The sequence below is a fragment of the Alosa pseudoharengus genome, unplaced genomic scaffold (genome assembly GCF_046254945.1).
Source record: "Alosa pseudoharengus isolate Yale_2024_CS ecotype anadromous, Long Island Sound unplaced genomic scaffold, YU_APseudo_1.1 YU_APseudo_1.1_scf_16, whole genome shotgun sequence".
Classification (NCBI taxonomy): domain Eukaryota; kingdom Metazoa; phylum Chordata; class Actinopteri; order Clupeiformes; family Clupeidae; genus Alosa; species Alosa pseudoharengus.
Genome location: NW_027468630.1, coordinates 17483381 through 17624819, shown reverse-complemented (window position 1 = coordinate 17624819; position 141439 = coordinate 17483381). Strand labels below are relative to the sequence as shown.

Sequence of the window (141439 nt, the reverse complement as noted above, 5' to 3'; positions counted from 1 at the left end):
TATCTATCTATCTATCTATCTATCTATCCATCTATCTATTCAAGCTAAGTGCCTATGTAACAGCTTTAGGGGAGATATCCACTTGAGGAAGAAGCCCTCTTACCACAGGGATGACGTTGGCGGCCATGTCAGGGAAGCGGACGCTGCAGGAGTGCAGGGTGCGCACCAGCAGCTGGCGGTACTTGTCTGTGTCCTCGTGCTCAGTCACGTTGTTAGTCTTTATCACCTCCTTCTTCAGCACAATCACCAACTGCAAGAGCCCAGCACAGCACAGCTCAGCACACAAACATGATTAAAGAGTGGGTTACCAGCAATATTGAGGGCACTTTCAAAAGATTACACTTGAACAGCACAAATTCGACTCATCAGCACACACACACATACACACCTCTTCGACATTCCTTGAGGAAACGAGGTCGAGGGCTAGTTGCAGGGTCTTCTTCCGCACTTCCAGATCGGGAGTGGTCAGCACCCTTAGGATGTCCATCACCAGGTCCTGAGGGACGACAAATCAACATAGTGTTAATTAAACACAGACAACTCACCCACACACAGGTTGGGGCTAAACCTTCATCAAAGCAGGCCAAAGGACAAATCCATCCTCACCTGCAGAACGCGCTCGTGTGTGGGATGCTCCTTGAGCTCGATCAGGCGATCCAGGACAATCAGCTTGACGTTGTTATCGCTTTCCTTGATGATCAGGTCAATATAGCACTGTGCAGCAGCCTGAAAGGACAGAAAAATCTTAGTGCCATACTAAACTTCAGATGAGGAGGGCAGAAAGGCTGTTCTCTCAGGTGGGAGTGTGGCACATGTGGGCACCTTGATGGCAGTGGGGGCACTGGAGAGGGTGACTAGCGTGCCCGCCGCCTCGTACTTCACTGCGGGGCTGGAAGACTGCAGCAGGTTATAAATGCACCGGATGAAGCGAGCTCGCTCTGACGGGTTGGCGTGGCACACCTAGAGGAAGGTGAGAATAGAATCAGTCAAAAACACAAAATCATGTCCAGAATTACCCAATGAGCAATTCATATATCTAAATGCAGTTGCAGAAGGACATGGGGGTGGGCACAGTGATACAGATAATATTTTATCAATATACTGTTGGTAGCAAAAGCAAAAAGGTCCGCAAAATCAAAAAGAAAGACCTTTGGGCCAAAACGTCTGTGAGCCCTGTGAATAACTTAGAGAAAATAGAAAAGATTCTTGGGGTGAGGACCTTCTTTTTGCTTTTTGCTTTCTCCAGACATGGAGAATGCATCCCAAAAAAGAATGAATGGGGAGAGCTAAGTGTGAAAAAATTAAATGTTATCCCATATATTGTGAAATCCATCCCTAACGTACAAATCTCTACATGACGTTCAGGCCTGAATCTTGCATTGCATCTGACTGTCTTTTAAGGTAGGACAAAAGTGTGATTACGATAAATAGTTCGATAAGGAAAGAATATCTCACCTTGTAGATCAGTTCCACAATGACCAACTGCAGAATGTCTCCAAAGGTGTGCACCTGGTCAATACAGGTGCTTAGGTAATCTAACGCTCTGTCCTGTAAAGAATACAAAGAATACAAAATGACACAATGCCTAAATCAAAGTAGCACTTCCTGCTAAAAACGTTTACAAAACACACTGGTCCCATCTGTACCTGGTCCGCATGAATCAACATCATGAAAGCATTTCTTTTGCAGCTGGCATCTTTCTCATTCACCAGGAAGTCATGGATCAGTTCTGGAGCATCTGGGATCAGGTGTTCAAAGTTTCTGGAAGAATAAATCAAAACCTGAACATGTGCGTAGCACTTGTATCTATGTGTTTGTCAAGGCTTAACGCTGATTTCTATGCCTAAGTAATCAACCTTTTGAAGCCATTATAAACATATCCATTTTACATTTTAAACAACCCTGGTCATAAACATCAAGATCTGCTCTGAGGTAAACGTAACATTATTCCCCACACTTCAAAGTGCATTTATTTCATTTTACTTTGGATCAACCGTCTGATCTCCCACAACACACTGACCCACACACTCACCTGTAGATGGTGTAGATAGCCAGGACGGCTCTCCACTCGACATGCATCGTCCATCTCCCCACAACACACTGACCCACACACTCACCTGTAGATGGTGTAGATAGCCAGGACGGCGTTGCGGCGTACGTAGCTGTGCCGGTGCTCCAGGCAGGCGCGGATAGCAGGCATGAGGGGCTCAAGCAGCTCCGCCTCCTTCAGCTTGCACAGGAAACGCAGAGTGGAGCCACGGATGAACTCGTTTGGGTGCTGGAGGTCCTGAAACGCATCGCACCACACCACAAGGGACTCATGGGTCACACTCTCACAAGGCACACTGGTAGGTACACACTTAAGCTGGTGAACCTGAACGAGTTAATGTAAACATTCCATTGTAACAGTAACACTTCGTCCAGCTCACGTCCAGCTCCATTGTATTTTCGTGGAGAACTACCTCCTCAGACTGTTTGCGTGTGTTCGCAAAACGTTCGCCAAAAACTCAAAGCAAACAGAAACCTATGTTTGAGAATTTGAATGCGCCTCAAGAGATACGGTGGTATGGTTCATGAGAGTGAGTAGTCATTTCACTTTCAAATCAAGGGTTCTCTTCTATACTACATACCTTTCTGTAGGCATCACAGACCAAGATCATCTCCTGGAGAAGCTTGCCGTCCGGCGTGGTTTTGGGCACGATCTCCCAGAAGACCAGCAGCAGCTTTTTGATGGTGTGGTCTTGGAGTGGGAGGACGAAGCGAATGATGGTCATAAGGAGGCCCGGCAACTTCTCCCCATTCAGAATCATGATGATGACTTTCTTCAAGGCTTCAGTCTTTGCCTTGATCTCTCCCTTTTCTGTTTATAAAAAAACAAACATAAAATATGCATATAATATATAGAAAAAGTATGCAAATTGGGTGCAAGATATGATATAAAATAGCATTGTCCATTAATGTGTGTGCTTACCTAGATCAGTCTTAAGGCTGACTTCAGAGGGAGGTTCCGAGTCATTGGGAACATTAATAAGGGTGTAACACACATTTTCTGCGGCCGTCATGGTGCCAGGCAGGTCTTCTTCTTTGGGGACTCCAATCAATATCTCTAGATAATATATAATGTGAACTGAAATCACTGCTGACCAGTCAGACCTTTAGTAACATTGTCGTATCTTAAGACAAAAAACACACTGTCAATAATACAGTTATTTCTTCTGAATAAATTATTTAAATGAATCGTAGCAAATCGAAGCAAGCGTTCGTGAAAATATGCCACTGATATTTATCATGCCACAACGATTGTGTAACAGCGTTAACTTTAGCACTCTATAGCGCCTCGAGAGCTGACAAAATTGTAACGTTACACATCAAGTGGACCACTTCCTGACTCGCTGGCAGGATGTCATACGTAAAGGTACGGAAAATTTACCGAAATGAATGATCTCAGAATCAAGACAATGCACATAGCTTATCGTGCAATGTCACGAAAAGCATGCTTAACAAGGAGCTGGTATTTGGAAGTATAAAATTAATCGGCAGCTGATGAGGCCTTAATGTCAACTATGGTAAGCTAGGTAGCTGTATGACAATCAGAAACAGAATAGCTCCTAGCTTAGATTTGAGTATTAATTTGTGTATTTACAGGACATTGTGAGCATCAGCTAGCTAATGATTGCTGTAAGATATTTGCATATTTTCCCTCTTACGCTCCTACTTCATCTACATCTTGAACTTCAAGCTAAACTGGCAGTCAAGTTACGCATTAGCATGCAGGCTAGCTAGCAAGCCCCTACATATCGTCGATTTGCTCGCAAGCCAAGAGATATCAGTCAGCTAGACGCTAAGTTAGCTAAATCATTGTTTCTACCGATGAGGCATTCTTTACTGAGTGTATAGACATATTATGTTATACATATGAAATTAATATAACAAAGTTATGTTTGTTTGTTACCTTCAGGTTGTCTGTGTTATTCCCGTTTCTTTTTTATCTCCGCATCCGTGGCTAGTTTGCTTCTCTGGTCCTTTCGAGTGACGTGGAATCTTCCTGCTTGAGCCACATCAATGCTACGGTAAGCATGAGAGGACAAACAGCTTTTTTACGCTGACGTCTGTGTGTAGGCTACAACTCAATGGCCAAAACAGAATAGTTCAAAGTACAACTTATTACAACTGCCCAAATATATTTTAGGTTACACATGTATGCATTATATATTACCACCAACCATATGCCTCTGTATAGGGGACTGTTTCCTTGGTTGTTCTCAGCCAATGTTTAGTTAAGTAAGTTGTAGGCTAGTTGAGTAAGTTGTAGGCTATTTGGTGGCAGGAAGTTCTATTATACATAACATCTCTTTTGTTAATTAACTGCTCTTTATCATGAGTGTTGTTTAAAGACTACGTTGTTTACATTGCTTTTTGGACTATAATCTATCAGAAGAACTCTAGGCTAGCATTAATGGTGTCCCACACAAGAGAGTTAGGGTACAATTTTTCTGTTTTTGTCTGATCATATTGTTCACAACTTACAGCTTTCAGCTTTCACAAATTCAAAAAGCAATCATTATTATTATTTTTTTTATTATTATTTATTTTACGAGACATAGACCTTGGTAAGGCTTAACCAATTAACAATTCAATGACTTTTATTGTATTTTTCAAGGGTATATTTTTGACAAATAAATTCAAACAACATTCTTTGCAAACAGATTTAGGAAGTAAGATTCAAGACCTATCATCTATTCATGATAGACAGAGAAACATCAGCTGAGACCGTAGTCTTCTGTTGGGCTGACATAATTCAGCACATTCACATTACAAGACATTCACCGAGAAAACTATTTGCAATTCTTTAAAGCATTCTAAAATTGGTCAGGGATCCCTTTTATCAACATGCACTTCCATTGTTGTCTCAGTTAAGTGATTTAGGAACACAGCCATACCATCGTCTGTTTTAGAAACTGAGTGTCATGACAATGAATACTTTTATTGTATCATAGACCTAATCAAATGCAATGTGTCAGGAAAAGTTAATTTGAAACACCATGAATTTAGTTTACGTAACACTGTGACTTTAGCCCAATTTAATTTCTAGGTACTTAAACTTCAGCAGTATTTCAGTATTTAATGTGAATATACTTTCACTATTTACTTGGCTTCCTGATTCCTTCTGAGATATAATAATATTTGAGATATAATAATATTTTACATAATGAATAATATAAAAAGCTTTCCGGTGTATATTGTAATACAACACATTGATTGTTTTCCAACCTGGTCTCTGACAACTTACAAAAAGCAGTGTGTTGTGATCATTAGATAGATAGATAGATAGATAGATAGATAGATAGATAGATAGATAGATAGATATAGATAGATAGATAGATAGATAGATAGATAGATAGATAGATATATAGATAGATAGATAGATAGATACTTTATTGATCCCCAAGGGGAAATTCATTTAGATGTGATTTGTTTACTGAGAAACTATTAAGTAGTTTGTAGCTCCGCCTCCTAATTAGTAGCATGCTACTTGCATAGCCTACTGCTTACACACTGATGCTTCCATATTACTAATCTGATTATAAGACATCACTCAGATGGACCAAACTAGCATTTCTACTTTAATACTTGAATTTAGCTGCTACTTATGTACTTTCAGTAAGATTCAGTGGTATTTAAATAGGATTTTATGTGTAGGACTTTTGCTTGTAATGGAGTTTTACAGTAGGATAAGAGTGGCCACAAGTCTGAATACTTCTCCCATCAATGTAGAAATATGATTAGCTCACAAGAGAATGCAAAATATATGGCTTGAGTCATCATCAGCTTCTTGACCAGCTTTCTTAAGCGACCTAATGAAGTAAAACCTCAGATGCCTTCTTGACGGTGGCCAATGTGCTTTGTGGCCAGCTAATTAATTGGTGAGGTGCAGGCCCAAAACTCTCCACATGTTCCTGGAGCTGCCATTCCTTCTGAGTCGTTATGCAGTTTGAACAATATAAGCGTTCTGTGAGGTGATCTGTGAGGCAGTGCAGAGAAGGTGTCTTTGTTAAAAAAAAAACACATCTTGGTGACTGATTGCGGACCCTCGCCAATATATTTGGTCAGTTAAGAAAATGTAAAAAAAAGAAAATACACACACACACACACACACAAACAAATGGACAGATGGATAGATGGACCCGTTTTTGGACCCCAAGAATTTAAAAAAAAATCTCTGACTTCCCAATTTATATAGAGCTTATCAGTGTAAAAAAATATTAAAATTGCGTCTCACTTAACCTATTAATATATGAAACATGTTTATGTGGATTTTATCATGATTCTTGATAAAAGGTTTTGATCTGGAGGAACATTAATTGTTCACAATCCGAGTCTAAACCTGCTGCTTAGCTTCTCTCCTTTAAGTAGGTCAAAGCCGATCAAACTGCTTGGCAAATGAGCGCCATCTAGTGGATCTATTCAGCAGGATCAGCAGGATCTATTAAAATTCTCAGATCAGCAACAGAGTAGAAGGCAATTCTATAGCATGTCCTGCCATAAATTTGCCACATTTAGTGGGAGCAGCATAACATTTACTTTGTGACCAGTTGGCTATTCAACACAGGTGTGATTCAGGGTGTATTTCAGAATTAAGAAGAAACACTGAGGAATTACATTGGGGACATAAAATAAATTAAAATTAAACGTGATCTCATAGATCTCTGCATTACATGTTGGGCCTATATTGCCTAACGACATTCCTCTCAAAAATGTAAGAGGAGTAATCTATTAAGCCTACCTATTTTACCTTTCTATTATAAATCTATTGCAATTAGGAATGCTATACTGCCTGGCCTGGTTTCATACACTGGCGTACGCAGGCCCAGTCATTTCATCGGCTCCTATATGGTCCTCCGGCGTTATGGTATATATCCCACAATGCGTTTCGGTGTTCCTGTAGCCTTCAATGTGCAAACAAACCAGCTATGTATAAGTGAATGTCGGCGGTGGATCTCTGCAGTGCACTGGCAAAGCGTCAACGGCGCAGACGCGGAGAACAACCGGGGCTGTAAAGCGAAGAACATCCCAACCCGGACACAGGATTGTTATTATCAAACGTTAGGGATATTTGTTTACAATGGGAGTTGATTAGAAACGAGCGTGCTGTAGAACAAGTAAACCAGTAGCCTGCGTTATGTCTTTTCTTTGAAAATTCCACGTATCTTTTATTTTCCTCAAATTAAATGAAACCCATCTAACATCCAATGTAGCGCGCTGCGTTACATCGCTGCTTGGTTTGAGCTCTTTGATCACCGGCTATTCTTTTTCATTTTCACTTCCTAATAGTTGTACTCCTTCACGGGAGTCATTTTACTCATTTTCGCTGGAGTGGTCTGAGGAATCTTCAAATTTGACGGGGTTAGGAGGAGACTCGAGGGTTTTTTTCCAGCCGGGAGTGGGGAATAATATGTCCAGACGGAAACAGACAAACCCCTTCAAAGTTAATTGTAGGTATCTCAGGTATTGTAACACTATTCTAATTTATCTTCTCCTAACTGTAAGGCAGATAACTGAGTAGTTTGGATAATCGTAGTTTCTTTCATTTAGCCTTCATCATTTCGTAGATAAGGTGGTCTCTGAAAACGTTCTCGGTTGCTAAACGTAGATGTATGGTTCATTGTATACATGCACGGGATTGGCTACAATGTTTCAACTGCCGTTTAACGTTGCTCACGAAGATAAATTTCTCAAAAAGTGAGAGTTCCACCGACTCAATTAGCAGTCACGTTTTAATATAGGCTACTGTTTGATTGTCGTTGGGCTTTCCAACCTCGTTTTCTTAATACGTTTCAGAACTATGATTGTAATCTGAGCATGGTATGCTTGGTAATGTTTATACAGGCTTTACAAATACGCACACTGTCTCGCTCGTGTAAACTGATCTTCTGAGGTTGACAAACATGCAAAATGAGTGCGTTATAATCTGGTTATAGTTACATGCTTGACACTTGATCACAACTTTTGCTCATCACAAATGGAAACTGAGGTCTTGTCCACATTCAATTTAACTGAGGTATGATAATCGGCATTTTATACGTGCTGTTTTATTTCGGGGGATTGTTATTTCATAGGAGACACTATTCAATTGTTGCTCTGTAATTACACAGTTGCTCATGTCTGGCCTGGCCCACATATATCTGTGTTTATGGACTGTGAGTGTGTGTGTGTGTGTTTGAATGTGTGTGTTTGTCTTGTAAAGAGATGAGTTTTTGTTTGAGCCCACATGAATGCATGCCCTAGCATGTTGACTTCACCTTTCAACTCTCATTATGTGAAGTTCAAATACAGTATGGTGCTTGTGCTGAAAATGATTAAGTTGTAGAATATTGCTGTGTGGAAAAATCATCCGGACCTTACAGTCACCATATGAATAGAAATTATGGTCCAGACATTTTAAGGCTATTGGTGCCTCTGTTTATGATTTTATCTTCTTTTATGTATCTTGCCTATGTGTCTGAGTCTGATTAGTACCCTTACCTATGTGTCTGCTATAATCTATTTAATAAGTTACCTAATAACCGTATGTGTCTGTTAGATTCTGTGTAATAACCTTATCTCTGTTAGAATCTGTGTTATAGCCTATGTGTTACAGTCCATGTAATACACAATATGCTTTTGTATGTTGTTTGGGGCTGTTTCTTACACTGAAGCCTGAGACGGGATGGCATTCACACATGTAGGTGACTCACAACCATAACATGGGGTGTTGTTGGCTGGTATGAGATGACATGGCCATGATAAGAGATTTGTTTGTGTGTTTGTTAGAAGTCAGATGTGGAGGCTGGCAGAGTTCTCCATAGCCTAAACTAAAGAGTGATAGTTAAACCCCCCTCAGGTCTATTATAAAGGCTCGGTGATCAGTGCCATGAGTAACAGGGATGCTACACCAGGCACGTAACTGAAGTGTCCCGTTCGCGTTGCGTCTGCTGCAACAATTAGCTTCCACTATAATCAGTGGAACTGGCTACACCAGATGTGATAGTGGCGCGTACCAGTCCACTAAATTTTTTTTTATCGCGTTGCAAACAGAGCGCTTCAGTTACGCGCTCAGTGTGGCCTCCCTGTAAGTGTACCTTCCTGGAACTCTCCCTTCATACAGCGCAGCCTCTCTTAGTGGATACCACTGTATTCCACCATGTGTCATCAGTAGTAACCTGGCTGATCTTTTGTAGCCTACTGCCCTATGAGCAGAGGAGCCAGGCACCTCTCTGGGGTGAGACTGCTGATTATTTATGTAGTTACACTGGGCCCTATAGTACTCTAGGTCCTCACTGGTGACCTCTACAGTTGCGTATCTGATTCCCAGCAGTGCCACCGGGGCTTTCGGGACGAGAGAGGGCGAGTGAGGCCACCCAAGGAGATTTCTCCTAATAATCTGCCCCAGTTGTCATACGGTCTTTAGACGCCTTTTCTAAACATAGTTTCGTTTTAAGATGGTATTCCAACGGGGCGAGCTCGTCCTGATATGGCACTGATTGTAACCAGGAAAAGGGGACTTGCTTGCCCTCAGTGATCCTAAGCTTGTGTGTAGCAGTTGGTTTTGTTTCAGCAGACTCCAGACTTACTTGAGGACTGAAGAGGCCTACTGATTGCTATAGCTAGCTATCATTGGCAAATGCTCCCACAGTCCTTCACTTCTCTCATAATAAACAGTTATTTACTGTCTGGGGAGGCCTGTGTAACCGTTAAGCTGCGGTCTCCTCTGGTGCCTATGGAAATGGATCCTTTTGCAGTGTTGATGTTTTTACTCTCAGTGGTCACAACAGTCGTGAGGACTTTTTATTTAGACTTTATATATGAAGACCACACAGAGCTGACCCGGAGGGAAATGTTTATCACATTTACAGACTAATTTCAGTTTCAAGTTTGAGCTAGACATTCATGGCACGCCTGAAGCTGTTGTCCTTCCCAGAGCTCAAAACATCTCTGCTGACAAACAGATTGGCCTACTGATAACCCACCACATGCCTGCTCTGCCTCGGGCCTCTGGAGGAGTTAAGAGGAGGTGAATTTTCAGTGTATGCGCCCTCTGAGGTTGTGTTTTATTTTTTTGTGTGTGTGTGTGTGGTGTCAAGTAGTCTTTAGGGAGGCCAGGTTTGAGTTCCAGACACTTCGAGCTGAGAGGCATCTGTGGGGAAGGGTAGTTTTTAGCTGGGGTGGGAAACGAGGAGGAGCAGGAGGAGCGAGACATTTGTGGGGGTTCCTCCGGCTTGACTGGAATACCACGCTGTCAATTAGGCGGAGTGAGGAACGAGGCAGGCGTCTGGGATTATCTGATGTCTGCGTCTCACTATTCCCAAGCTCTGGGAAACGCCGGCGCTTACACACCAAGACGGAATGGTGGGGCCCCAGTCCTCTGCCCTCACCCCAACGTTTCCTGCAGAGTGTGTGTGTCTGTGTGTCAGTATGAGAGTGTGATGTTTCTGTCTCAAAAGTCTGTGGGTTTTTTTTTTTCTCAGGAGGAGGGGCAGTGGTTTGAATTGAAGAGCACCCCCATTGCTTAGTGTTTGAGTTGAGTTTTGGCATTCTCTCTTTTGTCTGTTTTGTTTTGCTTGCCCCCCCCCCACCCCACCCCAGCTCCCCTCCTCACCCCCTACCCTACTCTGTGTCTGTTGGCTGATGAGTTTGTCTCTTTGTCTGGATCCAGTCAGACACTGCGTCACCTCCTGCCTACAGACACACAGACTCACAGATAACATCAGAGTGGCAGAGAGTGAGTGAGAGAGTGAGAGAGCATGCATGCAAGAGAGAGGGAGAGAGAGAAAGAGGGGAGGAGAAGGTGGAGGAGGAGGAGGGGTAGGGGGGTAGAGTGAGACAGATGTACAGACAGATCCTGGCAATGGGGGATGGGCAGCTCGCTCTCCCTCTCTCTCACACACATCAATCATTGGCTAGGCGCAGTGGAACTAGCCTGTTGTGGTGGTTCATAGTTCAGCACATACAGAGCCAGTCTCCCAGTGTTCAGAGAGCTCAAGCTCAGCCACGCTGGGGAAGACATGATGGCAGTTATGATGGCAGTTATGGGAGGGTTGGAAGTCAATCTAAAAAAAAACAATGAACCCCCCCCCCTCTCTCTCTGTTAGTGTACAATCTTGCTTAGGCCTGATGCCCTATATTACCCGAGGCTTACATCAGCTGAAGGCTGCAATTACCTGTTCCAGCCAGGCCTAGATGACTACAGTCATGAAGTCCCCCCATCTCCCACACACACACCACGAGAGATTACATCAGGTGTTTAGACCTACAAGTGGGACAGAGACAGCCGTTGGTGAGCAGAGAGAGCGAGACATCCCACATAACAGCTGAGTGTCAGCCAGCCAGCTCCATGCGCAGGCAGAACTGGAATAGAGCTGGGTGGGCTTCTGGGAAACTGAGTTTTCATAAGTCATTCATATAGAATGAGGTCAGTGCCCTTTGTGCCTGTGTGTTTACGCCCTGTGATCTGCATGAGCAGGCTGGCATGGCTTCTGTTCTCTGCAGTGGCACAGTCCTCAGGAGGGCCAGGCAGGGCAGGGCCCTGCGAGCAATCGCTCTCTGGCACGCAAGCACGGCACAGCGCCGGGTTCGAGTGCCGCACCGTGCCACGCCATGCCACGTGAGAGGTGCACTGTGGGAGATGGTATGATCTGCCGCTTCAGCAGCAGCAGCGGTGGCTCAGAGCCCCAGCAGTGCCTCTCCGGTCTTCAAAGCGCTGCGATGCGATGCAGGCAGATGACGGAGGGCCTGGAGAGGCATACGTGTAAGAAAGGACTGATGGAGTGGAGAGAGAGAGAGAGAGGAGGAGATGGGGAGAGAGAGGAGGAGAGATGGAGAGAGAGGAGGAGAGATGGAGTAGAGAGAGGAGGAGATGGAGAGAGAGAGGAGTAGAGATGGAGTAGAGACAGAGAGAGGAGGAGATGGAGAGAGAGAGACGTGAGGACGAGATGGAGAGAGAGATGAGAGGAGAGATGGAGTGTAGAGAGAGAGGAGATGTGAGCAGGCCTGTGTGGGTGTGAGGAAGCGTCTGTGGGAGACAGCTCTCTCTGTGCTGGGGAGCTGTCTCCCAGACGGAGGAGCAAACATGAGCACTGCCTGCTTCTTTACCCCTGGGACTGCACCATGTTTATGCATGTGTGTGTGTCTGTGTGTGTGTGTGGTGGGTGGGTGGGGGGCTGAGTTGAGTATTGTATGTGTGTTGCTTGTGTAAAGTGTGGGGGGTTGGTGAGCTTGTGTGGGAGAGAGAGTGAGTGAGGGCATTCAGTATGTGTCACCGTGCATATTTTTAGCATGTGGATACTGCAGCATAAGGATCCTATGCGTATGCTAGTGCGGCAGCTTTGCGTTACTGCTGTTGTCTCCCTTACCGCTGCTTTAAGAGCCATGCCTGAGGTTCTCCACACTATAAAGGACAATCCATGTTAACCAAAACCATTTAAGCCATCCAGCAGAATTGGTATTCATCACAGTTGCCTTAGCACTAACCACACCCTGCGGTGGCCTGGCTCGTTTGGCTAAAGTTCTCGCCCTGCAGAGACCACGGCACTGGTTGATTATTTGCATGAATCAAGTCGGAATAAAATCCAGGCTGGCAATGTGTTTTTTTTCCGTCCCTTCGTCTGTTGTTTTTCGTCTGCCGTCTTCTTGCACAGTGACCCATCCATGTCCTTTGCCCCCCCCCTCCCTCCTCTGTCTCTCCCGCAGGGCTGTTCCACACCCCAGGGCTAGCGGACTCTGAGCACACTTTGGAGATGGACGTGAGAGACGACTTCGCTGAAGACAGCGAGTGCCACAGCAACAACTCCCAGGAAGCCGAAGAGCAAGACAGCATGACAGGTGAGCTGCACACCCTTAGTGCATGACAGGTGAGCTAGTGGGTACCCCCTCGCTCCGAGACTGGCTCATATCGCTACCCTCCGACGGCTGACTGTGGTGACCATGTGGGGTTGGGGCTGAGTGGGCACTGGCTACTGGAGTGGCTGTAGTTCTGGTTTTAGTCTGTCCTCAATTTCTGTAGATGAGAGTTACAGCGATCTGGACAACCACGGTGAGGACTCGTCCTCCAACACCTCTGCCGACGACATCATGACCGGCCACAAGCAGCGCCGCCACTGTTCCCAGGAGGGAGGGGTCAAAGAGGTAAGTGGCGGTCACTACTTGCCTCATGGAGGGTTTTTTTTTTTTTTAGGGGTGGGGGTGGAGGTTATGCCTTTAATCCAATAGGACAGTGAAGAGAGACAGGAAGTAAGTGGGAGAGAGATATGAGGATGGGATCATGGGAAATGACCCGGGTCAGACTTGAACACGGGTCCCCGTGGGCACATGGACTCAAATGTGTCATGGGCGCTGAAGCCAGTTGCACCACAGCGCCCCCGCTTCATGGAGGATTGTGAAAGGTGTTGAATTTGTGGACGTCATGGTTTGGTTTGGCGCTGTCTTGGCACGTGTCTGTTCATTATTCTTAGGATGGTTGCTGTACACTCGGAAGTTTCAAAAGCTTTCAGAGGAAATCATGCAAGAAAGTGATGAGTCAATATACACACTCTGATCCTAGAAAGGGTTGTGCTTTGTTGTTTAGGGTGATGCAAGATGAGAATGACGAACGTGTTTGTGTCATATTTCCATGGTATACTTCCTGGGGTATAGAATATGGAATATTCAGAATTTTAGCCTTATCTCTTGTAGATCTACTTTTGTGTCCAGCTATACAACACAACACATACTTTACTGAAGCATGTCAGACCTGTTTAGCCAGTAAGGTCAATAGCAGGCTAACGTAAAGCCAAAGGCATAGCTCAGCACCAGCGAGAGCCCGAGCTGAGATATTGTATGGGAACACTGAAGAAGAGAATAAAGAAAAAACACGGATGTCTTGGCTTATTTCTGTCTTGTGATTCACACCTCTATGGCAACGCACTCCCGAACGTCACGGCGACAGGAGGAGTGACTCACTGGGGCTTCTGGGAGACATTTTACGCCAAGCCGCAGACTTCACAGACTGCAATCTTTCTTTTTTCGTTCTCTCATCATCTCAAGCTGTGACCACACTTACCTAGAGAAAAGAAGGGACTAGTCAGAAGAGGGGATTTTACAATATAACAATCACTGTAGTCAGTTGTTGAAGAATATTTTGTTTGAGGTTTGAGATGTCTTTGAGGTTTCTGGTCCATTGGTCTATGAAGGAGGTAAAATAATGATGATGCTCATCAACATGTTAGTCTCAACATGAGTGTTCCCAAAGAAAATCCCAGTAAGATAGTTTTATCATCTGACAGTGAATGAGGGTTTCTTTCTCAGCCTGTACTCTTTGTAGTATGAGGGCGTATGTTCTCCTTATCACACCTGTCTGTGCGGTGATTTGTGCGTGAACTCTGCCCTGACACCTGTTTGTGTTGCTGCCGTTCTCCCCCTCAGGAGTGCAAGGAAGGGGGTGACTTTGAGGGAAACTACATGTGTCCCCTCTGCACGCTGGAGTTCCGCCACTCAGAGCAGCTCATCGCTCACGTCTACCAGGTGAGGACATCCACGCCTACCCCAAGCCCTAATCACATTGACCTGGAGGGGCTAGTGCTGGCTAAGCAGCGCTTAAAACTCACCAGGGGCAGCTTGCTCTCTCCCTCTTCTCTATGGAGGGATGGGGAGGGGGTGGGGGGCACATCATAAGCTAACAGGATCCGATAAAGGACTTAACCCTGGGGTTATGTGTCACAACCAATGATATTTGCCATCTTGGCAGTCGCATATGTTTGCCAGCACACAGATGAAAATGACTCAGTGTGCACAAGGAGGACTGCACTCCTGCTCAATTAACTCACATAACAGTCCCCCAGACAGTGACCCCAGAGTTCTACTAGAAAGTCAAGTTCTCTCTTCCTCTTTCCCTGGTTTCCTTCGTTCATTTTTCGCTTTCTTTATCTCTCTCTCCGATGTTTGTTCTCTCTTTGTTCCCTCGCTCTCTCTCTCAGCATACGTCGTCAGTGGGTGGCAGCAAGAGCTTCGTGTGCCCAGTGTGCGGGCGGGCTCTGAGCTCGCCTGGATCCTTGGGCCGCCATCTCCTCATCCACTCTGAGGACCGGCTGTCCAACTGTGCCGTGTGTGGCACACGCTTCACCGACACCACCAATTTCAACAGGTTGGCTTCCTTCAACCGAACACTCTTTAGTCTAACAGTCAGACCTTCCTGAGAGCTCCAACCTCAGCTATGGTCTCTTACGGAAACCAAGTTACTAAAGTTACCAAGGTTACCAAAGAAACCAGGTTACTAAACTAAAAGGTTAGTGAGGTTCCCCTTTACTGTAAAGCACTTTGGGTGCCTTATATAATGTGCTATATAAAATGTAATGTGTTGTGGGTGAAATCTCCAGATGTCAACTGGTCTCGGAATGCTTCCTGAACTAGATTTCATTAATACTAACAGCCTCTGTGACACTGAGGAAATGAAACATGTTTGTCTCTACGACAAATCAAAACAAGTCAATTTAGCTTTCAATTTAACCTCTAACCCTTAATTTAGTGTTGTAAGCAAACTTCAGTACCAATACAAACCTTCACTGACACCTTCATGTTCAGCTGTCTCCCATTCTCATTGTTAATGTGCTGAATAACTAGCTGCCCCCAGTAGCACTACATTCACTTGGTCTGTTGAAAGTGTCAATACTATAAGGTTAAAGGCCAACACTCAAAAGACCAAAACTGTGGACCAAAACAGCTGACAATGTACTCTAATCTTTTCACAACGGCAAGAAGATTGAAGTCAGTGCCCACTGCCCAGTCATTGACCTGTGCTTGTCTCTCCCTGCAGGGAGAAGCTGAAAGACTTCTTTAACTCCAGCAGTATGGACCTGTCAGGTAGCGGCAGTGGTTGTGTGGATGGTAGCTGCTCTATGCCATCCCGGCCCCAACACCACCCCCACGCTCATCCGTCTGGCGGCCCCCCTCCCCAGCCCCCGCCCGGCCCCTCGCTGCCCTCCCTCCCAGACAGTCTGCTGTCGTCCTCCACACCCCCGTCCCTCCCTCCGCTCCCTGACCCTCTCAGCCCGTCAGGGGCCGCCGGCCTGCCCCCTCTGCCGGACCTCCTGAGCCCGATGCCCGTGTACCCGGCCGGCGTGCTGCTGGTGTGCAACAGCTGTGCGGCCTACCAGCAGCTGGCGGAGGCCCACTCCCCGGCCATGCGCCGGTGGGCGTCGCGGCGGCGCAACGAGCCCCTGGCGTCGCGCATGCACCGGCTGGAGCGCGAGCGCACGGCCAAGAAGAGCAAGCGCGCCTGCGAGTCGCCCGAGGAGCGCGAGCTGCGGCGGCTGCGCGACCGCGAGGCCAAGCGGCTGCAGCGGCTGCAGGAGTCGGAGGAGCAGCGGGCGCGGCGGCTGCAGCGCGACCGCGAGGCCATGCGCCTCAAGCGCGCCAACGAGACGCCCGAGAAGCGGCAGGCGCGGCTGGTGCGCGAGCGCGAAGCCAAGCGGCTCAAGCGGCGGCTGGAGAAGATCGAGCCGGGGCTGCGCGTGCAGATCGAGCATGACCCGGCCGCCATGGCCGCGCTCACCGCCGACATGAGCCTCTTCCAGTTCCCGTACCCGCTCCAGGGCGGCGGCGGGAGCGGCGGCGTCACGCCCCCGGCCTCCGCGCCCTCCTCGCTGGACAACGGCCTCTTCATGCGGCTGGCCGAGCCCGTGCCCCAGCTGCCGCTTGCGCTGCGCCCGCTCGGCTCCGACTGCAAGATGGGCATCAGCGAGTCGGCACAGAACCAGTGATCCTCGCCACAACCCCAACCACGAACCCACTGACCCGTGCAGAGGGGAAACTGTTCCCATGTGGACCTCTGGGCATTCTCCAGTTCGAACATAAACAGAACTCAGAATGAGCAAAACACTTCTATCTCGGAAAAACACATAGACTTCTTTTATGAGGGAAGAGACTGGGAACCCACACAAACACAAAAAACAGGGTTACGAATGTTTTTTATTTTCCAACATGTATGCCTATTGAGCATGATATTAACATTACAAGAGATTCTGTCTGTTTTGCCCAGCAGGGCATTCAGATTTACAGCCAGCCCACTTCTGGATGGACCGGCAGCACACTTCCATCATAGAGAAGGAGGAGCTGCGCATTTGCACATGGACCTGCAGTTCCAGTGGTGGGCCTCAGCCCACCGTCACGGTTTACCAGTAGCCAGTACTCCCTCCTGCCACCAGCAGGGGGCTCTCAGCCAGGCTAGCTCATATCCACAGAACCAACACTACCTCGTTTTGGGCCCATCAGCACTCCACCTGACCTTTGGACTCCCAGCAGGGCCTCAGGGGCCCTACTGGGCCACACACACATATTCATAGACTTGATGTTCTTGATGCTAACTAATACACTATCTCTCTTACACACACACACACACACACAAAGTGGTATTTTCTTTCTTTCCTATTTCTTTCTTTCTTTCTCTTCTGAAATTGTACGTCCATCTCTGCCTTGTTCCCCAAGAGGTAATTCACTAGTTTTTTTCTTGTGGGTCCTGCCCACTGTGAAAGGCTTCATAAAAGGGTCTTTTCATATACCACAGGCAGATACCAGAATGACGGCAGACTGGATGTGAACAGCCTTACTAGATATGAAGGTCACCAGTTTGTACCACAGGCAGTTCACTTCTCTCTCTCTTTCTTCATATCTTTCAATATCTGTCTCACTCTAACAGATACACTGCAGTAAAATATATCCTTCCAAAGCCTCCGTACACTACTGAACAACACACGGGTCTAGATAGCACTCAGGAGCTTCGAGGCGGGACAGTCTCTCCATCACCACGTTGAGCAAGAGGCTCCTCTCACACACTTCTCCCACTCGCCACACACTCGTTACACGCTCTCCTGATGTACACTGCCACTTTTCTGTTCTCAACCGCTCCATTTGTACCGGTCACATTGACCTCTCTGGACCTGTGACAGTCTGTGCGTTTGTGTACTTTTATTTTGCACATTGCAACTGCATTGCAACCCTCATTCCTTCCCCTGCCGACTGTCCCAGCTAAGTCCGGTTCCTCAGGGCTTACAAGGCTGCAGCTGGACCTCCCTCTGGTTCTCCCCTGGCCCGTGTAGGTCAGCTCAGCTCTGCGCCGATCTTGGAGAACCCTCAGAACTCAATTTCTCTCTCTCTCTCTCTCTCTGTCTCGCTGCTGTTACCATTACTGTATAACGTGTATGATACCTCTGAAGCCGCTGGGGCCACACTCCACGCGCTGCAAACTCCCGAGGTGCCGTCAGTGCATTCGTTTCACCCAATGTGTCAGCGCTGCCTTCGTCACTGGATTAAGATAATGAGATTTAAGTTATGACTTCATATTTTTATTGTCACTTTTTTTTTTTCCACAACAAATACCTACCTTGATACCTTGTTTTGTGTGTACAGTAATGTTATTATTATTCTAAAGATGCTAGAAATGGTGTTTGCAATTATGCAAGATAACGTTGAGGGTATTTGTTATATATTTATTACCTACGAGCAGGACCACCACATAAAGGTTCCGACTTATGATGCAATGTGGTACAAAAGCCAATCAGGCACACGACATCCCTGGAAGACCTGCGGTCAAACAGCTTAGAAGACTAAAGGGAACATTTAGCTACAGTTCTCTTTGGAGTTCTTTTAGAGGATAGAAGTTCTCTTTGGAGTTCTTTTTGAGTAGAAATCTGTCGGCATGCAGACAGGGATAGTTGCAAACTCTTGTGCCATCCTTGACCACTTCACCTCAGAATCCTCATTCTATCTCTGGAAACACAGGGCCAGTACTCAGAATTCCATTCCACAATTGTCTTTAAGGTCATCGTTTAAGATTAGATATTGACTAGCCAGGATTATTTTTTTAAAGAATACTGTTGAGATCTATTTAAAAACAATACGCTTTTCACTACATGACTTTTTTTCTGACTGAATATGTATGGTTAACAACGTTCATTTCCTGATGGTGGTATTCATTCTTGCTCCCTGTTTGAGCATCACAGACTACAGCAGTGACAAGTTTGAAATGCGAGTGCCGTGACTCACCCAGGCCCAAGGGTGGCTGAAACCGCTATGCAACATTGGGTTTGTATTACCGACACACATTTGACACTTTCTACAATGACTATGCAGACTGCTTCAAAAATGGACTCCACTGAATCGCACAACTCAGGCAATTCAAACTCAAGTCAACTCAATGGTCTCTTCTCTGGCCCCAGGGTCAGAACACTGAACCGCAGACACAGCAGGGGACCTCCTCTGGCCGACCGCTCACCTCAGTCATTGACCTAAACAGTCAGAAGATGTAGGATTGCTATCTTGACTGAAAACTACCGGTCATAAAAATATCTTTTTTTTTTCTTTTCGACTAAGGATTCTGTGATTTCACAGTGGACTGACAAACATCCTCCAGGCCAGAAGCTCCACAAAGGACAACAAACTAGTGTGATTTACAGCAAGCCTCCTATTTCTTCAAGTCTTACATGTTTTTGAGATACCAATCATTTCCAAAAAAAAAAGCAGTATGGTTTGTCACACAATGCTAATGGTTATTTGTAATACCTAGGGAGTTTGCCACGTGAATCAAAGAGTTATGGAAATGTAACAATCTCCCATGTACAGAATGAAGCAAGCACATAACTTTGTATTGTCAGGGAAGGATTGGTTTGGCAGTGCTTGCTAAAGTTTAACTTTGTTTCTCCTTTGGCTCAGCGTAGCCAGGCTCAGAGAGGGCAGAGACCCCTTCTGGGCTCAAAACTGCATGTGATGACCTGCATTCGTCTTGAATTGTTGAGTATGAGCTTGTGTTCCGCAATTTACTTTTTTGCCTGCCCGAGTTCCTCCCATCCTTCCCCCTTCCCTCACTGTCTATGATTCACCGGTAGATAGGGGACCCTTGAGATTGTTTTTGAATGCCTTGAAAGGTTTTTTTTTTTTTTTTTAGTCCGTCAATCAGGATTCTTTCTTGATGTTCATGTTTACAGAATTATCTACGATAAAGGCCAAAATGAATGAGGGCATCCGGAGGTGGGAAAAGAAGATGCAATGATTAAGTTGTGTCATTTTTCTTAATGGTCTCTGTTACTGGCTTAACAGATGTACAGATTCACAATGAACCCTGCAAATAGAATGTGGAGTAAAACATTGACTTTACAGCTCTTCTGATTTGTTCTTTCTCCCTCCGTCTCTCTCTCTCTCTTTCTCAACACCCACACACACTCACTCACTCACTCAAACCTACTCACGGCTCCAGTCAGCTAACAGAAAGTGGCCCACTCTGAAACGACCTTCCTTACTTGTGGTCTACAAAGGGCTCTATTCTTCCCAACACACACACGCGCACAATGTGGACTTGTCCAAATGCAACCCCGGGTTGTGTAAAGGGCACACAGTCTTCTGGACCGTCAATTTCCGTCCCAACAAAAGCACAGCCGGACTCTGCTTGAAGATGCTACTCTGCCTCGTCCTAAAACCTGCTGACACCTGCTAAGCATAACCTGCCAAGCATACTAATCGGTTATTAGGTTATAGATGTAATGCACCGCAGAGATTATACTTGACTGTGGTTGAAAGAGTACTCGGATCAAGTTGGTAGTATTATATATATATATATTATATTGTATTTACTTAACAAACATGATAAATGCAATGTTTCCAAGAAGTTAGCTGTAACAATAAAAATACAATATCTTTGTGTCCTTACATAGAATTAAAACGGCAAACAAAAAAAAAAACAAAGGAAACAGCCCTAAGGAGTTCACAGAGAGGTACAAATATACAGTACAAATCTATTTTATTCAAAAAAAGGTACAAATAAAACCGCAACAAAATATAGTTATTAATGCTTTTGAAAAGTTCAGGTAGGTGAAAGGGTGATTCTAAGGGAGCACTTTGGGTAGACAACTCTAAGGCTTCTGATAAGAATTAATACATATTGGTACGGCCATACGATTTTAAAACTCACTATACAAAGTTTATACAACCTGGATTATACTTGAGGATTGAATATTACATATACATCATTGCATATATTTTGCAGATTTTTATGCATTAAAAGATGCTGCTTTCTTTTTTTTTTAAACTGGTCACACATCACATTAAAAAGCAGTGTCACTTAGTGCCAAAAGTACAATGTCGAATTTGAAACTACATAATTATTCCTTTAAAACTTTAAACCGTTTACAAAAAAGAAGGAGAAAATAAAAGAATAAAGAAACTCAACTCTCTTGATTCCACAAAGCATAGCTAAACTGGAGTAGGAGGGACAGGTTTCTCTTGCCATCCTAAGTTCTTCCTCAGACCAACTGATACGAATACCACAGCATGGGGACTCAAAACAAGCCTCATACAGCCTTTCACTGACACAGAGCAATTTGTTTGTCTTAAACAAAAATGAGAGCACTACCACAAATAAGGTCACTCATTCCATAATAGTCGGAAAAACTCACTGTGCTCAAATAGACTACTACCTGTGCACAGGGGCAAGGACAGGAAACCTACTACAACAGAAGAAGGATGAGGCAAAGCTCTATTTTGAGCGCACTGTTCAGAAACATCATGATATGAGCAGCGCTGGGGAGAGGCCGAGTATGTTTGTGTTAGCTGTGGAGTAATAGGAGTTAACCGCTCGCCTCGTTCTTTTCGTGAGAACACGAGGACCAAAATAAATACCGAAAGGCAGACTTACTTTTTTTTTTTTTTTTTAAAGAAGAAAGCATGTGATGTTGTGCTCTAAGAATGAACATTTAAAAAGCCTGTCAGGGAAGAAGCACTATGGCTGAGGGTCAAACAAAATAAACAAAAAAAACAAACAATCTCACTAGCAGTGTTACCGAGTCCAGCCTGGTGACAGGCTGCACTTCTGATCGTCCTCCCACCATAAGAGCACAAGAGACAGTGGTGGCTTTGGGCAGTGTGCACCACCACTGCTGCATGAGCCAGCACACACCTGCCACAGAGACCATAACCATGACCTCTCCACAACAACAACAACAAATAAAAAAATAAAAACAAAGAAACAAGCACAAAGCAAGAGAAAGGGGGAGCACATCAAAAAAGTTATTCCACTGACGTATTGCGAGATGCACACATTTTAAGGCGTTATAACAACAAGCTTGGTAATATACTAAACTTACTTTTTTTATCTGTACAAACATACATACACGCAAAACACACATACATCAGTTGGATGATTGTTTTCAAAAGGTTTCATGTGTGATTAAATAGTTCAGAAACAAAACAAAACAAAAAAAACACTGGTAGCCAACAGTTAAAAGACTTTCTTTTTCACCATTTTCTTAAAAAAAAAAAACATGCTATAACAAGGGGAAAATAAGTGCAACATGTCTTCAGTACAGTAAGACAAGTGTAAAGAGGGCCCTGTCCTTCAGAAACAGGTTACGTGAGGTTACATATCGAGGAGAGGTTCCCGTCATCTCTCCACCCTATCCCGAGGGGTAGACTTCAGGACATGGGGCTGTACGTACGTACGGTGAGGGGGAAGGTTACCCTATGGACTAATGCTATGCTATGCTACTGCTCGTGTGACTGTGATTGCTCGTGTGAGGTGTCAGGACAAACATCGCAGTGAGTTGGGGGGGGTCGTGAGACGGGAGGCTGGAGCTAAACCGAATCCAGACACTCGGGGTGGACGATAGAACAGGAGCAGTGGCCCACGGGGAGGAGACTTACAGCAGACTTGGCCAAACGACACAAGACCCATCTCACACGCTAGGGGTCAATATGAGACTCATGGACACAGACTACAACAGGAGAAGGGTCTTGAGCAAGCACACAGACACTGAATTCTCACACTCGGAGACCAGACGGGCCTTTCTGTGAGGATTAAAGGGAGCAGGGGGGAGGACTCGGACTAGGGTGGACAATAGGAAGGCACACATACAGCTTCTGCAGCCACTGCCTCTTCTTGTCTCGTCGCGGGTGAGTGTGCTGGGTCAATCTCACACACGTAGAGTCAGTGGAAAACCCAAGTGCAAAACGCCACCATGGGCCGCCCTGACTACGGAGAACGCGACGATAACAGAGAACGGAGTGGGCAGACGTTTGGTAAGGCAGTACACAGGAAGGACCCAGAGAAAAGCGTAACCATTCGCCACTGACATTAGCATGACTGTCATCGTCATCATCACCACCACTATCGACATCATCATCGCTGTGCTGTCTTAAATCATCAGCGCAAGAGAAAAACGCTACCGTGCTACGAGATGCAAACAGCTAGCAAAGTGAAGAGGTAATAGGCCATGCTGATTACTCAAGACAACACCTACAGTACTTGGGACTGCTTCAAAACAGTTAAAAAGAGAAATTTAAGAAGACTACAAACCTACATATTCCTACAGGAGATCAAGCAACCGAGTGAATGGTAGGACTACTCAGTGGGGAGTAAGGGGTTCAAACATTAGAGGCAGCTGAAGAGAGGGTTGTTCTTCAGCAGGTGGCTGGGGACAGGATGCAGAGGGAATATTTCAAAAGGTTTACTGCATAGCACATGCTTAAAAAAAATGACTTGTTTTTCTCAGGTATTTTGTTCGAGGATATTGCTTCTCAGACACCAGAAACCTGACACATCCATACACTGAACCTGAAAAAAAATAAATCAATATGAGTAAAAATAGAGTGAAACTGAGAGTGCCTGTGCGGTGTTGGCCCCGTGGCCCCATATGAGCGCACTGCATCTGCCGCGCAACGGATGAGTAACGTTTTGGTCACGAGGTCGAAGCCGACCTAACCACATGCACAGATAAAAATGGAATACTGCGAGGTGGAGAGAAGTCTGTCTGTCGTGCAGCAGAGTGGTCCGGTCCCTGTTCTTACAGAGGGCCGGGAGTGCGGTGGGGTGGGGTGCTGTTCTTTCAGAGGGCCGGGAGTGGGGTGGGGTGGGGTGTGGGGTGCTGTTCTTTCAGAGGGCTGTCTATCTATTCAGGTGTTGGGGGGGGGGGGGGGGGGGGTAAAGTGCACTGAGGCAGTGTTGTCAAAGAATCACTAAAGATTTACAGGGCGGGTTCTACACCAGTGCCTCAGCTGGGAACGTGCGCTGGAGTAAGAGGCTCTCATGGTTACTATGAAATATAGGACCACTTAAGACCTCAAGCATGGAGGAGACTACATTTGTTCTGATGGACCGACTGTGAGAGCCTGTTATATTAACATGCCGTCACTGAAAGAAAAGTATTAAAACTGAACCTCACTATCAAATCTGGTTAATGATTATTGCAGGGTTTTTAAAAAGCTGACATCACATGAAGATATCCAACTAGCGATATGTGTTGAGAGGCCCGAGCCTCATGACTCGGTCGAGTCAGGAGGAAGGTCCTTATAAACAACATCTCCATCTGGGTGAACGGAGAAGACAATGCTTAACTCATCTTGATTTCATGCCTACTATGAGATTGGAAGAAATAAGATTAGACTATGGGAATGTGGAAAATCCTTCGGCCATTTGTCAGTAAGAAACAAATCGGGGGGGGGGGGACAATGAACCAAAAAAAAAAAACAACAACAAAGAAAGAATACTCAAAACGGTGACTTACACTCTTAATAATGGGAATGTCAGGTGTGATTTTTGGAATGCCGTTTCCAACCGTTTTATTTTTCTTTCTCTCATTACGTTTTAAACACCGGGTCTAATTGCACTTAATTTCCACCATTTATAGATGTGTAACTAAATCATCCTCAGTGTAAGAAAACTCAAACCGCAGCATTTCTCTTGGCTAAGTTTGTAAACAGTGTCCGCCATGCCAGTCAGTATTTTCCAGCCACCAACAAATCCTCAAACACCTTCCCATTCACACTTGAAAAAAAAAAAAAAACTACTCAACTTTGTCTTTCCCTTCATCATTTAAAAAAGCTAAAATAGTCATATAGATTTCATTTCCATTAAAACGTCAGTGTGAATCAACTGGTGAAAATCCGTAATATGTGCAATACAAGACAATCTTAAGAACCACGCAGTATTAATATTGCCAGAGACAGTAAGAAGAGAGGATTCCTATATACTGTACAAGAAAACATGGACTACAAAAAGAGGGGAAGAAAAAGACTTTGAAAAGCTCTCGAGCGAGCGCTGACCAGGAGCAGTCTCTCTCTTGGTGGCGTTTAGAAAGGTAGATCGTTATGGATCCCTGGAACAACGCAGACGGGTGAGCGAAAGCGTCTGACTGCACAGATTTGGAGAGACGTTGAGCGTCGGTTTCATGTTTCTGAACAATGGGTAAAAAGTTAAAAACCAACATGCTTTGATTTGACAGTAGATCTGTAGTAACTGCTGGAACATAAAAAATAAAGAGTGTTTCTCTCTAAAACTTGGGGACCAAGTGGGTTTGACTTGGAAGTGGAGTAGGGCTGGGCATAGATGATCGCAGGTCTGCGGGGAGGAGACTATGGCTGCAGCACAAACATATACTAAATCAGAGCTCATATTAAAATCACAACACCCCATCCCCCACAAACCTGCAACAAAACTGAGTGGTGAACATAACCAGCCTTGTGCTCGGACTGGCCTATTGCTTCTGGTTTTGGTAACCGCACAGGAGTTGGGGGTGGAGGGGTGGGGTGGGGCACTCATGTCGCCGCGGCGATGACCACAGAGATCAGCCAATCATCGGCAACCAGGCACCCAGGCCCGGCTTTCCTCTGTGATTATACAGGTGGAGGAAGACAAGGAGGAGGAGGAGGAGGAGGAGGAGGAAGAGGAGAAGGAGAAGTAAGGGTGGGGACTTTGGTGCACACCAAACATTACCTCTTAGGCAGGAGAAAGCACGCACAAGCATGGCTGAACCAACAGTCAATGGCTAGAAATACACAGCCACACACACACACACACACACACACACACACACACACACAGAGGTATACTGTCCATAGAGGTACTGAAGCCGCCACGCTAGGACACTGGAATGAAGGGTTTTAGAATCTCACCAGAGAAAAAGAAAAGAAAAGAAAAGAAAAAAGAAAAGACAAGACAACCAAAACAAGCTCAAAAAATGAAAAAAATATAACAGATAGTGTAACCGTGGCACGGGTGGCGTGTGATGTCATCGGGCGAGCTTATGATTCGACATGGGAGCGGCTGTTAGCGTCTGAGGCCCTCCTCCAGGTGTCCTTCTGATTGACTGAATCTCCTGAATCACCACCCCTACCACCCCCCACCCCCCCAACCTCCATCCCCAAAACATTGATGCACCCTGAGAGACAAGACACAAGAGGAAGGAAGAAGTGTTCAGGGTGCGGACATGTGAGAGAGGTCAATAGGATAGCATCTGACCGGAGACCAGAGCCCCAGAGAGGAGATTTCGGCATACAGAAATAACGTTCAAGTGTGCCCTTTGTCTTTTTTCCAAGCAGTGGGTTTTAAAAGTGACAGTAAGAAAGGGAAACTAAAATTCACAAGTCACTAGATCATAGGGTGAGGATGCAGTGGAAAAACACAAATGTAGGCGGGGGGGGGGGGGGGGGGGGTTAGGAGCGCCTTGGGTCCAGCACAGCACTCACCCTCCCTGCCACACTCTGATGGGCCGAGAAGATGGACTTGGCATGGCAGGGAGAACAAAAGCACGTGATTGGCGGCTGGACATCTGCAGGAGAAAGAGATGGAGAGAGGGAGAGAGGGCAGAGTGGTCACAGGCTTTGGTAGAGGAGGGGGTTGGCCGGCTAAGAGAGGACCAGGAGCAGAAGGCTCGCTCTGGGGGGGGCGCCGGTCCAAAAACAACCCGTAATCCAACAGCTCTCCTTCCACACGCCCGAGTCCAGGAAAAGAAAAGAAAACCAAAAAAAAAAGAAAAAGTGTAGTTTTCTTATGTGTGTGCAAAATCTCAAAAAACATTCTGAGGCTACATTCTCATTCTCTTTCTCACCACCTCTCCTCTCTCACTTTAATTCTCTCCCTCTTTCACTGTCCTCTCTCTCCCTCTCTGCCTGCTGCTGCTCTCCTCTCTCTCGGCTAGTCCGGACCCTTTCCTGCCGCCGCTCCTCCCTCCCTCCCTCCCGTTCAGACAATCTGGTGCTGTTTGCGCGTGCCGTTGCTGCCGTCGTCACCAATGTGGCCGCTGCTACTTGCCGGCGTTGGAGCGGCCCTCGATGGACAACTTGACCTCCTGAGGGATGAAGGAGGGCCGTGAGGGGCCGGGCAGCGCGGGGCCCACCATGCGGCCCTCCTCGTTCTTGATGGCGTATCTTTGGGAGCCGGGGGCCGACCACCGCCTCTGGGCTGCGCTGGAGGAGGTGAGCGCCAAGCCCCCTCCACCTCCACTACTGACCGGCTCGTGCCGCGAGTGACCCTCCGTGTGCAAATAGTAGCTGCTGTGGCTGCGCGGATGCTCGGCAGAAGTCCTGTTAGGCCGGGGCGGCGCCTCGCCGTGCCCCAGCACTCCTACGTGCGTGGCCTCGTCCTTCTCCCCCCTCTCCCGCTCCCTGTCCCGCTCTCGCTCTCGCTCCCTGTCCCTCTCGCGCTGGATGCGCTCCATCCTGAAGTGGCTTTGGCTGTGGGGCCGCGTGTGCTGGGGGGCCGGGGGCCCCATGGGCTGGGCCAGGGCCCCCGAGGTGGAGTTGGATTTGGAGGAAGTCCTGGCGTGCACCAGCTGCTGCTGCTGCTGCTGCTGTTGATGGTGGTGTTGCTGCTGCTGCTGCTGCTGCTGCTGTTGTTGGTGTTGTTGTTGGTGTTGTTGTTGTTGATGATGCTGTTGATGTTGTTGCTGTTGATGTTGTTGTGGTTGTTGTTGTAGTTGGTGGTGCTGCTGAGGCTGCTGTGACTGGGCTTTCTGCTGGCCAGCCGGGGGCTGCTGCAGGGCGATAGACACGCACACGTCGCCCACCTGCAGGTTGTGGCAGGCCAAGCCGTAGAGCTGTGCCGTGCGCTCCGGGCTGCAGGACGACCAGCCCTGGCCGAACACGAAGAAGGGGTGCTCGGGTGGCACGTCGATGGTCACCTTGCTCTGCTGCTCGCCCACGCTGAAGTGCAGCGCCACCAGGCCCGGCCGCTGCTGGCTGGCCCGCACGTCCACCACCATGCTGGAGTCGATCTTCAGGCCTCCGCTCATCTCCGCGCTGCGCACAAAGTCCTGCGTCTGCAAGTCCTCCACGCGCTTCAGCTCCCCCGTGGCCAGTTGGATGATGGCCCCCTTCATGAAGTGCGAGGGCCCGGTGCCGGCGACCGGAGCCTGGGGGGCCACGGCCTGGGTGGGCACCGACACCGGGGCGAGGGCCACGGCCGCCGGGAGAAGCTGAGCCTGCGGGGGCTGCTGGAGCTCCGGCGCCCCGGCCCGCTCCGGGAGGCACGCTGCGGCTGGATGTTCCGGGGCTTTGGGGTAGGGCGACTGGGAGGCCACGGGGGCCGTGGCGGCAGCATCGTTGGGGTGGCCGAGGTACGGATGGGGCTGCTGCTGCGGCTGGGGCTGGGCGTGGCGGTGGTAGTCGAGGGGGATGAGAACCGGCTGCCCATTGGCCAGGATGACGGCGTGGTGGCCCGGCTGGGCCGGTACCACCTGCTGGGCGTGCGCTGGCACTCGCAGGTCGGCCGGCGTGGCCACTGGGGGTGGCACATACACCGTCCGGCCATCCCCATGAGCTTCTCTGCTCCGCTGGGAACTCTGGGATAGGTTGAGGGGACCGTGGGGGGCTTCTTTACGACTACCCGTCTGGATTGGAGAGGCCAAACGTCCAACTACTTGCTGAACCTAAGAAAAGATAAGAGAAGTCAACCAACACCACCCAACTTCAGTCATTACGTTTGTGACATTAGAAATATATTATGCAAAACATTTACACGAATATAAAGTCAACAGAAGTAGTGCTGCAGTAGTATTGTGTGTTGTTCATTTTAGGGAAATTGGCTCTCAGAATACTGGAAGCACTATATGATGTCATCAAACAGCAAAGACTGCAAAGGCAACTCAAAATATGACAAGCCATCTTTCTAAGAAACCTTACAACACTTCAATCTGTCACTTTTAATGCACCAACTGCAAATTCTTATTCAAAGCTGTTTTCTCATAATTAGCAGCAGATTCAGAGAAGTTCAGAGGATGCATGTCTGACGTGCTCATGTTCCTCTTCCATCTAAAGACTTGTAATTAGGGATAAAAATAACACTGAGGTCTGACACTTGCAGCTGGATAAATACACTCAGCAGTCAGGGGAGATAAATGCTGAGCTACCTTTACTCAACACACAAAACACAAGAATGGATGTTGTCAACTTCTTTGATCTCTATTTTAGGTTTTTAACACTGCAGGATTGGCCATCAGTAGCTCTCGGACGGCCAAGGAATGATACACTGGGTTAGTCCAATAGAGAGTACATTCCAGCGGAGTCGTAGTCAGAGCGCCCCGCCCTCTCTCGCCCTATCAAGCGACCACAGAGCGGCTTCCTCTCCGCTCCAGGCAAGACCACAAACCCCAGTAGCCGCGGCCACTCCAGCCCCAGCCCCTCCCAGCTCCGCATCGCCTGCCAGAGAGACGCAGAGTTGCCCAACCACCAACACACCCAAACTAGCACCAATAAAGGAAGGAAGTGGAGAGGAACATGGAAATACTGTGACTGTGGCTCAGCGGAAAGCAGCGGCTTTCAGAAGAAGAAGAAGAAGAAGGGAAAAAGGATTCAGATTCAGCAGGTTGAAGTCCTGTGACACAGAGTCTGATGCAACACTACAACTGTGAATGAAATTTCTTCAGCCCTCATAATTCAGGACTCTCCAGCGTGTGACCATGATTTGCATGTTGCAAACTCCATTGATACGGACTCCATTGTACAAACGCACAAATATGCACCACAAAGCAACAGTTCTATTTCATTTCTCCTGACCGTCATCCGAAATTCATAGAACCGCGGATACATACATAACCATCGTTTTATTTCAGTGAGTAAGCCGTGTTATAATGAGCTCATAGAGGACTTGAGTCGGGGGCAATATATTCATACTTGTATTGTACACTGTAGCAGCACTCCACCGTACAACAGTCACTTTTATTATAAATGCCTTGCCAAAAAAAATAATAATAATAATAAAAAAAAAGAAATGCCTTGTGAATAAACATCTCAAACGTCCAGCATTAGCTTCCTGCGTTTTCTGATCACTACTGCACTGCCAATGGCCAGCTGCACAAAACAGACCTGGGACTGGAATTAAGTGGATGCTTCTGCCAGAACTCGATCATAACAACATTATACCGTCAAGAAATTGATGCACTGTCATTTCCTCCAGCTTGATGCATTTACCAATGCATCTGTTTTAACTAGTCACCAACTATGATGTTCTACTACATACTACAAAAAGGAGTGTTTTAAAGCTAAAGCAAACCATTTTCTGTAGACCCCTCCCCCTCGGGTCATGAGACATAGATGCGGCCAGCAACTGCTTACCTCCAGGTCTGTGTCTGGTGTGCTGCGCTGTCCTGGCGACGCCCTCTCGTCCGGCCGGCGATTCTTGAGGCTGCGTTCGTGCTGCTGGGCCTCCTGCAGCAGGCGAGCGCTCCTGTGCGCATGGGCCGAGTCCTGGAGCAGTTCCCTAGCCGCTGCGGCAGACTGCTCCCGCTCACCGCCGTTCAGCTCCCGCTCCCTGTCTCGCTCCCGGTCTCTCTCCCGCTCGCGCTCCTGCTCCAGGGCCTCTCTGGAGGCCTGCGCTCTGGGAGGATGGTAGAACACAGGCACTCCTCTGGGGCTGAGCTCAGCGGCAGAGAGGACCCCTACCGCCCCCAGCTGCTGCTGCTGGGCTGCCACTACTGCCGCCTGGTCAGAGGAGAGTACCAGGGGCACCCCTCCGGCGGCGGCCGCCACTTTGGCATACGCGTGGGCTGACACCTGCGTTTGGGGCGGGGACGACACCACGCTCTCCTGGATGACAGACTGGTACGGGACCAGGTGTGGGACGGCGTGGGGTTGGGGGATGGCCGACTGTGGCGAGATGAGGGGGTTGGGGACGAAGCCAGGGGGTACGGCGTAAGGCATGGCCGCGTACGGGGAGCCGACGAACTGCAGGGAGGAGTGGGGGATCTGGGCGTAGCCGAGCTGCTGGTAGGACAGCCCGTGGTGCTGCAGCAGCGAAGAGGGAACCGTGTAGGCCGGAGAGATGTGGCTGAGCACCGGGTGCAGGGTGGTGGGGGCATAGGAAACGGACGGCAGCGCCACCTTGTATAGCATGCTGTACTGGTCAGGCGGCAGGCCCGCCACACCGTCCACCGCTTCCAGGCCGCAGTGCAGGGCCTGCTGCTGAGCCCGCAGCCAGTCCCCGCCGCCACCGGCCCCGCTCTGGACTTCACTGCTGACCCCTGCATTCTGGGTGGAGGTGGCCTCTTCACCTCCTGCTGCGGTCGCTGTTGGTCCGACCCCTCCACCACCTGTAAAGCCACTGTTGCTGCTGCTGCTGTTGTTATTGTTGTTGTTGACCGGAAGGTCACGCTTCTTGGGGGGCAAGCACTCCTGATTACGCTCGTGGGCCGGCTTCATGGCGCTCCTGACTGGTGCTGGTGGTCCGGGCTGGGTGCTTAGTGCAGAGGGCAGAGGAACAGGCCTGTCTGCCAGGCAGGTGATGCCACTGCAATCAGCTCTAAGAAGCGCCTGCTCACCACGGCCATCCCCTCACCTGTGGACACACCCAACAGCTCAGTCAACACGCCTGTACCAATCACTCGTTTGGGAACCATTCGTTTTTCTTAACCTGGATACTGGTAGTTTGATGGGCATATACATTGACAAATCACAGAGTATATTTAACTCTCTCATTAAAAACCACTGGTTCATGTCTTTAGCAATGTGAGCAGCAGACTATATCTGTTACATTAAAATTAAATTCCAGTGTTTTCTCTATGTTGATTTGGTAGTGGCAGGTGGCGGCAATTCATTGTGCAGACCTGTTGTAGATTCTCCAAATATACAGCTCAATCACAATAATGCCTCATTGTGTGTGAATAGAGGTGAATACATATAATTGTTTGTGTTGCAGCGAAGTGTCAGTTGTCAGTTCCGTGGGACTGGGGGACGATGGGGGGGGGGGGGTTCGGACAGGCCTGCCCCCACTGCTTAAAAAAATCCTAGAGGAAACACTGAATTCAATTAAAACCTGAAAAATGTCTGTTAAAAACAATATATCTGGAAATCACTACTATTGCATTTTAGTCAAAAACATTTGAAAATGGAAAATCATTCCCTAGCAAGCGGGCCTATATTTCTTGCTAAAGAAACATGGTAGCTGCTGGCATCATAGAAGTAGTGGGAGGTTCAGATTAAAGTTAATTTGGCAAGATACTTCAATAGGTCTACTAATTACATTTCACTACTATCCGTATGATTTGTATGAAAATTACATAGAACTGAGGCTATTGGCCAAGAAAGTGTTTCAGGAAGAGGGAAAGAGCACCCCACCCCCAAAACACTCACGCACGCAATACACGCAGCCAAATGTGTCAATCAATGAATGTGTCAAACTCAGAGGAATGTCACGACTTGATTTAATTAGTAAAAGACGTTAAAGTGTTTAAATTTCAAATTATGTAACTCACTGATTTACACTGTAAGGCATATAATTCCCCTCAGAATTCCACTGAAAACCAGCTGTGCCACAGGAAATACAAAGCACTAACTATTGCTAAAAGTGGGTTTAGAAAAATATCTAAATGACTGCTGTTTTCTTAAATAACTATATAATAACTATGCATTTCACAGGACAATCTAAAAATCAGTTTTCTACCACATGAATTTCCAGTAACTGGACAGTAAATTATGCTTTAGGGAAAATCGAATAATCTATGTGTGCATTTGTATTTGATGATAGTTCACAGCCTGCGGTTTATGGTGTAATACAATTCCCCCGTACGTCGCTGAAACACTTCACCAACTTCGACAGAGTAACGCCATCCGTTAACATTTTCTTTACCGTTAGCATGCTAAAAGCTAGCTGGCTAAAACACCAGCAAACGACTTTAACAGCAACATAACGCTAGCTAGCCCTGGGTGGCTCTTTCACAACATAACGTTAATTGAAAAAGGTCATCTGATATTGCCCATTATAATGCATACACAATCCTCCTAGTCTTCTGAAAAAGTTGTTTTACAAGGTGCAACAGAAAGGTGATCAAATAAAAAGATCAAACAGTGCATTCATTTTAGTTAAGAGTGGACATTAGCAAGGATAACAAGATATCCTAGCCACTCGGTGCTAGCTAATATTTATCTCCATGGCTAAATACATCTTTGTGTTTAGAGGCAAACGTTTCAAAGACATATACCTACCTCTCCATGACATTATGGGCCTCTCGCTCGTTCTTGATGCTTTCTGGTGAATAAATGTGAGAAATCAATCATCAAATCAGGGATGATAAGTTCTGCCCATTTCGGAGGCCAGCAGCAGACGAACCCCAGTGGCGCTAGAAAATGACGTAAAAACTGTTAGCACTCTATTTCCTGGTTGTGTTCTTCGTCTGGTTTGTTAATGTGATAATATAATTTGACATTTATTTGTTGTTAATTCAGACAAATATGACTCATCAGTATCAACACAGCATCTGCATTGCTTATTTATCGTAACACTGAAACTTCATGTGTGCCATGACAATACTGGAGGATAATTAGTAGTAAAAAACATGTTGTGGTTTAGGATATTCTAGGCCACTCAGTCAAAAGGATATCACACTTTTACCACAGTGCTTTACTTAATCTAAAATAGTGAGTTGTATCCTCCATCCCAGCTGACGCCAAACTGGATGCCTACTCTCTCTGATCTAGGCCAAAGCTGTTCCCAGGTCAGCTGTCACTGGCCTTTTTCAAGACAACAGGTATATTCTCCCCTAAATTAGGCCTTTATGTAGGCTATAGCTTGATCATTTATATGATTTCAAAAAGAATACGTATGGCAAGCTATGTTTGACCTGGATATTCAATATATATTGTGCACAAAGAAAAAATGGACAAAGAAAAGTTTGTGTGAAATGTGTTCGAATTGGAAAAACTGCTTAAATCAATTGTTGACGTCTTCAAAGAAGTCTGTAAGTGGCCTGTTACCTGGACAGCAACAGCATCACAGAAATACTTATAAGGGCTTGGGTGTCTAGCATCACTCTATTCTTTATGCAGATTTTAATTAGTTATGTACTACAGTAAGTAAGTCATTATATTTAGTATATTGTTATTTTAGGGTATTTGATTTTACTAAACATTTTAATGTTAATGTAGGCCTAATGTTTGTTGATGTCATTAAGTCACTTTAGCCAAAAGCATCTTTGTATAAATACTTGATTAAAATAGATTTTTAAATGTAGTGCCCCTTGGCATGGCTAGCACACTATGTAGAATTGAAAATAAAGTGCACATGACATGTTGCAATGTTCGATGAAAATAGGCCTACATTTTTGTGAGGCGCACTGGTCTCATCTGACATTACTGTACAATGTAAAACTCCACATCTCCTCTCATAAATTAATTTCTGTGGGCATGGTCATGCGGAATTCATAATTTACCTGTAATGAGTGGCTTCCTTATATGAGCTTTAAACAGCATCTGTTTTAATAAAGATTGTGCTATGTTACATTTTTTAGATTGGTTGTGGGTGCTGACCCAAGACAAATATCAAGCTTACTGTAACAGATACTGTACTGCACTGTAACACCCTTTTTATGAGGTCGGGATGCATACACTTTCAGAAATAAGATTTCATCAGAGAGCTTCAGACAAAAGGAAGAATCTGACCGATAATAAAAAAAAAAACAGAGAATGTCTAATAAGGGAAAAACTCACTCTCTTCGGTGCGCTCATGATGACGTCATGCGTGAGTGCTCAAGGGTGGGCGAAACAACGTAGCTACGCAAGATGAATGCGGTCTTGTAGTTTATTTGGTATGACAACATTATCCATCGGCCTTTGGTAACACTCGATTTCATTAACAGTGTTTTTAAAATATGGTATACGAAACTATTAAGTTTATTGTCGGTTTTCTTCCTGTAAAACTGTGCTGGTGATAAACCATCGTTTTAAGAACCACGAGAAAAGATCTGCTCCAAATCCAGGTATGTAGGATCCTATACGTTAATGTTAGCGACAAGGTACGACTTTGTGCTGCTAGCTTAGCTTAGCTGTAGCTAAAATGTTACTTGAGAGGCGTTAACTCGGCTAGCTATTCGTAGTTTGGACTTTCATGTTCCGCACATCGTTGTATCCTGTGAAATTGTTGTCATTGCCCATCATTATCAGAATTCTCGGGGCAGTTTTACTCTTGCAATGTAGACTAGGCTAGCATCTACTGTTCTTTGTGAGTGTCGACAGCTTCTTTATGCTAACGTTAACGTTGTTGACTTGGCATCATTTTAAAGCTGGCCATTAACAGTAAACAAGACAAGCTAGCTAGTTGACAGTAACATCGTTTATCAGCAGAGATTCAGCTGAGTAACTAATGAGCGGAGTCCCTATGATGTTATACAGCAGAAGTGACTAATTGGCTTGCTTCTCATCTGTAATAACTTTGCAAAGAGCTCAGAATTGTTAGCTAACGTTAGCAAGCAAGCTAATGTCATTACAGTGGCTTGTTTCACGCTAAGCAAAGGTGGCTGGCTAATGTTAGCTTGACAGCAAAAGGTTGGTGTAACGTTATTGCTTGCATGTTGTGAACCAAAAGTTTGTTGACTAGCACTGGCTACAGGTTAACTGTAAAGTATTAATAATTCTGTGACAAATGTTGCTTTCAGTGAATATTGATTGTGTAATTAATTCCTTGTCGCCAGCAAGGTATGCTAAGACCATGGATTGTGGCCAAATGTTACAACACACCATCAAAGTTATCCATGTAAACAGCGGAAGTAACGTTAGCTAGCTAAGAAACTTGAGACGACAAATATGGTCAACAAGCTAACACAATTGTTTTTCAAAGTTGTTTAAAGGATAACTTAGCGATTGTGTTGAGTTAGTGGTGTGAAAAGTTCGTTGTATTGTCTGGATGAAACCGGTCTCGGAAAAGGCCTGTTTGTGCTTTGCTTGTCGTCATTGATTGAACATACTATTATTACGGTCTTAGTTCAACAATGTTGGTTATTAGTTGCATAGTATACGGGCAATCTCTCTCGAATACTGACACGACTGGCAACAATTTCCCGAGAGCGTGGACATCGCCATTGTCTCCCGAGGGGAAATCTGTCCCTATCACGTCCAGTTCGTGTACTTTGACACTCACGTGAATCCAAACGAGGTACCGAAACTGTAGCTACTTACCAGTCAAAAGGGCTTTCATGGTTTAGTGCCAGGGGTAAACTACATTTGTATTTAGGGAAAGCGGTCCTTCCTTAAATTACTCATGACTTCAGATATTTGTAGAGGATCATATTTGGCAATGGCAACTTCCCCTCTAATCCAGATGTCTTGCTTTTGTCAGCTGGTCTTGATTCATTCATTCTCAGAGCAATTTTATTTTCACTCAAGTTTTATGCATTGGCAGATTTGATTTCATGTATTGCATGGCACTGAAGATTGATTTCACATATTGCAACAGTCCTTTTTGTAAAGTAGCAATGAAATTTAACTTGTGGCTGTCTTATTGTTAGCTAGTATTGTGGTTGTGAGTATGCAGGTTGCTTTGAATGTACTAAGAGTGTCTTTTCCAGGTCAAAGGTAACTGTAGACTGATAAGTTGTACAGAACATTGAGGGAGAAATTGTAACCTGCAAGGGTTACTTTAGGTCAAAGGTATTACAGTTCAAAAGACTGACTCATGCTTTCAAGGGAATGAACCGATCCAGTGCATGGTAGAATGATGAGTGAATCAACAGCGCAGATGAGTTTCCTGCTCTTAAAAGCTACAAGATAAAAGGTTACAGCATTTAGAGTTTTTCATCTAATTTTTTTGCCTTGATGCAGCCTTATGGTTTCATGGTTTAGGATGGTGACATAAGCTGGACTTTAGCCCTTGGTCTGCCTGGCCGAAGTGTTGGGAATGGCCTGCGGCTGATGCAACACATCTGATGCAGCTGTGGGACAGTTGTGACCAAGAGCAGCACAGCACCCCATGAACGCAGGCAATACCTGTTAATTAAAACCAGGCAGCACACAGGAACTGCTTGGGAACTGCAAATTGACCTGTGATGTCCTGGAGCCTTCTTAAAGCTAATTAGCTGCTTCTGCTGCACTTGCCATGGGAATAAAGAGACTTACGCTGGTTCCTGTAACTGATGCTAGACAACTTAAGAGAACCCTGTCACCATTAACAAGTGTTTCTTCAATCTCTATGACAGCACATAGTTGGTGGTTCAGTGTTTATAACAAAAGTTTACCCAGAAGCCTTTGCTGCTATGAGCCCCTATATGTGAACAGGAAACCTCACTGAGAGTAGAGATGTCGAACCATCAGACAGGTTGTGTTCAGCAAACAAGCTCACTAAAGAGGTGTCCAGTAGGCACGAACTGTATGTTCACCTCTTCAGTCAGTAGAAGAGGGATTCATTTTCACGGCATAAAGAGTAGGGTTTTCTATGTTAGGCTGCAGCGCTGTGTGAGGTGAAGCTGGCATGGAGGTGTATGTGTTGTTAAGCGAGAGTGTTTTGTAAGGAGGAGGGAGACACTCAAACAGGAAACAACTTGAGCTCCAGGCCCGTGGGGATTTCAGAGCCATGTGAATGACCGAAAGTAACCTCAGCTCTCTCTCTCTCTCTCTCTCTCTCTCTCTCTCTCTCTCTCTCTTTCTCTCTCTCACACATAAACTCTCCCTCCCTTTCTCACCCCCCCCACCCCATACATACAAAATCTCCCTCCTTCTCTCTCTGTCTCTCTCTCCCCCCTCTCTCTCTCTCTGGCGCTCTCTCTCACACACATACAACCTCTCCCTCCCTCCCTCCCTCTTGTTCTTCTGCCCTCTTGCACCAACCCCTTTGTTTTTTTTTCAGCCTCCCACAGGATTGTGTGGAAAGGTTTTCTACTCGTGGAGACAAATTGGAGGATTTCATTTTCCTGGGCCTCTCACTGTGAGACTGCCTGACCTGCAGTTGGACACCCACTGACCGCATCTGACAGCCAAAGCAGTGTGTGTTTTCCTGAGAGCCGAGGGCAAGATGGCCTACCAATAACAAGACATTACTTCAGGGGTAGGCTGTGACTTCATCTCTCTCTCTCTCTCTCTCTCTCTCTCTCTCTCTCTCTCTCTCTCTCTCTCTCGTATTTCTTTCTGTCTCTCTATCTCTCTTGCCACATGCTTGGAGCTCACTTGAATATTTTCACATCTCTAAACAAAACTATCCCCCATGCTTTATTCAGTCATAAACTGGTGTGTTGAAGTGAGTGTATGGTCAGTGTCTGTTATGTTTGACTTGTAAACAGATGTATTGTGGAATGACACTTAGATCCTTACAGACTGGTTCTGTTTTATTTCATTTAGTTTTATGGTAGAAGCAGTGGTTATGGTTGCTATGTACATAAATGAGGCCATTGCTCCAATAAAAGGCAGATTGAAACTCACTCTCACTGCCAAGGTTTATTGCACCTCTAACATAGCTAAACTGTCAACAGAGTGTAGCACCTCTAACCCAGTAGTCACAGATTTAGTGCACCTCTAACCCAGTTGTCACCAGACCCAGCACATGGCTGTCTCCTATTCTATCCTTTGGCTATTCAAGATAACATACAGCACAAATAAATATTTATAATACTTTGTTAATATTTGATGAACACACTTTGGAGAGTAGACACAGGACTAATGAGATGTCTGAGAGAAGCTGACTCTTCGAGTCCTTTGAGTACCAGTAATGGTAATGGCCAGTTTCATGACAATTTTTTTTTTTGAATGTGGGGGAAATTACAAATGTCTTGAATTACTCTTGTTATGTGTCAGTGCATGTAGAATATTTCTATTGAAAGTGAGTCAAAGTATCATGGCTACTCTGATAACATTACATTTGAAAACAGTTTGAACCTATGACATACCCTGGAATCTGTTGATGTGGGTGTGCACTCTATTTTATGATTCTTATTTGGGGATTCCACTGTTATTTCCAAAATATATATTTAGAAAGGTGTTAAGATTTATCAGAAATGATAACAGGTTGCTACTGAAACACAATGTGTGGCAGTCATCTTTTAAAGGTCATTTTTAGTAGCCTAATAACCATAAAAATGAACAAACTTTGCATTTTTGCATTTAAATTTGTTTTGGCTTTAAATGGGTGGATTGTTTGATGTGTGGTGTTGGAGTTCAGAGTGCAGCTTGTGGTCAAGGGTGCAGTGAAGGAAGTCCACTTCCACGGTTAGCCAGCAGCAAATACAGGCGGAGATCACTTCAAATTAATGAATATTCAAATAATCAAATAAATCAATGCTCTCCTCTGCCGCTGTTGCAGGCGTGGAGTCTTCGTTATGACAAGCTGTTGTGCAGAAGATGTCCTCCCTTACTACGGCTGATATCACAGATGTTGGTCATGGTAAGAGACAGTGTCATGTTGTTTTTGTCAGCTGCTTTCAAATCTCAGCACTTGAGTGCCTGGAGTTATTTAAAATATGCTTTGAATTATTCTTGTTAAAAGCATATCAATGTGCCTCATCTTCATATGCTACACTATGGTATAATGTGCTGAACTAAAAGGGTGTTTTGAAATACATGACTAACTACAGCAGTCAGTCTCATGGGACAGTATAAAGTGATATCTAAAGTATATTAGAGTTTGTCATTTACAGTCCAGGCCAGGCTACACCAGGCTCGTAATTCGTATTCCGTTCAAGGAACGTATGCTGAAACTGGTTACGCTAGACGTGATGGTGCGTACATTTGAAAAAAGTAGACCAGTCTTCTAAAATAATTTTTACTCTCTGTAAATGGAGCTCTTCAGTTGCGTGCCTGGTGTAGTCTGCCTGGAAGCCTGGAAGCCTAACGGTTCAGCCCTTTGGTGATTGTTGTGCCTTATCCACTGAGCTGTTAAACTACAGATGATGACGATGATGCGACAAATTATGAGAACTTATTTTGTAATCAAATACAGTTCATTTTGCTGTATACCTTCGTCACTTGGTTTCCGCTGTACTAATGTTATCAGCAAACCAATTTATTTGTGTCAAATTTTGCAATTTCACATAGGTTGGTCAGTAGCTTTTGTAGTAATGCATTTCAATGGCATACAGAAGTACCGGTATATGGAACTTTGTCAAGACAAACCTGAAAACGATGTACTGCCATGTAGATTCATAAGAAGTTCTTTTCACACAACCCTGACATTTATATTTATTCATTTAGCAGACACTTTTTTAATAGAAGCGACTTACATATGTCTATTATATTACAAGGGCCACAGTCCCTGGAGCAACTTATGGCCTTGCTCAAGGCCATAACGGTGGAAGCCGGGTATCGAACCCACAACTTTTCAGGCTACTGCATGCTAGCTCCACTACGCTACCACCGCCCCATTTAAAGGCATAAATGATTTTTTTAGGGTGGTTAAAAGCCGAAATTAGAGAAATTCTGGATTCAGGGGCTTACAGCAGATGTGACTGTTTCTGCAGGGGACGGTAAGGTGTTTGATGGAGATGACAAACTGCAGCTTGACTGCCTGGGCGAGGAGAGCCTGTCCTCAGAAATAAAGCACGAGGTCCAGCTCGTATCCCTCGGCACCCAGGCTCCCTTCTCCGATGCTGCGGGGGAGCTGCCCGGCTCACTGGTCATGGAACCCGGTGACATCAAAGGCGACCCTGCAGCGGACCCGCCACCAGCTCACGCAGGTAAGAAGGAGTCACCTATAAGCTAGAAGGTGATCTCGGTAACCTGAACCAGCCGTACTGGTTTGACTGTGTACGTATGAGGGTTTGTGAAAGCAGAAAGTAGGCACTCACACACGCATGGTGCTTGGTGCCAAGAGGTCTGTCTTTTCACACTTAAGACGACACCCTTTTGTTTTGTGTTGACTTAGAAAAGTAGAAAAGGAAGGTAGGACGTTTCACATTGAGGAATTGCCAATGTTAGTAGTTATATTATTCAAAGACAAACAGACACATTTTATTATAATACGGCCATTAAAAAGGAAACAACAAACATGAAGCTTTTAGTCAGCTCTTAGTCATGTCAGGAGTCTACACATTCTGCAAGTGAAATTCAGTTTAAAGAGTGCTACTCCTCTATAGTACCAGTAGTTTCAAATGATTCAGTTTAAAGGAGTCATCTTTGAACCTGTTCTTCACTTCTGAGTGTCCACATAATAGAATACATGGTTAAAGAATACAGAATAGAATATATGGTACAGTTTCAAATCTTTGGCAGTTTGTATCCACTGTAGCTGAAAAAGCAGAGGTGGGAAAAGCCTTAATTTCTCTTGTTCCCTTCCATAAACTAAACCATCCGATTTCCCACAGTAGTGCAGGCTGTGTTCTCAGCTTGAGAAGCGCAGACATTAGCAAAAACCAGATGGTTCACACAGTCCTAGAAGGGACTTTTTTTTTTTTTTTGCCTGAACCTGCTTTTTCCATCAGCGGAAGACAGCAAAGAGACAGGACTTCCTCTTTTTAAACACTGTCTGTCTCCGCAGAGGGTCAGCCGCTGAAGAGGAAGAAGGGCCCGGCGCCAAAGATGCTGGGCAATGAGGTGTGCAGCGTGTGCGGCGACAAGGCCTCGGGCTTCCACTACAACGTGCTGAGCTGCGAGGGCTGCAAGGGCTTCTTCCGCCGCAGCGTCATCAAGGGCGCGCAGTACGCCTGCAAGAACAGCGGCCGCTGTGAGATGGACATGTACATGCGCCGCAAGTGCCAACAGTGCCGCCTGCGCAAGTGCCGCGAGGCGGGCATGCTCGAGCAGTGTGAGTGTACCCTGGAGAGATGCCCCCATATCCACATTTACATGCACTACACATGCCTCTCATTTCTATGTAGCCAGCTCCAGTGTTAGCATAAGTACATTTGAAGAGCTTGGTTCCAAAATTCTATATCCTCCATTTTAATGAATTTTCATCAATATATTTTTTTACATTTTGTTTTCCAAGTAATTTCAGTGAAAGTAATTGGGTATTGTTGTTTGATGTATCTTTACTCAATCAAAACAACACAATTGCAATTTTATTGATATTACCTGAAATACACAATTAAATTACATGATTTTTTTTACTGTTTTTAAAAGCGTTTTGAAACTCTTCATTTGCTAAGCTAGGATGTGAGTAGGGCTAGTATCAGTCTTTGCCACTGTGGTTAGATAACTTAAGAGTGTGTGTACTGTGCTCATAGTCTAATCTTTGTAGTTGTTGGATATGCCCTATCGTGAGCAGTTGGAAGTGTAACGGAGACTGTGTGCGGCCCGCGTCTGGTGTGCAGGTGTTCTGTCTGAGGAGCAGATCCGCGTGAAGAAGATGAAGAAGCAGCAGGAGGAGGAGACGGCGCGCACCTCCACGGTGGTCACGCCCAACCCCATCCCCGATGTGCCCCCGCTGGCGCCCGAACAGCAGGAGATGATCGAGAAGCTGGTGGCCATGCAGAAGCAGTGCAACAAGCGCTCCTTCCTGGAGCGGCCCAAAGTCACTGTGAGTTACTGACCACCACTGCACCTTGTTATACGTGAGAACTGTCGACGTGAGATGAGCTCAAATCAGCTAATTAAATCAAAACACTGGCAATGGTTTGCTGAGCCTTTAGTCTCTCTGTCTTGGCAGGGCAATGGACTTTTCCATGATATTCAAAGTTTTTGAGATACACTCCATATGTCTGATCAGATCGCTCTGCCCCATTCACAGCCGTGGCCTCAGAGTCAGGACCCTCTGAACCGAGAGGTCCGGCAGCAGCGCTTTGCCCACTTCACCGAGCTGGCCATCATGTCCGTGCAGGAGATAGTGGACTTTGCTAAGCAGCTGCCAGGCTTCCTGGAGCTGACCCGGGAGGACCAAATCGCCTTGCTGAAGACTTCCACCATTGAGGTGAGCAAGCATCTTTCCAAGCGGTCAGTTGCTTCAGCTGTATCAAGTGACCAGTGCGAATGTACATCTCTTTCACTGATGTTCACAAGAAATATCTTAGCATAGCCAAACAGATTGTGTGGGTTCTTTTGCCTCAGGTCTGTACTTCTGTCTACTGGCTAGTGGCTATAACCAGATGCATTTCATCTGATATTTCACTGGGATTAAATAGCGATGTGGAAGTGCTATGCAGAGGGGAGCTGTTGTCAGAGCAAATTTAAACAGTATGTGAAGGAGTTATCGTCTCTGTAACCCATTTTGTATCCAGTAGAATAGCACCAGACCACAGTAATGAAGGTGAATGCGGTCTGGTTGTGGCAGGCTCATATGTTTTGGCCAATCACCAGCTCTGAGATGCGTTTTCATGTTTTGCAGATCATGCTGCTAGAAACGTCACGGCGATACGACCCCGCTCTGGAGAGCATCACCTTCCTAAAGGATTTCAGCTACAACAAGGACGACTTTGCCAAAGCAGGTCAGGAAAAGGAGAATACAAGGTTCAAAACCAAAGCAAAATGTGGTACTTAATTTTCTTGCTGATGGAAATAGGGCTGCAACTAACAATTATATTCATGGTCAGTTAATCTGTCTATTATTATGTCAATGAATTGATCAGTTGATAGATCCATTAAATCAGTTTTTCCTAAAGCCCACAATTATCTCCTCAAGGTATTGTATTGTATTATATTGGTGTTTGTTAGGTATTGTATTGTATTGTATTGTATTGTATTGTATTGTATTGTATTGTATTGTATTTGTACTTCAAGGTTTTGAAAAAGCAAAACATCTTCTCTGCAGGTCTACAGTTTGAGTTCATCAACCCCATTTTTGAGTTTTCAAAGGGGATGAATGATCTCCATCTGGATGAAGCTGAATATGCCCTACTCATTGCTATCAACATCTTCTCTGCAGGTTAGCCAGCAGCTGCAATTCTGTTGAATACCTCACTTACCTGTGTTGAGTATCCTCTGTATGTATACGCATAACGCACAGCTCACTCATAACTACTTAAAGACTTGTACAGAAACCTTCTTTTTTTATTCCTCAGACCGGCCCAATGTGCAGGACCACGATTTAGTGGAGAGGCTCCAACAGCCGTATGTAGACTTGCTGCATTCATACATCAGGATTAAGAGACCAGCGGTAAGTGTGTGGGTTGCCACCTCCTGGTAGTTTCTCAAAGTTTTTTTCTCTGCATTGCCTCAGGAGGGTTCCAGAACATCTGCAGTCTAGTAGTCATGTTGAAGAGCTTACACCATCATTTTAACCTCTCACTATTACGCAAGGCTGTGAATTCCAGCATTTGTTGGTTTTACCTGGATGTTTGTGTATTTGCGTTCTAATAGACATATACATCCTCTGTGGCAATGAAATGCAAGCTACATTGATTATGCTATTTTGTATTATTTTAAAAGCATATTGTGTGTTTTTAAAGGCCAATTTATAGTCCAGGCAACAAGTGTCGCTCTACAAAATATGATGTAAAAGCGACACAACCTCTGTCTGCTGGGGTGTCATAGAGCTTGTTGTGTACTAAAAACATTTGAAACCGTGCAGACGTTGTCACATACTCTGATTGTGGCGGTGGTAGCCTAGTGGCTAAGGAGCTAGGTTAGCAATAGCATGTAGTAGCCTGAAAAGTTGTCAGTTCAATACCCGGCTTCCACCGTCGTGCCCTTGAGCAAGGCACTTAACTAGGCGCTTAACTAAGTTGGTCCGGGGACAATGGCCCTTGTAATATAATTGAGATATGTAAGTCGCTTTGGATAAAAGCCTCTGCTAAATGAATAAATGTAAATTTAAATGTAAATGATTGGATATCAACTCAGTGTTCTACTGGAGTTTGAGTTCTATAGTGTATTGCCGTGGCCAGTTCTATTATGTATTGCCTGGGTCACAGTGTATGTCTATTTACTTTTGTTTCTCCGTGACATGTAACGTTAATAATGTCCTAGTTGTTATAGAAACTAGCAGACATTCTATTTGACAATTTGGCGCTGGACCATGAAAGACTGCAGCTTCACGGCATCTGTTGGCAGCAATTCATTTTTGTCAAGCGACACCTGTCGCCTGGACTGTAAATTGGCCTTATGTGGCAGTATGTTTTGATTACTTATCTGTGCTTTCAACATGTGTGGTGTGGTATTGTGACTGTGGAGGCTTTCATCTGTGTACCTCCTCCCTCCTCTTTCCTCTCGTGTGTAGGACCACCTGATGTTTCCGCGCATGCTGATGAAGCTGGTCAGTCTGCGGACTCTCAGCAGCGTCCACTCGGAGCAAGTGTTTGCCCTGCGCCTCCAGGACAAGAAACTGCCGCCACTGCTCTCCGAGATCTGGGACGTTCACGAATGACCGGTGGTGGTCACTAACACTTGGTCTAAGAGTGGGGCTCCCGTAAGACTGAACTCTGGGTGTGGAGAGTGGGCACCCATGCTAAAGGTGTCTCCTGGGCCACTGCTGACTACTCGATTATCAATATAGGTTGAAGGAGCTGGTTTTGTACCATCTTTCTTTTTTCCTTCTTCTTCTTCTTCTTCTGCTTCTTCTTCTTCTTCTTCTTCTTCTTCTTCATTGCCCCTTTGTGTTCAGGACGGAGACATATCCCACAGATGGATCTTTCCTTTGTGTGGTTGAAATATGGGATCGCAAGGTCACAGGGAGACCCTGACCTGTTTTGAAACTCGTCTCCGGAATGTGAATGGCCCAGTCCACTGAGGGAAACCTGGGATTGTGGTGGTGCCAGATGTTTTTTGAGCTTGGCTTGACTCCCCAAGGTTAGCGACTGTTAATGATATGTACACAGTTGTTTTTGTGTGCTTTTTATTCCCCATTTTAATTGTCAAAAGAAGCTTCAAGCAGGTCTTGTCAGTGGTTTCCCTGTTCCAAACCACAGCATGGGTATGATGTCTCTACGTGAATTCTAGTGGTTCTGGCTCCATGTTCTAATGGGGTTCTAAACTGGCCAGCTGTCGGGTTCCCTACACGTTAGATTGTAGGTGAGACTTCCAACAGTGTCAGTCATGGCCCTGTTTTTACTACTTACAAAAGGAATTCACAGTGCTATGCCACTGTTGAGAAAAAAAAAGAAGAAAAAAAAGAATCTATATGGATTTGAGGAGTAGGACAATTTAGATGTTTATTTCAACTTGTTTCCTGCATGGTTCTTCATGCATATACAATACAATCCATTAGTCTTCGTTTGTGAAAAACACAATACAATCAATATTGCACAACTTCTTATGCATTGGTTTGGGTTACTGAATGATTATACACACACAAGCTGCTCAAAGCCCAGGAGCTACTGTAAGCCTTGAAGTGGTGATCCCATCATCAGACTGACTCGCAACAGCTCACTGGAGCATAGACAGCAGGAGAGAATATTTGGCAGAGACGTATTTTAATCAATGTTTACATAACCAACCACCTCTTTGTCTCCATCCAGTGTAAGCGTTCATTTGATCAGGAGTGTCCTAAGTTAGGTACTTCTCTAGCGTGGCAATTGTTTTGCAAATTGATTTGCTTGAGAATCAGTGATTAACCATCATGTCTACACAGTCTACTCTACACAGTCAGGACAGTAGGTTCGGGTATGTGTGTGTCTCTGGTGTCCGGCATCATCCATCATTTGACTTATTAATATCCTGATATTAACAACATAGCACAACAACTAATCAACGATTCTGGTGAATTATGATGGCTATAAATTGCTTTGCTAACGGCAAAAAATAACAGAACATTTTCTTAAAGAAATGCTATTGTTCCGGATTACGTCTTGCCATAGTTGGTGGTAATAAACATCGAGTCAAATAATAAGTATATTTATTACTGTATAAAGGAGCAAAGTGTTGTGGGGTCACACTGGTGAGCCATAGTAAATGTGAGTTTGTACATAGCCTTAGTTCTCAAAGAATGAGAATAATGTACTAATCGCAGCCGGAGTATAATTCAGATCTCCGCTAAACTGGGAATCAGCTGACTTTACATCCCAGCGTCATCATCTTAGCTCTCCTAGTCCTCAGAGTAATCGAATCTTGGGCATTTTTACAGTACAGTGTGTGGGAACGAGAGGCATTTATTCACAAATTGCTCTGTGTCAATTTTTGTTTTTGTTTTCTTGTGTTTGCAACATGCTTCTGCTTCTTGCATCTTCTCTTATCCCTGATTAAAAGCTGTTGTGATCTAGAAAGTAGTAATTACAAATACTTGTCTTCTGGTGTTGCCTGTCCCTCGCTCTAAACAACAGGAAGAGAAGATCTGTATCGGTTGTTAACATCTCTGAACAGTGTTTCAGGTGACTGAAGAGCTCATTGGTCAGATTGATCATTTAAAAATAACAGTGAATGCTACTCTTCTTGAACTACATTTGCCTTTGGCTTGGTTGGTTGAACAGATGCTCTTATTTGGTGTGACGCAGTGGGTGGTGTTGGTTGAAGAACCAATAAATTCAAAATTCTGAATGCTGACAAACAGATTTTTACCTCTATACTCAGTCGCTACATGGACATTTCAGAACAGACTGACTCACCTACAGCACACCCAGACAGATTGGCACGGATGTCAATGGCAACATAGTGATGAGGGATTGAGCAATCAGTGGGAGGTTATCCTGTCCTCATGTCAGGAACACAACAGTTCAAAACTCTGATCTGACCTCACATAACCTCCACAGCAAGGGACTTTGAGGTCATTCCTATCATAAACTTTCCTTATAGGTAGACTGACTGCAGTGACTTTCTTATGGACAGTAAGGTTGCCCTTAAGGTCATCAGGAGTGTTTTGCTGTTGTACATGGTTATCAAATCAGATTCTAAGAGGCTCTATTATGATTTAGTTTCTGTTCATTTACCCACAGTCATTCACTGCACACTTAACCAAAGGTGCAGACCGTACAGGACAGTCCTATCATGTCAGTAGTTGCAAGCATCAACCCGTGTCCTTATTATAGGAGTTTCTGCAGGTACAGATCTCTCTTTCCTTAAAACCTCACTAATTAAACATTTTTATTTTCAAGGATCTCTAATCATTTTAGCCATGGGTTAATTGTGTGGCAATCTACACCATTTTTGTGCTTAAATATCAGGTCACAGGAGACCTAAGATCTGCAGTGCAAAACCCAGTAACCCCAATGTCACATTCAACATTGTTTGGTCTAAATGTAACTTTTTTTTTTATTGAAATGTTATTTTTATCTTAAGTTCTGTACTGTACTAATCCACTTATACCGCAGTCATTTTGTCATATTTGACTAATGATTCAAATCCAGGTTAATGGCGGTCCTTTTTTGCACAGCCAAAAGAAAAGAAAAAAAATCCTAGAATTGTGATCAAAATAATGTTTCCAGTATCCATTTGTGATCCTCCTCATTCTGAATTGATATGTTGTTGCTTAACATGGAAATTTAATTTTCATTTGCTAATAGTTAATAAAATGTTGATTGTAATGATTTATCATCTATTTATACACCCTGCTGTGTAGAGCCTCTATTCTAATGCATTTAACTCTCATGGTCTGGCATCAAACGATGTGGGCATAGAGATGCAAATTTGTGTTAACGCCTTAAGTCCTTGGATACACTGCTTTATATGTATAAATTAAAAGGCGAAAAAATATATATTGTTCTGCCAGAGTATATATTTGTTTGTTTAAACGCTGAAAGACGTAGGAGACTAAGTACATCTATTATTCTTTTTACAGAAATATACTGGATTGAAATGTGAAACTAATAAACGTGTTTGTCTTTTTATTACAAAACACATTAGGCACACCCAGTTTTCAACTTCCAACTAAAACAGTGGAACCATTTTATTTTATTTTATTTAAATAGACAAGGATTTCATTCAATTAAAAAAAAGAAAAAAAACATTCTTAAAGTTCCACATCTATTGGCCATAGCCGGTTCACTCATTTGAAAATCCCACTTGTTTGTGGAAACTTTAAGTCCTTCCCCCACGTTACCAATATTTTGCTATCTAAAGTGGTGCTTCTTGTGTTCAAGGAACTAACTTAACCTGACAGCACTGAACAGTTTCACTTTGATATGAGAAAATGACCAGAACACTATGGGGTGGGGATTAGTGCCCTAACTTGATGTTTGACGATTAAACAGACATCTAGTTTTTACATAGGCTACCAAAGTCCATGGTCAAAATTTTTTTGTGAGTTTAGCTGAATAGTCAGTCCTGGCAAGTTACTGTGTTATTTGTAATTATCTGATTTGTCAGCTATAGTGCTAGATGGAGTTAGAGGCCCCTCCTCCAAGCATATAAATGACTTGAATATCGACAAATGAATAAGGTCTGGACTTGGTTTGGTTTGATGTTATTGTAATGCACTCTCTATACACTTGAATTTCTGCATGTTATGGCTGCTTGACCGTGCATTCAACAAGCCTTTCTACTAGCCTGGTTAGCAGGCCTTATCTCAATTAAAGTTTGCCTGGGTTTTCCCAGGCTAGCTTTCTAGAGTAGTGCCCATATATCCTGGCATAATTTGTGAAATATTGGACACTTTTAGGAAAATAGCAAAACATTTTTTTTTATTTAGGCACTGTGGTCAGGAGATGCCATTTATCATCACATATTGTGGTCTTTTTGAATAATAATGAAAGTCACCCAAATTTCCCTGATTAAAAGTCTGAACCCTTGAATGAATGTTTGGCCTGTTAATATACGGTTGACACACCCAAGTTTAAATGGCTATTAAGGGTACACTTCAACACCTATGCCATGTTTGATTGTAATTAGAGCCTGTGTAGTGTGTAAATAGTCAATGAGATTTGTAGCTCTTGTGCAACCTCTGCACATTTAACTCAGGAAAGCAAAAGAGCTGTCCAGAAAATTGTGAAAAGGCAGTTGAACTATAAATAAGCAAAAGGATATAAAAAGATGTCCAAAGATTTTAAAATGTAAGTCAGTAGTGTTCAAGGTCTGATAAAGAAGAAGTGTGGTTAATTTGATACCAAGCCACAAACAGGCAGACCAACAAAAAAAAAATTGATCCTGGGATGCAAAAATCCCCTCAAGCTACTTCAGCTGAAATACAGGCTTCACTACAAGAAAGTGGTGTGCCTGTTTCCAGGTCCACAATAAGGAGGCACTTGAACTTGAAAGCCAGAAAAATAGCCATTACTGCCACAAAACGGCATGCCAAATATATGCCAAACAGCATGTAGCCTCCGAACTTCTGGAACAAGTCATTTGGAGAAATAAGACCAAAGTTGAAGTTTATGGTCACAACCATAAACACTTTGTTTGGAGGAGTCAGCAAGACTTGACAAAAAGTGCACCATCCCTGTGAAGTGGAGGTGTATCGCTGATGTTTAGTATGTGTGTAAGCTACAAAGACAGGGCATTTTGTCAACATGATGTCAAGATAAATGCAGCATGTTATCAGAAAGTATTGGAGGACAATTTGCACTCATCAGCCTGAAAGTTGCGCGTGGGATGCATTTGTACTTTCCAACATAACCATGATCCGAAGCACAAGGCCAAGACAACCCTTCAGCAGAACTAAGTCAGAGTTCTGGAGTGGCCATCAGTCTCCTGACCTCAATATCATTGAGCCACTTTGGAAATAAATCTGCATCTCATGAAGGACAACCCACAAATGTACAGGACCTGGAAGCTATTTGTCAAGGACAATGGGCATCTCCACCACCTGAGAAAATAAAGGAACTCATTCACAACTGTCACAGACAAGCCATCAATGATGCTTTGGCAATACACAGTATTAAGAACTAGTCTGTAAACTTTTAAACCGGGATTATTTAATTATTTTTCTTTATTGCTATGTTTTGTTTAATGACAACTATTCTGTGATGTCGTGTGGTTTCTCATTAAAATAAAACTAATGTGGTTTGTCTAATCACTTGGTTTGATGGAATAATTAACTAGGCTACCTATCTAACATTCAAATAGGCGAGTTCCTGCCTTGAAGTCAGATGACAGCGTCCTACACATTCAAAGGGGAATGTGTGACTATGGAGGGCGCTGTTCGCAATATTAAAATATAGCCTACTGTAGCCTACAAACTGGTAAATGGAGCCTACAAACAGCACGATCCTTACTGGTGACTTTTGTCAGACCAAGAAACCATCAGCACATATGAAATTAATTTGGGTAAATCTGCAAGCGTGCCTACTGTCATATAATAAAAGAGCCAAATCAATCTGTCGTTCACGTGTGTGCGCATCCTTTTAAACGTGAAGGCGTGCCTTTAAGCGGATGGGACACAACCCTGCTCAATGAATCGTACATTCTGCCCCCTTCAGCTGTAATGCGGAACTCCGTGCGCTCACAGAGGGTTTGGGATGGAAACGAATGTTGTTGTCAGCCGTCAAATGCGACATTAGTGGTAAAAAAGACGGCAACGAGCGGATGTTATTGGGTGTGACCCTATGTGTAGATTGTATTTCACTGTGAAATGAGAATGTCACTGATAATGTAAGAGAAGATCTAATTTCTGCCAATTGCCTTCCTCTTTACCTGCGGGGGTCAACGGAGTAGCTTGGTAATAGTGCTAGCTTGTCAGAGGAGAGAACCTGCCAAACAGCTTGCATCTTAAGGTAAGGATATTCTCCTTTTTAAAACTGCATTATCTATTGGACCTGTATACCTACTATACATTTTTGTATAAGTAGTAACATTGTTAACATCAGCAGACTGGATAGCTAGCTAACATGACTTGATACCTTGCTGTGAAATGGCTTGCTTGGATAGCTTATATTACAATGACAAAATTAGCTAGTCGCGTGAAGGATATCATGCTACTGTCATTGTAAGGAACTTAAACAGTGAAGGACAGATGGCTATGTTAAGTGTGTGATCTTGTATACGAATAACTTGACACGCCTAGCATCCTAGCTAATGTCACAGACGGTGCAAATGCTGTCAGGCAAGCTAGGCTAATGGCTGCTTTGCGCTGGCCACTGCGAGTTAGCTTGGTCGGATAATCTTTAGCTTGTAAACTAAGCTATGCTGCTCGGTGTAGCCTACGCAAGAAGGACCATTTGCAACCATCACCTACCACCACCACCATCACCATCATTACTATTACAGCATGCACTGTCACGTCTCGTATCATCGTTGAGGCAGTGCATGGATCTGTCAACCAAAAGCAGTTATGCAGGGCTAGTTATGTGAGTCCTCTGCTCTGGCACAGTTAAACGATTTTAATAAGTCAGACTCATGTAGACATCGGTTTATTTGCTAGCAAGCTACATATCTGACACTAATGTCCTTGTGCCTATTCGCTGTCTATCCTACGTGAGGCAAGGGCACCCAACCAGCTCCCAGTTGCACAGCCTTGTGTCCCATAGGCACGTTATGACCTGAAGCTGTCATTTGCTGTCAGCAGTCTCCTGTCTTCGATTTTTGCTATGAAATGTCATTTTATCAATACACTCATATTATGTGGAAACATAACACGACGAAGTTGCATTTATGATAGGATCAGGGCATCCTTACAGGTTAATCGTGTATTTGTTCCATAATAGATCTATTTGAAAAGCATCATGTCACAGCTGCTCTTGAAGTCGTTTCACGTTCAAATCGTAATTGATCATTTCTAGACTACAGATGTGGGGTTTGACCTGCTGTATATTGGTCATGGATCACAAGCTTATGTAGGCTATATTTCAAAACACGCTCAGCTTGGTACAAAAAAAAACTTATGCCAAAGTAAAAATAGATGATGGCTGGTGTCTGTGGTTGTTTTGCTGAGAATCCCTATGAGCACCGTTTCAGCATGCTGTGTCATTGTGAGGTCAAAGCTGATAGTTGTGTTGGAGAGGGCTCTTAGCCCTGCTGCCCCATCCCGTTGGCAACACCTCCCCCTTTAATTTCAGTCATGCTTTTCTCTCGGCCTCTTCCCTTGATGACACAGACCCTTTGAAACCCTGTATGAATTCTCATCCAGACCGTTTGGAATATTCAGAGGTCCGCTTGCTAAGTGACATCCATATTTGATGTGCTTTGAATAATTCACAGGAAGGCCTTGGTCGGTAATTTAGACGGTCTGCTCATTTACTGACCGCTTGTCTTTAATGCCACAAGGACCAATCCAGTGGACCGAAAAGACAAGGGTTGCTATTAGAAATGTTGGAAGTGGAACCCTATAAAGAACGCAGTAATATTGTAACTCCCAATGATGGTAATGTTGGCTAGTGTATGTTCTATACAGGCTCCAGTCAATGTAAGGCCCTGGGGAGTCAGTGCCCTTGGTCACGGCTCTAGTGCCTGCTTTCTAAGTGAAATGTGGGATATGGAGATATTGAGTTGCCTGGCCAGTTTCCAGAAGAGGAAACTGAATGAAAAATTGTTTTAAAAGAGCTGTATCTCATCAGAGTTAGATCGGAATGCAATCAGAAGACACATTCTCAGTCTCCCATGCAGCCTAAGTGGAAATTACTGGGGCAGTCGAGATGTCTGAAGCAAAGATTGTAGCGCATCGTGACTGGTCTAGTGGTGAGCTTGGCAAGAGGTGCTAGCCAGCTCAGCAGTAGGCTGCCTGTGTCTCTGAATGGCGTCTGGACATTCTTGTCTTGATGAAAATGATAGCAATTTTTTTGTATATTTTTGATCTTTTGCCTTTATCCAGATAGGACAGTGAAGAGTGAACGTGACAAGAAGGGAGTGGGAGAAAGAGATATGGGGTGGGATTGGAAAATGACCATGGGTTGGATTCTAAGTCTTGTCCTTGTGTGCACTTGGACCCAAATGTGACACGGATGGACGCAGCAGCCACAGGTCCCCCCTGCTGACACATGTCTGAATAGCTTCTTGATTGTGCTGGCCATAGTTCAGTGTGTAGCAATGGCATAAGCCTATAAGCCTATTTACTATTATGTTATGTGTGTGTGTGTGTGTGTGTGTGTGTGTGTGTGTGTGTGTGTGTGTGTGTGTGTGTGTGTGTGTGTGTGTGTGTGTGTGTGTGTGTGTGTGTGTGTGTGTGTGTGTGTGTGTGTGTGTGTGTGTGTGTGTGTGTGTGTGTGTGTGTGTGTGTGTGTGTGTGTGTGTGTGTGTGTGTGTGTGTGTGGACCCTGAAGCTGCCAGCCTGGCCTGCCAGGACTAGCCTAACCCTCTCTAATAAGGATCATAACGGCAGCACCTGCGGGCCAGTTAGATGAAGGCCACTGGTTGAGACAGGGCTCCACTCATTGAGTCTGTCTGACACACACACACACACACAAACACACATACACATGCTGCCTTGAACCAGAGATCTCAGGTTTAGGGCCAGTCTCTGCCTCTTCCTCTGCCTCTGCCTCGCCATCTGCTCTGATCAGGCACCGCAGTGGCCAGCTGTTGAATAGGTGCCAAGAAGCATTTGTAAAGGGCGTTGAGAGAGAGAGATCAAAACATAGGCCTGCCTAGCTGGTCTGAATGTTGGTTTGCCAGCTTTTGGAGCTATCGTTTCACACAATCTTACATTTTAAATGGATATTACTCAGGCTGCCTGCCATGTGCCAGTGGAGAATAAGAGTAGTTCATCTTCCCATGGATGCTGTGGGCTTGTAAATAGTGTGTGGATTCACCTTTTGCAGCCGAGCGCATGTTTGTCTTTCAGGGTGGAGCAATTAGGTAGCTGACCTCTCTGTTTGCAGAGCTCATAGCTCACACTCATATAAGGAGGCCCAGCAGGTGGTGAATGGACTCATGTGGGTCTTTCTCTTCAGAAGGATTTTTCAGCAGTTTTAATGAGCTGCTCAATTCAGTGTAATTTAATTAATTGTGCTCTGTTGTAGAACTAGCAGATTCAGACATTCAAAGTGATTGGGAGAGTGTCTTTGGAGTGAGAAAGGACTTCTTTATATGCAAAGAAATGACTGTAGAAGTGGGCTATTTCTAGGCCTGTATCGTACTGTCTATATAAGATATCCGTATGGAACGTGCATTCTAGTTGTTTCTGGGCTTTACAGGTCTGAACAGATACAGTTTTCTGCTTTTAACAGACCCAGATGATGTGCCTTTTTTGTACTGATTGTTAGGTTCTGGCTTTCTATTTTACCCGTTAGTCATTCAAATGGCTTGTGTAACGTGATGGCAGATAAGCTGTGAACAAGGCTTCGCTTCGCTCTTTGTGTCAAAAAGCGTGTGATGGGGACATTTTTTTTTCAGGCCTGAGTGCCTGTGTGAATGGTGGCGGCTAAGGGCTCCTGATGAGGCCTGCTGATTAGGGGAAGTTGCTGTATCTGTTGGCCACTCCGAGAGGTGCTGAGCGGGTTCTGTATGTTCAGTCTCCAGGCTTCTGGTTGTGAATGGCCGATGGAGCTCTGCCATGTCTTCAGCGCATCTGTGATTGGTGCGATTCAACCTAGTCTACTCTCTGATTAAGTAGGGATTTCAGGGTTTCTGTCTTAAAGGAATTATCCGGAGTAAAATGCACTTTAGATCGATTTACGGATGATTGGGGGTACATACGTTGAGTTGACATCAAAATCATGTCATTCGGATGTGTTTTGAGAAAGTTCGATTGTACCGTTTTCAGTCACAACTCGTAGCCTGGAAGTGAGCGGGGCATTTCAATTGCGCCGCTACAAAACGCTATTTTTATACCTCTTCAACAGTTCCAAACAACATAACACTTACGTGGTAGTGAGTAGATGGTCCCTTAAACCAAACCGAAGTATCCCGAGGTCTTTATGTGGTCGAATAGAGTCCAGAATGAATTTCATCAAGCCAGTACCTTTCCAGAAATGTTGCCATCTTTGCCGCCATCTTCAGGGGAAAGTCCGTAGGAGTCTTATTGCTGAGTGTGTTGTAACACGCTCTGGAAATTCACAATTTCGTCGCCGTTAAAAAAAAAACAAAAAAAAAACATAGTCCAGTATTTCTTTCGAAATTGAAATGAAGTTGTATGGACTGGACTATGTTTTTTTTTTTTTTTAAACGGCGACGAAATTGTGAATTTCCAGAGCGTGTTACAACACCCCGCTCACTTCCAGGCTACGAGTTGTGACTGAAAACGGTACAATCGAACTTTCTCAAAACACATCCGAATGACATGATTTTGATGTCAACTCAACGTATGCACCCCCAATCATCCGTAAATCGATCTAAAGTGCATTTTACTCCGGATAATTCCTTTAAGTTGCTGGTTTGGTCCGGGGCATTGTCTGGCTATAAATAACCGTCACAGCTGGTCCGTGGAAAGCAGGTTGGGTTGCCACGGTGACCATGCCGAATCTCATTATCCCGGGGGACTATAGTAGTGTCATGGACGGAGCTGGTGATTGCAGGGGAAGTTGATCATGTGGCGCCTCATCACACACACACACACACACACACACACTTCTCTCTCTCTCTCTCTCTCTCTCTCTCTCTCTGTCACGTACGTGTGTCTCTGTGGAAATACTCATTCCTGGATGTGCTCAGCACTTTTCTTATTAAGCAGTCTCTTGAGTCAAAGGCGAAATCCCCTCAGAGCGAGGATGAGGAGATCATCATGGCTGTAAACAAGGGGATTGTTGTCTCAGGGCTCTTGCATGGCCTCTCTCGTTTAGAGACAGAGAACACAGAGCTGTGCTCTTTAAGTGGCTCTGTCTCATGAATGGGGTTAGATGAGGGAGTTGTTTTTAGTGGCATTCATTCGATAAACATAATGCCTGCTAATTAGAAAAGGTAATGTGAGGGCTGATGTGACGATTGAGTATTGAGTTTGCGGGCCTAGATGAAGGGACCTAATAAAGGCTAGGCTACTGAATGGATTGTTTGAAATATTGAAGATTTTCTGGTTCTTATAATAGTCTCTAAAACAGTAACTGGAAAGCATTAGCTTACATAATCTCTGCACATCAATAGAGAACTCAGTGATTTGCATTACAAAATACCCTAGTTGTACAACAGGGCCAAGACCTAAATGGATTCCTCAGAACATGACTGGACGTAGGCAGCCCACTGCTCTCTCAGTCTGAGCAGAAAGGTCTCACCTCAGAGACAGCACGTCAGTGTCCTTTCATCGTCCTTCCGGATGCTGCGCTCAGAGAGAATCAAATGAATGAATAAATAGATGAAGTGGTTGTGCTGAGGTGTTGACATCCCAGGATATATCACAGACACTGATCAGATGTGGAGGCGTGTTCTGTGGACACATTACTTATGAACCCGAGTCCCACAGCAATCACTCTTCACTCCTCTTCACTCCTCCTCAATTCCTTGATACGTCAGGGGCTTGGTGTGTGTGTGTGTGTGTGTGTGTGTGTGTGTGTGTGGGAGAGGGGTGTATCTGTATGAAAAAGTGCCTCCACCAGCAGAAGGTGCTGCTCATTTAATCGCTGAGTCAAGCTCTCATCTCTGATTGTGGTGGTCAGCGAGCAAGATTGATGCACTCCTCTGGGCGGCTGCTCGCCCAGGCGACCTGCTGACTCGACGCGTGGCAGAGTCTTAATTTAACCCCCCGTCTCCGATCATTTACCCCTCGCAGTTCCTCATCCGGACATCCGAGGTGTCGCCGAGCGCGCTCTTGGAGAGAGGAGCAGACAGAGACAGGGGAAGCAAAGGCGAAGGAAAGGAGGTTCTGCTCTTCTCTGTCTGAAAAGAGACTTTCAGTGAGTCACCGCCACCAGTGAGTCAATGTTTTTCACTTGTCAGTTTTTCTCAGTGAAAACTCTGGTGCTGTGGTGAAGCTGCGGGGCTAAGTGAGTTACCGCTCGCTCGGTCTTGGTGTAATAAGACCTGCACTGCCTGCTGGCGTGACAGCTTGGTGCTTTTGACGGGGGGGGACGGGGGGCTTTTTTGACACTCTGATTCTGGGTGTTTTGCTCAGCGGAGCAGGTTGTCAGGGAGCCTGGCGGTAATCCCGCCGGCTGAGCCCGCCGCCTTCCTCCGTCCTCCTGGGGCCTCGGACGTGTCGTGGAGCGGGGGAGGTTAACGCGTCCTCATCCCCCGGTGACGGCCAGGGTCTTCCTGCCAGACGGGCTGCGCCATGCTGAGCTGTGCCGAGCAGAACAGAGCTGCAGCACACACACACCAGATTATCAACAGCAGGGCCGCAGGCCACACAGGCCACACAACAGCAGGCGTGTGTGTGTGTGTGTGTGTGTGTGTGAGTGTGTGTGAGTGTGTGTGAGCGCGTGTGTGCGTGTGTGTGTGAGTGTGTGAGTGTGTGAGTGTGTGAGTGTGTGTGTGTGTGTGTGTGTGTGTGTGTGTGTGTGTGTGTACAAGGTGGCGGGTGACTCCTGTCCTGTGTAGCTGTGATTATTGACAGCTAGGGGAAAAAAAAGAAATGTTCCCAAACATTTGCGTCTGTTTGTGTTTTTGTGTGTGAGTAATGTTGTGTTTTGGAAAAGGTTGGGTACTGTCAGCTTTCACAGCAGTGAAACAAATAAGGAGACACGGAAAGGGGCGTATATAAAAAGAGACGACACAGAGACAACATCAGAGCTATCTAAAGAGAAATGTGATGTCTGAACGTAGGCCTTAGCTTGACACTTAGCGTCCGTCGGCCCTCGCTGTCTCCATTAAATCAGCTTCAGGAAGGATACCCTCTCCCAGTCTCCCTGCTGGTTAAATGAATAATGTTTCCCAATCTCCACCTTTTCCATTTCAGTTCATGTTATTTAGATGATGTGAATCAGTGGAGGGAAGAGGACGCTCCCCCTAATAGGTCTGAACATCTCTTGAGCTTTGCGTCAGTGAGGCACTCCAGCAAAGCACCCCTAATTAGGGCTGCCGCAAAGAGTTTTGTGGTCTTATGACTGCATCTCATTTGAAAGCCAAAGAGAAAGCAGTTGTTACCAAGCAGACTGCGTAAAGCGAAGGTGCCGAGATGAAAGCTTCTGGGCAGAGAGATCGGAAGAAAGCACCTCTTAAATCAGAGCTCTGGTAGCCAGGAGCTTAGAAGAAGTCCTCGGCCTTCAGAGCACACAGGAAAAGTGGAGCTTATTGAATGTTCTGCTGTGACCACATGTGGTCCACACACACAGCCGCTTTCTGCTCAGACTCCTTAGTGTGAAGGACACACACCAGTGTGTGTGTTTACGCTGGCTGTTGAGCCTCGTGTCAAGAGCGGTTAAGAGTTAGAGAGAGCACGGTGAGGCCCTGTTGGCATTTAGAGCAGAGGACGGGGGGGGGGGGGGGGGTTGATGGGCTATTTGCTCTAAGCTTTAATACCATAGGAACATACTACATGAATTATAAATTATAGGAATACATGAATTATGAAAATTACACATGAAATGAGTATTAAGCAAATCAATGGGAGTCTTATTAGTTAGTTATAAAGTTAACTAAAGGTAAATAAATCCCACCGTTATAAACTGCGGTTGAAAAGAGGTCACCGCAGACGTAACCGCACTGTGGCGGTCAATGACTAAGTTAATGTGTCCTGTCTGTTCTCTTCCTCCAGGAAGTCCCGCCCGTTTCCAGCACGCTGCCCCAGGGCACCATGATTAGGGGCGACCCAACTGTCCCACGTCATTCCTAGCTCAGCTCCAGCTCCTGATTGGACACCATCTCTGTTGCGCCCCGGTTGCCATGACTTAGAGAAGGTTCCGGATTAAAGATGGAGAAAAAGAAGATGTGCCCCCGCCTGCTGGACTACCTGGTGGTAGTCGGAGCCAGGTACGGACACCTGTTTATTCTAAGCTGATGAGTGCCAGGTTTGGGTGTGTGTTATACGTCATGTCACAACTGAACTATGTGCCCTGGGTTTCAGAATGTTATTATTCAGCTAAGGAGTGGGGAAGGGATGGATAGATGGGTGTGCTTGTGTTTTTGTGTTTATTTGTTTGTGTGTCTGGGTGTGTGTGTCTGGGTGGGTGGGTGGGTATGTGTGATCGTGCATGCGTGTGTGCAGTGTATGTGCAGTGTGCGTGTCTGCTTGATTACACAGATAGACAGGCAGGCTACTTTGTTGTAGGTATTGTCAGTTTTGTTTGTTCAGACTATGTGCACCTGTTGTTTGGACTTAGTCATGCAATGGAGCTTTCATCACCCCACTTGTCTGTCTGTCTATCTGTCTCTCTCTTTCTCTCTCTCTTTCTCTCTGCCTGTCTGTCTCTCTCTCTCTTTCTGCCTGTCTGTCTATGTCTCTGTCTTTGCCCCCCCCCCCACAGGCAGCCCTGCAGTGACAGCGTGGCTCAGACACCCCAGTTGCTGCGGCGCTACCCTCTGGAGGACCACCCGGAATTCCCGCTGCCGCCGGACGTGGTCTTCTTCTGCCAGCCCGAGGGCTGCCTGAGCATTCGCCAGCGCCGCGTCAGTCTCCGTGACGACGCCTCCTTCGTCTTCACCCTCACCGACAAGGACTCGGGCGTCACGCGCTATGGCATCTGCGTCAACTTCTACCGCTCGTTCCAGCGTGGACACCACAGACCCCGGACAGAGGCCAGAGGTGGGTGCACTGGACACTCATGTGACCACTGAAGATCGGGACTCGCACAGTTTTATGGTCTGAGAAGCATGCAAGCTCACTGAGCGGCGGCAAGTCATTGGAAACAATGGGGTTCATTGCCCCATTACACATACATATTACACATGCATTACAGATATAACACACGTCCCATTTACAATGTTGTTGGTGAAAGCTCATAACCTCCCTATACCTATAGACCCTTTCAACTGCACAAACAAATATGTGCGTTCCTAAGGCATTAACGGTGGCAGAGAAAACATCATTGAGCTGATGGTAACTTGGGGACAAACAAGAATTAAAGAAAGTTTTAAAGTCGACATTTTGCTGAGCGTTACGCTTAAGTGTGATTCATTTTCTTTTCAAAGTACCTATGTTGGTTTTGAACGTTTCAACCGGAAACCCTCTATACCTCCTACAACCATTTGTTTTATCTTGTGTTAGACTGCTGTAGTTTGTTGTGATTGGTTTGTTGTCTCAAAATGGAGGTTCACATGTGGCTTTGCATCTTCAGGAGACAAGGCTGCCCCGACGACAGAAATGGGGGTGGAGGCCACGGAGAAGACGGAGCTGTCCTCTGCCGACGAGACTGTGCCGGACTCCGTGGCCCCTCCGGCCGAGACGGGCCCCGCCAAGTCGCCCCGGCCGAAGCACGGGGGTCGTGTGGCTCCCCGCATTCGCAACAGCAGCCTGACGTCGCTCTGCATCCTCAGCCACTACCCCTTCTTCTCCACCTTCCGCGAGTGTCTCTACATCCTCAAGCGCATGGTGGACTGCTGCAGCCAGAGGCTCAACCAGCGCGCCGGTCTGCCCAAGGGCACACAGAGGTCAGTCAGTCAGCCGCTCCGCACAGAGGTCCATCCATTGTTTTTGACATTATAATTTGTCTGCTGTGGGTGGAGTACATTGCAGATGGCATTAGGTGTGTGGTTACAACTGACAATGTTGAATCAGCTTTTGTAAGAGCTTTTGTATAATCTGAGACACAGGTGGATGATTTGGCTTTTCCACATCCGTATTCCACGTATACGTTTTGCAAAATCTCAATTGAATCTCTATAAACAATTGAAGTATTTGGCAACATCAGTCACCTTAAGAATGTCCACATGTAGTGGTAGCCTACGGCTTAAGTTCTTTGCATTGAATAAGCCTCACTCCCTAGCCTTAGCCTCCGTTCTAGCATTGCCCCCTTCCATGCCTGAGGTTGCCCTTTGTAGACTGTTCTTATTGACACAAAGCAGGTTATACATGCAATTTTTTTTTTTTATTGGCCATAGTAGCCTACCTCCGACTGGAAAGCACAACTCTGTTTAAATGACATAACAGATTAATGAGATTTAGGGGAAGTGTGTAGTGTGACATGTTATTTAGATTATCTTAAGTGGTTGGTCATTCCAGGTTCCATTACTTGTTGACCATGTTAAGGTCTTGAGTGATAAACTAATGGTCATTTTGATACCACAGATGAATAAAGACCCAGTCAGACCAATGGTAGGGAAACTCAAGAACAGAGCTTTATTTACAGTGATGCACATCAAAGGAGAGACAGCAGGACTTAAGATCCTAAAGATCCACCAGCTGCTCTATCTAGACCAGGAAATAGTTTGGGTTTAAGTATCCTTCCAGGCTGATGGGAGATGCCGTTGGTCATCCCATCTCATGTGGACTACACTGAATCAGTCTCTGATTAGTGGCAACCTGTCAATCCGGAGCAGATAGCTACTGACGTAAAAGTCATAATATTCTCGCTTATCTCTAAACACGTAGTCACACACAGATATACACAGGGACAGTACAGGAACAGAATGAAATAACAACAATCATCTCATATGTGGAAGAAGAACACATAACAGAAACACAAGGACATAAATATGGAGTCAGAACAACGCCATAAAGATTGTGTACCCGTGAAAAGATATTCACATGTGTAATAGAGTTTTGTATTCGAGGATATGATTTGCACAGGTGTAGAACCGTTTTGTAACTGTGGAATTAATTTGTCTGGGTGCAAAAAAAATGCAGAAATATTTTGTGCACTTGTATACATTTGTCCACAAGGATTTAGTTTGAATGTGTGTGGAACAGCTTCATAGCTACAGGCATGGTAGAAGTGCGACATCTATCTTTAGTGTGCAAACTGGATCTACGAAGCTACAAAACTTTTTTACAGACACGAATTTTGGCAGTGTTTTGTTGTCATTTCTGAAGAGCCAATCAGCAAACTTTGCCACGGTCTTGACAGCGTTTCTGCAGAGCCAATCAACACATTGCATTGCCAACTGACTGTGTTGATTGGCTCTGCAGAAACACTGTCAAGACCGTGCCAAAGTTCGCTGACTGGCTCTTCAGAAACGGCGACAAAACACTGCCAAAATTCGTGTCTGTAAAAAAGTTTTGTAGCTTCGAAGATACATAAACCACTATATATAATACGTTCTGAATCCAATACTCTCAAAACATTATTTTTCATATGCTTGGTTCACTTTGCTGGTAAAAGAGAGAAAAAACCACTCACAACATACAAACACCACAGCTTTGCTGGATAAGCAACTGTGTCTGTGTGGGACTGAGCAACTTATGCTTTCCAGTGCTCAGATCAGAAGAGCACAGTCGTGTGTGTGTGTGTGTGTGTGTGTGTGTGTGTGTGTGTGTGTGTGTGTGTGTGTGTGTGTGTGTGTGTGTGTGTGTGTGTGTGTGTGTGTGTGTGTGTGTGTGTGTGTGTGTGTGTGTGTGTGTGTGTGTGTGTGTGTGTGTGTGTGTGTGTGTGTGTGTGTGTGTGTGTGTGTGTGTGTGTGTGTGTGTGTGTGTGTGTGTGTGTGTGTGTGTGTGTGTGTGTGTGTGTGTGTGTGTGTGTGTGTGTGTGTGTGTGTGTGTGTGTGTGTGTGTGTGTGTGTGTGTGTGTGTGTGTGTGTGTGTGTGTGTGTGTCTGTTGTGTGGGACTGAGCAACTTATGCTTTCCAGTGCTCAGATGCAAGAAGAGCACAGTCTGTGTCTGTGCGTGCGTGCATGAGTGTGAATGTAAGGTGTGAAGTTTATTCCTCTCTCTTGAGCGCGGCTCTTCCCAAGGCTGCTTATGTAACCCTGCCTGCCACAGTGCAGAAGATGAGGAGCTTCAGCAGGGCCTCTTCCTGGAGCACTGAAATAGAACTCGGATAGATAATTGCACCAGGCCCTTATGTATTTCTGCTGGCGTTCGGGAGAAACACTCACTCTTCACTGTGGAGAGACCTGTCCTCCACATCCGTATGGCATCAAACGATGCAGTGTTAACCCTTCCCCCACTCTCCCACCACTTGTCTCCTCCAGGCTTTTCCTCACCACATCCTCCTCTCCTCTGGTTACCTAGCAACCACTCCGATGGCAGTGCACAAATCAAGATATTGAGACGGAATTTCTTTACAATCACCCCCCTCAACCCAGTACCCCCTGCCCAATAAACAAAGCTCTCTTAAGGATTAACATGATGTGCTCCCTTTGGTGGTTATGTTTACTGTTATGTTGCTATGACGTTTGTCATTAAGAAGAAACATGGGTAACAGCATTCTGAAGCACCTAGAATGGGGAATAATCAGCAAAGAGCTTTATTAAGCTTGATAGTTATAGGATTGCATAATTTTGATGTGCGTGCTCGTTGGTGTAATTATATGGTAACTAGATCACATTTTCCCCTTTATAAAGACATCAAGCCAATTTATTGGATTCTTTACGAGAATGTTGCTTTCGGGCAGGATTTAATTTGCCATCCATTGGCAGCTGCTCGCTGCTGACAGATTTCAGCAATTTTCATGTTTGGTTTCTACCAGAATAGCAGAGCAGTGCTGTACAGTGTGTGCGGTCAGTGTGTGCGGTCAATGTGTTCTGTTTGAAATGGTTCCCGTAGGCTCCTGCGGAGAACTCCTCCTGGCCTGTACGGTCACGGCAATGAGTAAGAGCGACCTCGGTTTGTGTCTGTCCACTGCAGTAGCCACTTCCAGTGTGTGCCTCAGGCATATACACACACACACACACACACACACAGCCAGACACACAAAAGCACACATACACACATGGGTGGATGATCCGGCCACAGCGTTGTGTCTTACATAAGCACGTTATTCATCCTCAAACAGGTTTTCTTCTGCTCAGGCCAAACATGGTGTCGTTTGTTGTCTCACTGCAAAGAATCAAAGCGGAAGCACATTATTTAATGGTGGAAAAACAAACACTTGTCTTTGTGTCTATCTCTACAGAGTGATTGCCTTCTCCCGTCTCCTCTTGCCTCATCAGCATGGCATTCCCACTATGACCTTAACTTGCATCACCAATGCCGTGTCATTTCACATTATTATTTATCCAAACACTGTTACGCAGAGCTTGTGGAAAGCACTCGTCGTGTCCGTTGCTTTGACATACCAATTCGGAAAACCCCGGTGGACACTTGCGCTCGTAAATACCAAGCTGTTGTCTCTGGACGCGGGCTTCCTTTTGACTCTCTGAGCGTTTGACCTTTTCACATCCCAGTGTTGCTGGCAAGGAATGGCATGGGTCATCCTTCCACGTGCGAGGTCCTGAGGTCAGTCGTTGTGGCAATCTGCCGGTGACCTCTGAGGGCTTCTGACGTCTACCACATGACCACTGGATGACCGACAGGGTTGCGCCATCAGACTTAATGATGTGACGACCCCCAAGTGCTGTGGCATCTCAGCACACAGAGAGAGAGAGAGAGAGAGAGAGAGAGAGAGAGAGAGAGAGAGAGAGAGAGAGATCTTACCAAGTGTTATAATCTTAATCTAGTTAGTATTGTTTTTAGTAAAAAGATACTTACTCTGAGCTCTCTTGTAAGATTATTTGACCTAGATTAAGACATGAAAACAAGAAAATGTATCTGCCAGTGGAGTAAGTAATTGTATCTTAATTTAAGATAAGTCAATTTAAAGGTAAATTTACTTACTCCACTGGCAGATACATTTACTTGTTTTTATGTCTTAATTTAAGAAGATTTTTTTACTTATTTTCAGTCAAATAATCTTACAAGAAAGCTCAAAGTAGATCTTTCTAATAACAATACTACTAGAACTAGATTTTTTATCTTAATATAAGATTATAACACTTGGTAAGATATCATTTTTTGCAGTGGAGAGAGAGGAGGTTAGGGCATAGTGGGCTCTTTGTTAGTTGTGTTTTCAGTGAATCTTTCTCCTAGAAGCTGATTTCGTATTGCAAATACGCTGGTTTTAAAGGACCATACAGCCTGTGCTGTGGCCCTCATGTGGTCATGACATGTTATTTGTACTGGCCAACTCAAGTCAAGCCACACGCTTCAGATCCACCATGTTTAAAATTATTTAGCCAAAATCCACTTTTAAAACGAAACCTAATGAGAGAGAGAGAGAGAGAGAGAGAGAGAGAGAGAGAGAGAGAGAGAGAGAGAGAGAGAGAGAGAGAGAGAGAGAGAGAGAGAGAGAGAGAGAGAGAGGGAGAGAGAGAGAGAGAGAGAGAGAGAGAGAGAGAGAGAGAGAGAGGGAGAGAGAGAGGAGAGAGAGAGGAGAGAGAGAGAGAGAAAGAGAGAGAGAGAGAGAGAGAGAGAGAGAGAGAGAGATTTAACCAGCCGTGAAACTGCTAGAATGATAGAGGGTGAGACTCTGTGTGTGTGTTTGTTGTAGGGATGGAGAGAGAGATGCAGACTGTGTGTGTGTTTTCGAGACGGGGCGTCTTATGTAACTCTTGGTTGTCTGTCAGCCTGGGTAACAGATTGAGGTCGTTGGCTGTCCTGCGGGACCGGCTGGGAGAGGTGGGAGGTTTGTACAGATGAGCATACGACGGCCGCGTCTACGCACTCACACAGTCGTCGTCCGTTAAACAGCCCCCAGCTCCAAGGCTGTTCCAGCACCCGTCTGGCATAATTGGATAGAGTTCCTCTAGGACTGTGCCTGGCACATCAAACGTAGTATAGCAGTCAGCCAAACTCAACTTCGTTATCACCAATATTGAAGCAACGCTAGGAAATTCTGCTTATTCATAGTATAAATTAATTTGCTGTGCCTTTAGTCTGTCTTTCTATCCTTTTTCGACTCTTAATTTGTGTAGTCATCTTCATCATCGATCAGCTTTGATGTTAGTAGTCATATTGCGGTTTGAACAAACAGGAGGTAATTTGTTCTACCCATTTAGTCCTAAGGGGACTTTTCTACCCATTTTCTACCCATCTAAAACTAACAAAAAGGGCTTGTTCCTACAGCGCTGATAGTGCAACACCCGGCGTTCCTGGCACACATAGCCAGTGTTAGAGACTCCATTCTCCTTTCTGTAAGTTAGTGTGGCAATAGAGTTTGAAAAGAGTTTGAAGCCGTGATGTTAGGATAAAAGAACTAGGCTACTTTGTGTTACTCTAATGTTTAATGTTGGTAGCCTCTCAGTGGCTTGGTATTGAGCAATGACTTCTCTCTGCTTGTGTGTATGAGCAGTGGCTGGTCTGTTCTGTGCGTCAGGCCTGTGTGTGTGTATAAGCAGTGGCTGGTCTGTTCTGCGGATCAGGCCTGTGTGTGTGTATAAGCAGTGGCTGGTCTGTTCTGCGGGTCAGGCCTGTGTGTGTGTATGAGCAGTGGCTGGTCTGTTCTGTGCGTCAGGCCTGTGTGTGTGTTTGTCATTCTCTCCCTCTGGGTCTTTATTAGGGCTGAATAATAGTAATTAGCCAGAGAGCAGAGACCCCCACTGTGACCATCTGGAGCAATTGATGCTCTATAGCAACAGAGTGCTTTACTGGATAGATGTTTAGTTGCAGTGCAGCGTTCCAGAATACTTTGGTGCAAGTCTTCATGATGAATGCAGTGCATCACAAATGATAATCTAATCAATTCAGTCTAATCTAAAATCTTAATTCAGTACATTACAATACCACTAGGATGAGAGCACAAAGGCGATGCTGGCAAGACAAGCAATCACTACCTTACTCAACGGGGGACTAAGAATAATGCGTCTGACACTTGTGTCTGCGTCTGAATAATGCACTGACACTTGCCACGCACATCAGCGCCGATGTTTTTACATGACAAACATTTGATAAACAATGAATTTCACAGAGCGGCGCCGGCAAAAATAGAACTGAATCGTAATCGAGGTGCCGGCAGGCACTGCGACAGAGTTGGTCGCTGGTGTGCGTGTTTTTTTATGGAAAACAATGGAATCTAATGTAATCAAACGTCAGAAGCGTGTGAGCGCCGCACTCATTTCAATGCCTGTGTGCGGAGCTCGTCAACCTGCTTCCCCACAGCTGCTTACTACTAGTAATAATAGACTGCCAATGAATTAACACAGGTGTTGAGATTGCATAAGGCTAAGCCCAGGGGAGATGATGGACTACAACCATAAGCCATGTCATTTGGAAGCCTTATACCGACTACAGCCCATATGTGTGTGTAGGTTAACATCTGAATGCTTCACAACCAAATTCTGTCATCTCTTAATTGGAAAAGCTTTGAAATGGTATACCTGTTTGGATATAAAAGTAAAAATGACAATACAGACGCATTATTCTTAGTCCCCCGGTTAGTAAGGTCTCGATAGTGATTGGTTGTCTTGTCAGGTTAGTAAGGTAGTGATTGGTTATCTTGTCAGGTTAGTAAGGTAGTGATTGGTTGTCTTGCCAGGATCACCTTTGTGCCCTCATCGCAGTGGCATTGTAATCTACTGGATGAGATTGTCCAGCTTGCTGTATGGAAAGGCCTGTTAAATAAGGCCATTATACAGTAAGGAGTGAATGCTGTGCATGCTCAATGCCTTGCCTAAACAGCTACATGAGAAATGTGAAATATGATCTGTATGCACTGGTGGTCCAGAATCTCCATCCTAAGCAAGACTCAACCTCAGATGGCCTATTTGAATAGTACTGTACTGTATGTGTGCAGTGTTCTTGTAAGTGAAGGACCTGACAGAGAGCACATATCCTATAAATACCAGAGCTATTTTTACACCTCCTCACTTAGGGGCCTGATAATTCCAAGGTTGGGGGCTTTGTTTGTGTGCTTAGTGCATGCCTGTAGGAGAGAAAAACCTCTCTCTCTCTCTCTCTCTCTCTCTCTCTCTCTCTCTCTCTCTTCCACCCACTCTATCGCTCACCCTCTTTTTCCTCACTCCCCCTCTCTGTCTTCTGGTTTCTTTCTCTTTCTTTTTAGGTCCTCTTATTTCGCCCTTATCTAGCCCAGGTCCTCGAATTCTCCACCCTTTTCACTTCATTCTTCCTCTGTCTTCTCTCTCACCCCCCCCCCCCTCACTTGAACTTGTATACAATCTGTGCATTGCTTATTGTTTATTCTTTGTAAATAATATCGATATTATCTGTAGCCTATATCGTGGGAGTCACCAGCAGCTGGAACCGAATCCCTTGTGTGTTCACACATCTGACCAATAGATTCTCTCTCTCTTTCTCTTTCTCTCTCTCTCTCTCTCTCTCTCTCTCTCTCTCTTTCTCTCCCCCCCCCCCCCCCTCTCCATCAGGGACACCATGTGGCGCATGTTCACGGGCGCTCTGTCCTCGGAGGAGAAGGAGAAAGGCAGCCCTCCGCTGGCGGATCTGCGAGAGATCGAGTCGTGGGTCTACCGGCTGCTGCGCTCGCCCGTGCCCGTGGCCGGCCAGCGGCGCGTGGACGTGGAGGTGCTGCCGCACGAGCTCCAGCCGGCGCTCACCTTCGCCCTGCCCGACTCCTCGCGCTTCTGCATGGTGGACTTCCCCCTGCACCTGCCTCTGGAGCTGCTGGGGGTGGACGCCTGTCTGATGGTGCTCAGCTGCATCCTGCTCGAGCACAAGGTAAAAATGTTCTGGACACATGCATGAAACATGGGGATGCATGTTCCGCACTGGAAGTGCAATAAACTATTGTACAGGGTAAAGAGACCCAAGAGATGAATCATCCATATACATATATGTGTGCCGCGCCGAAAAAGGCAGAAACCATTAAAGATGTACTATATGCATGTGCACAAAAGCTGTTTTCTTACATATTCTGCAATGCTCACCCTCTACATATTGAAGAATTTCCTTGTTTGGAGATTACGTAAACCGGGTGTCAGAGCGTCCCAGCAAAATCAATAATACCCCATCCCCCACCGCACACACAGACACATGCACACAAACCCACAAGATATTAATGAGGACACGTCACACGTGTGTCCCCATGGTCTCCTGCTGGTCTTTGTTATTGCTGTTGACCGCCATGACCTCGACTGACTTTTGTCCACTCCCCAAGTGCAACTAAAGAGCGTATGAGCTCCGTGTCATTGGCGCGGATGCCTGTGCTGAGGATAACGGGTTGAGTGCCCTTGAGATGAGAGCACGACTATGCTAATGCGTAATGTGGAGTGCTCGCGGGTCACCGGACTTCTCGGGGATAAAAAAAACTAGTGGCCCTCTTGTGGCCGAGCAGCAGCATGCTTATCCATGGTTCCGTATACAGTACCATAACCATTCTGCCTCTCACACCTAAAACAGTGGTGCTTACTTATCCTCTTGTGCTACTCTCCCTTTTAGGTTTCTGTGTTCCTAATATATTGTTGACTTTTGGATGTTTACTATAATGTGTTTGGCAGTATTTGTGGAATGTTAAAAATTACAGTTAAAGCTGACTGGTATTTAGCAGGTCTACGCTTTTATCTTAAGTGACCTCGCAATTTAATTATCAGTCAGTGACATTACGTTACCGCTACTCCTTGGGGCTCATGGTAACAGTGATATAACTGTAATATAGTAGTTGTTGTTGGGCTATATGGCCGAAGCGTAATGTGTGTGTGTGTGTGTGTGTCCCTGTCCTCCGCTCAGGTGGTCCTTCAGTCCCGGGACTACAACGCTCTGTCCATGAGCGTGATGGCGTTCGTGGCCATGATCTACCCTCTGGAGTACATGTTCCCCGTCATTCCTCTGCTGCCCACGTGTATGGCCTCCGCAGAGCAGGTAGGAGGCACTCACATGTGCCCTCTCCCCGCTAATGCACTGCAGCCACAGCTGAATTAATAAGGCCAGCTTTTGCAAATGGCAGCATAACAATGAAGATTAATGTGAGATGGATGTTATTTATAACCTAGATAAAGCGGCAAATGCAATGTTGTTTATAACTGTTGGCTCCCAATGGGCAAGACATTTTACAAAAGGCAATTTCATCTGTTATTCTCAAGCATAGAAATCCATAATAATCTGTATGGTGACAAGTATGATAAACGTGGTCGGCATGCTGGATTATTTAGTTGTGATGATGCATTTTGGTCTAGTTTGTTGACTCGGGGAGTGCAGTGGCGTACTGTAATGTGTTGTGTGGTTAATGCCCCCCTCTCCCCTCTGTGCTTTGCCCCACAGCTCCTTCTTGCCCCCACCCCCTACATCATTGGCGTTCCGGCCTCTTTCTTCCTGTACAAGGCCGAGTTCAGGATGCCAGACGACGTGTGGCTGGTTGATCTCGACTGCAACAGGGTTGGTACTCTAGTCCAGGTGCAGTGTGTGGGACACACACCTTGTGTTTGACTCCATGCGTTTCCACTTGCTCATGCAGTGTGTGTGTGTGTGTGTGTGACACACACCTCGTGTTTGATTCCATGCGTGTCCACTTGTTCATGTCAAGTTACTAACCTCACTTACTAACCTGCTAAGGTCCAAATTCCTAGTACACACTTTGGTTTGTGATTGTGAACCTTCTGTAACTGATGTGCACTCCACCAATGGTTCCACTTTCTCCTATCATTCTCTTTCCTTGGCCCAGGCTATATTTTCTCAGTCTATGTTGTGATAGCAATAAATTTATGGTTAAAATGGATAATAATTTAACTTCAAGACTAACTTAACTAACTTAAGAATAATTTAACTTCAACTTTCAGTTGTCACATGTCACATTGTTTGTTTATTTGCTTGCGTCCAGGTCATCAGACCCAGCAATGCGGAGATCCTTCCCCCTCTCCCTGAGCCCGAGTCGACTGAGCTAAAGAAACACCTAAAGCAGGTACAGCACTCACTCGTGCCTCTTTCTCTCTCTCTCTATCTCTCTCTCTCTCTCTCTCTCTCTCTCTCCCTCTCTCTCATTCTTTCTCTCCCTCTTTCTCTGTCTCACTCACTCTCTGTCTCACTCTCTCTTTCTCACTCACACTCTCCCTCTCTCGTTCTTTCTCTCTCTCTCTCTCTTTCTCGCTCTCTCTTTCTCACTCACACTCTCCCTCTCTCATTCTTTCTCTCTCTCTCTCTCTCTCTCTCTCTGTCTCGCTCTCTCTTTCTCACTCACACTCTCCCTCTCTTATTCTCTCTCTCTCTCTCTCTCTCTCTCTCCATGTTTGCTCATTATTGCCTGACGACGCAGTTGGCCCTGTGGCCACGGCTGCTCTGATAATATTGTGAGCCGCTGTTGAAACCGTCTCCGTGAGAGGCGTGCCCACGGCTGCACTGTTGTCTCTGCTCATGTGGGTGAGCAGGAGCTGAGCTGAAGCCTGTGTAGTACTGACACTTTGCCAAGGCTTCATTAGCATCAAGTGATTTGGCCCGGTACAAGATCCTATTGACCTAGAGAACGTTGCAGTACCACGAGCGGAGTGAACTTATAATCTACCTTTTATTTTTGGCCGTGGAACCAAGCGTAAATAGAGCGCGTGTGTCTTTTATTTGTTTGTTTTGTCTGACAGGGTTTGGCTATATTCTGACATATTTCCCCTGGTCCAGAAAATACTGGGCAAAAAGCTACAGGGTTATGTATTTATGTGTTCTCTCTGTCCAAATGTGTTGTTGGTTATTGTTGCCTTTGCCTTAACCACAATAAGTTTTCTCTCCCTCTTCTGTCTTCACATTCCAGTTCCTGCAGGTAAAATGTGAAACGGGGACGTGCAGTGGTGGATCCCAGTCCTAACTGTAGTCCCTCTTTACTAATCCGCAGCCCACACCCCTGTGCTAGAACCACTGTAGCAAGTGAAGAACATGGGACTGATTCAAAGACCGCTCATACCTAACCAGAGCTAGACGCTTTTTTTCCATTTCTAACATCTCTAGTCTTATTTTCTCTAGTCTTATTTTGAAACTCTTATTTGGTATGTTTTTGTTTGAGAACACATATTAATAGCTGTAGATACACTTACTAATTTGCCAATGGCTCCCATGTTAGTGTAATTAATGTGACCAATGGATGCACTCTGAATCAGACCCAGAGAAGTAGACATTTACTGTTGTGATTCCGTAGCCCCTCACCCTAGTGCTGTGTGTACTGTAGATGGACTCCACAATAGATTCCCTGACTGAAAGTACTGTGTGTGTGTGTGTGTGTGTGTGTGTGTGTGTGTGTGTGTCTGATCCCTGTCTGCAGGTAAGAGAGTATGGATGTTTCTGACCAACCCCACCTTCAGTCATTTTTACTAGAAACGTGGCAACAGTACACTGGCCTTAAAATCTTTGTGTACCACTAGAGACAAGAGAAATGCCATGGGCACATACGAAAGAGTCTTGAAATGCCTCTATTGCAGTCATTTACAGCACTGGTAATTTGTCGCTGTGTATGTCTGCTCCCACGTCTAAGAATAGCGCTTCAGCAGTGCAGACATTAGCGCTGAAATGAGTGGTCTTTAGCGCTGGGAGATGGAAGTGGTGCATTGTGGGTCTTTTCTCTCCTCCGATCCTCCACCCTGAGAACAGCGGAATAATGAAGCCTGTGTGATTTGTCATCTGCTAGCCCTGTCTGTGCTCCACCCCCATTCCCCCCTCCCCCTCCCACTGGTTGCCCCTGGGGCTAATCATGAGCCGCCCGGTCTTTTAAAGCGGCTGACTGGTCTGCTCTGTCCATCTGTCCTGCAGTGGGTCTGTGTGTCCACCCCTGTGACCCTCCTCTGTGCACTGTGCTGCTTTGTGTTCTCTCTTCTGTGTCCTGATGGACCAAAAGGGTGGTTTGCCATACATGGATTAAGCCTAGTCCTGGACTAGAAGCTTTTTTTCAGTGGAGATTTTCATTGAAATCCTGTTAGTCCAAGACTAGGCTTAATTCATGTACTGGAAAGCAGCCTCAAGAGTCTAACTATTCAGTCTGTCTGTCCATCTGTTTGTCTTTGTCTGTCTATTTTTACCTCTATTCACTCACACTCACACTCACTCACTGACTTTCACTCACTCACACACACCCCTGACTCACTCACTTTCACTCACTCACTGTGTCATTTGGTTTCCCTCTCTCTTGTGCACTTTGCCTCGCCCCTCCTCCACTTCCTCTCAACCGCCCATGTGTTTGTTTCGTGTGTCCCACTCTGGTCCCAATCCTGCCCAGTGATTGGCTCCTGTTTGCTTCCTGTCACGTGACTTTTTTCGTGCCATCTCTCTTGTCCTCCCTTCAGTGTCTGGTTAGGTTGACTGCCATCACCCAAAAGCAGATCTTCGCCTCCGACTCCAAGGTTCCGACAACCAAAAAACAATCCCCCCCGATCTCTCCCTGCCCTGGAATGTTGCCATGCCCACTGCATGGACCCCTTTCAACCCCCCCATCTCCTTAGACCCTTTGCCTGTTCCTCATCTGCTGTTTGTTCCACCTGTGCCCCATCGATTGAGATGTCCACAGCCTTGCGACGGACTAAATCACTTCCTCCACTCCCCACTCACGCAGTGCTCAAGTTTGGCTCAAGCATGACCGAATGTGCTGGTGCATTTACTGGTGATGTCTGTTGTGCTTTTAAGCCAAAGCATTCTCAGAAAGAGAGTAAAAAAAGCAGTCTCATAAATGGAACGGATAATTGTCTGGCTTTTAAAATGTTAGCTGTTGTTGTTGCTGCGTGCCCATAAGCAGACTGACTTGACCGAATTAGCGGTTGCTAATCATTAACCAACAGGTTGCCAGCATTCCCAGAGTGCTTCCTTAAATGGCTTGTGTGGTGAATCCTCCCCTGAATCCACCCCCCCCCCCCCCCTTCTCTCTTCTCTCTCCCTCCTCTATCTCTCTCTCTCCTGACCCTCTCTTTGACCCTTAAATCCTCAGCACAGCACTCTCATATCAGGCATTAGTCTCCTCATTACTTCCTCCTCCTGCCTAGCCAAGCAACTACCACTTGCTAATGTTAAAATACAGAACACTGCTGTGTTCTGAGAAGGCACTCTACACACTTCCAATCTAGCCCAAATGAAGTCAGCATTTCTTATCTCACTATTCACCTGCTCTGCTCTGGAGGAGCTAGTCAGTCAGGTTAGCTAAGGTGCTGGCAGGGCCCAGTCAGGTTAGCTTAGGCGCTAGTAGGGCCCAGCCAGGTTAGCTAAGACGCTAGCAGGGCCCAGACAGGTTAGCTAAGGCGCTAGTAGGGCCCAGTCAGGTTAGCTGAGGCGCTAGCAGGGCCCAGTCAGGTTAGCTGAAGCACTAGCAGGGCCCAGCCAGGTTAGCTGAGGAGCTAGCAGGGCCCAGTCAGGTTAACTGGCAAGCTGCCAGACTCAAGCTGATGCCTGAGGTGACTGTGCTGCTGAGTCACACCCCTCCCTCCCCCTTACCCCATCCCACCCCACCCCAATCAGACATGTTTCCTCTAACATTATCTTCTTCCTTCCTCTCCCTCGGTCTCTTCATCTGTCCATCTGTCCGTCCATCCTGGCCCAGGCGCTGGCCAGCATGAGTCTCAACACGCAGCCCATCCTCAACTTTGAGAAGTTCCAGGAGGGCCATGAGCTGCCGTTGCTCCCGCCCAGTCGGGACAAGGCCTCGCCGTCCTCTACCGAGTTCAACCCCCTCATCTACGGCAACGACGTCGACTCTGTGGACGTGGCCACCAGGCAAGGATTGTGAAATGCTTACTGCCACACCTCTTATTTTCTTTATTTTTTTTGTTAATGGGGCAACTGCTAAGTGATAAGTGCCATTTTTTCTTTAGTGTTCCTGAAGTGCTTGAAAGCTCCACATAATTGCCTGTAATTTTCCTCCCCCTGAAACATTTTCTGAAAAATACTGAAAACTTTTATAAAAATCCCGCTGTGTTCAGACTCAACCTGCCCTTTATTAAGCCCATTTGGCCCAGCAGTTCACCACGGCCATTTTTTTCCATTTCATCTTTGCATTTCAAAGCGTTGCATGCTGTAATTGTCCTGGAGCGCTTCAGCTCATCTCCCTCCCTCCCTCCCTCCCTTCCTCTCGTCCTCAGGGTTGCCATGGTGAGGTTCTTCAACTCGCCGAACGTCCTGCAGGGGTTCCAGATGCACACGCGCACGCTGCGCCTCTTCCCTCGGCCCGTGGTGGCCTTCCAGGCTACCTCCTTCCTGGCCTCCCGACCGCGCCGCTCCGGGTTCGCCGACAAGCTCTCGCACACGCAGGCCGTGGAGTACTACGGGGAGTGGGCCCTCAACCCCACCAACCTGGCCTTCCAGAGGATCCACAACAGTAAGGACTTCCCCACTACACTCCACTTCACACACTGGGCCTCTGCCTCATTTCTGTGTCGAGCCTCTGCCTCTGTCTGTTATGAAGAAGAATAAATGTCTGCTTCTTTTGTTCAAGGCCATTTTATTTACGTATGCAGCACATTTTGTACATGAAGGCAATTCAATTTGCTTTACACCATCGGAGAACCGAATAACAAGCAATACTAAGTAAAAACATGAAGGACAAATAAAATAATAATAAGAAAAAACAAATCAATAAAATAAATTAAACACTGAAAGGATGCTGTTGTTCGTGTTGTGGGTAGTGGTTATCCCTGTGCAACGAATTCTCTTTCTGTGTCATTTTCTGCCTCTCTCCCCCCCTCTCTCCCTCTCTCCTCTCCTCTCCTCCTCTTTCTCCCCCTCTCTCTCCCTCTCTCCTCTCCTTCTCTCCCCCTCTCTCCTCTCCTTCTCTCTCTCTCCCTCTCTCCTCTCCTCTTACTCTCTCTCTCCCCATCTCCCTCCCTCTCTCTCTCCCTCTCCTCTCCCTCTCTCTCTTGCCCTCTCCCTCCCTCTCTCCTCTCCCCTCTCTCCTCTCCCTCCCTCTCTCCTCTCCTTCTCTGGGCACCAGATGTGTTTGATCCCTCTCTGATCGGAGACAAGCCCAAGTGGTACGCGCACCAGCTGCAGCCGGTCTTCTACCGCGTGTACGACGGCTCGTCTCAGCTGGCTGAGGCCATCAGCGGCCCGCTCGAGGAAGAGGCCAACGACTCGGACCCTACCGATGACAGGTGCGCACCGCACCGCACGCACACACACAAACACACACACAGACACACACAGACACACACAGACACACACAGACACACACAGACACACACACACACACACACACACACACACACACACACACATGTATCCTTCCAGGCTGAGGCACTAGCACTGAAAAATAATAATAATAAAATTAAATAATCAATCAAATAAATTAAACACTGACTGTGTGTGTGTGTGTGCATGTGTGTGATGAACAGCAATAGGAGACTAATGCACAGCAGAACAGGGCTGTAATGGAACATGTGTTGAATGATGTATTACTGTCATTCTGGAAGAGTAGTGATCAGCCTGTTGAATGTTTCTGATTTGTGTGTGTGTGTGTGTGTGTGTGTGTGTTATAGTGGCAGTGACAGTGAAGGCTATGATGACTCCAGTTCATCCTACTCCTCCCTGGGGGACTTTGTGAATGAGATGATCAAAGGGGACATTTCGGGAGACACTCCAAGTAAGTTGCTGACTTCTGCTGTAAATCGAGCCAAACATCATTTACATCGTTGCATCATGCTGTAATTGAGATTTATTTGCAGTTTCTTAATCAGATACTGCTGTTATGATGCTGTGCATCTTATGTACGCTGTTTGTCTTTTATACAGTTTTATTATTGCTTGCATATGTGTCCTAAATAATGTATATTGTCTGTGTGTTGACATTGTATTTGTAATATTGTCTATATGTTGTATAGTATGTTAATTGTCTTTATATCGTCTTTACTACTAGAGTGATGCCATTGGCCAGAACCAAACTCCTTGTGTGTACTAACTCTCTTATATAGAAACAGACTATTATATGTGGTACAGAGGTTTCGATCGTAGATAGTGAAACACCTGAATGTGATTCTGTGTGGTCGTTGTGTAACGGAGTGATTCTGTGTGGTCGTTGTGTAATGGAGTGATTCTGAGTGGTCGTTGTGTAACGGAGTGATTCTGAGTGGTCGTTGTGTAACGGAGTGATTCTGAGTTTGTTGTTTGTTCTCAGATGTGGATCCGCTGGGGCACGCAGCGCTGGGGGACGCCAGTGAGGTGGAGTTCCACGACTTCCAGGAGTACAAGGGGGGGGAGGAGGCCACGGAGACCGCGGTCGAGGCGGAGGTCGAGGGCGAGGGGGAGGGTCCAGCGGAGGCATCAGAGGGCCAGCCGCTGCGCTCTAGCTCCAGCACCACGGCCAGCTCCAGCCCCAGCACCATCATCCAGGGGGTCAACCACGTCAGTACCGCTGAAACAACACCACACACTGGGTCTATGGGGGGGGTCAACCACGTCAGTACCGCTGAAACAACACCACACACTGGGTCTATGGGGGGGGTCAACCACGTCAGTACCGCTGAAACAACACCACACACTGGGTCTATGGGGGGTCAACCACGTTAGTACCGCTGAAACAACACCACATCGCCACACATTGACTGAGCGCTGGCTCTGTGGTGCAGAAAGGCTTGCTAATGTAAGGGATAGGTCTTTCAATTCCTGTGGGTGGTGTGGGGTGGTAAGGCAGTGGCGTATAAGTTGTGGGTTCAATTCCTGGCTTCCACCATTGTGCCCTTGAGCAAGGCATTTAACCCTGCGTTGCTCTGGGGAGAATGGCCCTTGTAGTATAATTGATGTAAGTCACTTTGGATAAAAGCGTCTGTTAAGTGAATAAATGTAAATGTCAACTGACTTGGTCACCACAAAAAAATGGATTTTGTGATGGTCATATCATTTGTGAAATAAGGATCAATTAACTGTCTATCAAAATTCTGTAATACCTAAGAAGTAAGGAACATTTTTAACTCTTAAGATATTTTGGTTGGGTATTGAGTGAGTATATTGAGTGAATGGAATAGTGTCAGCTTTAGTATTTGTTGTGTTGTGGTTGGTGTCTAGTGTTCTGACAGGTCTGCCCCTCTCCCTTAGGAGCAGCCTGAGCCTGCTGAGATGGAGGCATCTGCTAGCGCCGCCCTCAAGAACGCTGTCCCGGGATTGGCTGGCCAGCCTTTCTCCCGCCCCAGCCCTGAGCCCACCTCTTCAGACCCGGCCAATAAGAAGAAGGAGTACGATAACCCTTACTTTGAGCCTCAGTATGGCTTCCCTGCGGAGGATGATGCAGACAGCGAGGAGCAGGAGGAGAGCTACACCCCACGCTTTAGCCAGAACCTCAACGGAAACAAGTACGTGCACACACACCACACACACTCTCTGGGGTCCCACGCCAACAAGCACACACACACACACACACACACACACACACACTCTCTCTGCTCCCACTCCAACAGCTCATTCCACAAGTACGCGCGCACACACAAACCACACACTCTCTGCTCCCACTCCCAATAGCTTATTCAACAAGTCTCTCTCCCCGGTCCCACTCCAACAAGTATGTGCACACACTCTCTGTGGGGTCCCACTCTCACAGTTCACTGAACATTGAAAGCGAGGGTGTGTCGTTTAGAGACATGATGTATCCCCATTCAAGGCTGTAGGTCTCACTGGCTGTACTTATCTGGTCAGTAATAATTTGTTATTTGTGAACTCAGTTCTCAGTTGGTTATTTGTGAACTCTGTTTTGAAGGTTCTGTCTGTCTCTTCTGTTATCTAATTGCCCTAATTGCCCTTGTACTTGGCTGGTTTTCTTTCAAAGTATGATATTTCTCATACTGTTGGTTCTGAACCTTTCACACTTCTTCTGCCCTCATTCTGTGCTGTGTGATTGGTTCTCTCAGGCCACAGCGCCCCCTACGGCCCAGCAGTCTCAAGCTCCCAGGGGAGTCGGACGGTGAGGGAGACTCCCGCAACAGCTCGCCCAACTCAACCATCTCCAACAACAGCGGCGACGGATTTGGAGGCCTCATGTCATTTGCCAGTAAGGCTGTTCTCATTGATCGATGGATGGATCCATTAGGAAGCCTATTATACAATAAGATGATCTGATGAAATTAATCTGATAATGGAATATTACAGACATTCTTGGTAATGTGTAAGTACAGGACCTCTCAGAGCCTCATGATATACAAAGACGCTTCTCAGGTGTTCCTCCCTCTAAATTTCCCCAGCTGTGTAACTGAAACCGTGGCTGTGGATTAGGCTGTCTGGGCGGTCTTCTCTAAAGGCTGACTGTGTGTGTGTTTGCAGGTAACCTGTACAAGAACCACGGCACCAGCTTCAGTCTGTCCAACCTGGCTCTGCCCAACAAGGCCGCCAGGGAGAAGGCCACACCCTTCCCCAGTCTCAAAGGTAGATCGCCTGCATCCCTCCCCTCCCCTCCCCTCCCCTCCTCTCCCTCCTCCCTCTATCTCTCCGTCTCTCTCTCTCCCCCCTATCTGTCCATTCATCTGTCCCGTCCTGTTCTGTCTGGTCTGATCTGCTCAGCTCTGCTCTCCTCCAGATGACCACTCTCATTCATCTCCTCATCCATTCCCCATCATTCAGCACTCTTCTCACCTCCTCTCTCCTTCCAGATGATCCCTCACTCTTCCTCTTCTCTGTTATCCTCTCTCTCTCTCTGTCTTTCTCTCTCACACTTTATCTCCCTTTTTCTCCCTCTCCCTGTCTCTCAGTCTCTCTCTCCCCCCTTCTCTCTGTCTCTCTCTCTCTCTCTCTCTCTCTCTCTGAAGCATCTCTCTGCTCTTACTCTCTCTTTCTGCATCAGTATTTTTATGTAGGTACAAAGTGGATCTTGGAGGTATTAGGGTAGCAGGTGTGTAGGTAGTATAGCAAGTCTCAGTGCATAGCCATACTCTGAGGAGAAAGTAGACAATAAATCTCCATGTATCCCTGGATTAATCATTTTCGCACGCAATGAGATTTTTTAAGAGCACCCAGCCGTATTGTTTATCTCCATCTAGCATCTGTTCACTGTGAATTACAGTAAGCTGTGTACAAATCAGTGGTTTAGGTGATCCTTCTGAATCAATCACCATTATGTGTAGCATATACATTTTACTTTAGTGTATTCACTGTAGAGGAACATATACATTTACAAAGGTCCTCTTCATCTTAAACTCACATTTCAGCATTGCAGGCGTTGGGCTGAAGTCTTACACATGAATCGTAAGGCTGGAATTGTTCCTGAATCCTTTTTTGGTTCCTCACTCTCTCTGTTTCTTTGCTTCTTCTTCTTCTTTCCCCCAATGCCCTGGTTTTGCATTTTATTTCTGACATTATTGTACCCCAAGAATACTTTAATTTTGACCTAGAGGAAGTGGAGGAAGGTTGGTAGGAATGCTTCATTCCTTCTTTCCCCTTGTGTAGTTCAAACATGGCACTATTCTGGAAGTGAACACAATGCCTGGTTAACAATGACTAAAATAGTTTAATTGCCATTATTTATTTAACATCAGAAATACCCAGTTTTTTAAGCAATGCTCCTGCATAGTCTCCGAATTGTGTAGAAACATGGGTCCTCAGTAGGTAACTGGCATTGGGGAGACCGTAATGGCATGTGTCTAAACTCATGCACTTCATGGAAATAGCTGCCATAAGTCCTGTGATTTCCTCTGCCATGACTTTTGAAATGGGTTGATGTGACTTGTCTTTGTCGCTCAGACGACGATGATGATGATGATGATGATGATGATGATGCTGATGAGCCTGAAAGCCCGGGTACGTGTTCACTGTGTGAGACCCTGCCCTGCCCCGCCCCCCCACCCCCTGGTTTGGTGTGGTAGTTTGCTGTGTATCTCCATAGCCCCCCCATTAACTTTGACTCCTACAGTAAACCCTATGAGAACCGCTCAGAGCTGCTGCAGTCTAAACATGGCTCAGGTGAAAGCTAGCCAACATTTGCCTGCATTTGTGATCGTACACCCACTCCCCCCTCCACTATCTCCCGTTTGCTTCTCTTCTTGGACTGGGGGTTTGGGTCTTGATCATACTCTCTCACTCTCTCCTCTCTCTCTCTCTCTCTCTCTCTCTCTCTCTCTCTCTCTCTCTCTCTATCTATCTATCTATCTAGCTCTCTCTCTCTTTCTCTCTCTCTCTGTCTCTGAGGACCTCAGAAGCCTCTCGGAATGAGATGTGGTGTGGTGTGGTGTGGTGTGTGATGTGGTGGTGTGTTTTGGTCTGTCTCTCAACAACTGCCAATGGTAGTTCAGGGTCCATTCCATTTCAATCGTGCAACAGTTTCTGGCAATTCCTGTCAAAGAAACTTGAAAATTGGATGTTGATTGTTGAAACCCAAGTGGATACTGCTGAGGTGGTCCCAGTCCGTGTTTTTTGTGGCATTGAAATGGAATGGGTAAGACTGCCACAACCCTGCTCCAGGGCGAAGGGTTTATTAACCCTTCGGCTACTTTGTGCGGGTCCAGTCTCGGTCGGCAGCGGTGCAAGGCTGGTGTGGTGTGTGTGGGACCGGACTACGGGCCGCCCACTGTTTTCACTGCCTCTGCAAAGCTGTGTGGGAGACGCGGTCAGGAGTTGACTGGAACCAACATCTGCCCAATCTTGTATCAGTGCATTCCAGATTTTGGCCTCTGAAAGCTCTGTATTTTCTTGACACACACACACACACACACACACACTCTCTCTCACAAATTTCCTTCAATTCCCTAAATGTGCACTCAAAGGAAATTGCAGAGTTCATCTTGTGTGGTGTAACACGATTCTGTCTCATAAAGTGGTCTCTGATGTGCTCTTCCTGTCATTAAAAGTGCTTTTAACCTAATATGGTTCTACTTAAACGTCCCCTCGAAGAATTCAGCTCATCTTTTTGTTGTGTCGCTGTGGTCACTATGACCTTTTTATGAGCTGGAAAGGATCCATTTTGCGCAGATGTTAAGCAGGTCTTGATCATAAACCTGACAGGTTCCATTTTGTTTCGTAGGAGTTTCCATTTGGACAGGTTCCATTTTGTTTCGTAGGAGGAGATTTTGGAGTAGTTGGAGCATATGTTATCTTTGGATTAGATTCACTTTATTATTTTGCAATGCATGCTGTCTTTTTTTTTTTTTTTGGCTTTCATATGTGAAGAAAAGAAGACCAATACACCTCTATTAGGAAACTTTTTCTTTACTAATGAAAATGATAGTTGTTAGGCTATTTCCAGCTGTTTGGCCCAAAACAAAGTTAAATATTGTCTTTACTCCCACACAAGGCAGCTTGATGTAGTCTACAGAACAACAGTAGAACAGTAGAACAAGCAGGAGTCACACCTGCGCAGTTCTACTCTGGAATGTGCTTTCTCTCTCTCTCCCTCCCTCTGCTTATTTCTCTCTTTCTCTCTTTCTCTCTCTCCTGTATCTATGGACCTCTCTTTCTCTGTGTGCTCTGTTGGTGTGTACATGTGTCTGGTGTTTGTGGGCTGATGTTTGGACTGGTTCTGTCTGGGCCGGTGCCACTCTGTCATTCTTTTCCACTGCACTAATTCTGGGTTTTGTGTCCAGTATTTGGGCTAAATTCTCTAATGGAGATTATAACAGAGGTCGGCCCGGGGAGCGGAGAAGGTGGGTTCCGCCCTTTGCTGCGCGAGCTGCATGCTTCTCCAAAAGCCAGTCGACTACATCTCCCAGCATCCTCCCTCTCTCACTGCGCCATTGCTTCCTCTTCATCCACCCATACCGTCCCACCTTTTCTAAGACTCCACCAGTCAACACATTGCTGCAGTTGCGTGCGTCGGCTGTCATTCATCAGAGGGAGACAGAAGACTCATCTCTGCCCCTCTCACCTGTTGTGTGTACCGTCAGGGTTGGGCCCATTGCACACACAAAAACACACTCCCAGTGTTTTCCCAGTGAAGCTAGTCAGGCATGAAGAGACAAACAGCCATGTAGTGAGGAGACACCATGAAATATTAATGAAATTCAGCACCTTGTAGCGATTACAGGCGAAATAACCCTTAGGATGTAAAATGTTGCACGCACGCACAACAAAGTTAAACTGATCTCAACTTTAGTCCTAAATGAGAGAGGCCTTCTGTTTAAACTTCAGTCTTAAAGTAGCACGCTGCGAATTAGCCAAAGCCCTTACTGCATGATGCCTCTGCATCGAGGCTGGGATGAGCTGTGTAAGGAGATGATGGAAGCGAGGAACATCCAGATGATCCCGGGCTGGCCTAGTTGGCGTCGGGTCAGTCACGGGGGACCAGCGGAGAGAGAAGAGTACCAGTCTGCAGAAGCCCTGAGCTGATTAGGAGACGTGGCTTCGGCCAGGGAGGAGATCAGGTTTCCACGCGGGAGGTTCTCACTTCTTCTTTTGATTACTTAGAGACGGCTCTGTCGGGTTACATATTGATCCAAGATGCCCTTTTATGTACAAAGCAGAGCTGCGTTCAATATTTGTATTTGTAGGTGGGTCTGATGCCTTCTAGCAGAGGAAATATTTTCTGAGTGAGTCAGTATGCAGCTGTTGCGGTCATAAAGTCTGGCAAGGTTGAACTCGTGATGGTCCAAGTTGCATCTCCAGAACAACAGCCTGGCATCTGTTGAAACAAAACAAGGATGCCACCTTAAACCTAACTAGAGACCGGCTTTGCGCTTCGGCTGAAAATAATCGGTAAGGTGTTGCCCTTTTGTAGAAGTGATGGAAAGACCCTGTTTTTATTTTTTTTGCCAGAGTTATAGAAGCAGCCTTTTTGATTTTGAGACAGTGCAGCTCTTTCAAAGCCAGCAGCAGACAGATGACAGCTCTACAGCACAGAAGCAAAGTAAGGAGTGCACTTGCCAGAGTCGGGCTGTCAGACTGTCAGGCTTTCCCTGGCTTTTATTTTCTCTCTTTCTCTTTCAGTTTTTCTCTTTCAATTTTTTTTTTTGACAGCAACGTTGTGTGGAATAGTTTGTGAGCCTGTTACATCAGTTTCAGTTGTATGTTAAGCCTGCCTGTGAAACAGTGAATTTGAAATAGAAATTTGAGAAATACTGTAGGGTAGCCTAGTTTTTCCTGAGCGATAAGTGTGTGTGTTTGAAAGCCACATTTGATGTATTGGACACTGTGGTCATGGGCCCAACCCTCTCTGTGGTGTCCCCATTCAGTGGAAAGTGTGTGTGTGTGTGTGTGTGTGTGTGTGTGTGTGTGTGTGTGTGTGTGTGTGTGTGTGTGTGTGTGTGTGTGTGTGTGTGTGTGTGTGTGTGTGTGTGTGTGTGTGTGTGTGTGTGTGTGTGTGTGTGTGTGTTAATGGTATGCCATCGCCATGTCCCACTCGTACACTCTCCTCATGTATGTGTTTGTTTGGACACACTCACTTTACTGTATTGTCTAGTCATGCAATGGCATCTGGTCAGTGTGTATGCAGTGCACACACCATTTCCCTCAGTGTGTGTGTATATGCTGCTACGCTCTCACTTGCATCTTTGGTGTATGTGCCCTCATACATTTGAGCAGGTGGGCGTTAGTGTGTGTGTGTGTGTGTGTGTGTGTGTGTGTGTGTGTGTGTGTGTTTGTGTACAGCTGTAATCATTAGAATTAGGCTCTTCGCATGACACATGATGCATTGGTCTTGTTGCCATGCAGATCGTTTCTCACTCCTCTTGTCACTCTCCAGTCCTGTGTGTGTGTGTGTGTTATTGTGTGTGTGAGTGTGTTCTGTATGTGTGTGGGTCTCTGTTGCCCAAATGGCACCATTTTTTTCTCTGCAACTCCCACCTGTAGTCTGGTCTAATCTTCTCCTCTGCTCTTCTCCCTTCTCCTCTCACTGTGGTTCCTGTAATGTCCTTAGCCCTGTGCTGTAATGACATAGAATAGCGTTTCTTGTCACTTCCGCAACTGTGGATTCTTTGTTTTTCTCTTTCAGAGGTGTTTGTGTATTTCCATTTGTGTGTGTGGGCGATGTGAAAGTGTGTGTGTGTGTGTGTGTGTGTGTGTGTGTGTGTGTGTGTGCTACTGTAAATCTGTTGTTGTCTGTTGTATGTGAATCTAGACGTGTAGGTTGTGTTCATTGTGCATGTTGTTGGATTACAGGTCTGAACAATAGATTTGTTTTTAACTTCAAATAGTATGTTTTGTGTTTTGTGAAAATGAATATCTTTTCTTTATTCAGTTTTTTCCCTGTGAAATGTATGTCTTTGCATGTGTTTTGTGGAGAGTAGTGTGTATGCATGCATTGGGGTTGAAAGGTTTGTATTTGATTGACTGTGTGTGTATGTGCGTGTGTGTGTGTGTGTGTGTGTGAGGGAGAGAGAGAGAGACTGAGTTTCCCTGTGAGCAGTGGCCAGTCCTCACACTCTGTTTGGCCCTTACAGGGGCCCGTGGTCCCAGAGCTCTGGTGGACCAGAAGTCGTCGGTCATCAAGCACAGCCCTACTGTAAAGAGAGAGTCCCCCTCCCCTCAGGGGAAGGCCAACAACACCAGGTTAGAGACTCCACTCTAGCTCTCTCATAGTAACTACCGGTATACCACTTTAACACATTTACCAATCTAACACTAACTATACGAATCTAACACTAACTATACCACCCTAACACTAACCCTATCACTCTAACAGTAGCTATACCAATCTAACATTAGCTATGCCAATCTAACACTAACTATACCACTCTAAGACTATACTACTCTAACACTAGATTTCATTAATACCATAAATGCTTTCAAAAGGGGTCATGTGATTCAACTCCCTAATGAAACCCCATCAAAACTCCAATAACAAATTTCATAAATGACAATGGTGTAAATGCTATTGTAATACTCAGAGCCAACATTTACATTTCAATTCTACCAGTCACAGTTCAGGGCAGTGCATACCTACCCAGAGCAGCCAGTGAATGAAGACAAACAGTGTAAATAAAATGCTAGGTGATATGAAGCAGCATATGAAAAGGGGAGAAGCTTTACCGCGTGGGATGTGTGTTTGTGCTGCAGCGAGAACCAGCAGTTCCTGAAGGAGGTTGTCCAGAGTGTGCTGGAAGGGCAGGGCGTAGGATGGCTCAACATGAAGAAGGTGCGCCGCCTACTGGAGAACGAACAGCTGCGTGGCTTTGTGCTCAGCAAGCTCAACCGCGCCGTCCAATTAGAAGAGGACGCGCGACAGGAGGTCATCAGGGACGTGGTGAGTGGATGGAAGGAGAAGGGAATGGAAGCGAGAGATGCTTCCGGCAAAGTTAACTTTTCTGAAGTCTCTTCCAGCTGGACATTATTTATATGAGAAAAAGGCTACTACAGTGACTTTGAACTGATAAAAGGGTACTTTATGGGTGCTTGATGGGTGTTTTGCTCTTTCTCATTCTCCCATTGTGCAGGAGGTGAACAGGAAGGTGTACAAGGGCATGCTGGACCTGCTGAAGTGTACGGTGTCCAGTTTGGAACACTCGTACACCAACGCAGGCCTGGGGGGCATGGCCAGTGTCTTCAGCCTGCTGGAGATAGCACGCACCCACTACCAAACCAAAGGTAGACACAATACTACACCACACAGCACAGGCACCCACTACCAAACCAAAGGTACAGACACAACACTACACCACACAGCACAGGCACCCACTACCAAACCAAAGGTACAGACACAACACTACACCACACAGCACAGGCACCAACTACCAAACCAAAGGTACAGACACAACACTACTGTACACCACACAACACATTTATCCTGTTTACTGCTACTTTTAGTCAGGCAAGTAACCACTACTGTAGTATTTCTGCCAACCTTGAGTAGCAACAGAAATGCTAATAGACTTTCTTGCTGAGCTAATCAAAAACTGGACTAATCAACAAAACCTAATCACTGTAGATTGATAAATGTTTTGATTTCATTTCTGCAGCACTATAAGGTCTTCTTTGAGTACCTGTAGGTTGAGAGGGCCTTAAAGGAAAAATCCGGCAATTTTTCACATAGATCTCTGTTTCTCGAGGTTAGTGGAGCACTGTTGAGTACTGTTGTTGGTCCAAAAAAAACGATCAATGCTACCTAGCTCGAGTTAGTGCAGCTAACAGCTAGAATCATGCAGAAACAGAGATCTATGTGAAAAATTCCCAGAGTTTTCCTTTAATGTCATAACCTCATATTTCCTGTTGTCGTCCTGACCCCCCCCCTAGCTGCTGAACTTCAGCACTAGGCTATACAGGAGCTCTGATGATCCTCTGACGATCCTCTGTCCTCTGCACTGTCTCTACTCCTCCTCCTCTTTCTCTCTGTTCGACTTCTCTCCCTTTCTCTCTCTCTCTTTATTTCCATGTTTGTGGTTTGGTCTTCCTCTTTCCTCTGTCTTCTTTTCCTGTCTCCCTCCTTCCACGCTGTGCTGCGTGCGTCCGCAGAGGCCGAGAAGCGGAAGCGCAGCCCCATGGAGGGCGCCAGCAGCCCGGGCAGCAAGGAGAGCCCATCGGGCCGCATGGAGAGCGCCCGGGCCGCCGGCGTACTGCTGGTTCCCCGGCTCCAGCTCCACCCGCCTTCCGCCACAACCGGAAAGGGCGCACGCCAATTCGATACCCGCAGTCTGAACGAGGAGAATTTTATTGCGTCCATTGGTGTGTACACCACCCCACTCTGACCCACCCCTCCCTGCATGCTCCTAGGGACTCCGGCTTGTTGAAGAGTCCCCACCCCACCCAGTCTTCCCCCTGGCCTCGAACCACCGAGCTCCAAGGGAGACCTGTGTACTTAAATGTCACTCCCTCCAGAAAGGCACTGTCTCATTCTATGGCCCTAAGTGGTCTACACCTGTTCAATGGGATCAATGAAAGCTATATATGAGCTATTGGAAGTGTTTTTTTTTTCATTCGTTATTATAATTTAGCAGCATGAATTCTTGATATTAGACCTGCATTGCTGTAAAGAATAATTAGCTAAAACCCTTCTAATTGGTGTAGACACACTGGGGGTATATTGTGACACTCTCGCCCACTGGTATGTGTTGCCCCCTCCCCCCCCTTGAATGTTCAAAGTGTGCTTTGTGTTGTTGTGTTTATTTTGGAGTCTGTTTGGTTAGACCCACCCCCCTCTGCTCTAACCCTGTGGATGCATGTTAGCGTAAGTTTCCGTTTGAGAGCTAACCCCAGACCTGCAGCCCTGTGCCCCAGAGATGGGAGAGGGCCTGGGCGTGACCCGGCCCCTCCAGCATGGCCCACCCCTCAGAGCATCTCTCCCCTGTAAACGGCCCAAAGACAAAAACAAAGACTCCAATTAGCAGTTGCTTCCGTTTGAGGCCGTTGGGGTTGTGCCTTTTTCCACAAGCATGGCAGAGCATGGCATGCAGAGCCAGCCTCGCACCTGGTTTTTGGGCCCGTGTACAGGGAACAGACTTTCCACTTTCCACCCCCTTCCCCTGACGTCCACTCTCATAAACCTCCACCTCTCCTCCAGACCTACGACCTGGTTTTGTTTTGGAGAGATGCACCCTCAATTCTACGGAATGTCCTCTTTTTAAGTTTGCACTCCTCCCCTCTGGCTTCTGCAACGCCCCCATCCCACCCACTGGCTAGATGGCTGGACTCACTCACTCACTCACTCACTCACCCACTCACCCTCATCTCACGCCTCCTTACTACAGCTGCCTGAGTGTCACCACACCCCTGGCTCTGGAGAACCCCCACATATCCTCCCACCTCTTCCCCAGACAGCTAGCCCACGCCAGCGGCCTCCTGTCTGGGGCCAAAGACGGCCGATGAGCCATAGCCTTTCTTCTCTCCCCTCCTGGGTGGTTCTCCAGCCTCAGGGTGATCTGGTGCTCTGGATGTTTTGTCATGTGTCTTTGGTAGGCGTGGGAAGCCCGAAATCATCGGTTGCTCTTCCTCGGTGCAACTAAAACACAACTACTCAGGAAACATTACAAAACGTCCTAGAGTTGGATGATGATGCGCATCGTTTGTTTTTTGAAATCATCTTTACGGTTTTCTGTTGGCTCTCATTAAAATGCTCACCCGCCATAACTGCCAGTTTCAACCAGCTCTCTGACTCTCTCTCTGTCTTTCTCTCCTTGCTTGCAATGCATCTTGGGTAGAATTGTGGAGCAGGCACCAGGATAACAGAAAGCAAAATGCTTTGGAAAAGGAACAGAGTAAGATTCTTCTTGCGCAAAACAGAACTTAGACTCTTTGTAGTCTTTGCAGACCACTCCACTTCCCTTTGACTTGCCTGTCTCTTATCCTCCTCAGAGCTCCTCCTCTACCTTAGAGACAAAGCTTTCAACAGATAGAACAAATAGTTGACCTAAGCAGTAGAACTTTTTAACTTAACCTCTTACCCTTTGCCACTATTACTAATGTGTAAACATTTGCTAACCTCTTTCTTGGAATTCATGTAGTTACCCTTCCTTTTCACTTTAACAGTTCATTATCATACAGGACTCTAGCTTAAAGGAACCGTATGTAGGATTTTGGCCAAAACTGGTACTACAATCACTTTCAAAATACTGTAGAGCGGTGTACACTGCAGATGTGGTAACTAGAGCAGAGCTGGCAACCCAGATGCCGAAACACTACTGACTTTGTGATTACTAGATAGGTGGAGGGTGGCGGATTAGGCTAAAACACAAATATGTAAACATCAACATCAGTTGAGGGCTGCAACTTCACTTTTTTAAATGACGATATCCTGGCCGGACTACTGTTGTCAGTGATATAAGTATTTGAAATTAGCATGATTTCCTAATGTCTAGTGACAAATCAGGGCCATTTTATGAATAATTGAATTACATTTCTTACATAGGGTTCCTTTAAAGGCTCTTACTATTGCTGTTTCACTAGTGTTAAATTTATCAAGTCACTAAACCAACTCCACTGTTTTTATTGCTTTGAGATAATTTATTAAGTAGGCCTCCCACTGCAGTGATGTTGCGGTCATATTATATTATATTAGATGTTAAACCAGATGTTAAACCAGTTTTAAGTGATATTACTTACCTTATGCAATAAGTACTATCTCGTCCTACCAGATTATGAATTTTAGCATTTGGGCCCATCGGTGTCCATAGAATGTCCATTGCATATTAGTACTACTTCAAGTACATTCATCTTTCCTAGTCCTTGTTTCTCCTATATACTTCCTCCTGTTCAGAAAAGAACCCAGTGAAGACCTTTAGGTTGGTCTAGATTTCTTTTCCCCACTCCTATTCATCTCTGAGCCTTTCCTTAAGGAGTGTGTTTGACAATACAAACAACTGGTAAGCTTAAGAAGATATTGTTTCCTTTTAAATTACATTGGGGGGCATAATAATCTTACTGTCCTGTGTCATTTTGAGTGGCTGGATTGTGCAGCAACTTCAGCACACAAGTGTCACTGTTTTAAGTAACCGCTTCCAGTAAGTGTGTGTGTATGTGTGTGTGTGTATTTGTGTCTATCTGTACTCCTTTTGTCTGCCTATTACAGCCCTGTGTTTACTGTGTGTGTGTGTGTCTGTCTGTCTGGATGTCGGCTGCTGAGTGTGTGTGGTGTTGAGCTGATCGCCTCGATTCCCTGTCAGTGTCTCGTAGTGGGTTTTAATCTGGTTTGGCCGTGTGGTTGAAACCGTGCCCTCTGCCTGCCTCTGTGTAGTGTTATGACTGACAGCTGTTTGACAGGAAACAAGTACAAGCGAACAAGAAACATTTAGTTCTAACTTGGTGCACATATCTCAGATTATTATATGTTCAACACACAATAGACCACATAGCAATTAAATTATCTCAGAAGCAGATTTACTTCAGGCTACATGTTCAGATCAAAGGAATGCGTTCAGTACAGGAAGCCATAAACTCTGCCAGTCATGTGACATGTCCCATGAGGCCGTGCAGAGGCACGCTGGGCAGCCGTGCTAATGGCGACTCTTCCACAGGAGCGGAGGGGGCCAAGCAGCGCGCCGAGGGCAAGGCAGGAGACACAGAGGAGAAGAAGTCCCAAATCAGCGCCGACAGTGGCCTGAGTGTCACCTCGGGCTCACAGGTGAGCTTACATGTTCTTCAGCCCCCACAACAGGGACACTGGGAGGGTCAGGGACACTGGGAGTGTCAGGGATACTGGGAGGGTCAGGGATGCTGGCTCTCTGGTGCTCTGTGTCTGTGTTTTCTCTCGCTGCCTTTCTTGTTTTCCTCATTTCTTATGCCTTCCGTCTTCTTCTTCTCTCTGTCTCTCTGTGTTTCCCTCTTGTCCGCGCGTCTCTTTGGATGTCCAGAGGAGCGATACGGAGTCTGTGGCCAGCTCTGAACCTCCAGCGCTGACCCGCAGCACCAGTCAGGACTCTGAGGCCAGCACAGTGGTAGGGCACGACCAACCAGGAGAGCTCCCATCCCGCTCTCTATCTCTCCCTCTCTCCCTCTCACTCCCTCCATCTCGCCCTTTTCTCTCTCATTCACAGTGGTAGGGCACAGCCAACAAAGACTGCTCCTACTTCGTTCTCTCTCTTTTTCCACCCTCCTTCTCCTTCCATTTATCACCCCTTCTCTCGTTCTCTTTCCCTCCCTCTCTCTCTCTTGGTGTCTTTCATTCTCTGGCTTCTGCTCCCTCCTCCTCCTCTCTGTCTCCCTCTCTCTCAGATCATATCACAACTTAATAAAATCACTTCCTTCTCTTGCATCAGCTCCCATTCCAGCACTACCTACCAAACTCTGCTACCCCCTCAGAAGTGGCAGAAGTGTGTGTGTGTGTGTGTGTGTGTGTGTGTGTGTGTGTGTGTGTGTGTGTGTGTGTGTGTGTGTTATATCCGGCGCTTCTGACTCCGACTCTCACTATGTCTTCTGTCTGACTCACCTCATCACTCTCTGCTCTTAATCATCTGAGCCACGTTCACTTTCATCCACCTCCTTCTCTCTCTCTTTCCTTCTCTCTCCCTCTCTCTCTCTCTCCATCTCTCTCTCTCCGTCTCTGTCTCCCTCTCTCTCTCTCTCTCTCTCCCTCCCTCCTACGCTCTCTCTGCTCGTGACCTTCATCTCCAGCCCCTCATGTCTGTGTTCAGCTCTTTCTATTAATAATTATGCTGAATTCATTACCCTCAAAGACAAACTGGGAAACTGACTGTTTAGCATTGGCCCAGTGTTGTCTGTAAGCCAGGAATCTGGGCGGCTGCCGACCGGCCTGTTGATGCGTCGTCCTTGATGTGTAATTGAGTTATGACAGCGAGTGCTCTCGGGGGACGCATCTGGAAGGAAGCCGCACGCACAAGGCCTCGGCCTGCGCGCGTCAAATGTGATTTACGTCTGACTAATTGAGTTGTCATGAGTGACTCGGCAGACTGCTGCTCGCCACGCACACGCAGGCTGGAAGAAAATAGTCTATACATGTTATTAGATGACTGGAGTTATAATTAGCTTTACATACATACATTAATAAATAAAATTTCGTGTAAAGCAATTGTAGAGCCTAGTAAAATTAGGTTTCTCCTTTCACACAACACGGTGTAATCTGTGGGGATGGGTAGCGTAGTATTTTCAGAGGGGTAGAGACCAGCATTTCTAGAACTAAATATAGTAAGTAAGTAAAATTTATTTATAAGGCACATTTAAAATACAGTTTACACTGACCAAAGTGCCGTACATAGTGCAATTAAAAGACAATACATGAATACAGATATCAATCAGATAACAATCATAAAAGGGCAGGGAAAGCCAGGGAAAAAAGGTGTGTTTTGAGCCTAGATTTAAAAATTGTGATGAAGGGAGCATCTCTGATGGAAGGTGGCAGCTGATTCCATAGTGTATTCTGTTTACCTAGAGCTGGACAGCATCAAAGCTCCCAACCATGGAAACTATTTGTGGCTCAAATCCCTACTTTAAATGTGTTAGTCTAACAAACTTACAATCACACAAAAGACCAAGCAGGCATATGCCATTTACAGCCAGCTGTAAAAGCCCAGCTACTGTAGGTCTGTACATTGTGTTTTCTTTTGCTGTGCGACACACAGGTTCTCATATAGACTGGACTGTATACCTGACAGGTCCTCATATACAGTAAACAGGTCTCTGTGCCTGTCTTCATATACAGTAGAGTCAACTTACACTTTCGCTACCTTACCTGATCATATAGCATAATCACACTCTGTGCCAGTCCTCATATAGAGTAAACAGATCAGATCCTCATATAGTAAACAGATCCTTATATAAAGTAAACTCACACTGTGGCTACCTAACCCGATCATATAGCATAATCACACTCTGTGCCAGTCCTCCTGTAGTGTAAGCTCCCACTGTGATCACTCCTAACCTGGCCTCTGTGCCTAGGCACATGGCAGCATAGCATAGCATATAGCATAGCATAGCATAAACACACACTACACCCCCTCCCCCAACTTAAACTCTTTGCATACACTATGGTCACCCTCTAACCTGGTGTCTGTGCCCGGCAGGTGAGCAACAGCTCAGGTGAGACCCTGGGAGCGGATAGCGACCTGAGCAGCACAGCAGGGGACGGCCTGGGCAGACAGGCGCCTCACCTGACCCTCTCCAGGGGCACCCTGTCCGACAGCGAGATAGAGACCAACCCCGCCACCAGCTCTGTGTTTGTGAGTAGCCAGTAGCTACGACTCCAGAATAGTCTGACACAATGCATCTGGATGTGATTCAGCTCCTATCAGCACTGGATCATGTAGTCTACAGTTTCGTGAGGAGCCGTGTTCTGTGTCTGCGTTCTGGTGAGTAAGTTGGTGTGGAGGTGGAGTGTGATGGGGGTTTGTCTGTTTTTTCAGGGGAAGACCCACCAGCTGAAGCCTGGGAAGAGGGAGCCGAAGGGGGTCATGTCCAAAGGAGGACCACCGCCACCTCTGGAGGATGTCAGCATGAGGATCTACCTGTGTGAGGGCCTGCTGGGTAGGTAACCCCGACCCCTGACCCATGAAAGTGTCACCCAAGTCATCGTCTCACGTGCTGGCTTTTTATATTTGCAGAATATTCTTACTTCACACATCAAATTCTGTCTAATTCAGTTTGGAAACAATGTTTGCTTTTATTGCACTGATATGACTTTTACTGTTGTTTTTTTCCTCCTGAACTCAAGAGTAGCAGGATCCATGTCTCTAGGGAATACTCCACACATGTTTTACATGTTAATTGGACATACTGCTCGGAATCAGTTTGTCACCATATGGGCCGTGCAGTCTATCAGTCAGTACAGGTACATCTCAGAAAATAATATTTCAAACTGTATTTCAAAAACCGAAACTATCATATCATCTAGATTCAACACACAACCTCAAAATATTGAATAAAAATCTCAAAATATTGAATAAAATATTATACAGACCTGAGATCTCCAATCAGCTAATTAAGGAAAATCACCGGCCATGGTTTCCTGAACCTTTAATCTCTCTGTCTGAACAGAGAAATGGACTTTTCCATGACATTACATTTTTTGAGATGCACCTGCAAACAGACACACATGCTTTGGAACTTGTGTTCTAATCACCAGCACGTGAATGAAAACAGTAAAAAGTGTCGTTTAGCGCCATTGGCCAAGTTGTTTTCCTCCTTCCCGCTCTGTTCTTCCTTGTGATAACGAGCTTGTGTATTAACACCTGTGCTCTGTCGCTGCCCTCAGCTTGCTGCAGGCTAACCCACTGCTCTCGCTCTTCCTCCATCTTTCTGTCTGTCTGTTTATGCTTGTCTCTTTCTCTGGTTCTACTCCTACTGTCTCTCTTCTCTCTATCCTTCTCTACCTCTACCTCTCTCTCTCCCTCTCTCTTGCCTTCCTCTCGGTTTCTGCTGTGTGGCTCTGGGGTCACCTGGGCAGGGCGTGACAAGAGCTCCATGTGGGACCAGCTGGAGGATGCTGCCATGGAGACCTTCTCCTTGAGTATGGCTTACTGCTTGTCTCTCACTCCCAGCTCTGGGTGTGCTTTACTGTGGCGTGTGTGTGTGTGTGTGTGTGTGTGTGTGTGTGTGTGTGTGTGTGTGTGTGTGTGTGTGTGTGTGTGTGTGTGTGTGTGTGTGTGTGTGTGTGTTTCTGTCTGTTTATATGAGTGTGTAAACTTGAGTTGTGTGTGTTTGTATATAATTGAACAGAAGTGTGAATGTGTGTTTGTGGTTTGTCTATGTTTGTTTTTGTGGTGGTGAGCAGCATGCCACTAAATAATGCATGTGTTATGAGTGGCTCCTCTCCTAGCTGAGCTGCGGCTCTATCTGGCCATGCCGAGTTACTTTAGTGTGCCCTTAGCTGCACTTCAGCTTCACTTATTTATGATGGCAGTCATGCAAAAGCTAGTGCCAACGCTAACACTTTAGAGGAGCTCTGCAGGGGAGCTGAGGACTGCCTGGGGAGAGCATGTCAGGTCAGCTGACAGATATGCAGTGGTAGCTTATGTTTTGCTCCTGCAGAATGTGTGTGTGTGTGTGCATGAGGGTGTTGTGTGTGAAAGTGAAATGGAATTATATTATATATATATATATATATTTAGATTTCATAAATCTCTTGACTTGTGAATGTAGCTGTATCAGACATACTGGATGTCTTGCTACACATCGGAAGATGTGTGCACGTGTGTGTGTGTGTTGCGTGCATGCATTCATGGGTATTTGCATGACAGGCATGAATAAAATGAAGGAATCATTAATTATTAAGTGTTTGTTGTGCTCAGAGACCATCTGCGGTAAGTTTGTTGTAGTAAACGTGTGTGTGTTCCCCCGTGCGTCCGATCAGCATGCGTAATGTGCCCCTGCAGGCAAAGAGCGCTCCACTCTGTGGGACCAGATGCAGTTCTGGGAGGACGCCTTCTTGGACGCCGTGATGCTGGAGCGGGAGGGCATGGGCATGGACCAGGGCCCGCATGAGATGATCGACAGGTGGGTAACCCCGCGCTCGCCACCCCTCCAGGGCCTTGGCCACACCAATAGCACTGTGGGGGGCAGCTGTGGTACCCGCTGCAGCATCATGACCACACGCGTCACTCGCTCCACATGCATCATAGAAACACGGTTTGATTCTGGCCGGCAGTCGTTTCCCGATCTTACTCCATGTCTCTCTCTTCCACTCATCCCATTCCTGTGTGTGTGTGTGTGTGTGTGTGTGCGTGTTTGTGTGTGTGCGTGTTTGTGTGTGTGCGTGTTTGTGTGTGTGCGTGTTTGTGTGTGTGTGTGTGTGTGTGTGTGTGTGTGTGTGTGTGTGTGTATGTGTGTGGGCGCGCGTGTGTCTGTGCGTGTGTGTGTGTGTGTGTGTGTGTGTGTGTGTGTGTGTGTGTGTGTGTGTGTGTGTGTGTGTGTGTGTACACGTTTGTGTGGCCCCCCAGGTACCTGTCCCTGGGTGACCACGACCGAAAGCGGCTGGAGGATGATGAGGACCGGCTCTTAGCCACACTACTGCACAACATGATCGCCTACATGCTCATGATGAAGGTAGGCCACTGGGCTGTAATACACATGAACCTCTCAGCCACTCCAGGTAGTGGGATCATTCTCACAGCTTTTGTGTGTGTGTCATAGGTAAGCAAGGCTGATATTCGGAAGAAGGTGAGGCGTCTGATGGGCAAGTCTCACATTGGCCTGACGTACAGCCAGGAGATCAACGACATCCTGGACCGCCTCAATAACCTGGTAAGGAGCCTCTCTGTCCTGTGTCCTTTCTCAAGGACGGCCATTCATTATGACCCCCGGGTCAGGTGTGTTAAGGCCAACCCCACTGGCGACAACATTACTGTCTAAGGATTTGACGCTTAAGAGAAACGTTGCCGTCTACACGTGTCTTTGCTCCTTTAAAAATAATGGAGTTCTAAACTTTGGCGTCACTTGACGCGCGTCAGACGCCGCCAGTGGGCGTTGGCCTTTAGACCAGCCGTGTGCAGAGCTGCTGTGCTGACTCTATTCCCTCTGTCTCAGAACGGCCGTGAGCTACCCATCAGGCCGAGCGGCAGCCGGCACATTAAGAAGCAGACGTTTGTGGTGCATGCTGGGACAGACACCACAGGGGACATCTTCTTCATGGAGGTGAGTCAGTGCACCCATCAGCCCAACAGGTAGCCAGTCTGCCTCCATATGGAGAGAGTGAAGCATTACAAACATGTTGGTGGACTCCAGGACAAATCGTTTACTGAATGATACCGGTTAGAATCCTAGGACCAGTTAAATTAATTTAACGAGGGCCCAAGTGCCCACGGGGACCAGGGTTCGAGTCCAACCTGGGTCATTTCACGATCCCGCTCCGTCTCTCTCCCACTCTTTTTCTGTCAGTCCCTCACTGTTCTTTTCGAAATATAGACATAAAGCCCCAAAAAGTATACTTATACTTCTTTTTTATTAAATGCAAGCTGAATGACCTTTGTAGTGTCCTTAAAAATGTCCCGTGCAGGGGGTTGTGGTGCAAGCAGGAACATCCATTCATCCACATTCAGGTGTAAGGGCCAACGGGTCCCGGGTTTTGATTCCGACCTGCGGTCATCTCCCAATCTCACATCCGCCTCCCTCCTACTGTCCTGTCAATCTCTACCGTCCCGTCTGAACTAAAGACAGAGGGGCAGCTGTGTAGAAGCGCCGCGTGTGTGATGCGCTCTCTGTGTCTGTGGTTCTCCTGCAGGTGTGTGACGACTGCATCGTGCTGCGCAGCAACATTGGCACGGTGTACGAGCGCTGGTGGTACGAGAAGCTCATCAACATGACCTACTGTCCCAAGACCAAGGTGCTGTGTCTCTGGCGACGCAACGGCCAAGAAACCCAGCTCAATAAGTTCTACACTAAGAAGGTAGGTCCACACAGCCATCAACTATTAAGGTATTCTATTGACACAAGTTATATTTTGCCATCATTTATTTGGTCAATTTGTGAATGAACACAGCACACATATTACTGTAAGAATAAAAATCTTGGCCCCGGCCGTGCCGCAACTGGCTGGGGCACCTGCACCGTACGCCGGCGACCCGGGTTCGATTCCCGCCCCATGGTCCTTTCCGGATCCCACCCTGACTCTCTCTCCCACTCACTTTCTGTCATTCTCCACTGTCCTCTTTGCATTAAAGGCATAAAAGCCACAAAAATATATACTTTAAAAAAAAAAAAAAAAGATCCTCCTTAAATCCTCCAAATAATGTTGGTGGTGCATAGTCAGGCTTTACATCTAGTGCCATGGATCTAATCTTGAATGGGTGGTAATGCAGTAATGCAGGTGTGGATCATCAACAGTGGCACAATATTGTCATCTGTTCAGGGCATATGCTGTAGAGCACAGAAGGGTTTCTTTTTCCGCAATTGCATTTTCTTTATTGTGTCCCTATATCGTCCTCACTGTCCATAGTCTTAGCAGAACACCAGAGGGCGCTCTTCTGTAGTGAACGTGATCTGGTTTTCTTTGTTTTTCCGTGCAGTGTCGTGAGCTGTACTACTGTGTGAAGGACAGCATGGAGCGGGCAGCTGCACGTCAGCAGAGCATCAAACCAGGTACTGTCTGGAGGAGTCATTTAGTTTGGACCAATGGGAGCATGTGTGTGAGACTGTATGTTCATACAGAAACTTGCTCGTAAAGGGAAAGACACACTGAGTGTCAGGGTGGAGGGTCTGTGTGTGTGTGTGTGCGTGTGTGTGTGTGTGTTTGTATTTGTGTGTGTGTGTGTGTGTGGGGGGGGGGGGGGCTGTGTGTGTGTGTGTGTGTGTCTGAGTGTGTGTGTGTGTGTGTGTGGACATAGAGGATTTGAGTACTGTGGTGTGTGTGTTGTCCAGGTCCAGAGCTTGGGGGTGAGTTCCCCGTGCAGGACATGAAGACCGGCGAGGGCGGCCTGCTGCAGGTGACTCTGGAGGGTATCAACCTCAAGTTCATGCACAGCCAGGTAAGGAGGCCCGACCGATGCCGATGCCACTGACCTCACTTCCTGCATGCCTCAACCCTCTCTCTCTTTCTCTCGCTCAGCCTCAGTCTCAGGCTTCAGCACCATCAGACCCCCCAGCTTCAGTCACTCAGCCCCCCCTTCCTCATACTCCAACTCCCCCCACCCCCTACACCCCCCCCCCCTCAGGCCTCTCTCTGCTTGGGGCTTCCTCTAAAAACTCACAGAATCACAACACACATCACTTAAAGGGACTCTTTCCCAATAGTTTTCAGGTCTACTAAGAGAGGATGGGCTCTCGACCCCTAAAAGACTAAGCGAGAGCTCTGAAGTACACTTTGAGCAGTAGACTTGAAAACTTTTGGGGAAGAGGGTTTTAGGTCTGTTTTTTTATTATTATTATTATTATTATTATTATTATTATTGTTATTATTATTATTGGGGGTGTGATTGTGATCAGTGTTTTCAGCCCCATGAGTTGTTTGAGGAAGAGCTTTTGTATATTGGCCTTCTTTAATTTGCCAGTTTTGTTATTATTTATTTGCATTGTCCCTTGCAGTTGTGTATGTACAGTATGTGTGTGTTGTATATGTGTTAAACTGTGAGCACATTCAGCAAATACTCTCTGTCACTATGAAACCTTAAATGTGGTGCCCAAAACCATACTTTCAGTCTGTCTGTGCGTGTGCGTGTGTGTGTGTGTGTGTGTGTACTGTAAGATCTGAATTTGATGTGGGTGTTCAAGTGATTGCATTCTTATAGGGGGTTCTCTTGTGGTTGGGTCATTCAGGCAACTGACAGGTTTTGCCACTATGCTTTGCTAAGTTCATTCATTTTTATATATGAAGCGACTGCACGGTGTCATCAAAATAGCTTTTTTGAGGCGGCCATCTTTGTAGTTTTTTCTGAATAACCCATTTATAGAAGTTCTGTGTTTTCCATCAGCTACTACAGCATGAACTCCATTGCCATTTCACTACCCATACAGCCCTCAATAACAGCTCTCAATAGTACTAGATAAGGAGGTGGGGTGCATTTGGATGGTGTGCAGATTCATGGTTGTTGCATCACTAGAATAGTATAGCCTTTCAGGCACCTGTAATTGTTGTTATGTTGTTATTACAGTGTGTAGTAATAGTATATAATTGTAGTTACACACAGGAAAATATGCTTTTTAGTCCTTGTGCAATTGGTTGGGGACTTCCCACAGTGGGCAAATCCCTCACTGTCTCAGACCCAGCAAATGAGTGTCAGTGTGACAACGCAAGTGGATGATGCATCACAGCCATCATACTGATAAGCAGCAACAATAATTCCTTTATGAACATTTTACTTGTCAATTGGACACCTTATTTAATGTCACATCCTTGGTGAATTGCCTTTTTCCATGCAATCATCATAAGGTGCAATTCCGTAGACACGACAAAAGCTTAGGCACTCCTATACCCACCTTAAAGGGCCGTTCACTCCAAGAACGATAACTATAACAACATCGGCAAAAAAAAATATATTGTTTAAGCTAATATGAATGACGATGTCCACGCATAAACTATACCGATATGCTAAAACATGAAGAACGATATCATGGGGGATCATTTTCAGAGCGCTAAAAAGCTGTCAGCCAATCAGAATCTCATCAAATTTTAGCCATCACATTCATCAACACAGGGAAAGACTTTTCTTATCGTTTATCAGTGTGGGCGTTTTCAGCGTTATACCTCTAGTTATCCTTATAGTTATCATTCCTGGTGTGAACGGCCCTTTATTCCTAGAGAACAGAACAAGGTTCCCCTTTAGGGCCAGCGTATCTGTCGGGAAACAGGTGTTCCCCTTGCCTATGATTGTCAGGATGTACACTTCACGTCGTAGTAGATACACACCTCCAGGTGCTCTCTTTCAGCTCTTTCATCATGCTGTTCTTTTGATTGAGTAAAGACATCCCAAGCTTGGAACGGAAGCCTACCTCTTCAACTGCCTCCTCTCAAATTAGTCTTTCTACTTCAACCTGTCATCTGTTCTACATGGCTCTTGCTGACAGCTAGCTAGTTTCTACTTCAGCTTAGTTAACAGTGTTGCCGTTGGATATCCTGTGACTACCTGCCAGGTACATTTTTGAAGAAATCTGTTACTCTTTCACCTGCAAAGTGAGTGTGTGTCCTTCTGAAGTAACATATGGTCAGCAGTACTTTATAATCGGCCCACCTCCTGAGCTCTGCTCTCATAGTTACGCCTCCTCGTGCTGTTTTCCAGTGTGTTAGCTCTCTTAGGTACACTAGCCTCCATTGATGGGGCCATGCCACTTTCTGCTGATCAACACTCTACACTGGCAACATTATTTTCATCCTACAGAGGGGAGCCCATCTGCTGAGAACAGGTCCTGTGGTGAGATTTTCAGATTGCTGATGTCTTGGGCCTCATGCATTTTTTTACATTGGTCGGATAGTGCAGTTTGTAAAGCGATCTCTGCAGGTATTCCATTGTGTGTCTGCTGACCATGTCTACTCTTAAACACTCTTACTGGTGAAGGTGGCGTGTGTGTGTGTGTGTGTGTGTGTGTGTGTGTGTGTGTGTGTGTGTGTGTGTGTGTGTGTGTGTGTGTGTGTGTGTGTGTGTGTGTGTGTGTGTGTGTGTGTGTGTGTGTGTGTGTGTGTGTGTGTGTGTGTGTGTGTGTGTGTGTGTGTGTGTGTGTGTGTGTGTGTGTGTGTGTGTGTGTGTGTGTGTGTGTGTGTGTACTAGTGTGTGCATGCATCTCAGGGAGTGTGTGTGTGTGAGAGAGAGTGCGAGTGAATGCATGCGTGAATGCGTCTCAGGGTGTGTGTGTGTGTGTGTGCGTGTGCGAGTGTGCTGAGTGCATCTCAGAGTGTGTGAGTGTGTGCATCTCAGGGAGTGTGGAGGGGTGCCAGCCCTCTCTGCTGGAGGAGGAGGCATGGAGGGTAAAGGGGGTTGGAGCAGGGCAGAGCCAGAGCTCTAGTCTCACACGCTGCACAAGGTTAAGAGTAATCCAACACTGCTGGACACATTTAGGGCCCTCATTTCAATGATGGGCAAAGAGCAAAGTGTTAAGTCTAACAAAAGTTAATTTAATATCTGGGCAAAATCAGTTTATTACCATGGGCAAGACCTTAACTCCAAAATGTAATTTAATATCTGGGCAAAATCAGTTTGCTCATTTAGTATCTGGGCAAAATCAGTTTGCTCATTTAGTATCTGGGCAAAATCAGTTTGCTCATTTAATACCATGGGCAAGACCGTAACTCCAAAAGTTAATTTATTGTCTGGGCAAAGTCAGTTTGCTAAGTTAACACCATGGCCAAGACCTCCAAACATGGTTGAGTCAGCTCAGTGCTCCCATATGCCACATGATGGCTGTAGTTCATGCCAGATAACTTTGCCTGTTGATAGACTTTGCACTTTGCCCACTATTGAAATTAGGGCTCTTAGTCTTTTTGCTTTAGGAATACAGTTACTTGTACATCCCATGGCTTTATTTATTTATTTATTTATTTATTTTTGGGGGGGGGGGGGGTTGTTCTGTTCTTTATTGACCATTGGTACTAATCCAAGTCCAGCTCGTAAGGGTGGGGAGTTAGCCTAGCGTCTGCTTGAGCGCTGGCGGGTGTTTTTTATTTCTCGTGCTCTTCTGTCCGATAATAATCCAAACCGTTTCTCTCCCATGCTCTCTCCCCCTGCAAGGAGCGGAAGGTACACGACTTCTGCTGTCTTTGCTTGTTAGCAGTACCTCTTCTTCCTCTCTACTGTTTGTTTTTGCTTTTCTTTTTCTTTTCTCCTTCTCCATCCGTAGCTCTATGGCAACCTTCAGTTGTAGTGCCACTTGTCTCTCTTATTCTTTTGTCATGACGGGATTTCCATGTGTGTATTGCATGGGCCGTATGCAGTCAAACCGTAGACACTCCTCAGGACATAGTGGCCCATAGTGGACATAGTCTTCAGCAGGAGAGGCCCATAGCAATTTTCTTTTGTCCATTCACAAAAAAAGACTCCATTCCAGGTACATGTCTAGCAGACCCCAGTGGGTAAATTTAGCATCCCGATACAGGTGAATCACTGCAGGGTCTCAGTCCCAGTCACCTCATGTAGTAAGAATCGGAGAGGTGGCGTAGCAACATATGCCACTATGTCATTCAGCTCCCCCTGCCTTCCCATTGAACCCCATGCTCATGTAAGCAACTCCACATGGAAACCTGCACCGTCCACAGTCCTTTTCTTTTATAGCTTTGAAGAGCTTGCTTCTCACGTGCTGTTCCCGTGTTAATTTTTGTTCTCTTTCTGTCATAATTTGTTTTAAATATTACTTTCCTCATAGTTCTTTCTTCTTTTTTGACTGTTTCTGACTGTTTAAGGTTGTCATCTCTCTGAAATGTTTGGTTTGGGCAAGTGACATTGAGTAAGTAGCTAATGGTCTGTCTTTTTTGTTTGTTTTTTCGTTTTAGGTTTTCATAGAGCTGAATCACATTAAAAAGTGCAATACTGTGAAGGGAGTCTTTGTCCTGGAGGAATTTGGTAATTACATCATTTTGATTCTAGGTCTGTACACGACACGGCAGTAACTCAGGTCCCTTGGCATGCAGATGGACACCAATGCATTCCAGCTTTACAGTTAGCTTTAGCCTGCATTAGCACAGTAGCCTGTGTGTGCTAGCTTGTGCCTGGCATGTGGTAGCGAATGAGGTCAACCTTCTGACTGTCCCAGATGGGAGTTTTACTATGGTATTTTATATTGTGACAGAAGCATTTCCACTACCTCAGAGTCTTAGATCACTACAAAGCCAGCCAATCCGACAGACAACTGGTTTCAGTAAAGGCCTCGTTTACAAGACACTTTATATGATCAGACTCCATAAGTTTGAGGAGAGGCAGACTTGGATACAATGAACTTGTGTATAAAAACATTCTGGATCTTAATAACGAAGAGTTGAGCAATAATTAAATCAGCCACATTTGTAGGTGTCTTGCCATTTGTAGTTACACATTCAGAACAAGACCACATGGAATCGGGGCGAAATTCGCCAATTGGCTACCTCTCAACTTGTTAGAATTGCTTTTGGCAATCACACTGGCAAGAAAATCACAAATGGTCACCCCTGATCTGAGGACATAAACAAGTGTAGTTCAATGAATCCGTCAGGAGCTGCAGGTGAGTATGGTGAGCACAAGAAGAGCCTACGCTATTCAGAACAGACAAGGATCACAGGCCTTTAGGATTGAACAGGGTACACTGGCCGTTAGGAGAGGACAGACAGGGATCACAGGCCGTTAGGAGAAGAGAGGATACATAGGCCTTTAGGAGAGGAAAGGGATCACAGGCCGTTAGGAGAAGAGAGGATACATAGGCCTTTAGGAGAGGAAAGGGATCACAGGCCGTTAGGAGAGGACAGACAGGGTTCACAGGTCTTTAGGATCTAACAGGGTTCACAGGTCTTTAGGATCTAACAGGGTTCACAGGTCTTTAGGATCTAACAGGGTTCACAGGTCTTTAGGATCTAACAGGGTACACAGGTCTTTAGAATCTAACAGGGTACACTGGTCTTTAGGATCTAACAGGGTACACAGGTCTTTAGGATCTAACAGGGTACACTGGCCTTTAGGGTCTAACAGGGTACACTGGCCTTTAGGATCTAACAGGGTACACAGGTCTTTAGGGTCTAACAGGGTACAGAGGTCTTTAGGATCTAACAGGGTACACAGGTCTTTAGGATCTAACAGGGTACACTGGCCTTTAGGGTCTAACAGGGTACACAGGTCTTTAGGGTCTAACAGGGTACAGAGGTCTTTAGGATCTAACAGGGTACACAGGTCTTTAGGGGTGGACAGGGTTACTGCCGTGTCTCTGTGCTTCCTTTTATTTTTCGTAATCCGTTCCCTCATCTTTGCTGCTATGAAAACCTTCATTCTCCTGCAGGTAAAGTGCTGTCACCTTTCTCTCTCTCTCTCTCTCTCTCTCTCTCTCTCTCTCTCCCTCTCCCTCTCTCTCTCTCTCTCTCTCCTCTCTCTCTCTCCCTCTCTCTCTCTCTCTCTCTCTCTCTATCTCTTTCTCCCTCCTCTCTCATGTGCTTCTCTTTCTCTGTACTTCTTTTCTAACCCCTGAATCTTCTGTTCACCCATGTCATCATGGCTTTTTGTCTTCACCGCTGGTGTCCTCCGGCTCCACGTCCGCTCTTGTCCTCCCTCACTGAGGGTCACTCACCCACGCTGTCTTTAAAGACCCCCTCTCTAGTCTAACTCCAGAGGCCCCCTGAACCCTGGACCAACCAGCGCCTCTCCTCCTCCTCCTCCTCCTCCTCCTCTCCTGTCTGCTCCCTCACAATACTACCTCTGCCTCCTTTCCCCCCTTTCTTTTTTTTCTCCAGGGAGGTGGGCGGTGGTGGTGGGGTTGCCTTGTTTGTCTTGTACTGTATGTCTCCGTCATAGTTTGAAGGTTCGGAGGGTGGAAAGTTCAAGGTGCTTGTTTGCATGACCTCTGAATGCAATGTTGACTGTTGTGATGAAGTATGTGCCCAGCACATGACCCGGGGCTCTTGGAAGTGGACGTAAGCAGCCGCCGTGGTGTCAGTAGTGGAGATGATAATTCCATTCCACTCGTGTCACTGCCCTGAGCCACGTCTGTCCAGCACATAAACACCACAGGCAATACCAAGCTGCCCTTTAGGTTGAAAGTATAGAAGTAGAAACCTTTTTGGGCCTTTTTCCAATACATGAACTAAGCCTAGTCCTGGACTTAAAGCTTTTTTGGAGAATAGAGAACCCTTATTGAAGGTTCTCTTCTCAGAACTAGGCTTACTCCATGTGTAGGAAACTGGCCCATAAGGTTCAGTCTTTAAACATACACGTGCTTCATTTGGTACACTTGGTTCATTTGATGGTGTCTTTGGACCCCATGATCCAATTGATGTCCCTGGCCGCACACAGCTCGAGCTGACCACACAAATGGACTCACCTGGCTCATGGCGTCAGGTTTGCACCCTCAGACCACAGGCACACAGACCCACTAACCTGTCAGCACGGTTTTTCCCCTCTTCCCTTCTCCCTCTCTCTCTCTCTCCTCTCTGCTGACCCCCCCGTTCCCCTGTCCCTCCTCCTGGCGGTTGACCTCTGTTGAATTGTGTGTTCTGTTTCTCGCACCTGTGGTTGTAGTTCCTGAAACTAAAGAAGTGGTGATCCACAAGTACAAGACGCCCATGGTGAGTTGTGAGCGCGTGGCGAGACACAGTTACAGCATTTAAACCACAGCTCATTTTAAACGAAACACAATAGATATTTAAAAGATTAAGACTTCAAATGTATCAGAGTACAAGGCAAATATTTGATATGAAGGTTCCAGACATTGATGGATTCCCTCTGCTTCTCTTCCTTCTCTCTCTCTCTCTCTCTCTCTCTCTCTCTCTCTCTCTCTCTCTCTCTCTCTCTCTCTCTCTCTCTCTCTCTCTCTCTCTCTCTCTCTCTCTCTCTCTCTCTCTCTCTCTCTCCCCCCCGGTCCCAGGCACACCAGATCTGTTACTCCGTCCTCTGTCTCTTCTCCTACGTGGCGGCGGTGAAGGGGAAGGAGGCTGAGGGCAAGCCCAAGCTGCTGTCTCCACGGCCTCTGGCCAGCTAGTCTAAACTTCTGTCCTGTTCCATCTCATCCCATTCCAGGCACGTACACACACACACACACACACACACACACACACACACACACACACACACACACACACACACACACACACACACGCACGCACGCGAACACACGCACACGCACACACGCACGCGAACACACGCACACAAACCCGCACACGCACGCGAACACACACACACACGCACACGCACACGCACACGCACACACGCGCACACGCACACCCACGCGAACACGCACACCCACGCGAACACACACACACACACACACACGCGCGCGCGCTCGCTCGCTCACACACACGCACACCCATGCGAACACACACACACACACACACACACACACACACGCGCGCGCGCGCGCGCGCGCGCACACGTACACACACACACACACACACACACACACACGCACACCCATGCGAACACACACACACACACACACACACACACACACACACGCGCGCGCGCACACGTACACACACACACACACACACACACACACGCACACCCATGCGAACACACACACACACACACACACACACACACACACACACACAGATGCTTAGGACAAGCTCAACCTGCTGTCCCCACAACCACTAGCCATGCCCAGCTGTTCTAAAGCCCCCTACCATTCCATTTTCCATCACATTCCACACACATAGACACACACCCCTCCAATGTCCTGCTCAGTCCAGCACAACTTCTCCCCCTCTCGGCCCCTACCTGCTGACCACCAGTCACCGCCTCCGCCTGCCCCTCCCCCATCACCCCCAGAAGAATGGCTGAGCAGGCCACTCTGTCCACCAGTGAGCATCCTTCAGGCCCCTTCTCACTGCTGACCGTGTTAAAGCTAGACCAGTGCCCATCCCTAACCTAAATAGCACAATGTCCGCTGGGCATAATATATATCTGTAGCCCACGGAAGCTCACACTACTGCTCCCCTGTCTGTGCCGATTACGTCTGCGAAACCCCCAGACCCCCGCAAGCTTCTTTGTTCAGCCTGAGGTGTCATCTGGAGATCTAGCCATACGATGTCCGTCTCGCTGGACAAGGGGACGGTGGGTCTGGCTGTGTGTGTGTCTTTTTTAAATCAGCTCTTGTCCCGTCGCTGTCCTCTCCTCTTGTATTGGTCGGTGTCTGCGTGCTCCAGTCCCTATGCCCTTGTCGAGCCCTTGTCGTGCCCTTGTCGAGTATCGGTGGCCTCTCTTTGTTTTGTACACTTGCATGCAGGTCCCATGCACAGCCCTGAGAATCAACCAGCCAAGGCATGCTCAAGGAGCGAGAGCTTATGCCCCTAGCTCAGCTTAGACGCTCTCCTCGACACCCCCACCACCCTCATACCCGCACCCCACCCCAACCAAGCACCACCCCTACTCTTTCCTCTCGCGTTTCTATCCAGAGACTGTGTGATGAATATTCTATGTGCTCAGTGGTACTGTAAATTTCAATCTGTTCAGTCTTAAAAAAAACAGGGTGAAACCTTTAGAGATGGACTACAGCTCAGCAGTGTCCAGCTCACAGGATCACCCTGAGTTAGCCTCAGCCAAGGAACAACAAAAGAGAGTCCGTCTTCAAAGGTTTCACCTGTCCAACTCCACCTGCTGTAAAAGTGGTCCAAGCTGTGTGTAACCCCTTAGCAGCGCCCTGCGAGGCCAAAACTACTGTATTAGTTCTACTGTTAACGGTTTCATGTTTGTGTTCGGCCGTGTTGAATTGCATGTTATGCTCAAAAAAAGAGAGAAAAAAAAGGAAAATGGGGAAAAAAAAGCGCTGTACATTTCACTTGAGCAACGTTTTAAAAGAAACTATAAAACTAATGTTACAAAAATTGTGGTTCATTGACTAGGTGTGCAATACTACTTGTAGGGGGCGCTGTGACAACCCCAGGCCCCAGTCATTCCCGCTGTAAGAATGCATCTCTAAGCCGTCCTGACCTTTGTGCGAAATCAATGAGGACCACTGTGTGTAGAGTTGAGGCAGAGCCGCTTGGCACTCGTGTTGTATGAACTGCAGGAGACAGAGAGAGAGAGCTGTTTTTGGAGACGTGTTCTCTTCCTGTGACCCCCTATAGCTGATGAGCTCGGTCATCAGGTCTGCTCAGTAAGCGAGGGATCCGAGACCTGTTTAAAATGCTTCCGGACTGACCCTATACACTACAGGGTGTTTGTGAGGGAGCTTGATAAAGCTGCAAATATATTCAGAGGGGAAGCAGCAGACTTGGCTTACCAGAGGATTGTACACCAGGAACCATATGCTTATTTTAACCCCCCTTTTTCAAGTCCTTTTCAGTTTATTACAGACAAACTCTACTGTAGTTGTTAGAGGTGCTCCATATTGACTCCCTGTAAGCGGTCATTTTAGTCGAGCCCTGTGGATATTTCGGATGGGATCGTGAAAGATGTAAATAGTCCAGAAGACTTTTGTCAGTGGGGGCAGAAGAGTTTCCAAAAACAGACTTTACGATGGCCTGCAGTTCAAAGGAGACGTTGTGGCAGTGAGAAAGATAAACGTTTTAACTACTGAGTCTGTGCTTCAAGACTGTCAGTGAGCGTACAAGAAATCAAGATATTGGATGTAAATATTTCAGTGTTTAAAAGAAAAAGTATTTATAGAACCTGTACAGCTTTGGCAATATGAAAATAAAACATGTCCAACCCATATTGTTTGTTGAGGCCATTTTTAATGATGTATGCAAGAAACCAAAGTTTACAAAAACAAATGTGATGTCTTGATGATGCACAAGGCAAAACTGCTTAATATAATAGAATTTGATTTTTAAAATCACTAACCCAAGAACATTTATCACAAATTTGTTATTCATTTCTTCACATCATGTCTTGTCCTACATATACATTGTATGTTACCAAGTGATTGATGTTCATTCACTAAATATTTACAATTGCGTATACATGACCTGTATTTGTAGGGGACACGCTGTAAGTGGAGACATTTCAAACTTGGCTGTAAAACAATCCTTGAAAATAAATAAGACACAGAGTACTTAGGAGGTCATTTGGACACATTTGATTTACTGGAAATAAAATACAAGGCCTAAGATGTCAAATCCAGTCACACTTTTAACACACTTAAAATTGGTTTGATTGTTTTTTTTTTGTTTTTTTTGTAAACCGAGACCAACTGTACATGCTTCAACCGTCTGTAGAAAATAAAAGGAAAGACAAGAAAATGTGTTTGAAATACAACTGTTCCTGGTTTAAGGCTATCGATATCCACCTCATCTTTAAAAAAAAGGCAACTTTGCCAACCTCATAGCGCTAGAGAAAACAGAGGGGCGACACTCCCATAGGAGACCGTGGAACAAAATGTCAGCGCTTTTCTATGCCAGTGTCTGGGTTATGGAGACAGTAAAAGTTCCAAAGACTGCCAATCATTTGGTCAGTAGCCAATGAGTTACTAGATCCCGCCCTCCTGCTGTCTGTGTGATGCAGTCATACTGTACAGCGCAGGTTTTTAGGAACTATTGAGGCGTACATGAGTGTCCCTCTCTATGGCTCTGGACAGCTTCATCTCTCACTCTATCTACTGGCATTATGACCGTGGAAAGCCCACTCCACTAAGTGCAGCATGTTTTAGAAGATAGAATCTTTAGATCTCTTATCTCTACACCTCTATCAGTCGTACATGATCTGATGTCCGTACATCATACAGAATGTAAAGCTAAAGTGAAGACCTGTACACTCTTATAAAAAATAGAGCTATATATAGAATAACAGAGGAGGACTGCAGGCATACCCTTGTATCCCCAAACATTTTATGGCACACTGGCTAACAGGATCCTGCATTTGTACTGCATTTTTCAAAACAACAAAACAATACACTTACACAAATCAGCAAAAATGTGACAGAATAGCCTCTTCGTTCTGGAGGTTAACGGCTTACTCCGGCTTCACTGACCGGAGTCCGGAGTGTATCACTAAACCACGCACTTGAAGTACTGGTAACCCTCAAATCTATGGGGAAGGGTTAAACCCCCCAAACCTCTGGAGAAGAGTTGAACACCCCCAAATCTCTGGGAAGGGTTGAACCCCCCGCCCCCCCCCCCCTCTCCCCCAATCTCTGGGAAGGGATGAACCCCCCCAAAATCTCTGGGTTATGATTGAACTTAACATAAATACAGCCCTGAGAGACACAAAGACAAACAGCGAAAGCTTCACCCTTCTCAGGGTGCACAAGCATTGATCCTTCGATGTCGGCTCTTCCTATCATTGTGAAGCAGAATTCACCAAGCGTTGGATTGTTCACCCACTAATAGGGAACGTGAGCTGGGTTTAGACCGTCGTGAGACAGGTTAGTTTTACCCTACTGATGATGTGTTGTTGCATTGGAGCAACCATTTACTGGAGGCTTTAGTCCCAAAGACGGGGCGACTGGTGCAAAGCTCTAAGAAGAAGCAGGTGTTTCGTCAGTTTAAGGCAACTGGAGTGACTGGCTTTGGGGGTGGAGGGGAGTGCTGAGATGGAGTTGGGAGCAGAGAGCCCCACCTAGAAGCTTCAGCACTGGGTAGTCTGCCCCCGATGAGCTGGTGGGGTGGTCTGTGTGTGTGTGTGTGTGTGTGTGTGTGTGTGTGTGTGTGTGTGTGTGTGTGTGTGTGTGTGTGTGTGTGTGTGTGTGTGTGTGTGTGTGTGTGTGTGTGAGTGAGTGAGAGAGAGAGGTTTAGTTGTCTCCATGCACAGCCTTGCGAAGGATCCGCAGACGGGACATGACCTCGTCCCAATCCAGGTATGCGCCCTCCAGATGTCGACGGGAGTTGGGATCTGACACGTAGCTCTTGCGGCCATGGAGCAGACGCCAGTTGTCAAAGGTCACCAGGTCACCTGTGAGATGAGATGGGAGGGATGATGTTGGAAAAAATACCAACTGTACCTATTTATATACTTTTTATATACCTCTGTTCTAGTCTTACTGTTTATGTGTGTTGTGTGTGAAACCTCGTATAAAGCCTATTTGAGTGTAAAAAAGCACTATAAAAAAAAACATATTCTTATTATCTATAATGGTAAAAACACTGCACATATCTAACAAGAGATGCCACAACTGGTCAAACACAAGTGTCAATAGGTTACAACTGAATCAAATCACCTCATTATCCTCTTCACTGTAATCCTAATAAATGTAAAACTACTTTCTAATACATTTGAGGAAGAGGACTAATTTAAAGACCTTAATTTTGACAGATCACAACACATCTACTGTTTACGTGACCCAGGTTAGTGTAATCATTAACCTAAAACCCACACATTATGCAGGGCTGTGCAACATCTGATGTCGGCACATCTGGGGAAATGTCAAAAAGGATCGCTTTCAGTTCTGCCTTTGTGACGTTTACAAATTTCAATGACAAAGTTCTAACCCACATTTAGTCCCAAATTATCACACAGTTGTTCTCCTACTTGGTCTTTAAACACATGTGGCCCCAGAAGACTAGGAATACACACACACACACACACACATACACACACACACACACACACACACACACACACATAAACACACTCTCACCTGGCTCCATCGTATAGGTGACCATGTTCTCAGGCTGGGTCATCAGCTCCACATAGGTTTTGAGTGAGGTATAAAACAGCTGGACCTTGTCGAGCGGCATGTCCAGCACGGAGTCCCTGGTGGCGTTGTTGTAGTTGATCCTCACCACTCTGCCCTCATTGTCCACACTGTACACGGACACAGAGACCGTAAAACAAATGGCCCAAACAGCCAGAAACCAGAAACAGAAAAACAGTTCCAATATTGAACACCAGATGGCAGCACAAGGCTCCCAGTTTTTAAGTAATGGCAGAAACAAACTTCCAAGGCCTGAGGAAGCACACTGTTTTGCTTCATTCTTCTCAGTGGGTTTTCAAGTGCAGTGATGACAGGACAGGGAGATGTGTGTGTCAGGCTACTGTGTGTGTATGTGGCTACTGGGCTCACTCGATGACGTGATTGCTGCACTGCATGGCAAAGTTGAAGTAGTCGGTGAGAAGTGTTTATAAGCCTGTCTGTGTGTGTGTGTGTGTGTATGTACATGAGGACTCACTCAATGATGTGGTTCTTGGACTGCACAGCGAAATCACAGTAGTCGGTGCCGGTGTCCGTGAAGTCGACGCGTAGTGAGGTGAGGGCACGGAAGGCCTCGGGGTCCCGGCGCCGCAGCAGCTCGGCCATGTGGAAGCCGTCCACCGCCTCGCTCTCGCCACCCTCCCGCGCCTGCGCCAGGCAGTGCAGGAACTGGACCTGATGAGACCAGAAATAGCAGGACAGTGAGACAGGCAGTGCAGGAACTGGACCTGATGAGACCAGAAATAGCAGGACAGTGAGACAGGCAGTGCAGGAACTGGACCTGATGAGACCAGAAATAGCAGGACAGCGAGACAGGCAGTGCAGGAACTGGACCTGAGACCACAGAGACACTCAGACCGGAACTAAAGGCTGGCTCTGGCCCCGGCATGACGCCGTATACCATCTGGAGAGGCCAAGTGCAGTGGCATGGAGAGGCTGGGGGCAGACGTGTAGGAGACGGACAGGACACAAGGTCAATACAGTTAAGGGCAATAAAGGATTCATTCATTCATTCATTGAAATTAGCAAATGGATTACCTAGTTATCGAATTAGATCGTTAAACTAAAGACTAAGTATGTTGTCCATCATTCAAATGACTGTTTTTTTTTAATTGCTTTGTCTGCTGTCCAATCCCTGAGCTTGACTGTCCCTTGTTCATCCTTGGTGACACATCCGCCAATGATTTCTCAAATGACCAGTTAGTCCTATTCTCTTTTTCAGTCAGCATTACTGTGGTGGTAGCATAGTGGTTAAGGAGCTGGGCTAGCGTACAGTAGCCTGAAAAGTTGTGGGTTCAATTGACATATTATACGTAAGTCACTTTGGATTCACAGTGTCTGCTAAATTAATAAAAATGTAAAATGTAGTTAAAGATCAACAATGTCAATGACACCTGCAAACAAAACACTACCCGACCTTTTGCCTCCTTCTCCTGCTACCAACCTTAAAGCTGATACTATTGCCTTATTTTTACACCAGCAATCTCACATGTGATAAAAGCTTCAGTGACTTCTGGCACATTTCCCACAGCATTCAAACAGCTCAGCCCTCGGTACACAAGCTGCCTTCGATATGGTTATCCAGCGCATCTTACTTTCCGTTCTCTTAAAACACACAGCACATTCCGTGAGGCGTGAGCATGTGGGTGTGCAAAGAACATGTGCTTGTTGGCTCCGATGCCAAAGAGGACACAGGAGTGCGGGTGGAACGAGTGATGGCAGACATCCCTCCCACACTGCTTGTTTTCTTTTCATCTGCTCAGAGCCTTCTGGGTGGAGCACCTGCGCAATGTCCAGCTATTGTTTAGGTTCAATGGCGTGCTGCATAGCAAGTGTATGACACACATAGCACATGTGCGAACGTGTGTGCGTGTGTGTGTATACAGTACATGTGTGTGTGCGTGTGTACAGTATGTGTATGTGTGTGTATGGGCGTACGTACGTGTGTGTGTGTGTGTGTGAGTGCGTACAGTATGTGTGTTTGTGTCTGTGCGAACGTGTGTGTGGTGTGTCCTGTGTGTGTCTGTTTGTGTATACATGTGTGTGTGTGTGTTCTCTCACCCCTGGTGGATGGTGCAGTGCTGGGTAGTCTGTGTGAAGGCTCAGTTTGCCCGAGGTGTAGGCCACGTTGTTAGCCATGGGTTTGTCCTGCACCTGCCACGTATGTCTGCAGATTTAAATAGGCACAGACAGACAGGGGGTTAAATATCCCAAGTGCCTGGAGGAGCACGACATGGTGAAAACATTTCAGGAGCACTTCTATTTTATAAACAAAACACTGAAACACCAAACTCAATACATACAACACTTCACACTGTTATGACGACGAACAAACACAGAGAAGCATGTCTTTATCTAGACACAGTTGGACTATTTGGAATAACACCCCAGCATCTAAACATGTGACTCCATCTATTTGGCTCTCTCTTTCTCTCTCTCTCTCACTCACACACACACACACACAGCGCTCCAGACAAAAGTAGTAGCTGAACTCTCTGTCAAAAAAGCTTGACTGCTAAGTCAGGCTTGTAGATCAGACAACCTCTGTCCAACCATATTACTGTACTTCCAGGAGAATGACCAAAAGTGGGCGAGCGTTTGGAGCGAGAGGATTAAACTGTTGAGAGAGGGTCAGAGGCGGGCGGGGAGGACACCACTGCGGCCGGCCTCCAAAGGCCCTGTGCCTAGTGCTTTACATCTGCAGGGCTGCTTTGATGGTTGAACTGAAAGCGTTGGACTCCGATGAAATAACAAGAGGGAGGAAATGGGGAGAATTGTGTGTGTGTGTGTGTGTGTGTGTAGTGTGTCTGCATGTGGTGTGTGTGTGTGTGTGCGTGCGTGCCTGTGTGCGTGCCTGTGTGTGGTGTGTGTGTTTGTGTGGTGTGTCTGCATGTGGTGAGTCTGCATGTGGTGTGTGTGTGTGTCTGCATGTGTGTGTGTCTGTGTGTGGCGTGTGTGTGTGTGTGTGTGTGTGTGTGTGTGTGTGTGTGTGTGTGTGTGTGTGTGTGTAGGAGAGAGACAAAAGAAAAGTCAGAGCGACAGAGCGGCAGTGGACTATAAAGCCCTCTGTAATAGCAACAAGCCCCCTTCTCCACTCCGCTCCGCTACAGTCAGCCCACAGCTACCACCGCCATGAGCTCATGCGCTGGCAGCTGCGCTGATTTTTGTTCCCGTCTCCGAATCGAGCGTGTCAGGTAATTCCCCTGGCTGGCGGGGCTGATCCCAGTCCAGCTCTGAGCGCAGAGTGCCTAGCATGGAGTCGGTCGTGTGGTAAATCACTCAGGAAGCCACTGCTCGGGAGGCCCTCTGAGACTCTCTACTCGGAAACCACACGGCCCCTCGGCCAGAGCAGAGTCCTTCCCTTTATACCGGCGTGGGAGGAGGAGAGCTTTCTAGGGGCTAGTTTGTCTCAGCTTCAAACAATCACTGTCCAGTCATGCAAATCTGTGCAGGGCTTCACCCCTGTAACCACGTAAAACACACAGGACGGTTTTACATGAGGTCATCCATCATGCATAGCTTGATGGACAGCGCTGCTCCACTCACCCGTAGAAGGTTAGTCTCAGGTAGCCGATGCGCTCGCTCAGACGCGCCACCTGGCCCTGCTCCGCCGGCGCCCCCTTCAGGTAGACGATGCCCACGCGGCGCAGAGCCAGCAGCCAGTCCAGCGCCGCCTTGTCGTCGTGGAGAACCTCCTGGAAGCTGGCGGTGGGGATGCGTAGGTCCGAGGCCCAGTACTCACGCTCTGCCGTGTGAAACAACACAGGAAGCGCGGGAAGCTGTTAGCCTGCGATTTGATTGGGCTTCACGCAGACACACTGTTACGCTAAATCACTCTGGAGCGCCGAGAGAGAGAGACCGGGCCAATCAGCTGCCAGTGTCATGGATTAGGAGACATCCTGCTCCCACACATGTTTGCATTTAGAAATAATTGGAAGTCTAGACCCCGTGGACCTTAATGATTAGTTAATAACCGCTTGTGTATTTACAGAGATGACGGGCTAAGACATTTAAGAGGCTGCAGTTTGTCAACCATAGAACTGGCCTAAAGACCCAACTCAATCACACAAGGAGAGGAATGGGGTGGGGGGTTGGGGGGGTGGGGGCAGTACACAGAGGCGCTGAGAGACTGAATTAGACTGGTGTCTGTGAGAGAGAGCACAGCATCGCACTGCTGCCTGGACGGCACGTCCGCGCATTAAACAGAATGTCTCGTCAGGAACAGGGGCCAAAACACGGTGGTCGGAACAGTCTGTGAGGGGAGACGAGCTGCTTGCGTGAACGGGCCAGCAGCACCGCCCGGCTGACAGTGGAAAATCTCCGGGCTCCCTCGCTCGCTCCCTCGTGCTGTTGGCAGAACCGGCGTTTTTCCATCGCCGCACTCTCCAGTGGAGGCCGGCCGCTCCGCTCGGCCACAGCTGCAGAGCACATCTCTGCTTGTGTGCGGCTCAAGCACACACACACACACACACACACACACACACACACACACACACACACACTGTATCGCTCTGCTCTACTCCTGCCCTCAACTCGCCCTCCCATCATTAATCAGTCAGAGGTCACACACACACACACACACACACACACATGGCCTAGATACACAATTATGTGAGGTGGTTGTAGATTTTACTCTTTCACTAAAACAAGTGAAGCACTGATATGGAAATTAATAGCTAATATGATTGTTGATCATTTAATAACACACTGTTCACTACCAACTGTATAATGAAGCTACTGTACCTTCATTACTTTTTTACAAAAAAAAAATAAGCATTTGATTTCTGATTAACATTATTCTAGGTATTAAACTCATTTTATTTCTCTTAATCCTCTTTCCGGTGGAATGTAACTTTTAACTCAAAATAATGTTGGATGAGTAGCTTGTGCATCCCTACCAAGGACACACAAAATGGAGATTATTCAGATTTATGTGGCAACAAATGTAGAACATGCGGTGTATTACTCTAGTGTATCTAGTCAGCTCCCACAACAAATAAAATAATTGCCACCGTTTTGCCAACTGTTTTTTATCACTGACATTTATGAACCTAATTTAAAGGCAGGCAAAGTGTTTGTCAAGTTCTCGTGCATGAACTACAGTATAGCTGTCGTGTTGCATGTGGGAGTTTTGGAAGGACTCATCTATGTTTACACTAAGGGCCCGTCCCAATACCTCCCCTACCCCTAGATTTTTGCCCTAACCCTCGTTTTTGCGCGTGCACGTGTAGGGCTAGGGTGTCCCATTACCTTAGGGAGCAAGGGGAAGTGCTATTTTCCCCTTAAAACCAACCCTCAAAATATAGCCAGGACCGATGCAGGCTTAAAACGAAGTGGGAGATGAAATTACCCAGGATACCGTGCGAGCTCAGCGAGCCGGCCACATTTTTTATATATTTTCACAAATAAGCATATTAAATTTTCGAAATATGTTGGAATATGTTAGTTTGATGCACATCTGATGGACTGTTGAGTTTTGAACACTAATGTTAGAAAATATCTCACGAAGCTATCTGACGATGTTCATGATATCTGCTGAGTGCTTTGAGAGAGTCTGCCCATCAAATAACGTTATAGGCTATATCTGATCTGGGTAGATTCGTCAAGATTTAAGGTGTGTGTTCTGGCGTTCATATGAACACAAATATCTTTGTTGATTAACCAGACGTAGATAAACCAGCACAACCCACACAACAATGACCGCTGTGCATGTTCCTGAAAGAAAATTGTAGCAGGCTACTACCGGTAGACAAGTCGGCGCTGTGCGTGACGTAGGTGAGCACGTTCGCTACGCTAATATCATATAGTGGTGTCCCAATTTATAGGGAAAGATCTTCACCTCCACTTCCCTTGTCGAGGGGGCTTTAATGTTGAGGGCAAAAAACCAAGTGGAAGTTTTAAGGGGGGAGAAATGGGACGGGCCCTAAAGGTCTTACCCATGGTGTTCAAGTGCAAGTCAAATCTATCTATCTATCTATCTATCTATCTATCTATCTATCTATCTTATCTATCTTATCTATCTATCTATCTATAGATCAAAATAATCAAATACGTTTGTTATACTTACAGTAACAACTATACTATACTATGTTAGACTTTGTACGTTGCACATTATTCAAATCAGTTTTTCAATTGCTCTGCTGTCGTCCTTGGTGACATAAACATCCACTTAGACACCCCAAGCTCAGCAGACTTCATGTAGCTGGTACACTCCTTTGACCTACAATGGGTCCGCAGCCCTCCTACTCACAAAGCTGGCAAAGAGCTTGATGTCATTCTCACTTTGAACTGCACCACAGATACCCTAACAGTCACGGCTCTCCACGTATCAGACCACTGTTTCATCCGGTGTTTCAATGTGTTTCTGTCGGAACAACACCCTGTTCCTCCACCTATGGTCTCATTCCTCCACATTCCTTGATCCAGATCAATCTGGCTTCAAGAGAGGCCACTCAATCGAGACAGCTCTATTGTCTGTGACAAAAGCCTTCAAAGAAGCCACAGGAACAGCTCAATCCTCGGTACTCATCCTACTCGACCTCTCAGCTGCCTCCCATATGGCTACCTACTGCATCCTACCTCTTAAACATGTGCATCAAGGACACAACACTTCCTGGTTTGAATCCTACCTCACCTCAACGCACCTTGGTGAGGACAGCTATCCGCATTTCACTACGGCACCACAGGGCTAGTACCCCTTCTCTCTGCCATATACTGCACCTTGATTGCTCTTGGACAAAAGCCTCAGCTAAATGAATAAATGTAAATGCCATTACTGAAATGTGCCCAAGTAATAGGAATGCACAGTTTTCCTGTTGATGTTCTCTTCAAAGTTAGGCCAAAAAAAAAAGGGTTCCCTGTGAGAGTGGATTGAGTCTTAAGATTTCCAGATTTCTTAGGCTGGAAAACCGCACAATTACGGCATTATCTAGTCCTCTGCCCGTTTGTTTCCCTTAGGTAGGGGCCATCCATCTTTCCCCAAACCCTTCAAAATCACAGTGCCCAAACCTCAACGCTTGGCAGCCGGCATGGATGGGGTGGAAAACTTGTGCAATATACACAGAGGAGCACTGACAACAGCACGGAGTCATCCGTCTTGTCTTTCAGAAAATCAGACTGTATGGCTCTTTGCCCCTAGATCTTCACTGTACAGATGAGAACCATTATAAAACAGGCATCTGAAATCACCTTTTCCAAATCTAAAATACGGAAAGTCTGAAGCACCAGTAATATCCGACATGGAAGTTGAACAGTACATCATCTGCCATTCCATCAGCAGCAGCAGCAGATGCCTACTTTATGGAACAGTCAGGAGGTAAAGAAGAACATGTAGCCACACAAGATCATGTTACATGTCTGAACAGCAAGCACACCTTCATGATGTCTACATTCCTGACCAAGCCACAGAGGAAATAGACATCCCTGATCAGCCGTCTCTCTCTCTCTCTCTCTCTCTTTCTCTCTCTTTCTCCTTCTCTCTCTTTCTCTCTCTCTCTCTGCTCCACTCTATGGGAAGGCACCCCACAAACCCTTATCTCCTACAGCTGTCATGTGCACATTACAGCTGGTGCATTACAGGCAGAGAGTGATGTGAAGCCATCCACAGAGAGAGAGAGAGAGATTTGTGGACCAGGCATCATGGGATTGGGGGGGGGGGGGACGAGAAAAAGAGGAGAGATTTACAGGATATCCAACTGAATGAGCACACTCATTCATCAGGAGGTACAGGAGCAGAGGTAGAGAAACTGAGGGAGAGAGACAGAAGAAGAAAGAAAGAAAGAAAGAAAGAAAGAAAGAAAGAGTGACCAAGGGAAAGGGGGGGTAGCAGGAGAGAGGGAGAGAGAGAAACAGAGGGAAGTGAGAGGGACAAAGAGAGAGAGAGACAACAAGAGAGAAAGAGAGAGAGAAAGAGAGAGAGAGAGAAAACGAGTGCGAGAGTGTCTGGGCCGGGAGCCCAGGGTGGAGAGGTTCAGCTGGTGCTGTCCCAGTGTTCCACGCTTATTGCCGTGTAATGCCTCGCATTCCCTTTCTCACCGATCGCAAATTTGCCGCTTCGATTTCCTGGCACAGCCACAGCAGCGTGGGCCATTCTGGAGCAGTTCCTCCTGAGCGGACTCTGCTAAGCTCCACACACATTAGTCTCACTCATTCTGTTTTTACATTTTCCAGCTGCTCCTGAGAAATGAGCAGAGTAATATGTGTGTGTGTGTGTGTGTGTGTATGTGTATGTGTATATGTATGTGTGTGTGTGTGTATATATTTATGTGTGTTTGTGTGTGTGTGTGTGTGTGTTTGTGTGATGAAGGCCGCCTTTGTCTCGTCCCTCCTCTGGGGTGCTGCGGTGAGCGTTCCAGACGAGGTGACCGAACTGGAGGTTCCTGAACCTGAAGCCAGATAAGGCAGCCATCTCTGAAGACGTGGTGAAGAGGAGCTTCCCCCCTGTGCATAGCTGAGCAATGAGGCTTAATATGATATTAGGTAGGTATGATGTTTAAGTAGAATTGATATGGCTTTGAATGGCATTGAAAAGCACAGTGATTTACTGACTGACAAAGTTCAGTTCTGCTCTGTCTACAATGTAAATGCAATTACAACCCCTTTTGGCAACAACATTTGGGAATGATTTGGACATTATTTTGGATACTAGTCCTTATCACAACACGCAACGGCACAATGATCCAATCATTTGCAGATGCTGTTGGCATATATATCCTCAAGCACGAGCCAAAGGGGAATTGAAGAGAAACTGACTGGGATCCATCCCATTTGAGCTGATGATCCCTGAAACCAGGTCCAAGTGGAGCAAGCTATTCCCCGGTGTGAGAGATAGTACCTGCACGCCCCTGCTCACAAAGCCTGCAGTGTAAGGCCTTTTCTCTTCAGCCACACCTCCTCTTCCACAGCCACCACCTCCACCAACAGAACAGGCTAACCTTTTTAACAGCCCATTTTAGGGTTGGAGGGTAAATAGGGCTTTTTTGGGCTCAATTCTTAAAGAAGCCTATTCTTCGGCGTGGGACGCTGTAGCTGCATTCAGGGGAGATTATTTTCCAGACGGGGCTCCGTGTTAAATACGAGAGGGGAGTTTTAAGACCAGATGACCTTAACAGATGAGGAGAAAGTCACAGGCCACTGCAGAGCCCAGATGGTCGCTATCAAAAGGGAAATCTAATATCGGGAGAGATCAAAGAATGCAATGAAATATTACTTTTTTGAAAAGAGTTAAGGACTGATAAGCATGCAGAGTGGCCTCCACAGAATACCGAAAAAACTATAAAAATTTCATAAAACTGTCAAAGCCATGACAAACCATTCAATTTAGTACAAACTATTTGACAGTGTCCCAAATCAAAACCATGAAATGGCATGAGTTTAGTGTGTTTGTCCAGCGGGCTGCCGGACAGAGGGGGAAAATGGCAGGAGCCTGTAACAGGAAATCCCCGTGGGAGAGTTCTGGCCACATCGACGCAGTGAGCAACAGGCAAGTAAACAAAGACAGAGCGTCCACAGTGGGGGATTAGTGTGTTAGCTGGAGGGAGAGATGTCGTAAAAGATGAAGGAATCCACAGTGGACACTTAGCCAAAGCAAACAGCAATTCTCCACCCTCATTCTCACCCTAACCCTCACCCAACCAAGCATGAAGGTACGGGTTCAAAGCCCACAGAATGGGAAGGAGGCGCTTCACCTCACTGATGGATTGAGACCCAAAAGGGCATGGATGACTGGCCCTGGGGCCGTCCACACAGAAGCAGACGGCTCCGTGGGTCAAAGGAGCATGTTTTAACATGTCGTCCAGGTGAGACCCCCATTGTTTATTTGACATTTTACAGCCTCCATTACCAAACCATATCCTGTGGGCAAGTGTGATTGCATTTCCATCCAAGCCTCTCTTTAGGGTCTCTTGTGTCTGCTAAACCACATATTTCATTATAGGTGCAGTCTTAATATGATCCTTTCCTATTTGATTTCCACTCTCTTCCATTCGGTAAACTTGGATCGTGTTCTTATCATTGTGTTCTTCCTTCTCTCCAGGAGATGTTCTGGAGAGCTATTATGACATCATGTTCTGGAACCGTGTTCTCTGATAAATCCACTCCCCCATGGCTAATCAGGAACAATGCACGCGAGACGTGCTTGAATGCTTCTGGCTCCCTAGTAGCTCATTTAAGTCATTTTCCTTTACTCATTCCACTGCTATGCTCTCATTTCAAAGTGATGCCTCCTATTTCCTATCAGATTTGCCTACAGTCTGCACCCCGATAGAATGCTTCATTCTGCATTGACTAGACTTCCCTGTGTTCCACTGTGCCCCAAGTTGTTGAGGATGGAAATGCAATTGGAGAACCTGAAAGGAAACAGCCATGCCAAACTAGGCCTGTGCTGGCATGGCACTGAAAGCCTCAACTGACATGAACAAGAAACAGTTTGTCCAGATAATTTATGGTTTGCCTGGACACCATGGGTCAATTAGTGACAGCCCGGTGATTCGTTGACACAGTGTTCAGTGTTCTTTTGATTACGCCCACAGGAGAGAGGCAGGGAGAGAGATGGGTGTGTGTGTGTGTGTGTGTGTGTGTGTGTGTGTGTGTGCCGCACACTTAAGAGTAGAGGAGCCCCCACGACTCGTATTCTCCCCGATCTCTATTCCATATGTCCCAGGCAGGAAGCTGAGAGAAACTTTCCACACAAAACCCCGTCCTGCTGGATGGCTCTGCACGTGGAGCCTTGTTTTTCTCCATCTCCCTCTCTTTCTCTGTCTCTCCCTCCCTCTCTCTCTCTCTGCCTGATTTATGGCCTATAAACTAACATGCTATCACTTCAACTGAGGAGCTGTGGTGGAACTGCTATGCGACTGACTCCACTCTTCACCTTAACACTATTTAATGTGTTAAATTTGGCATTTACATTCTAATAGCTCTGAGTAGTACCCCATCATCCCCTCTTACTCTCCATATAGCTGTCACATAGAAAAATATGAAATCATGACAAAAACAATGTGTTTGTTTGTAAAGTCTTCAAATAAATGCTGTCAACAGATATTTGTGGTTTGCAAGGCTTGATGAATATACACGCCACAAATAAACAAAAGTCTTTGTGCGATTTCAAATGAGAGCGGTTGCTAGTAATTTATAAGACGTGTGAGACAGCCCCCCCCCACCCCCACCCCCCCATCTGTCTCCCTGTGCACCACTTCGACAAACAGGAAGTTGTTTATGAACACATACGCATGGTGAATGACATGGCTGAGAACACAGGAATGCCAGTGTCAACCATGACCCCCACCGAGGACCTGAGAGGTCCACCAAGGGAGGACTCACCGGACCAGACTGGACCCCAGCAGCAGGTTTCCAGCCACTTGAAAAACAAAACGCTTTCCAGAGGTTTTTTTTCCTCATTTCAAAAAATATATATATTCTGCTTCTTCTTCTTCTCCGTCCTCCACGTAAGGGGATGGAATTTTTGGTGTGTCCCTCAGGAGGATCTAATTAAACCCAGAGAGCGAGGGAAGCATGGTGAGCAAGCGCGCGAGCAGCACATGTTCGGCTCCTCGCACGTCTAGGGGGAGAGAAAGGGAACGCTCCTGCTGCTGAGCTGGCAGCGGTTGGGAGCGGAAACCCCTGGAACCCGTGTGGAGCGGAGGAGGGGCGGAGTGGGGGCAGCCTCATGAAGGCCTGCAGTGGAGTGGAGAGGACAGCACCAGTGCTCGTTTCCACCAGTGAGGGGCTAACACAACATCAGTGTGAACGGAGAGGGGGAAAAAATCACTCTCTCTCTCACCTGCCTGTCGGACAGACGGGACACAGACACATAAACACACACACACACACACACACACACACACACACACACACACACACACACAGTACCCCAGACTGTGCGGAAGTGGCCACCTGAGTACCGCTAGACGTCACACGCCAGCAGCGGCAAGGCTGAGCAAAATCACAAGCTATCGCCCTGAGGAAATCCTAAACAGTCTTTTCCTAGGAGAGGGAAGGGTGTGTGAGGGTCCCTTAGGTCCTGCTGGACCTCCATGGAGGGCTTCTGAGGTAAGACTGAGCTCTCCTTGGAAAAATGATGGATTAACAGTTCGGGAACGGCTTTGTGTGCTAGGGGCGACACAAATGTCACCAAACTTGCCCCCGTTACACAACCATGACAAACAGTAAATATGGGAGAGGAAAGTAGGCAAGGCATGTTATGTTGTGTGCAACAAGGTTCCTGGCATCAAGTAGTGAATGTCATCCCTGATCAACCTCAGGCAGAGACAAACAACGACGTTACTGCTTTTTCCACTCTCCTACCGTTCTGAGCAGGTCTGTTTACTTCTGTTGATTACCATTCTACCACCGAAACACTAAGTTAAGAATCAGAGACACTAAAGAAAGCGTGGAAAGATGTATCCACACACTGACTGAAACAACAAAACCTCTTAGTCTTAAGTCTTCCAATGATCTATTATCTATCTATTAACAGACAACATGGTGCAGAAAAGGGTTAATAGTGGTTAGTAGATAGATAATACATCCTGTAAAGCTCTCCCCGACCCCTAGAGAAGTTAAGACTCGCTCTCCTACACAAAGTGTCTGTGGTCAACAGTCCAGCCCTTTCATTTTTACCTCTGTAATGTTATTGTTAAATTATTTTTTTATCGTTAGCTTTTATAGCTTTATACTTTGGGTGGAAATTTTAAATAAAAATCTTTTAGCTTTTATGAGACTGCACTTACCGTTAAAGAAAAGCTCCTCTTGTTTAGCCTGTCTTGCCTCTGAAGAGAAGCAACGCTTCTTCAGCCAATCAGGATTAAACTTACTGCTGTGCTGATCAGGCCATGTTATAGACACCTGTACAGGAAAGGACATAAATCAGTCTTCTTTATCATCATAATTGCAGCACATATACACCTTCATAGAACACACACAAACTCAAATGCAAAATGAATAACTTTTACACACTGTACTACAATCCACTTTATCATACTAACAAGTCATTTTTATCATTATCATTATTATAATATTATTAAAATACCAGCACGTACATCATCATTCCACACAGACAAATAGCTTACAGGTGCTGTGGCATAGTTCTGGCATCAAATACTCAAAACTAATCCTTATTATTTGTATATCTCTTGAATATCTCTATTCAATATATTGAATATCTCTCACACCATATCTTACTGTATTTGTTTATAAGACTTTGTTTTAAAAGGCTTTTTAGTGATTATGCAAGGCTTTATGCTTGCACCTCTGGTGCAAGTCTTTGATTAATGGGAGACCAATCACAAGAGCTGAATAGAGCAAGATTCAGCTTCCCAGCTGTTAAGTAAAGCAAACATGCCCAACCTAATGTCCTTCTTGATAGTGAATGATTGTCCTACCTTGTTGTCCTCTGTGACATGAACGCTGTCCACGCCCGTGTGCACGTCCAGTTCGGAGAGCAGCAGGCTGCGTGCCTGGGCCGACTGGAGGGTGCAGTGTGGACACTGGCAGTTGTCCCTCAGCCAGGTGTAGGGGTAGAGGCTGCAGCTGCCGTCCTCCCACTCCACCTGCAGAAGGCGTTCACGCTCCAGGGCGCGGGTGTGCCGCACCACCGCAGGCGCCGCGGACGATGGAAGGGAAGCGGTGGCGGCGGCAGCAGCAGCGAGCGTCTGGTGACCTCGCGTGGATGCGAGGACGAGGGCAGCTGACGGTAGTCTGCACTTGCCATGGCTCTTCACCGCCTGCAGGGCTGCCGTGGATAAACCGGCGCTGGAGACACAGCGAGCGAATCTTGATAACATCCTTCACAGGCGCAGCGGACGCGTGGACTGGCGGGTGGCACTTGGGAGACTGCAGGGTCAGAGGAGCTGCCATAAATGGGGACAGAGGGATGACGTAAGGCTTCATGCTGGCACCACTAGTTATCTATTTACTACATTATTGTTGTTCAGCACTTCAATCAGTAGGCAAATGTTTATGATCATCCAATCAGAACACCTAGAGCCAGTTATGAGGTTGCTCAGCAACATTGCTCACAAAGTTGCCTATTGAAATCTGACATTGCACTGAATGTCAGTTGATGATCATTTTCACTTCCACAGAAAAGAGAACTCAGTTAGTGATGGGGATCTATCTGAAGACAAAGCTTTATTCTTTCTACTGTGCTTAGTGGTGGAGCCTTCCTGGATTACTCTGTTCATCTCCGATAAGAATATTAAAACGACTTCAGAAAACTAACAGTATTCAACCATTCAAGTAACGCATAGAGCACAATAACACAGGCTAAAACACTGAACTTAACCACTGATCATATAACCATAAAACTCCACAAAATAAACAAATCCATTCTGTCCAGCCTTATGACATTAAGACATCAGGATGCAGTCAAACCATATGATTTTGCAACAGTACAGATAAGTGTGAGTGTACACCTAATGTGCCTGCGTCAACATGCCTGCAGGACTTTAGACAGAGACTTCATGCCACATTGGTCCTGAGCCATGTGTAACTGTACCCTGCACTCTGCCTGCAACCCCACATCAGAGGTGGCATGAGGGTCGTCACCCAAATGTCACCTCTGTAGTATTTTTGTCTGCTATTCTGTCTCCTTGATAGAACACTGACTGCACAACACAAGCATTCTCTGATTCAAGACAGAGCATGTTGGAAAGTTGTTTAGGTGAGAGATGTTGTTACATTATATGCTTGACTGGGCTCCTACCTTTTTTGATTTGTTTAAAAAGCATGGACTCAGACTGACAACACAGACATAGACTGACAACACAGAGCCATATTTAACCCTGAGATCTAAACAATAGGACTAAGGTAAAAAGTAACTTTTCACTCCAGTAGCCTGGTATCTACTTCAGTGAGACACACCTTTGACCTGCTCGAGTCCAAATCCCAGGGACACACGACTTCACATGGATATTATGACGTAAACTCAATACACCACGCGAGCGTTGTAAACTAGGTAAAGGGTCACACGAGCTTGTAACCATGACCGGCTGACTTGATGTGCGTGCGTCCTGTCCAAAGGCACCGGTAAATTGTGTGTCCTGTCCAAAGACTCCGGTAAACAAAATACGTAAGAAACGAAATTGAAAGTATGGTTTCTGAATGAACAGTAAAGTTTGATTGGAAATACGCGAATTACATTAGGGTAATAACTGTTACATAGATTTAACTCATTCCCAGCTAGTAATTGACCAGTAAGCATCGCAGCATGAACACAATGAAAAGCAATGAAACTTCCACACAGCTAGCGGACTAGGCTACTGCGTACTGTGTTTGTTGCCGTAACCTATACCGTAATACGATTATTGGTGTTTTGCGAATAACTACAGTAGGATGTGTGCTTTCTGTACGTACGTAAACATTTGTTTTAGTGTTGCTAATACAAAACATCCATCATTTCCGCATAAAAAACCTGTAACAGATTTCTTGTGGAAGTAAATATAGCCAGCCAACTGACGCAGCTAGGTACCGGTTAGCTGTCAACAGCACACTAACAAACAAGCCTCGAGCTTGTAAACAAATGTTCAAATCACCATTATCAACAACAAACACATCCTAAACCATTTCCGTATTGCAATTATAGCGTGCATAATGAAGGAGATGCATAAATATACAACATTACCTTGCTCTAGTGCTGCTTCCTGAATGAGAAGTGTATTAACGCGAAGGCGTGAGAATAGTGTCTCGCTGACAGTGAAAGTAGGGCAAAGGTTAGGCTACTTGCCTGCATTATAAATGGCTGGACTATTATGATAATCTTCTGTAACCTACATTATAGGCAGAGTAGTCAATATACGATTTGGGTTTGGGGTTTAACATCATAAACACAATTTACAGCATAAGTTTACCTCTTGAAAAGTGTTGGATATATAGGCAATACGAATACTTACATAACCAAATGTTTGTCCAAAATAGCCTAGGCTACAGCTATTTTGCTAGTCTGCGTAAAAACCATACATTTAGAGGCCACAGCATTGATTGGAGTCTGAGACTTTTGTTTTCTTTGGTGAAGTGACAGTTAAGAGTTAACTCAACCACAACTCAACTAAAAAGTCATGCTTAGTTTGTTGGATTTTACTTAGGCATAATGGATTTCAGTCGAGGTAGGCTTGTCTTGCCTTGACTCTGTATAATAAATCAGTTATTACTTTTTCTTGAATGCAACCTTTTATTATGTAGAGTGAATGTCCTCTGTCTGGCTGTAGGCTGTATAATACATACCCTAATGCTTCAGCTGTGGCACATTTCATCATACAAAATAATTTATGGATTTCACAAGACATGTCCCTCACCAAGCCTGTTTGAACACTGTTATCTGTTCTGTAACCTTATCGCAGCTTCCTTGTGCCATCTCTGTTATATGTTTTGTTACAGAGTGCTACAATTGACTGTTTCATAATCAGTCCTGAACAACTTCCTGTAAAGCCACTCACAGCAACCTACCGTAAAAGTAGTAGTGGGTCTGCAGGGACGCGTAAACATCAACTCTTAATAGATCCCTTCCATTAGAACCTTGCAAACTGCCAACACCTGCTTACAGACTAACCTGCACGTAGGCTATTCTGCTGGCTTGTGCTTTATGTAAAACCATGATATTGTGTTTGACCACTGAAAAACACTGAAACATGTGCTTATAAGCTTGAAGACTTTATTATATTAACAGGACAACCTCTCAGGAATGTATAAACACCTTTTGAGTATTTGAAGTCCAATATTCCTGCCCGCAGTCATCTTGGTTGGTCTTGGGATTTGTCACCCCAGTCATACGATTTCTCAGTAACCAGAAAACATTATACCATCACAAGAATATACATTTTACTATAATGATGCACAATTTGACATCAAGAATATATTTTATCCCACATAAAAATATACACTCACAGTATTACATTTCAATAAGCACATTTGTATGACACAATATCCTCATGAGACACACAGGCCTACATTTGAAGGATTTATTAACATGATTCAAAACAAGATAGAGATAGGCTACAACATAACCTCAACTCCTTTATGATAATCAATACTCTAATGTTATTATTAATAGAAAATAACACCAATAATAATACCTTATTAAATAAAGGTCATTTTGGCAGTATACATATCCCATTGTAGCCGTTTGCTTACACTTCTCCAGCACTGATCTGATGGACAGAGGTGCCAGATGTTTGCTTGTTATTCCTGCTGTAAACATCTGTGGTATTTAGTTTAGATCATGCTGCACCACTCTGGCATGTGTTAAGCCATGATCCTGCCAAAACAGTTTGGGTTCCACACTGAACTCAATGCAAATTGATTAATTCTGAAAAACATAACAGATCACACAAGCTGAATATTATGTTCAATCACATGGGAGTGCTAGTTGTTTCTGGATCACTCAAAATTGTAATTCAATCAGTACATGTCTAACAACATCACTGATCTTTTGGGCCACGAGGTATCCTGGACCTATTACAATGGAATGGCCATAGTTCTGTGATATACTCCCCAAAAAAGACTCACCCTTATTTGTATTCCAAAGTAATTTCTTAACCTTGTGCAGGCTATTAAGTGTATGATATACAATTAAATAATGTTACAATTAATGAATATCAACAGCTTTAGCAAAGTTAAGAAAAAGCACCTCTGTCAGGGTATGCAATCCCCTCAAAATGCATGAGCTCAGCTTGGCTCAGACTTTCATATACTCATTTTTCAGCCGGCTTAGTCTGGTCCCGTGACTCCTGATGATAAGAGACAGCAGCTCATGTTTGTCTTTCAGCCCAAGTGAAATGTCCAGAGTCTCTTTCAACACGTCCCTGGTGTGAACGATCATGTTCAAGAAGTCGTCATTGATGCGATGCTCTTCTTTGAGTTCGTTCTCTTGACTCTGTTTGAATTTCACTTCAAGTTCCAACAGTGATTTCTCGGAATTAGTGAATGCCTCGGTTATCTGCGTTGTCTCTCTTCTTAAATACTTCCCATAGCTGTCCTCTCCGTCCAGGTCGTAGGAGATGCTCTTTCCAATCCCCTCCAGAACTCTGGCAGCGTCCTCTATATGACGCTTAATAATCGTGAAATCATCACGGATGACTGAATCCTGGTTCTCATCCAGACCGCATTTTCTGTCGTCTGTCATTTTGAAAAGCATCTGACACTTCTCCGGGTCGTCGTTTTCCTCGTAATCGCCGTCTGGAACGAAGTAATGATGAAAAGTGCCATTAGACATCTCCGGATACAAGGGTCCCGAAAAAAATGCGCTACAAAGGTGCAGCGTAACTAACCAAGCAGTTAGTATTAAGGGGAGAGAAGCCATCGTAGGCTATAACCCGCTCCACTAAACTCCCACAATTCGGAGAACTCGTCTGAAGGACCGGTTCACTGATAAGGTCTGTCCAGTCAGAACCTAGGAGAATCCATCCACTGCTATTTGTTATAGCTTTTCAAAAGCTATCCAAATCTGAAGACAGGTAGTCTATCCAAGAGCGATTCACCAAGTTGCAAGTCCCAGCAAAACAAATAGGCTATTAAAGCAGTCTTCCCTTTGGTGCTGTCCCTTTGATTTGTTTGAGAATTAGGAGCGCAGAGCCGTAGCCTACGCGTTTTAGCAAAATGTCCCGCTGCGTAATTCAGAAAATAAATGTGAGATGCGTCGACAAGAGATGATTTGATTTAAAAAGGCTTTGCTTGTGTCCTTGGTTGCTTTCAACATCTGCAGTGCTCATGCACCGCTCTACGTTTAGGCTAATGATACCCTCTCTCCGACTCTCAAATTACAGCCCGTCACTCCTTCACTCCTTCACTTAAAAGGCAGCATGCTCTCTGGCAGCCTGACTATTTGAGGCAGGACTGTGTTATTAAAGTAGCAGGACCCATTAGGTGTGTTTAGGTTTCCTTGGACACTTAGAACCTCTGCGCTGTACAGGGAACTGGTTTCTTGGAGTTAAGGAAACAGTTTTAAAATATAAACAGTTATAAACTTGACTGTAGCTCAAAAGCCTGATTTAAAAACTATTTTTCTGTTTAAGACTGAAAAATGACCCACATCTGCCCTCTATCCAAAAATAACAACAACATTTCTCCTTCATGTTGCTCACTAAATAGTTAAGTTTTAATCAGTCTTTTGAATGATTTTGAGTCATACCGGCTTTATTCAGCCTGTCTGACAGACGATTGAAAGCACAACTATTGCGCCTCCTCCCTCGGTCAGAAAATTGTTGTCTGAATTTGTTGCGCAGGGTTGCCTGCATTAAGTCCCTTCTAGGATAAGGGCCCATGGTCGTCCATCTTGGCTACTGAAGCGTTTCCGTGGACAATTACCCAGACAGGTCTGTTGAGTGATGACGCGAGGTCACAGCCTCTCCAGATAGTGAGAATGAGCAGAAGCCTCTATGCAGTGACATCATGCTCTTCTCCTCTGTCTTTGGCATGCTTGCCTTTCACTGGGGCCCCAAAGAAAAACCTGTCAGGGTTGCTGTGGAGAGGGTTGGTAAAAAGTGTGCAGAGGCAGACCTGACTAAACATTCTCTTTTTTTAAAGGATGAGATTTGTGTCAGAGCCAACTTTATTCTAGACCATCTGAACAAAAGCCTTCTAAGACGTTCAGTCAGACTGTTTCAATTGGAGGCGTTTGTTTAAAGCATGGAACAACTTGTTACATAACCTTTTAATTTAGTGTCAGGACAGGGGGGTTGTTCCAGGCACTGCACTGCAGTGGCAATGAGATTTAGCTTCTCAGTGCATATGTACGTATAAATCATCTATACTGCACTCCTACATGATAAAAGTTACATAACTCTTGGAAAATATTTTTTTCATTGAGGAATAAGAGAAGACTAAGAACCACCAAATTATTCAGATGTCTGGGAGGGAGGCAAAATAAATATACATCACATGTGAAAACCACGACACATTTTGCACTCTCAGCTCCATTCTCCAGACCCTCAATCTGTGGATCTGAAAACAGGACCATGTGGGTAAAGGTTTTAAAATGAGCAGTTCCTGGAGCTATAGTCACTGCTTCAAGTAACCTTGAATTTACACCTAACAGTACAATATATTGACGCCAAACACCAAAATAGGCTACATTATATAGGCTACTATAACAATAACGGTCACTCAACCTCAAAATCATGTTCTTGAATGTTGTAGGCTACTACACCGAAGAAAATTATGAAAATAAAGACAAAAAATAGAAATACAAAATTAGGAAAATATAAAAAAAAATGTTTTGTTCACCATGTAGTACCATTGGCACATTGATCTCCATTCTGTACTGTATGCTGCTGTTTTCTCAGTAGACTGTACATTGTACGACCAGTACGCTGGTTCAACTGTTAACTGAGTATTTGTTTAGTTGTATTCGTCTGTGTTTTAGTCTCTTGGCAAGAGATAAGGGTATTACTTCTAAATGCCATGAACCCCAGATGAACCGGGACAGGACTGCCAGTTCCCGATGAGGGCCGGATTTAATGATGGCTTGGTGCTTTATTAGTCACTGCCGAAAACATGATGTACACGGCTGGCCAGGGTCCTTCCACCCCCGCCCCACCCACCCCCACAACCCCACAAAACAAGTAAATTATAAAAAAATAAAAAAAAACACTTTAAAGAGGCATCAAGTTGCTCACCAGTAAAATATGCAGATGTTGATGAGGTTGCCATCCTATGTAAAAGGGCGAAAATGAACCCCATATCCTGGAATTTGGCTTTCATCTAACACATCTTTTAAATTAGGCATGATGTCACACTCGTTGTATGCACACATGCTTAACCACGTATGCACATGCACTGTATCTTCAACAACAAGACAAGGCCAAATCTTTTTGTCTTGTTCCTTAATATGAAGAGTCCTTAAATCCAATCACCTGCAGATTCACATTCTAAAACTTAGATCACCCTGCCTGTTGTACACACTACATTGCCTTTGGAGTGAGAAACTTAGGTGAGTTTCTAGTAGCCTTTCATAAACATGTCGATGCTGTGCAACACTCTGGGCTTTAAATTTCATTAGTCTGCCCAGATGTGGCCCCCTGCTTTCTGCAGACCACATTAAGCATGAAGTCATAGGAGACAAGTGGATGCCCGCGGTGGAACTCTGAGCTGTGCGAGAGCAAGCTGCAGATTAATAAGGTCGTGGTCCCCCGGCAGCCTTTCCTAGCTTTTATCACGGGCACATGTTCCCCATCGTCCAGCAGTGACCTCAGCCAGCAGCATACGCTCTGCGTATCAGCTGTGACGCCCAGATCTATAAACCCAAGTTTACGCCTCTCTTTAATGTGACAAAGTTCTGGAAGCCGCAGCAGAGCGGGCATCTGTACAGATCAGACTGGGCACGTTGAAATAGCTTGAGTTGAAACGCTGCGTTTCAAAGTTTGTGTTCACCCAGAAAGAGATTTTAAAAACAGGGGAGGAGTACTAGGAAGCAAAAGTGCTGTGAGTGTGAATACTACCTAATAGACCTGTCAGCTTTGACGCAATGGAACAGCTCAAGAGGAGAGCGGGTTTGGAACCAAACACTAGCATTCATGAGAGCACACACACACTGCTGTCGCAGATTTGGACTGGAAGGGGGAAGCCGTCGGGAGACAGACTCAGTGCAGAGACTACAAGCACTAGGAGCTATTTATAAAAACTGCTTATAAGACTTTTCCAGCTGATTTGTGGTTGGTAGCTATCCCAGCATTCCCTCTATTTTCTTACGCCCATTGTCATCCTTCACTTCTTTTCCATATGGAAACATACCAGAGCCAAAAGTACCCACAAAAAAAGACAAAGACACACACACACACACACTGACACACTTGAGCAGTGTGCATGCACACATGCCACCACATATTTATTAAAGGGGAAAAATAACTGTGGTCTCACATATTCAAGGACATACAGGACTGTATCAGTCCCACTTTTGTCAAAATAATCATAAATGAGCGCTTCATTAGACTAAGTCTATCTTGGGCAGACAGAAAGGTCCAGCATAGTTTATGCCACTGGAAATCTTATACTGAAATAGCATATATTCACAGCATGTAAACCAGTATTAATTATCTGTAAGCACGAACAGTTCCTCTACCTCCTTCCTCTCCTCATCCCACTCTTCCCTCCTCTGCCTCCTTCCTCTCCTCATCCCACTCTTCCCTCCTCTACCTCCTTCCTCTCCTCATCCCACTCTTCCCTCCTCTGCCTCCTTCCTCTCCTCATCCCACTCTTCTCTCCTCTACCTCCTTCCTCTCCTATTCCCTCTCTTCTCCTCTACCTCCTTCCTCTCCTCATCCCACTCTTCCCTCCTCTACCTCCTTCCTCTCCTCTTCCCTCTCTTCTCTCCTCTACCTCCTTCCTCTCCTCTTCCCTCTCTTCCCTCCTCTACCTCCTTCCTCTCCTCTTCCCTCTCTTCTCTCCTCTACCTCCTTCCTCTCCTCATCCCACTCTTCCCTCCTCTACCTCCTTCCTCTCCTCTTCCCTCTCTTCCCTTCTCTGCCTCCTTCCTCTCCTCTTCCCTCTCTTCTCTCCTCTACCTCCTTCCTCTCCTCTTCCCTCTCTTCTCCTCTACCTCCTTCCTCTCCTCATCCCACTCTTCCCTCCTCTACCTCCTTCCTCTCCTCTGCCCTCTCTTCTCTACCTCCTTCCTCTCCTCTGCCCTCTCTTCTTCTCTACCTCCTTCCTCTCCTCATCCCACTCTTCCCTCCTCTACCTCCTTCCTCTCTTCTTCCCTCTCTTCTCTCCTCTACCTCCTTCCTCTCCTCTTCCCTCTCTTCCCTTCTCTGCCTCCTTCCTCTCCTCTTCCCTATCTTCTCTCCTCTACCTCCTTCCTCTCCTCATCCCACTCTTCCCTCCTCTACCTCCTTCCTCTCCTCTTCCCACTCTTCCCTCCTCTACCTCCTTCCTCTCCTCTGCCCTTTCTTCTCCTCTACCTCCTTCCTCTCCTCATCCCACTCTTCTCTCCTCTACCTCCTTCCTCTCCTCTTCCCTCTCTTCTCTGCCTCCTTCCTCTCCTCTTCCCTCTCTTCCCTCCTCTACCTCCTTCCTCTCCTCTTCCCTCTCTTCCCTCCTCTACCTCCTTCCTCTCCTCTTCCCACTCTTCTCTCCTCTACCTCCTTCCTCTCCTCTTCCCTCTCTTCTCTGCCTCCTTCCTCTCCTCTTCCCTCTCTTCCCTTCTCTGCCTCCTTCCTCTCCTCTTCCCTCTTTTCCCTCCTCTACCTCCTTCCTCTCCTCATCCCACTCTTCTCTCCTCTACTTCCTTCCTCTCCTCTGCCCTCTCTTTTCTACCTCTTTCCTCTCCTCATTCCACTCTTCTCTCCTCTACCTCCTTCCTCTCCTCTCTACTTCCCTCTCTCCCCTCCCCTACCTCCTCTTCTACCACTTCTCCTCCTATCATACAATCCTCTGGCACTAGTATTGACAGATGCAGCGGTAAATAGCTAAGGTCTACATTGCACTGTAGTTTAAATGTTTATATACTGTATTCTATTGTTGTAGCTGTAGCTCTCTAGCTTTAATGTCATTCTATTGCTGTAAGTTTTCTTAGATAAAAGTGTCTGCAAAACAAATTTGCAAACAGACCATTTGTAGATTGGAAGGTTTTCTGTACAAGGCTGAAAAGGCCTTATCATTTTATGTGCGCAGATGTTCCACCAGGATTTTAACGGTCAGATAATAAAGTTTGGGACCACAGGTTGTCCCATAATTTGGGCTCCCCAGGTGTCTCGCAGGTTGGAAGGGATCCTGCGCTGACATTGCTGTGGGCCTGCTAGTGTTTTCCCTCCTGTCATTAAAGCTGACAGAAACAGAGGTTTGTTTTTAGAAGATCTGAGGATTTTGAATCATTCCATTCCGCTTATGTACAGCTTTCAAAGCAGCATTGGAACAATTAGGATGCCATTACGCCAGAGGAACTCAAAGGACTTGGTTATGCAAATCACTATCCTCAGGCAGCAAGGAAATGGCAAGAGCTTTCTTTCCTCCTCTGTAGATGAGCTGCAGAATAAATGTCCATAAATGTGCAGAGGGGAAGAGCACAGAGACATGCAGAGGGCAGATACCCACTAGATGAGATCAGCAAGTCCCCTCTCTCTTTAGTCAACTGCAACCCTCCTCAAACAGAGGTTTGCCATCATCAAAATCGAATTGGCTGCATGTGTTGCCACAGAACGGCTGAACTGCCCTGTGTTTTCTCCCTTTGACGTTCATTAACTGAGTATGACTTGTGCATTGTACAGTGGAACAAGAGGTGGCGATGAAGTCATTGGCCGTACCGTGGAGGGGGGGGGGGGGTCAGAGTTCATCACTCATATGCAGTCTCTTGTGTAGACGCATGAACAACACACTCTGTGCGCAGGGGGAGTATAACATTCTGTAATGGTATTCTTTGATTGGAACAAAGCGAAACCTGGAGAAAGCATTAATGGTGCATGCAGATGTGAGCCACTGGAAAGTCTGGTATCGTAGCATTGGCAGCTGTTATCAGACTCTTGTGTTCTGACCCCGAATCTTTGGGCAGTGAACAGGCAATCAGTCTGGACATGTAGTGTCCTGAAAACACATTTGTGGTCTACCGGTAGCATAGAAGTTGACAGCTGTTTCCACCATTTTGTTCCATTCACTATTAATATTAAGTAAACCTTGTTGCTGAATGGGTCATTCAAGTTCATATTACTATTGAAAGTTCCCAATAAATGTCAGAAAGGCTTTTTTTATGAGTTCTCTAAACTGCATTTTATAACCACCAGGCATTCCTTCCCTGTGCCAACGAGCAGAGACATCCAGAAATACCACCCCCCAACCCCGCAGTCTTTTGGATTATGCGTGGAGAAGAATCTGTAGCCTATCTCTCTCTCGGGTTACGTCAGTGCAAATCATTGGAAAGTCTGACTCCAGAACAGACTGTCAGCTCCCATATTATCGCCTGTGTGGAGTCACCCAGCTCTAAACGCAACAGGCGCGACAGACCAACAGCAAAAGAGCCTGTAATCACTCTCTCTCTCTCTCTCTGCACCTTGGATCACGCCAGTGGCTCTTTAAAAAGATGGAAATTGGGAACGCAAACAATAAAAAACGATGGTGAGAAAGTGCAGAGCACAAGCCAAGCCGAGTGGAAACTCTCCTCTGCAGTAAAAGTCATTAGTTTATTCCTGATTTACAACACACACAACAAATTCCAGTGTTAGATACTATTTTTGTAGTCTAAATAAGCCTATTACTTTACCATGGAGGAATTATTAAACAAATGAATTGAACAAAAGTACAAATGTCTTCCTGTGGTTTACTCAATTGTATCACATCTTCATATCGTTTACAATGGCTAGAGCATGTTTACGTTGGACTTATTGAGCCTGTCAAAACATTTCGTGTTGTTTCACCTCCAGTTTACAGGGATGCAAACAGAGATGTTGTGATAAATTTCATCTCCATAAATCTTGTCACTGGTCCATTCCTACTGTGTCGTGCAGGCATGTAACAGTAGTAAGATGGACAAATGACAGTGCAAACTACAGCAACAAAAGTGACATCATGAAATGACTGCTATTGGACTGGATAGGGAAAAAATGTAGTAATATAGACTGAATACATGGATTTCTATGCAACGTCACGAAAACATGCGTGCGCAACTAAGAGGCAGAAAGCACCATAGAACAGCATAGAGCAATGCTCTCCATGAAAAGAATAAAATGAGTTTTTGTTCTGAAAACTGCACCAATTCGAAATCACGATGGTTAGAGAATGTTAAATATGTTCAATATCCCTAACGGAATGCATGTCTTCGCCAAAAATGACAAAATACGATGTTATATTAATAATGCAAATGAACGGCAAACTTTGAAATATAGTCTGAAATGAGATGTTATTATCATTGAGACAACAGGGGTATACAAAAAAATCCGATTGTAGCTTACAGCAGCCGACTATTTAGGTTAAGTTTATAACGTTGTGGACGGCCACCAAGCGTCTTCTGCCCCACGGCTGCACGTGCATCTAGTTTTGTTGGTAAACGGGAAACCCGTGTATAGACTTACAAAAGTAATTGAAGCAATCCAGAGTTGGCTGTATGGGGTCATTTTCATCTGTTGTCCCTAGCCAGTTCTTAAAAAGGCCATGATGCGCATTGCAATATATAATGCAATGCAATACTTCTACACAATAATATTAAGCTGCTGTCTTTTTTCTATTTTCCTGCTTCTTAGGTGTGGAAAAAAGATACTATTAAAAACCGACAGTGTCTCAACAGATGATTTGGTTCTGATCATGTTACATTCTGACAGCCGGGAAGTTGATGAGCTCTCCATACGAGATAACAAGACAGAAGTCCTCGCCTGTGTAAACATGAATAAAGATGATCTCACACCTGCAGATGACATGAGGGCTGGAAAATAACAGGTTTGTGAAAAATATTTAAAGAACATCTATTTTTTCCAGACAGTGTGTGAGTGTGTGTCGCGCTGCTGGGTTCCTCTTCATTTAATAATCTGGGCCAGAATGAAAGTGTTTGTGGAAGAATATTATTTACAGTTTTTCCGAACTCAACCACAGGTTCCAAACTGTGCACCTTTCAGACCTGTTTCCTATGTTTGTGTCCTGCGGGTGCTAGGTTTATGCCTGGATGGACACCAGAGCTATGTAAACCTGCTGTGCAGAGTGATCGTTTCCATACATGCTGAAACATTTTAGGAACAGGCCAATTCATAAACAAGTGTTGAAAAATCTCCCCTGTGTTGTGTGTGTGTGCACACACAACACTTGTGTATGTGTATGGATGTGTCTACACATGTGTTTGTATGAGTGTGTGTGTGCATGCACACGCAAGTCTTAGCTAATGATCCATCCAAACCTTTGGTGCAAACATCACAGTTTCTCTCTGTGTGTATATTTGATTTGCTGAAGTTTCAGTAAACTCTTCTGCTTCTGTGAGCCCGGGAATCAGACACATTCCCTGGCTCGTGCAGCAGGTCATCTAAGGAGCAGTGAGCTGAGAGGAGCCCTTAAACAGATGACCCCTGCCAGATCAGCCAAATATTTCAGAGGCAGCTCAAAGGTTAAGCCTGATACCAGGAAGATCAATCTAAAGGCTTCAAAGGGAGTTCAGACAACCTGGAGGATCAAGGACATGAAACAAAGAAAATCATCTGGTGGCCAAGAGCATCATGGGACTTAAAGGAAGTCAAAACCAAAGTGGTTGAAACATGCGGTAACATCAGGCTATATGAGGATCTGTCAGATGAGCCAACAGAAACTGCACCAACTGTGTGGCATTCTGCTGAAGGTCAGGGAAGAGGATGTGACCAAAACATCTCTGGATTCAATCACAGGCTACTTCAGTGAGATGAGGGGGGGGGGGGGGGCAAAAGGAGACAAGGGAATGATGTCAGTGCTGAAAGAGCTTGAAAGAGCCCGTGACTGACTTGAATGAAGCATTCGTCTTCTTTTCAGCGCCATAGAACGAAGTCACCCATTTGTAATTTCTCTTGGCCTTGTGCCACCTTGCTTTACAGTAAGCATGACTACTTTCCCCAGGAAATGTGATGTCACAGTGGCAAGAACACTTGCTAAATCTATGCCGAGGTATAATTTCAGGAATTCTGCATGAAAGAAGAAAAGAAACATTCATTCTGTGGACCACTGAGGCAACCATATTGATGTTTTTTTTTCTTCTTTCCTTTTTCGCAAACCCTCTGGTGAGCCTCCTCGCTCTCTGTTTTCTTAGGATTGGTGTATCTTGGCACGTCCTGAACGACTCAGGTGTAAGCAGGAAAACGAGTCCCTCCCGTTTTAGCCTCAGAGAGAGTGTGCATGCCTTCCATATGCCCTAAGCATCTTAGTGCCGAGCCTGGCGTGGGCACAGGCGCAGGCGCAGGCGCAGACAGAGGTGGAGCGGAGCCGCTGGCGTAATGGTTGGCGCGCTGAGCACTGAGAATAGCTGTGGTGGCATTAAACCGCGTGCCATCTGCCAGGGCGCCGGCCACAAGGGGCAGAGCTGTCTCTCCAGCGTCGGCAGCCCCCTAAATGCCCTCATTGTGTCTCCGCACTGCAGCCCCTACAGGCTACGGCTGCACTGGCGCAAACATGGAGCCGCCAGGCCAATGAACGTCTGCTCATTTACATGATGGCTCGCCACGGCTGTGGGAGCTACACTGATGAAACATCTATTCATCGTGGGCTCAGTGCTGTTAAAAGAGCCTGACACCACACTGCCCTATATTTCCTATTGCACAGTTAGGGCTAAGGCATGGCCAGACGGACTACATGGTGTAAAAGTGTAAAACACATTGGATACGTAAACAAATTTGTCCTCGGCTTTCTCCAGGCTAGAAATGCAGTTTGTTATTAAGATGTTATATAGGAGAGCAGGTCATTTTGAGAGTTTGAGGGCTGAATGGACAGTCTGTGTGTTCTCACTCTCAGCTGGGTCAGTGTTGTGCTGCAATGCTGATCCCCTTGGAAGCACTTTTACCAATATATGTGCTGTAAATGTATCTAACCCTGTACACTAGGGGTGTGAAGGTACACACATTTGTACTGAACCGTTTAGGTACAGGACGCTAGTTTCAATATAGTTGTACCAAATGCAGTCTTTAATAGTACAGTAATCAACAGTATGCTTTTTTGCTTGCAGACCATATTTAAAATTTGAGTTCCCACACAAATATTAAGTGGTGGACCATATGTCAGTGTAGTCAATTAACATCAAAAAACATTTGACACCTCTTCAAAATACTATTCCCGTTGCGCATCAGCAATATTGTCAGTGAATTGTTAGCAGTGTCTGCAAGGTTACTGTCAGAAAATTAACCAAACCGTGACTTCAAAACCGAGGTACACACTGAACCGTGGCCAGCTCTGCTTTGAATGTGGGCCAGGACTTTAGCCTCCTGTTGTAGACGAGTGTGTGGATGAGAACTGTGCCTCTGGGCCACATGAGTCAGTCTGTGGGTGATGAGACGTGGCGGAGTCACCTGCCTGTCTGCTGAGCTTACTTACATTCCAACGCTAGACAAAGATAAAACCAGGGAACCGCCAGAGTTAGCCCAGAACAACTGCTGTCATGATGCCAGTTGCCACATTGGCAGAGGAGTCGTGAATTGATTGAGCATGCACTGTTGGAGACGGCTCTGTTTATTTGTTGATCATTTGTTACCCAGTAACATTATGTAGCATTCTGCTTTATTTCAACCTCTTATATTTATAACATCTATTTATTTTACACACATCTGAGTTTGCACCCATTGTGTCTGTCATCGCTGGCATATAAATGTCCCCACTCTCATTACAAACCCTGTGTAATCCTCAGATCTCCCTATGATCCAGTGGAATTCGAAAATAGGCCTTAATGTTGATGCAAACACA

General features: G+C 45.9%; 7 protein-coding genes across 29 annotated transcripts in view; 3 read left to right on the top strand and 4 right to left on the bottom strand.

The window, feature by feature from the left end:
- copb1 (COPI coat complex subunit beta 1) overlaps positions 1–4042 on the bottom strand; it is a 10484-nt gene extending 6442 nt beyond the window's left edge. The window contains exons 1-10 of one of the 2 annotated variants that reach the window (XM_076287297.1): positions 3953–4042; positions 2972–3106; positions 2631–2860; positions 2118–2287; positions 1647–1761; positions 1456–1548; positions 823–960; positions 607–726; positions 389–496; positions 104–250 (exon numbers count right to left, since the gene is read on the bottom strand). In XM_076287297.1, the coding sequence (XP_076143412.1) occupies positions 104–250; positions 389–496; positions 607–726; positions 823–960; positions 1456–1548; positions 1647–1761; positions 2118–2287; positions 2631–2860; positions 2972–3062 (1212 nt within the window). In that variant the 5' untranslated portion in view covers positions 3063–3106; positions 3953–4042. The remainder of the gene's footprint in view (positions 1–103; positions 251–388; positions 497–606; positions 727–822; positions 961–1455; positions 1549–1646; positions 1762–2117; positions 2288–2630; positions 2861–2971; positions 3107–3952) is intronic. The other variant, XM_076287296.1, reaches the window with a different exon arrangement.
- Positions 3981–19638, top strand: znf821 (zinc finger protein 821). Of its 3 annotated transcripts, none has more exons than XM_076287300.1 (6): positions 3981–4070; positions 12727–12858; positions 13040–13161; positions 14437–14535; positions 14988–15154; positions 15824–19638. In XM_076287300.1, the coding sequence occupies exons 2-6, from the start codon at positions 12774–12776 to the stop codon at positions 16767–16769; spliced, it is 1419 nt and encodes a 472-aa protein (XP_076143415.1). In that variant the 5' UTR covers positions 3981–4070; positions 12727–12773; the 3' UTR covers positions 16770–19638. The 3 variants fall into 3 exon arrangements, with proteins under 3 accessions (XP_076143415.1, XP_076143413.1, XP_076143414.1); XM_076287298.1 differs by lacking the exon at positions 3981–4070 and adding an exon at positions 7019–7493; XM_076287299.1 differs by lacking the exon at positions 3981–4070 and adding an exon at positions 7019–7506.
- Positions 19639–27014: 7376 nt separating this feature from the next.
- atxn1l (ataxin 1-like) lies at positions 27015–33357 on the bottom strand. The gene is made up of 3 exons (XM_076287295.1): positions 33244–33357; positions 30379–31597; positions 27015–28694 (listed from the first exon to the last, which is right to left on the bottom strand). The coding sequence occupies exons 2-3, from the start codon at positions 31459–31461 to the stop codon at positions 27072–27074; spliced, it is 2706 nt and encodes a 901-aa protein (XP_076143410.1). The 5' UTR covers positions 31462–31597; positions 33244–33357; the 3' UTR covers positions 27015–27071.
- Positions 33358–34797: 1440 nt separating this feature from the next.
- Positions 34798–49456, top strand: nr1h3 (nuclear receptor subfamily 1, group H, member 3). 2 transcript variants are annotated; one of them, XM_076287293.1, is made up of 11 exons: positions 34798–35012; positions 37871–38068; positions 39317–39397; positions 40470–40685; positions 41486–41752; positions 42261–42466; positions 42677–42856; positions 43271–43370; positions 43694–43807; positions 43944–44038; positions 45101–49456. In XM_076287293.1, exons 3-11 carry the CDS (start codon positions 39355–39357, stop codon positions 45245–45247), a joined length of 1368 nt encoding a protein of 455 aa, XP_076143408.1. In that variant the 5' UTR covers positions 34798–35012; positions 37871–38068; positions 39317–39354; the 3' UTR covers positions 45248–49456. The 2 variants fall into 2 exon arrangements, with proteins under 2 accessions (XP_076143408.1, XP_076143409.1); XM_076287294.1 differs by lacking the exon at positions 34798–35012 and adding an exon at positions 35057–35577.
- A 1730-nt stretch (positions 49457–51186) lies between these two features.
- Positions 51187–106840, top strand: madd (MAP-kinase activating death domain). 18 transcript variants are annotated; one of them, XM_076287274.1, is made up of 37 exons: positions 51187–51458; positions 59240–59454; positions 59949–60226; positions 60759–61071; positions 68717–69026; positions 70035–70166; positions 70566–70679; positions 71122–71202; positions 73559–73615; positions 74800–74972; positions 75338–75573; positions 76186–76345; positions 76730–76833; positions 77364–77590; positions 78281–78534; positions 79087–79226; positions 79496–79597; positions 80909–80965; positions 85534–85642; positions 86150–86336; positions 86527–86677; positions 87542–87751; positions 91036–91142; positions 91372–91452; positions 93538–93693; positions 93877–93997; positions 94917–94979; positions 95845–95965; positions 96409–96514; positions 96602–96712; positions 96995–97102; positions 97689–97853; positions 98473–98545; positions 98825–98931; positions 103380–103449; positions 106081–106127; positions 106427–106840. In XM_076287274.1, the coding sequence occupies exons 2-37, from the start codon at positions 59396–59398 to the stop codon at positions 106538–106540; spliced, it is 5004 nt and encodes a 1667-aa protein (XP_076143389.1). In that variant the 5' UTR covers positions 51187–51458; positions 59240–59395; the 3' UTR covers positions 106541–106840. The 18 variants fall into 18 exon arrangements, with proteins under 18 accessions (XP_076143389.1, XP_076143388.1, XP_076143390.1 ...); XM_076287273.1 differs by having other exon boundaries at positions 91372–91455; XM_076287275.1 differs by lacking the exon at positions 73559–73615 and having other exon boundaries at positions 91372–91455.
- Positions 106841–110765: 3925 nt separating this feature from the next.
- Positions 110766–127907, bottom strand: bbox1 (butyrobetaine (gamma), 2-oxoglutarate dioxygenase (gamma-butyrobetaine hydroxylase) 1). Of its 2 annotated transcripts, none has more exons than XM_076287271.1 (8): positions 127749–127907; positions 125509–125976; positions 124858–124972; positions 115676–115874; positions 114191–114296; positions 112608–112804; positions 112076–112242; positions 110766–111390 (listed from the first exon to the last, which is right to left on the bottom strand). In XM_076287271.1, the coding sequence occupies exons 2-8, from the start codon at positions 125908–125910 to the stop codon at positions 111230–111232; spliced, it is 1347 nt and encodes a 448-aa protein (XP_076143386.1). In that variant the 5' UTR covers positions 125911–125976; positions 127749–127907; the 3' UTR covers positions 110766–111229. The 2 variants fall into 2 exon arrangements, with proteins under 2 accessions (XP_076143386.1, XP_076143387.1); XM_076287272.1 differs by lacking the exon at positions 127749–127907 and adding an exon at positions 126989–127499.
- Positions 127908–128754: 847 nt separating this feature from the next.
- fibinb (fin bud initiation factor b) lies at positions 128755–130609 on the bottom strand. Its single transcript, XM_076287270.1, has 2 exons — positions 129750–130609; positions 128755–129428 (listed from the first exon to the last, which is right to left on the bottom strand). Exon 1 carries the CDS (start codon positions 130419–130421, stop codon positions 129798–129800), a length of 624 nt encoding a protein of 207 aa, XP_076143385.1. The 5' UTR covers positions 130422–130609; the 3' UTR covers positions 128755–129428; positions 129750–129797.
- Positions 130610–141439: the final 10830 nt, after the last annotated feature.

Bases quoted from the DNA above. Each gene is read 5' to 3' on its own strand.
- znf821 (XM_076287298.1), top strand. From the start codon at position 7,454: ATGTCCAGACGGAAACAGACAAACCCCTTCAAAGTTAATT. The intron at 12,859-13,039 runs GTGAGCTGCACA...CAATTTCTGTAG, and splicing joins AGAGCAAGACAGCATGACAG to ATGAGAGTTACAGCGATCTG. The intron at 13,162-14,436 runs GTAAGTGGCGGT...TCTCCCCCTCAG, and splicing joins AGGAGGGAGGGGTCAAAGAG to GAGTGCAAGGAAGGGGGTGA.
- atxn1l (XM_076287295.1), bottom strand. From the start codon at position 31,461: ATGAAGCCGGCCCACGAGCGTAATCAGGAGTGCTTGCCCCCCAAGAAG. The intron at 28,695-30,378 runs GTAAGCAGTTGC...ATCTTTTCTTAG, and splicing joins CACCAGACACAGACCTGGAG to GTTCAGCAAGTAGTTGGACG.
- nr1h3 (XM_076287293.1), top strand. From the start codon at position 39,355: ATGTCCTCCCTTACTACGGCTGATATCACAGATGTTGGTCATG. The intron at 43,808-43,943 runs GTTAGCCAGCAG...TTTATTCCTCAG, and splicing joins TATCAACATCTTCTCTGCAG to ACCGGCCCAATGTGCAGGAC. The intron at 44,039-45,100 runs GTAAGTGTGTGG...TCTCGTGTGTAG, and splicing joins TCAGGATTAAGAGACCAGCG to GACCACCTGATGTTTCCGCG.
- madd (XM_076287273.1), top strand. From the start codon at position 59,396: ATGGAGAAAAAGAAGATGTGCCCCCGCCTGCTGGACTACCTGGTGGTA. The intron at 59,455-59,948 runs GTACGGACACCT...CCCCCCCCACAG, and splicing joins CTGGTGGTAGTCGGAGCCAG to GCAGCCCTGCAGTGACAGCG. The intron at 70,167-70,565 runs GTAGGAGGCACT...TTTGCCCCACAG, and splicing joins GTATGGCCTCCGCAGAGCAG to CTCCTTCTTGCCCCCACCCC.
- bbox1 (XM_076287271.1), bottom strand. From the start codon at position 125,910: ATGTTATCAAGATTCGCTCGCTGTGTCTCCAGCGCCGGTTTATCCACG. The intron at 112,805-114,190 runs GTGAGAGAACAC...TGGTCTCATCAG, and splicing joins CACTGCACCATCCACCAGGG to GTCCAGTTCCTGCACTGCCT. The intron at 112,243-112,607 runs GTGAGTCCTCAT...GTCCGTGTACAG, and splicing joins TCCAAGAACCACATCATTGA to TGTGGACAATGAGGGCAGAG.
- fibinb (XM_076287270.1), bottom strand. From the start codon at position 130,421: ATGGCTTCTCTCCCCTTAATACTAACTGCTTGGTTAGTTACGCTGCAC.